The following is a 144,179-nucleotide window of genomic DNA, read 5'->3' on the forward strand; positions in this document are numbered from 1 at the left end:
TCCACAGGTCAGAGTTATCGGGAGTGGATTACGACGCTCCAGAGTCTCTCTCACGATTGTAAATTGCGTTACGCCAACGTTGCCTGCAAGCAGTCTTATCCCTCTTCGATATGGTGGTGTTTCACGCACCAGACGAGGATCTTCGGGTTGGTATTTTGAAGTTACAGGACCCGTCCCTCGACACCTGTCTGCCGCTCATTCGTGCATTTGAACAGTCTTACCGGCTACAACCACCGCGTCTTGATCCAGTTGTTTTCACGGTTCGCCAGTTGCCTAGCGCCGAGCCCGCTCTATATCAGTCGATGGCGTTTTTTCCACATAAGTCTCTTACAACAGTCGTTCCTTCACCGCTCAGTTTTTGGTGGCCAGATCCCTCGTCGCTACTAACCTTTTGGGTGGGGACATTTTTGATCGTCTGGGTTTATCGGTGCAGGACACGGTAAGGCGGTATCGGATACCCTCCTCGCTCCGTTGCTCAGCATATACTAAACATTGCTCTCATCCCCCACACCAAAGGTGAAGATTGTCACTGTGCATTTTCAGCTTTTCCCTCCGCTGTTCCTCCTTTTTTTTTAAGGCCTTCCCGGTCCCCTTTGCTCTCCGAGACGGGCTCCAGGTGGGACTTCGCCACTTACAAGACGAAGGCATTCTTTCTCCCGTTGCGCACAGTCGCTGGGCGACCCCTATCGTGGTAGTCGAGAAGCCGAACGGCGCTTTACGCATCTGTGGCGATTTTAAGTTCACGGTAAAGTCTCAGTCCGCCATCGATGCCTATCATGTCCCATCGGTGGATGACATACACGTCTTGTGGGCTTGACTGTTTTCGCCAAAATTGATTTACACGATGCTTATTTGCAGCTGCCATTGGACGTGGAATCGCAGCAGATCCTAGTCATCAATACCCCGTGTGGCCCTTTCCGGTACAACCGCCTCCCGTTTGGCATCGCCAGCGCCCCCGTCATTTTCCAACGTTATTTGGAACGCCTCACAAGCCAGGTGCCCGGGGCGGCCAATTATCTTGATGATGTCATCGTCGGTGGCTCGTCCAAGATGGACCTCGCGGACAAGGTGGATCGGCTGTTTTCAGGTTTTGGCCGAGGCTAACGTGCGTTGCCGGAAAGAAAAGTGACTTCTTTGTGCGAGAGGTCAGCTATCTCGGGTTCATGACTGATGCCCACGGCCTACACGCCTCTAAGGAGTATGTCGAGGTGATTCAAAAGCCTCCCACCAACGTGAAGGAACTGCAATCCATCCTCGGTCAAATCAACTATTATCGGCGTTTTATACCCCACGCCGCCGGGATTTCGGCGCCCCTGATCGGGTTATTGCGCAAGGGTGCGCACTGGGTTTGGGACGCAGCTCTCTCCCGCCCGCTTTGTCTGGCCGCTTACAATCCTTCCATGACCCTTATCGTCGCGGCCGATGCCTCGGCCAATGGCCTGGGCATCCAAAAAATTGACCGACGCTCAAACCAAATATAGTCAAATTTAAAAGGTAGCTTTGGCTCTGGTTTTCGCCCTGACGCAATTCTACGATTTCCTGTATGGTCGCCATTTCACGCTGCAGACCGATCACAAACGTTTCGTTTCTTTGCTTCACCCAGGTGCTGCAGTGCGCACCCGGACGGTATGCCGCCTCCAGCGTTGGGCGCTTTTCCTGGCGACGTTCGACTTCGATATTGTATACCGCCCTTCTGAACGGCATGCAAACGCCGATTTTCTGTCCCAGCTGCCTGCCGGGGGAGACTTTGAGTTTGACTTCCCCCTTCATTTGTTTCCATGTGGAACCAGGCGTGGACGCAGCTCTGGACATGCTTCCATTGGATGCCGATGTGGTCCGGCGGGCCACTGCTCAGGATCAGACACTGCAAGCTCTCTGCTGCCAAACCGTTGCGGGTTGGCCGACAAGCCATTGTAACATCCGCAACGCAGAGCTCCAGCATTTTTGGAATCATCAGTCTTTATTCCGCCTTTTGCATAGTGATTCCGACGTTCCCTGGGAGGTCATATCGCATGCGTTGTGTCGCCATGTCCGTGACCTTCTCCATGCTGGCCATTGGGGTATCGGCCTCACCAAACAGCTGGCCCGCCTACAGCTTTATTGGCGCGGTATGGATAAAGACATTTCCTCCCTCTTGCCAGCGTGCACCACGTGCCAAACACGTCAGGCGGCACCCTTGCGCAGGTAATTTTCGTGACCAGATGCAGCTGCTCCATGGGAACGTCACCATTTGAATTTTGCAGGGCCGTGTCATGGTTGCAGTGTCTCATACTGATCGACTCTGGGTCGGGTTACCCTTATGTCTCCTGCATGATGAACACCACCTCTGCTGAGACTTCCAAAATTCTGTCGAGGGATTCCTCAAAACGATAATCATGGATAACAGTCCACAGTTTAAGCAATGCTGTACTGCCAATGGAGTTTCATTTCACCCTGCATCAAACGGCAGGGCAAAACGTCTTGTGCACACATTCAAGACCCAGCTCGATAAGCTGCTGAGCCATCATGCGTTGGAGGAGGCCGTGCTTCTTTTCTTGCTTACATAACGCGCCCCCCCCCCCCCCCTCCTCCCCCATGCCGGTAAAATTCCAGCGGAGATACTTCACGTTCGACCGTTCTGCGCCGGTCGCAGTGGCCAAGCGGTTCTAGGCGCTTCAGTCTGCAACCGCGCGACCGCTACGGTCGCAGGTTCGAATCCTGCCTCGGGCACGGATGTGTGTAATGTCCTTAGGTTAGTTAAGTTTAAGTAGTTCTAAGTTCTAGGGGACTGATGACCTCAGGTGTTAAGTCCCATAGTGCTCAGAGCCATTTGACCCATTCGACCGTTCTGCTCTCCCTTATCTCTCCTGGTTCCCGAGACTTCTCACCCTCCCACCCGCATTCTGACGCATTCCTTTCGCGTCGGGCAGGAGGTCTGGGCGCGGACCTTCTCTCATCCGTGGGCGCACTCGGCGCCTCTAGTCATCACAGAGAGATCTGCGGCCGGGCGATGGCGTCTCTCCGGCGGGCCGACGGTTCCTCCGCCCGCCGGAACCTCAACCACCTCCGCCCCCGTGTAGTGGACCACGACGCCGACCGCCCTGTGGCGGAACCTCCGCTTCCGCCTCAACCGCTGTCTCCGCCCCAACTGCCAGTGCTGCGACGCCGCGCGCCCGCCCCTGCCGACCACGAACCCATGGACGTCGACAAGGACGTTCCTACTCCTATGGACGTTTGTGGTGCTGTGCAATTTTTTCCCAGGGCGAGAAATGTCGTAGCGGCCCCTTATTGTTAGAGGGCCCGCAGAACCGACAAGAAAGACGGGTTGCCGACCCCCTTTTCAGGCGCGCGGAGGAAATATCGCCAGCGGACAGAAACAATAAGACTTTCCAAATAAACACGGAACTACTTCGCCCGACAACATGTGACAGTGTTCTACCAACCGGAACTCATATGCCTGGTGTACCACCCCGCCGACCTGGCTTTATAAGCACGCTTAGACCGTCAGACCAGCAGTGTCTACCAACCGCTAGGAACAGCCCCGATCAGTACTTACGTCGGCCCTACCGTTGTATTCACTCGCCGTAGCATTGTAGTAGCACGTTGTAATTTTTATAGTAGAACTTGGTCAGCATTTCTTCCATTGTTTGGCCATCACAAGAGTTGTGGTTTTTTTCTGTTTGTTCTTGCATTTAACACTTACTGTATCCCAAGAATGCGTTTTTCTTCAATTATAATAAAGTGTGTTCAAATTGACTGTTAATTTTTTCCTGCCGACCGCAGTACACTACACTACTCTTTACCTGACACTTCTTTGGCGTCTAAAGATGTGTGCTTTATTTTGTTGGATTCTGCAAATCTGTAGGCAGCACACCTTACAGTATTTGAAACCAACAGGAAGACACATGCAAAAACACCTGAGGAATCTTGAAACGAGTTCTTTTTCTTGCCCCTTATTAAATATTGTTTGACCACCTTTTACCTTTGTTGGAGAATCTTTTTTCACTTTGCAGTCACCTTTGCAGACAGAAATGCGGCACCTCAAACAACAGCGTTGCGTGGCGCTGACTCCTACTCTCCCGGTAAGCTTCAATTGCAGTTTGCATGACATCCTCGGTCCAAAGAGTATCAGTTTCTCTTTTATATTTTCCCATCTGCAATAGAAACAGAAAACGAAATAATACAAAACGAAAAAATGTAATAATTGTAATGAAAGGAAAGAAAAGTATTTACGCGTCTCACTCTGATTGTATTGATCCGATTTGCCGAAAATGCAGAATATTTTTTCCGCACACTGGCAACCAGTACATCATTGTGTAACGAATACGAGCCGTGGTGCGCCTTTTCTGGCACACCAACCCTTGGGCGCGACTGTATCGATTACCCGGCTGTACTAGGATCTTTGCCCCTGTTGTGATCTCGCGGGTGTTTTCGCGCTCGGGGCAGTTGGTGTTGGACTCGCTAAGAGGCATAAGGACGTGCTTGCGTGGACGAAAGAGGAAAACACGCGGACTCGGCGAGCAGCCATCGTAAGCCGGTTGCGAGTTTGTGGTGGACCTGCCTGATGTCAACTCCTGGCGCTGTTCGTCGCATTGCTTTGGTGCCTGTTTTCCCGGAGAGACCCATCCCTGGAGACCATCTCGAACAACGCTCTCCATCGAAGGTGAAAGTGATTTTGGTGCCTTCGTTTCGTTGAACGATTTGCGTTGCAGCAAGTGTACTTGTTGCTTGGTTGCCTTAATGTACGTGTAAGAGCAGCCGCCAGAGTGTGTAACCGCATGGAGACCAGCAGCTACTATTTCCTTTTAAAAATCCACTGGTTGGATTACTATTATGAAGCTGATTAGCTTGAAGGTGTGTGTGTTATATTTTGGGTTTTTTTGGGGACAGTATCCAGACGTTTATGTATTGTCTGTATGAGATTTTCAGTGTATTTTGAGTGCCATCAAATCAACGTACCTTGTATATTGCTGTAAAATTTGGGTCACTTCTATTGAAAGCACTTACTCAGTTATTAGTAAAGACTCGTATTCTGTAAAGCTAGTCGTTTGTACGTAGTTCCTTTATATACGTGCATTTATTTGAAAGCAAGCACTCACTCACTTATTAGTAAAGGTTTGTATTCTGTAAAAGGCAATCAGTTGTACGTACAATTTTATACGCGTGCATTTATTTGAATGGGAAGTGACTCCCGGTTGGACCCCGCTGCTTAGGTGTTGTTTTGGACGGCTGGTCTCCTGCTTCCGGCATTTTGAGTTCAGTCACCTTTTTCCCAGGGCAGCCTGGCGTCACTGCCCGTTTGGTAAACGTTTAACGTGTTTCATGTATATTTAAAAAAGTAGAAGTTTTTTATTTTCTTGGGAATGAATTGTATTGAATTGTAACTTTTGTGCTGCTTGTGTTATTTGGGTTCTTAATGAACAGGTGTAAGTTTCATAAATCACTTTCATATTGCAAATTATTGCTCCTTTAAATAAATTATCTGTGCCACATTTCTTTAAATCATTTTCTGATTGTAATTTATTGTTCCTTTAAGTATTGAAATCTCTGTAGCTCATCTCTTTAAGTCAGTTTTCGTAATTGTAATTTGTTGCCTTGCTTGAGAAGCAAGCTATCTGTGATAGCTGCTTTATAAATTTTGTCTTTGAATAAATTATTAATTTATTGATTTGGTAGTTGTTGTGTTTAAAGAGTGACATTATAGGGGTCTTGACCTTCCATGCTAAGTGTACCCCTCATCCCGACTTCCTCAGTCACAGAATACTTATCAAATTTCTAAACGAATTATCAGAGATATATTAATTTGAATCCAAAGCTAGTTTCAAAAGTAGAATGTTTTCAGAACTTACCACAAACAGCACGAATTTCTACACAACAGCGAACACACCTGACAATGTTTTCCACTTTCCAACTCATACACCGAGTTCCAACAGTCACCGCTATGCAGCAGCACTTCCTGCATCGGTTCGTATGTGACGATCAGGTGGGAATTGGTAAAATTCATTTCGCGACCCGATTCGGCCGACTTTACCCTACGTACCAGCTATCCAGATAGTGAGGCGTCAGGAAGAGTTAACCAGCAACATGTTTCAAACGGGTACATGTTTCGAAAACATGAGTTTGTATGTGGAAAGCACAAGTTATAACCAAATCCTATCGAAATTAGTCATATGAAACTCTTCCTCCCCGCAACCAAAAGAAGTAAACTACACTCCTGGAAATTGAAATAAGAACACCGTGAATTCATTGTCCCAGGAAGGGGAAACTTTATTGACACATTTCTGGGGTCAGATACATCACATGATCACACTGACAGAACCACAGGCACATAGACACAGGCAACAGAGCATGCACAATGTCGGCACTAGTACAGTGTATATCCACCTTTCGCAGCAATGCAGGCTGCTATTCTCCCATGGAGACGATCGTAGAGATGCTGGATGTAGTCCTGTGGAACGGCTTGCCATGCCATTTCCACCTGGCGCCTCAGTTGGACCAGCGTTCGTGCTGGACGTGCAGACCGCGTGAGACGACGCTTCATCCAGTCCCAAACATGCTCAATGGGGGACAGATCCGGAGATCTTGCTGGCCAGGGTAGTTGACTTACACCTTCTAGAGCACGTTGGGTGGCACGGGATACATGCGGACGTGCATTGTCCTGTTGGAACAGCAGGTTCCCTTGCCGGTCTAGGAATGGTAGAACGATGGGTTCGATGACGGTTTGGATGTACCGTGCACTATTCAGTGTCCCCTCGACGATCACCAGTGGTGTACGGCCAGTGTAGGAGATCGCTCCCCACACCATGATGCCGGGTGTTGGCCCTGTGTGCCTCGGTCGTATGCAGTCCTGATTGTGGCGCTCACCTGCACGGCGCCAAACACGCATACGACCATCATTGGCACCAAGGCAGAAGCGACTCTCATCGCTGAAGACGACACGTCTCCATTCGTCCCTCCATTCACGCCTGTCGCGACACCACTGGAGGCGGGCTGCACGATGTTGGGGCGTGAGCGGAAGACGGCCTAACGGTGTGCGGGACCGTAGCCCAGCTTCATGGAGACGGTTGCGAATGGTCCTCACCGATACCCCAGGAGCAACAGTGTCCCTAATTTGCTGGGAAGTGGCGGTGCGGTCCCCTACGGCACTGCGTAGGATCCTACGGTCTTGGCGTGCATCCGTGCGTCGCTACGGTCCGGTCCCAGGTCGACGGGCACGTGCACCTTCCGCCGACCACTGGCGACAACATCGATGTACTGTGGAGACCTCACGCCCCACGTGTTGAGCAATTCGGCGGTACGTCCACCCGGCCTCCCGCATGCCCACTATACGCCCTCGCTCAAAGTCCGTCAACTGCACATACGGTTCACGTCCACGCTGTCGCGGCATGCTACCAGTGTTAAAGACTGCGATGGAGCTCCGTATGCCACGGCAAACTGGCTGACACTGACGGCGGCGGTGCACAAATGCTGCGCAGCTAGCGCCATTCGACGGCCAACACCGCGGTTCCTGGTGTGTCCGCTGTGCCGTGCGTGTGATCATTGCTTGTACAGCCCTCTCGCAGTGTCCGGAGCAAGTATGGTGGGTCTGACACACCGGTGTCAATGTGTTCTTTTTTCCATTTCCAGGAGTGTACATAACGTGCTCTTACTTCCCTATTCTCTGGAGTCTGAGGATCCATATCTCCCAAAATTGTGACTTCCAATCGTATCACCAACCGCGGCTGCGGAGAAGTGCAAACCGTGGATCACTTACTCTGGTGCCATTCCTGCACGGAGGGGCTCCAAATGTTCTAGCGATTGCACGCTTGTGGTCACCCATGGTGTAATCTTCCACGCACATATACCCGAAGATGTTTACTTTAAGCTACCTGTCTTATGGATTGTGTAATTTATTTTTTGCGCTTCTTTGTACCGCTGCTTCTGAAAAGAAAAAAATCAGATATTAAGATTTAGATAATTTATCAAAGCCAGAAAGGCTACCCAATTTTTTAGCGACTGTATGTGATAATTGTTCCTATCATTTGCTGCTGTGTACTGCATTGTCCGCACCGCCTTGGTATCCTCTCTACAAAAAATGCTTTCTTACGGCTTGTCGTCGTACCTCTTCAAGACCTCCGCTAACTCATAGTCTGTGTTTTGTGAGAAGATGCACACTCTCAATTTTTAACTCCTTTCGATGAAGTTTCGTCGTTGGGATTGTGATCACTCAACAGAACTGTCCCCGGATTATTATCTCATTTTATGGTAGACACTCAGCTTTTCATACGGGAAAGAAACTACACAAGCTATAATTGTCCCTTCCTCTTCAAAATGTCGGGCAGTGCCTTCGTACTTGGCCAGATTTGTCCACTGGAAAGATACCATATTCATACAAAGACGTAGGAAGTAAAGAAACAGTCGAAGGCCAGAAGCCTTAAGAGACTTTATGTATATTTCGCAACATTTTCGTAAAACTCCTCCTTTGACCAGAAATAGGAATCGTCATGTGCCTGGCGAACAGTGTATACAGGGTATTACAGGAGGAATAGTAAATATCCGGGGATATGACAGGAACGATCATTGAAGCGAGGAGGTCTAGTAAACATGGGCTCTAAAACGCATACCTCAAGATCTATAAACACTTCTTCATATTCGTTACTGACACACAAATCTCTTCTAATGAAAGGTGATAACTCTGAGTACGCATATTAGAGCCCATATTTACTGAATTGTTTTTCTTTTGGTCTATCCTGCCTCCTCCACAAAAATAGGAACTAAAGAGCTGGCAGTAGAAGAGATTTATTTCACAGTACCGAAGATGAAGTATTCACACCTCTTAAGGTATACATTTTAGATCCCATATTTACTACTCGTTTTTTGCTTTGAATGTTCGTTCCTGTCACTACCCTGAATCTTGATCTTTTCTCTTTGGGCAGCCTGTTTGTAGAACATAACGCAATAAAAGTGCGAAATAATCGTAAGCCTTAACTCCCACCAAACAACAAGTAAAAAAGCGGAAAGCCACTACAAACTGTAGGCACCACACAATGGGCCTGTTGACTTCCAGCAGTTCGTAAACCCTGCAAATAATCATCACAGCACCTCACGTTTCTGTTCCTATGAGGACTGGGAAGTAAATATGTTGACATATAGCCCACTGGTAATTAAGGGTTAAGAAGACGGTTCGTAAACGACGTGGTCAGACCAAGTTATGGGTTCCTTCCTCTCTGTCAGTGCACAAGTAAAACTAATAGCTCAAGTAGACAAGAGAGCAAATTTTAGTGGCTACAAGGCAACAGTTTTCTTGAGTCACAATGCTTTGCAACTGCAACGCCTGCTCTTTTGCATACCTACTGCAAATAACAAATTCAACATAGAATTCCAGTGCCGTTATTGGCAGCTTTCAAAGTATATCCCAGCATCGATGTGCTCGCATTAGACAGGTGTTATTCAATTAGAAAGTTCCTATACCAAAAGAATATGGTATGCAATAGACGGTATATGAGACAGACGAAATACTCACAGGCTTTAAGAAGAATGTCACATTTCTAATTTCCTTTGTTAAGTAACAAACATTACAGTAGCCTTTAGACTATTCAGTCTCGCGAGTTAACAGCACATTCAAGCAACTATCCAACTTGAGACAGTAACGTTTCTCTGAAACACTGTAAATAATCTAAATAAATTCTGTTACTACTAACTTCGCACATCTGTCTTTCGCTTCTCCGATAACTTCACTCTTGGAAAAGAAATCACTTGGATACAGCCCCAGCACCAGCTTGTACATATAACATTCACCACGTCCACACAGCTTGACCATTCCATCAAGAAACCTTCAGCACACTCCGAGAACTGTAAACTCACCTGCGGCATTGTTGACCAGACTGACAATAAACAAGCGAACACCAGATCTATTTCTCTCCAATGCAAAGCGTTACAAACAAAAGAATATTTAACCCTCCGACAGTCGCGCGTGTATCTGTGAGATACATGACCTACTTCTTCTCTAATATTACCGCAATGAACAGTGGTAACGGTTTGCTGGCCCACGACATCTTGTGTCATACCTTTCTTATTGCTTTACAGGAATTTCAATCTTATCCCGATACTGACAAGGTCATAAATGAGTCAGGTGTGGGAACGTGTACTGTCTGTATCTCGCGCCTACTCGGGTAACGCTTTGTCGTCGCTAATGACTGCAGCTGTTGCAATGTTTGCAGCGTACGCAAGTCGGCAGTTGCGTTGTTGTCTTCTAAATGAAGCAACGTTTCGTTGTAGCTACGTGTACTCTCTTTCAAAATGAGTAAACGATATGATCTAGAAAATCCTAAGGATTTGGAAGAAGTACATCGCCTTCTTCTCAACGACGAGGTATCCATTGAAGATGAAGATGAACTTGCAGAAACTGATTCAGAAACCGAAGATATACTCGAAACACGATCTGTAGACTCAGACACAGATCATGAACTTGATGAAGAGGAAAATAATGAAGCGCAGGAAACTGATGAACATTACTATTTTGGTAAGTAGAAAAGACAATAAATATGCTTTCAGATGTAATAATAACAATATCTAATAATGGTGTAATGTACTTATTTTTTTATTTTAGGTAAGGATGGAACTAAATGGAGGAAAGTGCCTTGGAAAGCAACACAGACACGGCCTCGTAATATACTAATCAAACTGCGTGGGGTAGTTGGAGCGCAAAGAAATTGACTGCTGGAGCCTATTCATCAGTAATTATGTCCTAGATCTAATTGTGGTCAACACTAACAGGCGTATAGCTGATCTAAAAGGAAACTTTGCTCGCGAGAGTGACTGCAAGGACACAGGCGCAATCGAAATAAAAGCCTTTCTTGGCTTGTTATACCTTGCTGGTGTGTTGCGTGGTGGGCGACAGAATGTTCACGACTTCTGGACAGCAGATGACCTTGGTCTGAATATTTTTAGAACGACCATGTCCGAAAAACGTTTCCTGTTCCTAATAAGATGTGTTCGTTTTGATGATGGAGCCACAAGACAAGAACGGCGCAAGACAGACAAATTAGCAGCCGTGAGGGAAAGGTTCACGATGTGTTTGAATAACTGCAAGACACATTAGTCCCTCGGTCAGAACGTCACAGTTGATGAGCAGCTACCAGCATTTCGAGGTCGGTGTGGATTTCGCCAGTTCATACCATCCAAACCATCTAAATATGGCATCAAAATTTTCTGCCTATGTGATGCCAAGCTTTATTATACTGACAACATGGAAATATATTGTGGATTACAACCAGAAGGACCCTTTCAGAAAAACAACAGCGCCAAAGTAGTAGTTCTGAGACTTGCCGAACCAATATATGGGACGGGTAGAAACATTACAGCAGATAACTGGTTCACTAGTTTGGAGTTAGTAAGAGATCTGCATAAAAGGAGACTGTCGTTTGTAGGCACAATTAGAAAAAACAAGAAGGAACTTCCATCGAATTTCGTAGCACCAAAAAGTAGACAGCAATATGATAGGGTATTTGGCTACAGCAAGAATGAAACCCTTGTGTCGTATGTCCCGAAAAAAGGGAAAACTGTAGTCCTCCTTTCGAGTATGCATGTATCGTCAAGTGAGGTTTCGGAAGGTATACAGAAAAAACCAGCAATTATTCTAGACTATAATGACACCAAATCTGGAGTTGATGTAGCTGACAAACTCTGTGCAACCTACAATGTAGCTAGGTCAACAAGAAGATGGCCTATGGTGATTTTTTTCCACCTGTTGAACATTGCAGTCATCAACTCAAGAGTAATTTTCTTGGGCAACAAGAATAAATACTCAAAGCGGCGCGAGTACCTCAAAACTTTGGCTCTGACTCTACTGCAAGATCATCTCAAAAGAAGAGCTCTTATTATGACTCTAACTGATGATATAAAGTGAATGCTAGTAAAGTACAAACCTAAAGGAAAAGAGCAAGAAAATGCTGAACAATCCTTGGAATCAGAAAACAAGAAAAGAGAAAGGTGCCAGTCATGCTACAGCGAGACAAAAAAGACTTGTCTCAGCAAATATACATGTGAAAAATGCGGTACACATCTTTGTTTGCAAAAGCACGCAAAAATACACTCCTGGAAATGGAAAAAAGAACACATTGACACCGGTGTGTCAGACCCACCATACTTGCTCCGGACACTGCGAGAGGGCTGTACAAGCAATGATCACACGCACGGCACAGCGGACACACCAGGAACCGCGGTGTTGGCCGTCGAATGGGGCTAGCTGCGCAGCATTTGTGCACCGCCGCCGTCAGTGTCAGCCAGTTTGCCGTGGCATACGGAGCTCCATCGCAGTCTTTAACACTGGTAGCATGCCGCGGCAGCGTGGACGTGAACCGTATGTGCAGTTGACGGACTTTGAGCGAGGGCGTATAGTGGGCATGCGGGTGGCCGGGTGGACGTACCGCCGAATTGCTCAACACGTGGGGCGTGAGGTCTCCACAGTACATCGATGTTGTCGCCAGTGGTCGGCGGAAGGTGCATGTGCCCGTCGACCTGGGACCGGACCGCAGCGACGCACGGATGCACGCCAAGACCGTAGGATCCTACGCAGTGCCGTAGGGGACCGCACCGCCACTTCCCAGCAAATTAGGGACACTGTTGCTCCTGGGGTATCGGCGAGGACCATTCGCAACCGTCTCCATGAAGCTGGGCTACGGTCCCGCACACCGTTAGGCCGTCTTCCGCTCACGCCCCAACATCGTGCAGCCCGCCTCCAGTGGTGTCGCGACAGGCGTGAATGGAGGGACGAATGGAGACGTGTCGTCTTCAGCGATGAGAGTCGCTTCTGCCTTGGTGCCAATGATGGTCGTATGCGTGTTTGGGGCCGTGCAGGTGAGCGCCACAATCAGGACTGCATACGACCGAGGCACACAGGGCCAACACCCGGCATCATGGTGTGGGTAGCGATCTCCTACACTGGCCGTACACCACTGGTGATCGTCGAGGGGACACTGAATAGTGCACGGTACATCCAAACCGTCATCGAACCCATCGTTCTACCATTCCTAGACCGGCAAGGGAACTTGCTGTTCCAACAGGAAATGGCATGGCAAGCCGTTCCACAGGACTACATCCAGCATCTCTACGATCGTCTCCATGGGAGAATAGCAGCCTGCATTGCTGCGAAAGGTGGATATACACTGTACTAGTGCCGACATTGTGCATGCTCTGTTGCCTGTGTCTATGTGCCTGTGGTTCTGTCAGTGTGATCATGTGATGTATCTGACCCCAGGAATGTGTCAATAAAGTTTCCCCTTCCTGGGACAATGAATTCACGGTGTTCTTATTTCAATTTCCAGGAGTGTAATTTCTGAACAATGTCTTTCTGTAGAGGGCAATCAGTAAAAAGAGACATGCTTTGATTAGTTCAATAATTTATTTGTATCTATAATAAAATCAATTTTTAAAAGAATTTCATGTACTTCTCCATTACAAAATGTCAAATATTTCTGTTAATTTGAAAGTATAATGAGCCTGATGTTCACTTCTGTATTTGTAAAATCTGTAACAATAAAGGTAACTCCAATTTAAAACAAAAACAAAAGAAAAAGAACCTGTAAACAAACAAAAAAACCACAAAAATCGTCGCATGTATCCACGAGATACATCGCGACTAGGGGCGTCATGAAAGTTGAAGCTCCTGCTGGAGGGTTAAAGCAAGGAGTATACCGTTTTAGATGACAGGAGACGTATTCTTGTAGCTGGGATACACATTTTCAGGTCACAAGCGTATAGATTATAGTTAAAACGAATGATAATAGGTTAGATATCGCTGGATAAAGGAGAAAACGGAGTAGGCAAAGAACTAAACCCTGTGTTACGCTTGGAGGTATGTTTATGTAGGACAATTCTTCTGTCCTACAAACGACAAGTTGTCCAGATATCTGTCGAACAACACGACTGCAATGTTTGGAAAGTTATCGATTCCATTTTTAAAAGAAATATGTTGATGAAATTAAGTCGGATCAAAACGTTCCCTTCGTGTCCTTTCGCGGTACACCTGTTAACAGTTTGCTGTAGTTAATATGGGCCTTCGCACAGCAGTCCTTTTATTGCCGAAGTGTAGTTGGGCATTTGAATGAGATTTAGTAGGGAGATACGTGGTCCCAGCATTGTGGATCTTGAGCCCTGCGGTGCGATTTGTTGATACTGTTTTCGTCTCGCAGTCTGCCCAGCGGCCTTTAGCAGCGGGTGGCCTTTGTGCAGCCTCGGACATGGCGCTGAATGTCAGCAGACCGCACTGCCCACTGCCGCTGCATTGCTAATGGCCGTAGCGGCGCCTCTGAGCACTGGAGGGAGAGTGCAAGGCCCGGAAATCACGACGTCACAGCCCGGCTGGCAATGTTGAGTCCTCCGTCCCATCTACTGCTCTCCTTGCTGGAGTAACAAATAGATACACTTTGTACGTCAGCTACATACCTATTATACGTGAATCGTAAGACTGGAGGATGCTAAAGTGTCATCCATTGAAAGATAAGGAGTGGAGAGCGAAGCTCACCTCGTCACATTTAATTACGATTCACCAGCCAGCGCATCAGGACGGACATATAGCTACTCGCAATATGACGTTTTAATGGATTATTCCGTGACTGCTTGGCACAAAAATTTCATAACTGTGGATGTTGCACAAGTTATTATTTACCTTGTTAGCCGGGTTCAGGCTTATAAAGTTAAAAGTTGGGCCTTTGATTTTGCAGTGGAATTCGCGCAGTTTTTGTAACTTTTTGACCGACACACAACCCCAGAACCAGCAAAGATTCAAAAAATTTCCGGCCAGAGTCCCGGTGCGGCATAAAGTTTTCATTTCTTAAATACTGTCCTTAAAGATCATCTTCAAAGAATCTTCAAAGAATCTTCAAAGAATCTTCAAAGAATCATCACTAAAGGTGCATGTTTGTTCTCTAGAAAATTACTTAACCTGACCATTCTTATAAGCATTGCGCTTCAGCAGGATCTCCTTGGGAACTAGAGTTAATATTACGTGTGGATGCCGTCACTTTTATCTTGTCGGCCTAGCTCATTTCATTGTGTTGTCGGCGGTTATAGTGCATGGAGATTGATTCTTGGGAGGCTGTCTCTCCATGTTGGTATATCCCGAGTGAGGTAACATACTCCAAAGTTTTTGCACTTGCTGAAATCTCAAATATTTGCGCAATATGCTTAAAGCAGAGCATAGCATATCTTCGATACGCAGGTAAGGTTTATAGCATTAGTAGCGCCACGTAATTGTTACTTCTATATACTCGCATTTATTACAATTCTAAAGTATCATTAGCAAAGGAACATAGTTATTCCATATCTCAGTTAATATTACAGTGTCTTGATTGATGCTGAGCAAGTTGTTTGAGTGAAGTGATGTTCAAACCACTAATTATGAAATCCAAGGAACATACACTCCTGGAAATTGAAATAAGAACACCGTGAATTCATTGTCCCAGGAAGGGGAAACTTTATTGACACATTCCTGGGGTCAGATACATCACATGATCACACTGACAGTACCACAGGCACATAGACACAGGCAACAGAGCATGCACAATGTCGGCACTAGTACAGTGTATATCCACCTTTCGCAGCAATGCAGGCTGCTATTCTCCCATGGAGACGATCGTAGAGTTGCTGGATGTAGTCCTGTGGAACGGCTTGCCATGCCATTTCCACCTGGCGCCTCAGTTGGACCAGCGTTCGTGCTGGACGTGCAGACCGCGTGAGACGACGCTTCATCCAGTCCCAAACATGCTCAATGGGGGACAGATCCGGAGATCTTGCTGGCCAGGGTAGTTGACTTACACCTTCTAGAGCACGTTGGGTGGCACGGGATACATGCGGACGTGCATTGTCCTGTTGGAACAGCAAGTTCCCTTGCCGGTCTAGGAATGGTAGAACGATGGGTTCGATGACGGTTTGGATGTACCGTGCACTATTCAGTGTCCCCTCGACGATCACCAGTGGTGTACGGCCAGTGTAGGAGATCGCTCCCCACACCATGATGCCGGGTGTTGGCCCTGTGTGCCTCGGTCGTATGCAGTCCTGATTGTGGCGCTCACCTGCACGGCGCCAAACACGCATACGACCATCATTGGCACCAAGGCAGAAGCGACTCTCATCGCTGAAGACGACACGTCTCCATTCGTCCCTCCATTCACGCCTGTCGCGACACCACTGGAGGCGGGCTGCACGATGTTGGGGCGTGAGCGGAAGACGGCCTAACGGTGTGCGGGACCGTAGCCCAGCTTCATGGAGACGGTTGCGAATGGTCCTCGCCGATACCCCAGGAGCAACAGTGTCCCTAATTTGCTGGGAAGTGGCGGTGCGGTCCCCTACGGCACTGCGTAGGATCCTACGGTCTTGGCGTGCATCCGTGCGTCGCTGCGGTCCGGCCCCAGGTCGACGGGCACGTGCACCTTCCGCCGACCACTGGCGACAACATCGATGTACTGTGGAGACCTCACGCCCCACGTGTTGAGCAATTCGGCGGTACGTCCACCCGGCCTCCCGCATGCCCACTATATGCCCTCGCTCAAAGTCCGTCAACTGCACATACGGTTCACGTCCACGCTGTCGCGGCATGCTACCAGTGTTAAAGACTGCGATGGAGCTCCGTATGCCACGGCAAACTGGCTGACACTGACGGCGGCGGTGCACAAATGCTGCGCAGCTAGCGCCATTCGACGGCCAACACCGCGGTTCCTGGTGTGTCCGCTGTGCCGTGCGTGTGATCATTGCTTGTACAGCCCTCTCGCAGTGTCCGGAGCAAGTATGGTGGGTCTGACACACCGGTGTCAATGTGTTCTTTTTTCCATTTCCAGGAGTGTATTACAAATCACCGTTTTTGCTTGAACGTAATAAAGATTCACAGAATAAGTAAGCAGATACTATGTCACGCAGTACTAGTTTCAGTACACGAATTTCGCATAATTCAGCAGGAGAATAGTAATCAGTAATAAGGTGTTGAATGAACAAGTCACAGGTATTAGTTTTCATTCACAATAGCTAAGTGCTCCGACATATTACATTTTGAGCGATGATTTCGAAAATTGAGACCATTCCATATTTAGCAAGTGCTCAACCACGCTGCATTTACAAACGTGTAGTATAGAACATTTTACAGAAGCTGCAGTCTACAAATCACATTACAGTCACTACTAGAAGTATAACACGAACGTTACACATTTACAAACCCACACAAATAGGTTACAGTTTGAAAGGATGCTACAAAATTCACAAAGAGGAAGTCGTGTTTGACGGTGCAGTTAGAAAAGCAAAAAAAGAAGTAAAGACGAAGGACCGAATAAATCAGAAGGGAGAAAGGATGGATTATGCACAATGAGCCAAATTAGATTGTAGATTTAAATCTAAATTTGTACCTTGCACATTACGTTAGTTGGCCGCAGGGAATGGTCTGTGATATGAAAAGAAATTAAGGATACACATTTTATGTAAATGCAATACAATAAAATGACTAAACATTGTTGTAGTACTGCAGGGGGCAGCCAAATCAACACGAGACAGATGTAAAAGAAGTAAACTGCTTGTTATTTAAAAAATAATAATAATGTATGTATCCCGCTGTCAGACAAGAAGTTCATTGTTTTCACGGAAAAACGTTTGCTGTTGCCTAAAGAATCACGATTGGACCCAGGTATGCACCTCTTCATCCGAAGCAAATCGACGGCCACGAACATCTCTCTTTAGGACTGCAAAAATATGGAAATCGGAAGAGACGGAGACTGCATAGAGGGTGTGTAAGGGCTTCCTAGTGAAACTTCTGCAGCGTACTTCAATCAGACTTGGCAACATGTGCGCGTGTCCATTGATATCGGTTTCTGCCCCCATTTTTTTCGTGTTCCATTCACGGACGGCAGAATGTAGGAATGACTGTCGGTTCCCCACTGCACAAGAGCGAATTTTTCCAATTTTAGCGTCGTGGTCATTACATCAATTATTTACTGGAGGCTGTTACATTTCTTAACCATTTTGCAAGTTGTATACTTGGAATTTTATGAGTCAGGCTCTCTGCTATGCATGACGTCTTTCTTGCGCTGCTTCGCAACTCGTTGAGCGTTCCTGTGCCATTCTCACACTGGCTAAACCAACCCGAGACGAATCGTGCAGCACTTGAATCTTTTCTGTCTCGTCCGTTAATTCCCGTCAATTTAACTCGATAAAAAGGTTCCAGACTGGAGAACAATAATCGAGAAGTGGCCGAAAGGATATAAAAGCTTGTACGCAGGAGCATCATTCTATTCCAGAAATTTTTCTTTTACTTTGTAAAATAGTAGCCAACGTGCTCCCATTCATTTAGAGCATTAGCAATGTTTCACATATTATGGTTTCTCACGTAATAAATAACTTCTTTTAAAGTGAGCAACTTCGCAAATCGGCATTACACAGCGTGCGCCGAATCTATCACGAACGTGCTTTGTTCTGACTGATCGAGAACCGCAGCTCGTGCTTTATTTGAAATTGACAGCCGGCGTGCACTGGCTTGGGGCTCGTTTATTTACAATATTACGCGAGTTGCGGTATTTGGCCTTGTCCCGAGCGCATTTCTGGGAGCAAGCATACTTATTATTCAATAACACGGGTACTATACACCTGAGGCAACTATATTTTATGTCAGAGAATGATGCTGATCAAGTTTTCTTGAGCCCAATTCTTACGAGTTTGAATAAAGGTAAAGGATGAGTATATGAGTAGGTTTTTTTTTGTTTTCGAGTAGAACAGTAAATTTAATTTCATTCTCATAAGTTCATTAAGTGTCATTTACACTCTTTAAGTGTAGGTTGACTATCCCATTGTGATATAGCCACCTATTTTCTTCATCGAAAACTTGCCATACTTGATATATGGTTCTTCCACTTTATCTCTGTACACATTGTTGCTGCCAAATACTGCTAAGTTGTGACTTAAAGGATGTCGCGCTATGACGTTCGATGGAGTGCACAACTTTTATATTCCATACGTTAGAAACTAGTTGCCAGCCTTTGCACCAGGACGATATTTTGCCGAGGTACAACTGTATATTACTGCATGTCCACCGCCACTGAATAAAAGACCATAACTAACGCACTATTTTTTATAGGCGGAAATGTCTTTTAACTTCAGGGCTGATTGCTGGAAGTTCATATTGTTAATTCATCGTAAGTCCGACAGCTCAGTGGAGCGTGTCGCTGGGAAAAACAGCCTTCGAGGCCCTCTGCCCACAACTTTTAGCAGATGCGCCCTAAAGGGCGAATGCCGTCGAAAAACACACGCTGTTTAAGAGGTGCAGCAAAGTAACAACTTTGAAAACACGGGAATGAAATATTGTGCCATGTATTAAACGAAATTAACACATATACTGTTAATTTCCTCGTATTATATGTAATTAACGTTTTTATGGAATTGAAAATTTTATTTTCAAAAAATAATATATGTTCCTTTTTTCTGAAACTATTAAAGATATTTCCACAAATTTTTCTCTGTTTAATCGCTTTGCGGTTTTTTGAATACAGGGAATAGGAGATTTTTATTAATTTCGTAATTAGTATTCTGTACGTATAATATAAAATTCTTGCAAAATTTCGAGCACTTTGCTTACACTCAGAAATTCAAAATTTTCTCTTGACTCAATATTTATTGTGTTTATAGAGAAAAGTGTAGAAAATGTCATAATTCTACCCTTCATAGATTCTGACAAAAAGGTACATAAATAAAGGTACATAAATATTACAAAACAGATTTTTCAGGAAATGCTATTTAAAGTTCAACCCAACGTTTTTCTTATGTCACCACTTTAGAATGTCCCATATTTGTGTTCACGGTCTTCTTTTCCTTCAAGAATTCTCTTCTGGATTCCTGTTTCCTGCTTTATTTCCTTTATCATGTCTTCAACTGACATCTAAGCTGCAGAAAGGTGCTGTAGATCTATTTTTCTGAAGATGTCTTGAGCCAAATTTTCTATCTTGAGGCCCATTCTTTCTAATACCTTCATATTCCCTACGTCCCCATCGTTAAATACAAGAACTGAATTACAAGTTACAATTCTGACAATTGCAGCAAATGAAAATGTGATTTTAGGGCATCCTTTCCATATGGGTGAGTTTAGAGAGTGATTTGGATCCTGAGTCGTGCCATGAACACATTTTTTTTTTAGAAGTTCAAGAGTATACATCACAGCCTTCTGGACGTATCACGTGCAAGTTTGCTTGACAGTAATCCACGGAATTGACGTTCATTGAGACAGTGTTGAAGTGTTGCTTCCGAAAGTAGGCGGTGCAGGATGGCTGCCTCACAGATTTAATTATTTTTTAGGCACTTCGGATGCGATTTCATCATTAAAACTATGAAAACTTTTTTCCATGAGTGTATAACATTACCGGTTCTTACTAAATTAGCAATATACTGGTATCGTTACTCCTGTGAAAGACTATTAATTTGACCATGACTGTGAATAATGGTAAAGCCATCGGACTATTTTCGTCTCTTGAATTATTGTCATTGAAAGTAAACAACAGCAAAACAAATGGGAATCGAACCAAGGTTCTGTTAGTAATAAAGTAAACTGTAATTACGCAGAAAGCATAGTTGTACCATGCACTACCATTGTTCATAAAGACAATTAACTGTTCGTATTCACTTTACTCGATACTGAAATAATACTGTCGTTGTATATTGGACAGGAAACTGTAGTACACTTTAGTAGCAAACAGTTTAGTGGCAACAGGGATATTAAAACGTTTTGTCAACAATCGGCTCACAGTAGCACTTACAGTCTGTATACTGAAGCAGCAAGGTAATGCAGTGGCAACAGCAGTACCACAATTCCTATCGCCCTTAACTCCAATTGAAAAAGTACGATAGGCTATTATGTCTCTGTCATAATAAGCTTCCAAACCTTCGAGGGGCTTATCACTCCCTCTTACAATAGCAATAGTTAACCAACTATTACCAGTTACAACCTCTGTTGTTGTACAAGAAAAATTAATCTTCGCTCCAACAAAAGTAATAGGACCAGTTAACAGTTCTTCTTGAGAAACATTATTAGGTGTCATTGAAAAAGTGTCAACTGCCTTGTACACTGGCATTCTTGATCTTCTTGTATATCTCCTCCTCCTGTACGGCATAGCTGTGTGCTTAGTGCGGCTGCCTCGAGTCAAATGAGCGTGCTGCTGCCTGCATGGCGGAAGTACGTCAGAGATAAGATGGGCGCGGCAGGAAGTAGAGCCCCGATAAACCGCAATGGCGGCACCGCAAGGGACCCTATACTGCGGATCGCGCTTAGTTAAAACTAGAGCGCGATCCTCCAGGCCCCTCGTGCTGCGGCTAAGTCCCGTTCAAGGTCACCCGCCTCTTGAAGGTTTGGAAGCCTATTATGACAGAGATATTGTATCTTATCGAACCTTTTCAATTGTAGTTAAGGGCGATAGGAATTATGGTACAGCTGTTGTGTTGACAGACAAGCCATTTTCATTATATACAAGAAACAGGAGACATGTCAATGCTAATGAAAGAATAAATATTTGGCTTAAGATCGATGGTGTGTTAACGAAATACATCAAAGTACAAGGAGGTGTGACTGTATACTATCATCCTTAATAAAGCGAACCATCCTTATCTATCCCGTGAATTTTTTTTTTAAATAAAAATACTAATCAGCTACTGAAGCATCTTTATCTATTGTGGGTTGCAGGGGTTACGACCCCTGGGGAGGTGGGTGGGTATTATATGGCTGTGTGCGCCGCCATATTGGCGGGTGACTTTGAACGAGTTTCGCTCGGCCGCCGCTAGGGCTCGGAGGATGTACTTTCGGTGGAGCACTACCAACTCGGACATAAGGCTCTTTTATCTGTTTAACTATCGGAAAATACTGCCATTTGGACGTTTTTCAGATGAGTATATCATTTGTACTGATCATTATTTGTATTCTCAAGGATCATTCACTTCCTTATACTATTTAGCACAAATGGATGATACCGGAATCTAGTGTAGTTTGAGTAGTTCTACCTATTTGCTTAATGTTGTGCCCACAAGTTATAAGAATGAAAGCTGCACTTATTGAGTACTGTTATTGTAATATTAAATTCAAATCGTCTGAACTATTAGCATGAGAAGCCAGAAACTAATCTATCAGTAGGCTCAGATCAGGGCCTAACATTTTAGTCACAACACAATATCAGAAACCCTATTACCTATACACATGTGAAATTATAAACTCTGTTACTTTCAAACTTAGACAATAATTTAACTTTGTGTTGGCTTTTCAGATCTACTAACCAGTAACTAATATGAATGATTAGTTTTTACAGGTAATTATAATACTGAGCTGAAGTTTCAGTAAGAACAATCTTTAAGCTGAATATTTCAAAATCTTTTCTTGGCGATTGTATTTTGGTGAAACTCTATTCTTTTACGAGAAATTCGTCTAGTACTTCAAAACTGAGGCTCACTAAATAATTAGGAAGTTTACTACTCCACGAAGTTTATTAATTGTAATGAAAGTTTACTGAAATGACACTTAAACTCAATAAAATAGGATACTCGGAAATATCGTACCACTTGTGATAGGACCCTGTCTAGGTAGATAACCAAGGCTAAAATACAGGTGCTCAACGCAAAGTTTATAGAACCCTAACTTGTTACTGAAAAAAAAATCCTGCGACTGGTCCATGCCATTGTACAGTACTCAACTGATAATTTGAGATGACGGTGATGGCAGTATCGATTTCCTGTGGCTACTCAAAAAAGGCCGCAACAGTATCCATCGCTCTTGCTGCATAACTAGCTCTGAAAATTCTTAACGTCGAATTTTCATAGTGCAGAGCTAACCAATACATACAGTGAACAATAAGCGAAATTACTCCCATATCAGAGGCTATATTACATAATCTTGCTGTTCTTCTCAGAGGAAGAGGGCAAGTAGCGCTGGGAATGTTTTACTGTTTGTCTTTCAGCACTGACAACTCACGGGCGTGCGTCATTCGTACCGATCAGCGGTTATTGTATAAATTTTGATGCGGAAGTAACGTGGATTCGTGAACATGCATGACAGAATTCGAATGGAGTACATATTTGCAGCGAGCAACATGAAATTCAGGTAACGAAGGAGGGAATATCGGGGTTTAACGTCGCGTCGACACAAAATTCATTATGGACGAATCGCAAGCTCGGAATGTTTCAGGTATGGGGAAGGAAGTCGGCCGTGCCTTTTAAAACTAGCCATCCCTGCGTTTGCCTGGAGCGATTTAGGGAAATCACGGAAAATCTAAATCTGGGTGGCCGGTCGCGGGTCATCCTCCTCCCAAACGCGGGTCAACAGTGTTAACCGCTGCGCCACTTCCCTCGTGAAATTATATTAAAGCTGTTCTAATCCAACGCAATGAATAGAAGAAAAACGACATTCAGAACATTCAGTAAACGTTTGTGATCGAGCCTCATATTGCATAATGCATTTAAATATATATGAAATTACCGTTATTAGGCAATTAATTATCCTCTCACGCAGAAAACACAAGAATATTTTGTCAGGCAATTACAATACCACAACACTGCGGTCACTGAGTGCGGCAACAATTTGAAACATAGTCAGCACGCAGTACTCGAATGGTGTAGACTTTTAACGTTCAGTAGTTGTGGGCCGGAGGACCCCTTATCGCATCATTACTATAGCTAACCTGTTGGGCTCATAACACTAATTCATGTACGTTATCAATTAACAATAATTCGGTACATATGCAGCCCGAGGTGCTATCCCAAAAGGTATGTATTGGCTCTTGAGCAAAACTGTTTGACGACCACTGCCTTAAAGTAAAAGGCCGAAAATATCTGGAACAAATAAAATACATCGCAGCAAGAAAAAGCCCTGTTTTTATTAATAAAACTTATATTACTCAACAGGGTTTTGTGAGAATAACGTCGTATTTCTTCCAAAAATTTCGTTTCAAGTTTATGAAACGTCTTTATTTACTTCAGGTTAGCGCCGATGCCTGTATGAACAGATACATCAATGGGTATCCGCTGTAATACTTATTTTGCAGATAAAAGCTCACATCGATGCACATATCCGCGGGTACCTACGGATAAAGGCAATAAAAATTAGGTTATGGATAAAAGTTGAAGAACAGTGTTTTTATTACGATTTTCGTCTTTTTGGGTTACATACATGGAAGAAACCTGGAGATACTGACAGGTTTCAGATAGATTATATAATGGTAAGACAGAGATTTAGGAACCAGGTTTTAAATTGTAAGACATTTCCAGAGGCAGATGTGGACTCTGCCCACAATCTATTCATTATGAACTGTAGGTTAAAACCGAATAAACTGCAAAAAGGTGGGAATATAAGGAGATGGGACCTAGATAAACTGACTAAACCAGAGGTTGCAGAGAGAGCACAATGGAACAACTGACAAGAATGGGGGAAAGAAATACAGTAGAAGAAGAATGGGTAGCTTTGAGGGATGAAGTGGTGAAGGCAGCAGAGGATCATGTAGGTAAAAAGACGAGGGCTAGTAGAAATCCTTGGGTAACAGAAGAAATACTGAATTTAATTGATGAAAGGAGAAAATATAAAAATGCAGTAAATGAAGCAGGCAAAAAGGAATACAAACGTGTCAAAAATGTTATCGACAGGAAATGCAAAATGGCTAAGCAGGTATGGATAGACGACAAATGTAAGGATGTAGAAGCTTATCTCACTAGGGGTAAGATAGATGCTGCCTAAAGGAAAATTAAAGAAACCTATGGAGAAAAGAGAGCCACTTGTATGAATATCAAGGGCTCAGATGGAAAACCAGTTCTAACCAAAGAAGGGAAAGCAGAAAGGTGGAAGGAGTACACAGAGGGTCTATACAAGGGCGATGTTCTTGAGGACGATATTATGGAAATGGAAGAGGATGTAGATGAAGACGAAATGGGAGATATAATACTGCGTGAAGAGTTTGACAGAGCACTGAAAGACCTGACTCGAAACAAGGCCCCGGAAATAGACAACATTCCTATGGAACTACTGACGGCCCTGGGAGAGCCAGTCCTGACAAAACTCTACCATCTGGTGACCAAGATGTATGAGACAGGAGAAATACCCTCAGACTTCAAGAAGAATATAATAATTCCAATCCCAAAGAAAGCAGGTGACAGATGTGAAAATTACCGAACTATCAGCTTAATAAGTCACGGCTGCAAAATATTATCACGAATTCTTTACAGACGAATGGAAAAACTAGTAGAAGCCGACCTCGGGGAAGATCAGTAGAAATATTGGAACACGTGAGGCAATACTGACCCTACGACTTATCTTAGAAGCTAGGTTAAGGAAAGGCAAACCTACGTTCCTAGCAATGTAGACTTAGAGAAAGCTTTTGACAATGTTGACTGGTATACTCTCTTTCAAATTCTAAAGGTGGGAGGGGTAAAATACAGGGAGCGAAAGGCTATTTATAATTTGTACAGAAATCAGATGGCAGTTATAAGAGTCGAGGGACGTGAAAGGGAAGCAGTGGTTAGGAAGGGAGCGAGACAGGGTTGTAGCCTCTCCCCGATGTTATTCAATCTGTATATTGAGCAAGCAGTAAAGGAAACAATATAAAAATTCGGAGTAGGTATTAAAATCCATGGAGAGGAAATAAAATCACTAAGGTTTGCCGATGACATTGTAATTCTGTCAGAGACAGCAAAGGACTTGGAAGAGTAGTTGAACGGAATGGATAGTGTCTTGAAAGGAGGATATAAGATGAACATCAACAAAAGCAAAACAAGGATAATGGAATGTAGTCGAATTAAGTCGGATTATGCTGAGGGAATTAGATTAGGAAATGAGACACTTCAAGTGGTAAAGGAGTTTTGCTATTTGGGGAGAAAAATAACTGATGATGGTCGAAGTAGAGAGGATATAAAATGTAGACTGGCAATGGCAAGGAAAGCGTTTCTGAAGAAGAGAAATTTGTTAACATCGAGTATAGATTTAAGTGTCAGGAAGTCGTTTCTGAAAGTATTTGTATGGAGTGTAGCCATGTATGGAAGTGAAACATGGACGATAAATAGTTTGGTCAAGAAGAGAATAGAAGCTTTCGAAATGTGGTGCTACAGAAGAATGCTGAAGATTAGATGGGTAGATCACATAACTAATGAGGAGGTATTGAATAGGATTGGGGAGAAGAGAAGTTTGTGGCACAACTTGACTAGAAGAAGGGATCGGTTGGTAGGGCATGTTCTGAGGCATCAAGGGATCACCAATTTAGTATGGGAGGGCAACGTGGAGGGTAAAAATCGTAGAGGGAGACCAGATTCAGAAGGATATAGGTTGCAGTAGGTACTGGGAAATGAAGAAGCTTGCACAGGATAGAGTAGCATGGAGAGCTGCATCAAACCAGTCTCAGGACTGAAGACAACAACAACAACAGGTTACACTTGATCGAAAGTAATAATCATGTCCCGGACATGGTAAATGCATTGTTGATATCTTCCATGATTAAAGATGGCGATATTCCCTCCTTCCTGCTATCCCACACAATGACGTGTACAATATATTTGCGTTTCAAATTTGCCTGTTCATTCGCTATACTCATTTCCTTCCGTCACATTCCTCTTTTAGTAAATTGCGACGTTTATCTTTGCAACACTTTAAGCAAGCCTGCTATAATCAGTTTCAATTACTCGATATAAGCACTGTAGCAACAGCTTTGTATTGTCACTGAACCAGTTTTGCACCTTTGGGGAATCAGTTTGTTTTAGATCACTGGGAATCGTCCGCGAGTTGCAGGCCACGAGCTCCTTTTGTTTGAAAGAGTATTCCCCATTCTACGTTCACTTACGGGTTCGGCTGGGTGCTAGTTTCTGGTGCTCTGTTTGGATGAGATCTGTGCTGTGAAAGGGAGGATGCCTTTGTCTGGTGGACACCCATGCTTTTGTGAGGATTCTACAATGGATTTAGGATTGTGTGCGATTAAATTGGCTAAAGATTACTCCGCGAGCAGATACAGGGCCACATGATTGCGCGTAGTAAAATGTAAGCTCATAGGTTGCTCTTTCTTGGTTGAATGAAAACTTATTACAGCACAGTGCATTATCTCTTCATCTTGCTGTAAATTCGATTTAGGTGCCCACTCCTGAAGTACAAAATAGTTTTTGCATTGTACAAAACAGTGAGATGAGAACATAATGTTCCAATAGCTTGACATGAGTCTAAATATTGCACTACTTCTATATCTGAGTACTGATGTAGGCTTGTAAAATAACATCCATGTATTTAGTCGCAATATAATCGTCTATCAGTCTCCTTCTTTCGGATTTATTTTGGTATATAACTTCTCATTCTTTCCAGAATGAGATTTTCACTCTGAGCGGAGTGTGCGCTGATATGAAACTTCCTGGCAGATTAAAACTGTGTGCTCGACCGAGACTCGAACTCGGGACCTTTGCCTTTCGCTGGCAAGTGCTCTACCATCTGAGCTACCGAAGCACGACTCACGCCCGGTCCTCACAGCTTTACTTCTGCCAGTATTTTCACTCTGTAAAGTTTGGAAGGTAGGAGACGAGATACTGGCAGAAGTAAAGCTGTGAGGACCGTGCGTGAGTCGTGCTTCGGTAGCTCAGATGTTAGAGCACTTGCCCGCGAAAGGCAAAGGTCCCGAGTTCGAGTCTCGGTCGGGCACACAGTTTTAATCTGCCAGGAAGTTTCTCATTCTTTGTTATTAAGACATAAGATCGAACCACGTTGCACGGCTGTCATATTGTTATACGTTGAGGATTCGGCTCACGGTCCATGAGGATTCTGAAGCATCGGGAATCACGTAGTCAGTGGCAGTCATGAGTCATTACATTGAACTGACTAAAGTCATGGGATACCTTCTCGTCTTTGCTAGTCCCCTGCAGAAATACTGAGCCATGCTGCCTCTATAGCTGTCCATAATTGCGAAAGTGTTTCCGGTGCAGGACTTTGTGCACGAACTGACCTCTCGATTATGTCCCAAAAATTCGTGTCGGGCGATATGGCTAGCCATATCATTCCCTGTAACTGTCCAGAATGTTCTTCAAACTAATCGCGAACAATTGTGGCCCGTGACATGGCGCACTTTTATCCATAAAAATTTCATCCATGTTTGGGAGCATCAAGTACATGAATGGTCGTAAATGGTCTCCATGTAGCCAAACGTAACCATTATCAGTCAGTGACCGGTTCTCTTAGAGCGAAAGACCCAGTCCATTCCATGTAAACACAGCATTATGGACCTACTACCAGCTTGCAGAGTGCTTTGTTGACAACTTGAGTCCATGGCTTCGTGTGGTCTGTGCCACACTCCGACACTACCATCACCTCTTGCCAATTGAAATCGGAGCTCATCTGACCAGACGCTAGTTTTCCAATCGTCTAGGGTCCAACAAATATAGTAATGAGTCCAGCAGAGGCTCTGCAAGTGATGTAGTGCTGTTGCCAAAGGCATTCGCGTCGGCCGTCTGCTACCATAGCCCATGAATCCCAGACTTGGCCGCACTGTCCTAAAGGATACGTTCATCGTACGTCCTACAACCCTATCTCTACTGTTGTAATTTAGTATGCTTTTACCTAAATAACAGAAAACCTTGTCTCTATGTTGTCACGTACAGCCCTCTCACTAAATTTAGTTTAATTTCCAAATAAAGTACACTATTGGAGGATAGTCCTCTTGCCGGCCGGAGTGGCCGAGCGCTTCTAGGCGCTACAGTCTGGAACTGCGCGACCGCTACGGTCAAGGTTCGAATCCTGCCTCGGGCATGGATGTGTGTGATGTCCTTAGGTTAGTTAGGTTTAAGTAGTTCTAAGTTCTAGGGGACTGATGACCTCTGAAGTTAAGTCCCATAGTGCTCAGAGCCATTTGAACCATTTGATAGTCCTCTTAATAGGAAAAGCTAATCAACAGAGTTTCCCTTTTTACAGGGTTTGACCGTGTGTTGTGTCTATTGGATAAGTAAATCAGACTGTTCAGTTCTTTTCCTGAGATCTTACCCAGCGGTTAGAAAGAAACGCAGTACGAATAGTATACTAAAGCTAGGACAACCCAGTTCAAAGTTCTTTTTTTTTTTTTGGTCATCAGTCTACTGACTGGTTTGATGCGGCCCCCCACGAATTCCTTTCCTGTGCTAACCTCTTCATCTCAGAGTAGCACTTGCAACCTACGTCCTCAATTATTTGCTTGACGTATTCCAATCACTGTCTTCCTCTACAGTTTTTGCCCTCTACAGCTCCCTCTAGTACCATGGAAGTCATTCCCTCATGTCTTAGCAGATGTCCTATCATCCTGTCCCTTCTCCTTATCAGTGTTTTCCACATATTCCTTTCCTCTCCGATTCTGCGTAGAACCCCCTCATTCCTTACCTTATCAGTCCACCTAATTTTCAACATTCGTCTATAGCACCACATCTCAAATGCTTCGATTCTCTTCTGTTCCGGTTTTCCCACAGTCCATGTTTCACTACCATACAATGCTGTACTCCAGACGTACATCCTCAGAAATATCTTCCTCAAATTAAGGCCGGTATTTGATATTAGTAGACTTCTCTTGGCCAGAAATGCCTTTTTTGCCGTAGCGAGTCTGCTTTTGATGTCCTCTTTGCTCCGTCCGTCATTGGTTATTTTACTGCCTAGGTAGCAGAATTCCTTAACTTCATTGACTTCGTGACCATCAATCCTGATGTTAAGTTTCCCGCTGTTCTCATTTCTACTACTTCTCATTACCTTCGTCTTTCTCCGATTTACTCTCAAACCATACTGTGTACTCATTAGACTGTTCATTCCGTTCAGCAGATCATTTAATTCTTCTTCACTTTCATTTAGTGGTTTAAATTATGTACTGACTGTCGCCAGCTTATCCAGGCGTTGAAACAGTGAAGCATTGGAGAAGCAGAAGTATGAATTTTGCCTACTTTCTTGCTACTGTTTATGTAGCTTCTTCAGATAAATATTACTCCACGTACACAATGTTGGTGCAGACACTGGAATTATTTGACGACCACACTTTTTATAACCAACGAACTTAAATACTAAAATACTTAGATACTAAAGCACACACTTTTTATATTGAACATTTCACTTCAAGAAAACGTCTTTCTTACTGGAATTTACTTTCAAAAGCTATTACTCTTTGAACTAACTCTGTATAGTCATTTAACAGATTCTAATAACTTTGCTTCATTCTGACTGAATTTTACGTAAGCAAACTTTTAGCGTAACACTTTGCAATAGTCAAGAAAACTTTTGAAACGAGAATGGTTTGACTTTATTTCTACATCTACATTCATACTCCGCAAGCCACCTGACGGTGTGTGGCGGATGTAATGTACTAAAGCACGGACGTGTTATTACTGTAACTAAAATTTTCATGACGCTTTTCAGTGAAACAATTAAGACAACTTTTCTTTAACTATTGCTCAAGATGAAAATATTTATGAACTCTTTAACTTTATGATGTAAAATTACATTTAAATCCACTCTATTCAATTTACCATCTTCCACTACTGAGACACAGGATTTAGTCCCTCACACATATATCTCATTATTTACACAAAAATAATTTAAATGGTGCCTCTTTATATTAACTTGGCACTTCATAAGTCTGTAAAACAGGATACTCGGGTTCATCAAACACCCTGTATAATTGTATTATTAGGATAAAATAATAGGGTGAACCACTTTCTTTAAAGTTCAATAATGATTATTCATTAATAAAACACAGTTGAAATGATAGTTCACGCTGTACAAAATTAAAATACCAATCTTATCTGGTGGCTGTAGGCTTGAGTGTGGAGAACAATAATGGCGGCCTGCAAGTATCTTGTTGCATGGGCTTAATTTCTCTTATTGGCGTCATTCATTTTTACTTACAGTAGCCCAACAACTCGCGGCTGTGCCATAAGTCGTTTGCAGTCTTTATCCGAGGCATTTTTGTGCAAATCTGCAGGAAAAGCTTCTCCTGATCCACAAGGGTGTTGCCTCGATCACTGCTGCCTACAGACTGTATGACTTACTTCCCGGGATTCCTCTAGGTAGCCCACCAATTCTCCCTTGCCACCTTTTCCACTCCCCAGAGCCACTTTCGTTTCAAACAAAAGCACATTGGCTTTTACATAACACCTATTTCTTACATTGTTCCTAAGCATGACCATTTCTTACAATTGTCAAATTTACACAACATGAGCAGCTTATACACACAAAAAAATGGCTCTGAGTACTATGGGACTTAACATCTGAGGTCATCAGTCCCCTAGAACTTAGAACTACTTAAACCTAACTAACCTAAGGACAGCACACAACACCTAGTCATCACGAGGCAGAGAAAATCCCTGACCCCGCAGGGAATCGAACCCGGGAACCCGGGCGCGGGAAGCGAGAACGCTACCGCACCACCACGAGCTGTGGACTATACACACAAAAAATCTTAAATACAAAATGTCATCAGAGAATTATTTCACGTAATAAACAATTTATATAGTATCTTACATACATTACTCACATATAATGCAAAGAACTTTAACCCCCAGTATAGCACACTTTACTTCACATATACAGAAAATATAGTACCAATATGCGAAAATTGCAAAGCAAAAAATTATAAAAAGTTTAGATGAACCATAAACAAATAGTGTTTTAGTCCCACATTGATTTTGGTGATATTTCACGCAGCGTTGCTTATCTTTTAGTACTGAGTACCCTGCACAAACGCCGCTGCTCTCGGTCGTTAAGGGAAGGCCATCGGTCACTGCGTTGTCCGTGATGAGGAGTAATGCTTGAAATTTCGTAATCTCGACACACTCTTGACACCGTGGACCTCGGAATATTGAATTCCCTAACGATTTCCGCAATGGAACGTCCCAAGCGTATAGCTCCAACTACCATTCCTAGTTCTCAGTCTGTTAATTCCCGCCTTGCGACCATAATCACGTTGGAAACCTTTTCACATGAATCAGCTGAGTACAAATGATAGCTCTGTCAGTGGTTCAAATGGCTCTGATCACTATGGGACTTAACATCTGAGGTCATCAGTCCCCTAGACTTAGAACTACTTAAGCCAAACTAACCTAAGGACATCACACACATCCATGCCCGAGGCGGGATTCGAAACTGCGACCGTAGCGGTCGCGCGGTTCCAGACTGAAGCGCCTAGAACCGCTCGGCCACACCGGCCGACCTCTCCGTCAGTGCACTGCCCTTTTATACCTCGACTACGCTATACTACCGCTATCTGTGTATGTGCACAGCATGTGTATTTGTTCTTTGCACACTATCAGGTTACATGTGCTGATAAGGTAGGTCTACGGGAGCTGTTTAGCGACTGTTGTTTATCAAGTGTCGTGCGGAGTAAACGCGTACCCTGACAGATGTTACGTAAGAATGACATTGATAAATTACATTTTGTATTTGATGGTTTAATGGTCTTTTGTACTCCTGTGTCTTTGTGTGCGTGCGTGTGTGACTATTTGTATCAACCTTTATCAGTTAGTTATGACAGCTTGGAGATTTCAGGGATTTATTATCACGAGTTATGGACGGAGTCGTTGCTTTTTATGACCAAGCACGTCTTTGACGTTCTACCAACAGCCGTCCCTATGTCCCAGCTATTCCTCTTTAATGTCTATTGACAGCTGTCAGTTACGCAATCACCAATAGCTGCGACAAAGCGACATGAAGGCTATTCCAGTACACTCCATCCTTTGGAACCTTCGCCCAATGATCCGGCTCCTGTTTGTGTTTCACACCCAATATATATCATTACTATGATGATGATTTGTAGCTGAGGGTGCTAAACAGCAAGGTCATCAGCACTATATCATTACGCAGTGAAACTCTCGACGTTTATGTTAAATGTATTTGCAAGTACACGAAGAAATCTTTATCACGGTCTATTGACACACAGTCAACATGGGTTTAGAGAACATCATTCCTGTGAAACACAACTAGCTCTTTATTCACATGAAGTGCTGAGTGCTATTGACAAGGCATTTCAAATCGATTCCGTATTTCTGGATTTCCAGCAGGCTTTTGACACTGTACCACACAAGCGGCTCGTAGTGAAATTGCGTGCTTATGGAATATCGTCTCAGTTATGTGACTGGATTTACAATTACCTTTCAGAGAGGTCACAGTTCGTAGTAATTGACGGAAAGTCATCGAGTAAAACAGAAGTGATTTCTGGCGTTCCCCAAGGTAGTGTTTTAGGCCCTTTGCTGTTCCTTATCTATATAAACGATTTGGGAGACAATCTGAGGAGCCGTCTTCGGTTGTTTACAGATGACGCTGTCGTTTATCGACTAATAAAGTCATCAGAAGATCAAAACTGTTGTGGGTTGGCAGGAGAGCCAACACCGGGTTACTAGAGGAAGCCGAAAAGCACGCGTTTTAGCTTACGCAGGCTGGCGTGAGGTCTGGAACAGGACAAGGAAATTAGAATTTAGAAAAACGGACGTAGCTGGTGGCATACTTAACTTTAATCCATAAATGGTGAACGTCGCTCTTGACTGTACATGATTCAGTATCAATAGTAACTGGTAATGGCGCCTTGCTAGGTCGTAGCAAATTACGTAGCTGAAGGCTATGCTAACTATCGTCTCGGCAAATGAAAGCGTATTTTGTCAGTGAACCATCGCTAGCAAAGTCGGTTCTACAACTGGGGCTAGTGCTAGGAAATCTCTCTAGACCTGCCGTGTGGCGGTGCTCGGTCTGCAATCACTGATAGTGGCGACATGCGGGTCCGACGTATACTAACGGACCGCGGCCGATTTAAAGGCTACCACCTAGCAAGTGTGGTGTCTGGCGGTGACACCACAAAAACAAACTGCAAAACGATTTAGAAAAAATATCTCAATGGTGCGAAAAGTGGAAGTTGACTCTACATAACGAAAAGTGCGAGGTCATCCACATGAGTGCTGAACGGAACTGATTTGCAGAATATCCATGTAGATGTAGATGTAGACCTTGAGAAGTGTAGCACGTTAGATGATATAATATTGCGGTGAATTAGAGTAGATTTAATAAAGGTACTATATTACATCCGACATTGTTCAATATGTAAAGACTTCATTTCACTGTCCAGAATTCACAAAATCTGTTTAAGTAATTGAGTCATAAAACTGTAAATCATAGAAATGATCAAGATCTAAATGTGCTCATGATAGATTTCTATGTTCGTAGCCGACGGAATGTAAATTACGATGTCCGGCTTGAGCAAACGGTAGGCCAAACGCAATCCTCCGCAGAGTTCTGGCGTGCCGAACTGATTAAAGTGGTTTACGAAATTGACATCCGCGAATGAGAATAAAGCACTTGCAGGTGCGGTGTGGATGTAGGTAGCATTTCTCTTATCTTCACAGACCTCCGTCTATTACATTCGTCGACTAGTCCTATGTACACGATTTCGTTTACTGATAGACGGCGCTTTCCCAGACCGCTTCCAATAAACCCAAGTCTTGCCTCCCATTGATGTTACAGTTCATACCACTTCGTAGTACTACCCTACAAACCTTTAAACAACGTTACCTGCTGCAGCTGTTCACCACTAATCTTGTGTTCCGCCACTACTGGGTTCTTTTTCGTTGTTATAGGAATTGTATTTATCGATGGTCAAAGGTACGTGCCATTCATTACACCAAGTGGGAATTTTGCCAAAGTCTTTTCGCCTCCATAGCTGAATGGTTCGCGTCGCTGCCTTCGGTGCGGGAAGACCTAAGTTCGATTCCCAGCACCTTCTGAAATTATTTCTCAAGTAGGGATATCTCGTACAGGATCCACTCAGCCCTTGTGAAGTCAAATGAGGAGCTGCCTGAATAAAGAAGCAGCCACGTCATCAGGATTCACTTGTTGGCAATAACGGCTGGAGGGATTGTAGACATGCTGGTCACTTGTTCCACGACCATAGATCGCTCCTCGTACTGCCCTGTACCCTGCAGTCGGTCAGTCGGAACAGCTCTAAAGCTTAATCCCTGAGAGACGGTGGTCCTTCTGTATTTCCTTGCGGTCATCCAACAACGGTACGTTCCTTTAGACAACTGCATCGAGAACGAACCCTCTGCCAGAGCAGCTGATCCTGTCTGATAAATCATTTGTGTATATTGTGAACATTGGAATTTCTTTTATGAGTATTTGGGAGACGGCGAATGCTCTTTTCGTTTTTGTTTCACTTTCGTCCTCCTGTACCATACACTGGTTTCTTTTAGTTAAAAATTCACCGAGCCAGTGGAATATCTACGAAGATACTCCGTACGATTTTTACTGAACGACGATGTCGCACAGAATCGAATGCCTTTCGGAAATCTAAAAAGACGGAATGTACCCATTAACCTGCACCTAGATATCCATTGTGAATAAAATAAGAAGTGTTTCGTACGAGTGGTTTGTGCTGAGTCCGTACTGGTTCTCTGCGTTAATCTTATTTTCCTGTAAGAACGTCGTAATGCCTGACCTCAAAAAAGCTCCAGTATCCTGCCACAAACACACTTCAGTGATATTGAGAGGTGACACTGCCCGTCTGTTGTTTTAATCTTTTTGTAAACAAGAGTGACCTGTGCTCTTTCCCTGTCACGTCAGCCTGTTCGCCGCGCAAGAGATCTTGATAAATACGAGGTAGGGAAAGGGACACTCCGAAGGGCATCAAATTCTTCGCACTTGAACAGAGCTGATAAGCGTCCTTGCCCGACAGCTTCCTTACACCGATCACGTATGAGAATTGCAAGTCACATTAACTTCGGAAAATCCATTTTCAATTCCAACACCTAATGTTCAGAATCTTACACTTCCCGTCTCGTAATTAAATTTCGTTCCATAGTGAACATTAATTCTATAGCTGGATAAATTAATGAATGGAAAAATGAATAATATTAATTAAGTAATATTAATTTCTTATTAACCTCACCGATGTTGAACATATCATCTCATCATAGGATATCTGACTGACCATAACTTCCATGCACCAAGTTTCACTTCAACCACCCTCTTTGCTATGAAAAGATACTGACCTAAATATGCCCTTGTCATAATGGATGGTAGTAGCCGGCAACGGTGACCGAGCGGTTCTAGGCGCTTCAGTCTGGAGTCGCGCGACAGCTACGGTCGCAGGTTCGAATCCTGCCTCGGGCATTGATGTGTGTGATGTCCTTAGGTTAGTTAGGTTTAAGTAGTTCTAAGTTCTAGGGGACTGATGATCTCAGATGTTAAGTCCCATAGTGCTCAGAGCCATTTGAACCATCTGGATGGTAGTGTTCTACCCTGGAAAAAGTACGAGATCGAGGTCCTGCTGCCCACATCAATATTGTGACAGGTTCTTCGGGCAGTACTGATTAACACTACTACTTACGACAAGGGCGTTTTTGGGTCATTAGCATTTTATAGCAAAGAGCGTGGTTGAAGTGAAACCTGTTGCATGAAAGCTATGTTCAGTCAGCCGTTAATGACATATATTAATTCATGCAGACGTTATTCGACGTTTTCTCATCACCTCTGTTTTTGCTGCACTCATCCTTGTTGCTGAGCACACGTTCCTTAAGGTCGTTGTAAGTTATTTGAAATTGACTGAGAACAGCTGTAAATTTAGTGGCTATGGGCAAAACCTACTATGAACCACCCACAAACACACTATAACGGAACAAAATCGCAGGACCAAGAAGGAACTGTGAGACGTAAACAAAAGTTGGTAGGCGTGTTTCTACAACTGAAACACGATGTCTTTTCAACTTTCGCGTCAGTCACGTAGGAGTGGTTCACTGAGTTTGAACGAGGTCGTGTAATAGGTGTAACAGAACCTGGACGTGCGTTCTGGGATACTGTAGAAAGATTTGGCAGGAATATAGCCAGTGTACATGACTGCGGGCAGCGGTAATAACGAGAGTGTACGGTCGCAAGAAGACCAGCTCCTATCGGCCACGTGGCACTACTTGTAAGTAGGCTGTTTAGGTTTTTATGTTGGTAACGCCACGTAGCGCGCTGCATGAAAATCATTGACTGTGCTGTGGGCAGTCTGTGGCTGGTTTGCATTGTTGGAATATTTGCTATTGTAGTGGTGGGCAGTAGGATGTGAACAGCGCAAAGCGTTCCGCAGTTGGAGGTGAGCCGCCAGCAGTGGTTTATAATGACTTTTTAAATTGTTCTCTATAAAAATCTCTCATTTGCTAACTATGCCCATCAGTAGTTAGTGCCTTCCGTAGTTAGAATCTTTTATTTAGCTGGCAGTATTGGCGATCGCTTATTGCAATAGTTCGAGTAACGAAGATTTTTGTGAGGTAAGTGATTCATGAAAGGTATAGGTTATTGTTAGTCAGGGCCATTCTTTTGTGGGGATTATTGAAGTCAGATTGCGTTGCGCAAAAAATATTGTATGTCAGTTTAGTGTTGATCAGAATAAGTAAAGAGAGAAATGTCTGAGTACGTTCAGTTTTGCTCAGCTGTTTGAAAATCGAATAACGTAGAGGTTTACCAGCAGAGTCTTTCATAAATTTTTCTAAGGGGACGTTTCATACTGAGAAGGAGGACCATAGTGTTCGGCATGGGGCTCTGGCGCATCGTACTGCATCTGCAGCAGCAATTTGAGCAGCAGTTGGCACCACAGTGGCACAACGAACTGGAACAAATAGGTTACTTCAAGGACAGCTCCGAGCCAGACGCTCTGTAGCGTGCATTCCACTGACCACCAAGCCGCCGCCAATTGCGGCTTCGGTGGTGTCAAGCGAGAGTCCACTGCAGGGTAAGGTGGAGATCTGATGTGTTTTCCTTTGAAATCTGGTTCTGTTCCGGTGCCAGTAATGGGCGTGTGTTGGTTAGAAACAGGGCCCTTGAGAAACTACGACCAACCTGTCAACGTATTAGACACATTGGAACTACAACTGCAGTTAAGGTCTGGGGGTGTGATTTCACATGACAACAGGGCCCCTCTCATGTTTATCCCACTCATCCCGATGCAAATTTATGCGTCAATCCGGTGATTTGACCATCGTTTTGCCATTCATGAACAACATTCGAGCAGCGATTGGTAGCCGCGCGGTCTCGGGCGTCTTGTTACGGTCGGCGCGCGGCTCCCCCCCTCCCCTCTCCCCTCTCCCCTCTCCCCCCCCCCCCTCACCTCCCCCGTTGGAGGTTCGAATCCTCCTTCGGGCATGGGTGTGTGAGTGTCGTCCTTAAGTTAGATTAAGTAGTGTGTAAGCTTAGGGACAGATGACCTCAGTAGTTTGGTACCATAAGACCTTACCACAAATTTCCAAATTCCAACATACGAGGTGATGTTTTCCAATAGGGTAACGCTCACCTACATACCGCTGTTGTAACCCGACATGCTCTACAGAGTGTCGAAGTATTGTCTTGGCCTCCTCGATCACCAGGTCTGTCTCCAATCGAGCACGTATGGGACTTCATCGGACGACAGTTCCAGTGTCATTCACAACCCTTATTGAGCGACCAAACGCAGTAGGCATGGAACTCCATCCCACAAACTGATATCCGGCACCTGCACAATGCATGCACGTTTGCATGCTTGCATTCAGCATTCTGGAGGTAGCCAACAATAAAAACGTAACTGGGACGAAATAAATGTTTGTTAAATATCTAGACCAAGCTGACAACGAAGACTACAACGAAAAACTCGAATTAGCTCTCGTTTTAAAGTTAGAGGGATGGTTGCATTTAACTATAATTATATTTTATTAGCTTTCATTATCAATCCATACAGGTTCTGAACTCCCAATCAAGGCAGGCAGAGTAGTGAAGTTTCAGCCAACTATAACTGCGTGTATTTTGTTGCTATTTTTAGCCGGGACTCATAGCAACAAGGGAAAGCGGAAGAGGCATGTTGTATTTAAGCGTAGTTTCAGTCTGTTAGAAACTGTGTTTTTTCGCGTGCAGGGACGCTTTCCTGAAGTGTAGGTAATGCCTGTGGTCATCGTACACTACTGGCCATTAAAATTGCTACACCACGAAGATGACTTGCTACAGACGTGAAATTTAACCAACTGGAGGAAGATGCTTTGATATGCAAATGATTAGCTTTTCAGAGCATTCGCACGAGGTTGGCGCCGGTGGTGACACCTACAACGTGCTGACATGAGGAAAGTTTCCAACCGATTTCTCATTCACAAACAGCAGTTGACCAGCGTTGTCTGGTGAAACGTTGTTGTGATGCCTCGTGTAAAGAGGAGAAATGCGTACCATCACGTTTCCGACTTTGATAAAGATCGGATTGTAGCCTATGGCGATTGCGGTTTATCGTATCGCGATATTGGTGCTCGCGTTGGTCGAGATCCAGTGACTGTTAGCAGAATATGAAATCGGTGGGTTCAGGAGGGTAATACAGAACGTCGTGCTGGATCCCAACCGCCTCGTATGACTAGCAGTCGAGATGACAGGCATCTTATCCGCACGGCTGTAACGGATCGTGCAGCCATGTCTGGATCCCTGAGTCAACAGATGGGGACGTTTGCAAGACAACAACCATCTGCACGAACAGTTCGACGACGTTTGCAGCAGCACGGACTATCAGCTCGGAGACCATGGCTGCGGTTACCCTTGACGCTGAATCAGAGACTGGAGCACCTGCGATGGTGTACTAAACGACGAACCTGGGTGTACGAATGGCAAAATGTCATTTTTTCGAATATATCCACGTTCTGTTTACAGCATCGTGATGGTCGCATCCGTGGTCGGCGACATCGCGGTGAACGCACATTGGAAGCGTGTATTCGTCATCGCCATACTGGCGTATCACCCGGCGTGATGGTATGGGGTGCCATTGGTTACACGTATCGGTCACCGCTTATTCATATTGACGGCACTTTGAACAGTGGACATTACATATCAGATGTGTTACGACCCATGGCTCTACCCTTCATTCGATCCCTGCGAAACCCTACATTTCAGCAGGATAATGTGCGACAGCATGTTGCAGGTCCTGTACGGGCCTTTCTGGATACAGAAAATGTTCGGCTGCTGCCCTGGCCAGCACATTCTGCAGATCTGTCACCAACTGAAAACGTCTGGTCAATGGTGGCCGAGCAACTGGCTCGTCACAATACGCCAATCACTACTCTCGATGAATTGTGGTATCGTGCTGAAGCTGCATGGGCAGCTGTACCTGTACACGCCATGCAAGCTCTGTTTGACTGAATGCCCAGGCCTATCAAGGCCGTTATTACGGCCAGAGGTGGTTGTTCTGGGTACTGATTTCTCAGGATCTATGCACCCAAATTGCGGGAAAATGTAATCACATGTCAGTTCTAGTATAATATATTTGTCCAATGAATACCCGTTTATCAACTGCATTTCTTCTTGGAGTAGCAATTTTAATGGCGAGTAGTGTAATTCTTATGATTTAATATGCCTCGCAAGTGCGTTAACAGTGTTGAAAATTTTTGTCATATTTGCGGACAGGCTTCATTGAAATCGCAAAGGAGACCAATGACGCCATATTTTTGGAAGGTGTGAAGACTGTAGTTTGGCTGTGAAATCGGCGACCAGGAAAGTATCTGCGCTGCTCATACGTGTTGCGTATCTTCTGACTCGAGTCTGCATTCGTGGTTGAATCGTAAAAGATTTTCTATGGGCTTTGCTATACTCATGCTATGGGAGAACCATCAAATCGTGAGAATGATTGTTACTTTTATATGACATCTCCATTAACACATGGTATTTCCAAGAATAAAAGGTCTTCTTTGACATATCCTAACACACCGTGGTTCCAAAAATGGCTCTAAGCACTACGGGACAACATCTGTGGTCATCAGTCCCCTAGACTTAGAACCACTTAAACGTAACCAACCTAAGGACATCACACACATCCATGCCCGAGGTAGGATTCGAACCAGCGACCGTAGCTGCCGCGTGGTTCCGGACTGAAGCGCCTACAACCGCTCGGCCACAGCGGCCGGTACCGTGGTTCCGTCCCGCCTGACTGTGGTAGTGACGAGGGCGGTAGTGAAACTAATGCTGCGCCATCACCTTCAAAACCCAGTTCTTCGAAAAAGTTCTAGAATTGCCGAAAGGCAAAGCTGAACGGTTAGCGTCAATATTACAACAATGGAATTGTCTTGATAAGACAGTAAATGCGACTGCGTTCCGTAACCGCCATATGCCAATCCTTACATTTCTTGAAATTGGAAAGAGTTCGATATTTTATAGCGATGTCCAGGGACTAATGGCAGCTTTGGGCAGTGACTATAAAAGTGATCAGTGGAGGTTGTTCATCCGCCCCTCCAGAGTAACTCTGGAGTGTATGCTACTGGTAAATGCAAGTTATCACCATCGATACCAGCGTATGCACTTTACATGAAACAAACATACGGTAACGTGAAATAGTTGTTATTGCGATTGAACTGTCACAAGTTTAAATGCCAGATTTCCTTGGGCTACAACACAGCTATGCCAAATTCTGTTGCTTCCTGTACTCCTGGGATAGCCGCGCCAAAGCATTTTATTATAAAAAGAAACATTGGCCCAAGGGTCAATCATTTGAACAAGGATCTCAAAATTTTATGTACGAAGCTCCTGTCGACTCCAAGAACATAATTCTCCCTGCTCTTCATATAACATTGAGCCTAACGAGAAAGTTATTTAGGCCATGGACAATACTGTGGAATCACTTACCTATTTGCCCGAGAAATTTCCACTTTCGTGGGTCGTCAGATACGCAAACCGTACAAAAACGAGCATTTCAGTACCATCCTGAGAGGTGATGAAAACTTAGCTTGGGATTACTTAGTTCAAGTGTCAACAGAATTTCTAGGAAATAAGAGGACAGAAAACTATAGGGATCGTTTGAAAACTCTTCCGCACTGTTACAATAGACTGGAGAGCAAAATGTTATTAAAGTTACATTTCCCAGATTCCAGCATGGACTTCTTTGGACAACTATGGTGCTGTAACCGACGAGCGTGGAGAACGCTTCCACGAGCGACTGAGATTCCAGGGAAAGTGGAGTGCATCAGTGTTTGCCGATTACTGCTGGACCCTAATCACGGAATCACCAGCAAAACACATCAAACGCCTGCCAGAATGGCTGCGTCTTCAGTGACCTTCCTCCGACGGATAACGCCAAGGAATATACATGGATAAGCTTAAATAGAAAATAATGTAATCATAACTTCAAAACAAGAACTGGTCTTTCATTTTCATTAACATTTTCGCTATCAGCACACATGAAATTACAAATATTTGCTTTCATGCCAGTTACAGAGAAAAAGTAAAATTTTGTTGATAGTGTTATTAATGTACCAGCATTTCCCATTTGTAATGGCTTATCTCACACTTGCATTAACCTTTGATCTTGCAATGTTAATCATTTGACTTGCTAGCCAGGCAAATGCGTTCCATAAATTTCATTTATCTAAACTACATTTCTGTGTTGCGATTTAGTCCGTCAGTATATGCACGGTGGTCCATTGATAGTGGCCGGGCCACATAACTCACGAAATAAGCATCAAACGAAAAAACTACAAAGAACGAAACACGTCTAGCTCGCAGGGGGAAACCAGATGGCGCTATGGTTGGCCCTCTAAATGGCGCTGCCATAGGTCAAACGGATATAAACTGCGTTTTTTAAAAATAGGAACCCAATTTTTTTATTACATATTCGTGTAGTACGTAAAAAAATATGAATGTTTTAGTTGTACCACTTTTTTCGCTTTGTGATAGATGGCGCTGTAATAGTCACAAACGTATAAGTACGTGGTATCACGTAACATTCCGCCAGTGCGGACGGTATTTGCTTCGTGATACATTACCCGTGTTAAAATGGACCGTTTACCAATTGCGGAAAAGGTCGATATCGTGTTGATGTATGGCTATTGTGATCAAAATGCCCAACGGGCGTGTGCTATGTATGCTGCTCGGTATCCTGGACGACATCATCCAAGTGTCCGGACAGTTCGCCGGATAGTTACGTTATTTGAGGAAACATAAAGTGTTCAGCCACATGTGAAACGTCAACCACGACCTGCAACAAATGATGATGCGCAAGTAGGTGTTTTAGCTGCTGTTGCGACTAATCCGCACATCAGTAGCAGACAAATTCCGCGAGAATCGGGAATCTCAAAAACGTCGGTGTTGAGAATGCTACATCAACATCAACTGCACCCGTACCATATTTCATTGCACCAGGAATTGCATGGCGACGACTTTGAACGTCGTGTACAGTTCTTCCACTGGGCACAAGAGAAATTACGGGATGATGACAGATTTTTTGCACGCGTTCTATTTAGCGACGAAGCGTCATCCACCAACAGCGGTAACGTATACCGGCATAATATGCACTATTGGCCTACAGAAAATCCACCTTGGCTGCGACAAGTGGAACATCAGCGACATTGGCGGCTTAATTTATGTTACGGCATTATGGGAGGAAGGATAATTGGCTCCCATTTTATCAATGGCAATCTAAATCGTGCGATGTATGCTGATTTCCTACGTAATGTTCGTCCGATGTTACTACAAGATGTTTCACTGCATCACAGAATGGCGATGTACTTCCAACAAGATGGATGTCTGGCACATAGCTCGCGTTCGGTTGAAGCGGTACTGAATAGCATATTTCATGACAGGGGGATTGGTCGTCGAAGCACCATACCATGGCCCCCACGATCACCGGATCTGACGTCCCCGGATTTCTTTCTGTGGGGAAAATTGAAGGATAGTTGCTACCGTGATCCACCGACAACGCCTGACAACATGCGTCAGCGCATTGTCAATGCATGTGCGAACATTACGGAAGGCGAACTACTCGCTGTTGAGAGGAATGTCGTTACACGTATTGCCAAATGCAATGAGTTTGACGGACATCATTTTGAGCATTTATTGCATTAATGTGGTATTTACAGAAAATCACGCTGTAACAGCATGCGTTCTCAGAAATGATAAGTTCACAAAGGTACATGTACCACATTGGAACAACCGAAATAAAATGTTCAAACGTACCTACTTTCTGTATTTTAATTTAAAAAACCTACCTGTTACCAACTGTCCGTCTAAAATTGTGAGCCATATGTTTGAGACTATTACAGCGCCATCTATCACAAAGCGACAAAAGTGGTCCCACTACAACATTCATATTTCTTTACGTACTACACGAATATGTAATAAAAATGGGGGTTCGTATTTAAAAAAAAACCGCAGGTGATATCCGTTTAACGTATGGCAACGCCATCTAGCGGGCCAACCATAGCGCCATATGGTTTCCCCTTTCAAGCTAGACAAGTTTCGTTCTTTGTAGCTTTTTGGTTGGCACTTGTTTCGTGAGATATTTGGCCCGGTCACGATCGATGGACCACCCTGTATACTGTCACATACTGGAAGATTTATGTTCCTTCTCTGTGTGTACGTAGACACGGACACCTCGGAAGAAGTAATGTAAATTCGACCAAACAAAGTATGAAAATGGAACCTCGAGACAATAAAACGTGGAAGAGAATTTGGAACAATTATGTTTATGCTGTTACGCGCGTCAGTAACCTTCAAGAAGATGACTCAGTTGATAGGAAAAATGGATATAGGGAAGTGTGATAATAGCAAACAAAAAATATAAATCTTGCGACTGTTATACATTCTAAAGGAAAAAAACGACATACTACTAAGAAATTATCCCAATTGGACGGAAATCCGTGGAAGTGATATACATTTACCAGATGTAGAAGTATGAAACCGGAATTTATATTACACGTCTGTTGTTTGAAACTGACAAACAATATTTCATTCAAAATAATCTCCATTGCCATTTATACATTTCGCCCACCTCTCCGGCAGGCTGTGAATGGCACGCCGAAAAAAGTTGTTCTTTTGAAGCGAACGAGTCAGCGAGCCATTTTAGTACATTTTCATACGAATTGAAGCGTTTTTAAGCGAGAAAGTGTCTCAGTGATGCAAACAGATGATAATCGGACGGAGCCAAGTGTGGAGAACAAGCCGCGTGCCCCAGTATTTCCCAAGTGAATGCCTCGATCGCGTCCCTGACCCGATTCTCTTTGTGTGATGGGGCGTTATCATGGAGCATTATGATTTTGTGTTGCCTTTTCCCATATTCCGGCAGTTTTTCATTGGTTGACAGATTTGTTGAATGTCCTCCTTAGGGATATCATCCAAATTCTCCCCAACTGCCGCGTTAGATCGTCAAAGTCCCGATATGCCCGTAATGCTCCAAACGTTATCAGTTGGGGAGAGATCCGGCGACATTGCTGGCCAAGGTATGGTTTAGTAAGCACGAAGACAAGCGGTAGAAAGTCTCGCAACATGCGGGTGGGCATTATCTTGCTGAAACTTACAGGACGGCTTGCCAGGAAGGGTAGCAAAACGGGGCTCAGAATACCTCTGACGCACCGCTGTGCTCTAAGAATGCTGCGGATGACAACCCAAGTTGTCATTCCATGAAGACCAATAGCATCCCAGACCATCACTCCTGGTTGTCAAGCAGTATGGTGCGTGACGTCATCACGGTATTCCACCACTCTACAGAGCATTTCGAGACACGGTTCGGCCTTGGAATCTCACTGACTGGGGTGGAATTTCTTCAGTGATAAGTCCCGTTTCAGACTGAGCCCCGATGACGAGCCAGCGTAGACGTGTCTGGAGATGTTCCGGACAGAAATGGAATACCAACGCGAAACTCGCCAGCCAGACTGCCTGACCATCACGTTTGCTTATCCGGGGTGCCATTTCTGTTTTTATCGGGACCCCTTTAGTAGTCATCCCAAGCACCGTTACAGCACAGCAGTACGTTGAAGATATTCTGCGCCCCGTTTTGTTGCCCTTCGTGACAAACTATCCAGGGCTTACATTTCAGCAAGATAGTGCCCGCCCACACACAGCGGCAGTTTATGCTGCTTGGCTTCGTGCTTGGTAAACCCAGCAACTTAGCCAGCAAAGTCGCTGGATCTCTCGCCAATTGAGAACGTTTGGAGTATTATAGGCAGCGCCCTCCAAACATCTCGGGATTTTGACGACCTAACGCACCAATTGGACAAAAGTTGGCACCATATCTCTCGGGAGGACGTCCAACAACTCTATCAATGCGAAGCCGAGTAACTGCTTGCACAAGAACCAGGGGCAGACCAACGTGTTTTTGACTTGCTCAGTTTGTGAGTTCTTTCACTTGAATAAATCACCCAGTTTTTCTGAAATTGTAATCAATTATTTATCTGTAGATGTACATCACATCTACCGATTTCCGTCCCATATGGATAATTTCTACGCGGTGCGTCTTTTTTTTCATAGTGTGCGTATGAAGAACGCTGTAAGCTCCACGTAATGGCCATTTTGTCTAAGATGAATCTTTACTGTTAGACTGTGAGAGCTGATATCAAATGTAAACCTGTGGGAGACTAATGAGGAAAAGCTCAGCGAATTTGGTTACACGAAAAATCAGTCTAATCTAAAAATCCGTAAATTCAACTAAATACCTAGGTATTACAATTAAATGAATCTTTACTGTTAGACTGTGAGAGTTGGTATCAAATGTAAACCTGTGGGAGACTAATGAAGAAAAACTCAGCGAATTCGGTTACACGAAAAATCAGTCTAATCTAAAAGCTGTAAATTCAACTAAATACCTAGGTATTACAATTACGAACAATTTAAATTGGAAGGAACACATAGAAAATGTTGTGGGGAAGGCTAACCAACGACTGCGTTTTATTGGCAGGAAACTTAGAAAATGTAACAGACCTACTAACGAGACTGCCTACAGTACGCTTGTCCGTCCTCTTTTAGAATACTGCTGCGCGGTGTGGGATCCTTACCAGATAGGACTGACGGAGTACATAGAAAAAGTTCAAAGAAAGGTAGCACGTTTTGTATTATCGTGAAATATGGGAGAGAGTGTCACAGAAATGATACGGGATTTGGGCTGGAAATCGTTAAAAGAAAGGCGTTTTTCGTTGCGACGGAATCTTTTCACGAAATTCGAATCACCAACTTTCTCCTCCGAATGGGAAAATATTTTGTCAGCACCGACCTACATATGGAGGAACGATCACCAAGATAAAATATGGGGAATCAGAGCTCGTACGGAAAGATATAGGTGTTCATTCTTTACGCGCGCTATACGAGATTGGAATAATAGAGAATTGTGAAGGTGGTTCGATGAATCCTCTGCCAGGCACATAAATGTGATTTGCAGATTATCCATGTAGATGTATATGAAGATCCAAACAACAGCACTGCGAAAGCATCACGGAGATGTTCCCCCAGGTCCAGTTAGTTTTGACGTGGTTTACTGATAAAATTCCCACAGCAGACCTTCTTGAAAGGAGTCAAGTAATACATTGCTGCTTCTTACGTACATTTTGCAGCACTAGCATGATGGCAAGATTTGACCTTGCGGATACTATTTTTCTTCCTGTATGTTCTTCGTGACTCGAACAGTAAAAGAAATGAAATATTTTTAAAATTCTATATTTCTATACCTTAACCGGTTTTGGGCTACCACGCCCATCTACACTCCTGGAAATGGAAAACAGAACACATTGACACCGGTGTGTCAGACCCACCATACTTGCTCCGGACACTGCGAGAGGGCTGTACAAGCAATGATCACACGCACGGCACAGCGGACACACCAGGAACCGCGGTGTTGGCCGTCGAATGGCGCTAGCTGCGCAGCATTTGTGCACCGCCGCCGTCAGTGTCAGCCAGTTTGCCGTGGCATACGGAGCTCCATCGCAGTCTTTAACACTGGTAGCATGCCGCGACAGCGTGGACGTGAACCGTATGTGCAGTTGACGGACTTTGAGCGAGGGCGTATAGTGGGCATGCCGGAGGCCGGGTGGACGTACCGCCGAATTGCTCAACACGTGGGGCGTGAGGTCTCCACAGTACATCGATGTTGTCGCCAGTGGTCGGCGGAAGGTGCACGTGCCCGTCGACCTGGGACCGGACCGCAGCGACGCACGGATGCACGCCAAGACCGTAGGATCCTACGCAGTGCCGTAGGGGACCGCACCGCCACTTCCCAGCAAATTAGGGACACTGTTGCTCCTGGGGTATCGGCGAGGACCATTCGCAACCGTCTCCATGAAGCTGGGCTACGGTCCCGCACATCGTTAGGCCGTCTTCCGCTCACGCCCCAACATCGTGCAGCCCGCCTCCAGTGGTGTCGCGACAGGTGTGAATGGAGGGACGAATGGAGACGTGTCGTCTTCAGCGATGAGAGTCGCTTCTGCCTTGGTGCCAATGATGGTCGTATGCGTGTTTGGCGCCGTGTAGGTGAGCGCCACAATCAGTACTGCATACGACCGAGGCACACAGGGCCAACACCCGGCATCATGGTGTGGGGAGCGATCTCCTACACTGGCCGTACACCACTGGTGATCGTCGAGGGGGCACTGAATAGTGCACGGTACATCCAAACCGTCATCGAACCCATCGTTCTACCATTCCTAGACCGGCAAGGGAACTTGCTGTTCCAACAGGACAGTGCACGTCCGCATGTATCCCGTGCCACCCAACGTGCTCTAGAAGGTGTAAGTCAACTACCCTGGCCAGCAAGATCTCCGGATCTGTCCCCCATTGAGCATGTTTGGGACTGGATGAAGCGTCGTCTCACGCGGTCTGCACGTCCAGCACGAACGCTGGTCCAACTGAGGCGCCAGGTGGAAATGGCATGGCAAGCCGTTCCACAGGACTACATCCAGCATCTCTACGATCGTCTCCATGGGAGAATAGCAGCCTGCATTGCTGCGAAAGGTGGATATACACTGTACTAGTGCCGACATTGTGCATGCTCTGTTGCCTGTGTCTATGTACCTGTGGTTCTGTCAGTGTGATCATGTGATGTATCTGACCCCAGGAATGTGTCAATAAAGTTTCCCCTTCCTGGGACAATGAATTAACGGTGCTCTTATTTCAATTTCCAGGAGTGAATATTGCCACTTGAATTTATGCTCTGGTCATGCTGCTGATCAAAACATCATTGTAAGTGCCATCTGAAGACGTGCATGGTAGCCTGAACTCGGTTCTGGCATTGAAATAAAGTGTTTTCACATTATTTGTAGCTGGTTGCGCTATACATCATCAATAGATATATACGTCTGATTGGTAGGGAAAGATGGAAATTCAGTTTGCATAGATTTTATTCATAGGGATTTGGGGGGGGGGGGGGGGGGGGAAGAGTCAGTAGCCATCAGGCAGTCACATTGTCTTATTTAGTTGAATATCGTACCAGATCGTCCTTACACTGCGCTTACGAGCGTTATTTCGCGTGCATACCCATTCTGCGAATTCTTTGCAGACGAATGGAAAAACTGATAGAAACCGACCTCGGGGAAGATCAGTTTGGACTCCGTAGAAATGTTTGAACACGTGAGGCAATACTGACCCTACGACTTATCTTAGAAGAAAGATTAAGGAAAGGCAAACCTACGTTTCTAGCATTTGTACACTTGGAGAAAGCTTTTGACAATGTTGATTGGAATACTCTCTTTCAAATTCTGAACATGGCAGGGGTAAAATATAGGGAGCGAAAGGCTATTTACAATTTATACAGAAAGCAGATGGCAGTTATAAGAGTCGAGGGGTATGAAAGGAAAACAGTGAGACAGGGTTGTAGCCTATCCCCGATGGAGAAGAAATAAAAACTTTGAGGTTCGCCGATGACATTGTAATACTGCCAGAGACAGCAAAGGACTTGGAAGAGCAGTTGAACGGAATGGACAGTGTCTTGAAAGGAGGATATAAGATGAACATCAGCAAAAGCAAAACGAGGATAATGGAATGTAGTCGAATTAAGTCGGGTTATGATGAGGGAATTAGATTAGGAAATGAGACACTTAAAGTAGTAAAGGAGTTTTGCTATTTGGGGACCACAATAACTGATGATGGTCGAAGTAGAGAGGATATAAAATGTAGACTGCCAATGGCAAGGAAAGCATTTCTGAAGAAGAAAAATTTGTCAACATCGAGTATAGATTTGAATGTAAGGAAGTCGTTTCTGAAAGTATTTGTATGGAGTGTAGCCATGTATGGAAGTGAAACGTGGACAGTAAATAGTTTAGACAAGAAGAGAATAGAAGCTTTCGAAATGTGGTGCTACAGAAGAATGCTGAAGATTAGATGGGTAGATCACATAACTAATGAGGAGGTATTGAATAGAATTGGGGAGAAGAGGAGCTTGTGGCACAACTTGACTAGAAGAAGGGATCGGTTGGTAGGACATGTTCTGAGACATCGAGGGATCACCAATTTAGTATTGGAGGGCAGCGCGGAAGGTAAAAATCGTAGAGGGAGACCAAGAGATGTATTCACTAAGCAGATTCAGAAGGATGTAGGCTGCAGTAGGTACTGGGAAATGAAGAAGTTTGCACAGGATAGAGTAGCATGGAGAGCTGCATCAAACCAGTCTCAGGACTGAATACTACAACAACAACAACAACAACAACAACCCATTCTCTGTGTAACTGTGCGAAGTGTTATTACAGCTTACGAGGGCGGCCGCTGAACAGACTAACGTGAACTTTGTAAGAGGATGGATATTGGGCATTTCCCTCGTGTGTGCTTTAGTAGCGACGATTCGCTTACAATGCGACTAAAAATATTACCAACTTAAGGTCTTTTAGGGATGCCTTACTCTGTGGCAGAAGCGGCAGAAATTAATGATAACTGGGAAACAAGCAGGGTAAACTTGCATCTGGAACATTCCCCGCGCAAAACAAAATGGTCAGCTTTTAACGCGTAGCAGAACGAAGACTTACGCTACATGCGAACTACAGCCAGCAGTACGAGACAGCGCCTGTTTCCTTATCGCTTTCCGCAGGCCATTCGCGGAGCTCCCTGCGAGGAAAGGGATCTTGCCGACGTGTCGACCGATGCCGGACGCGCAGTGTATCAGAAATTCAATTAGGGGGTCGCACGGCAGAGAGTTATTGCAGTTGGTCCTAAGTTTTAATTAAGCGAATATTTTAAGAGCTCCAAGTTGTGATAACGGAATGCGGGGACGAGCTCCGCCACGGAATCGCCCGCTCACGGTACCAGCTGGCGCGCACCTCCACTGCGGCGGTCCATGCACAGGCTGTGGGAGACCCCCGCCTCTTCAACTTTATTTGTCCTTTTATTTATCCTGGCACAAGGCTATTTCTTACGTCTAACCAGGCGCTCATCATATTTTACACTGCATTCAACACGAAACACATAATACAGGCGATCATAACCTCAAGTCGCTTAGTAATAGATATCTTAGAAGTATAGTCGTGAAAACAGTAATAGAAATAGCAGAGAAGAAACACAGTTTCTATATGTAGAGGAGCACAGATAAATTGTAAACAGGTGGCTACAGGCTTTGGGCCACGGCTACAACTGAATGTGAAACACGGGTTCTCTTGAAATGTCTTGTTTCACATATTGCTCGACAATTGCTAAAGGACAGAGACATTGCTGAACAGGAATAATAACACACGATGATGGACGAAATCAAACACAGTTCGTTCAAAAATGGTTCAAATGGCTCTGAGCACTACGGGACTTAATATCTGAGGTCATCAGTCCACTAGAACTTAGAACTACTTGAACCTAACTAACCTAAGGACATCACACACCCATGCTCGAGGCAGGATTCTAACGTGCGACCGTAGCAGCAGCGCGGTTTCGGACTGACGCACCTAGAACCGCTCGGCCACAACGGCCGGCACTGACTCGACCACGTTCTCGAGGGATAGAAAAATATCCAAACCCGTGGTTGTGTCTTTTAATGATATGAGGTCGAGAAATTCTTCGGTGACACGCAGATTGTCGTCGTCGACACCCCGAATAAATATGAAGAGCTGAGACATGTCCGCAACGTCCGCGGACTCGTCAAGAGCGACAGAAATGAAACAAAGTTTGCCGCTCTCTCCATTAGTTGCCTAACCATATCTAAGGCCATATTTATGACTCGGCGAGCAACATTTTGAGGCGAAAGATCTATTCTTTGTAATTTTTCCGTGAGGTCTGCCGGACAAATATAAGACGCCAAGTCGACCAGGCGAACCTTGATGAGATTCCCAGCCGCAAACAGTTTCCTTGCTTTCGCAATTCTCAGCGAGCATTTGTAACTCGCGTGCAAACTTTGCCCACCTGTTGTTTCCTGCTCCTACCACGGCAAAAAAAGAAAAACCCTTACAATTAATTTTATACAATCCTGTTTTTAAAACACTTTTATCATTTTAACAATTAATTGTTTCATTCATTGAAACCCAAATAAAAAACTAACAAAAAATATTGGTTTTAGGTGCGTTTTCGCCCAGTTCCTCTGAAAAGCGGTCATAGACGCTAGCAAGGACAGCGAAATGTGGCCGCAAAATAAATTATTATCTACTCGAATATTTGCGTTTTAATTAATTGAAAACACAGATAAAACTACACATGTGTTTTCCCATCTATCAAAACACAAATACACAAAAACAAAGAATGACTCTTAATAACACTTAGCTGTCCGAGAGTGCGTTTGTGACGGCTTTTCAGAAAGTGGCAAATATGACGCACCTGAAAATTGTTCTTGTGTCTGTGCAACGCAATTTAATACAACCCAAATATAAAAATGAACCGAAAAGAAATGCTCCTCGTTGCTGACAATATGATATTCAAAAATATGGTTCAAATGGCTCTGAGCACTATGGGACTTAACATCTGAGGACTTCAGACCCCTAGACTTAGCACTACTTAAACCTAACTAACCTAAGGACATCACACACAACCATGCTCGAGGCAGGATTCGAACCTGCGACTGTGGCGGTCGCGCGGCTCCAGACTGTAGCGCGTACTTCAGCTCGGCCACTGCGACAACATACGAATTCAGCCGTGGCGCTGGCCTCGGATGATCGCCTGCCCTATAGGGTTAGGGCCGAGGAGTCCACAGGCCACTTCGTACGTTCAGTATCTTCACTTAACCGACGGACATGGTCCAGAATAATCTCCCTGCAATAACGCTGTGTTATAACGGCACCTGCGCAAAGATACATTTTAGACTTCATTTACTTATTTTAAAGTTTATTTGTTTTAATATTTGCCGTAAAAGTAACTTATTAGTGGATTTTCATTAATCTCAGTCTTTCTTACTGTGTTATTGACTCGAGTGGTCTATTATTTGTGAGTCTGCCTTCGTCGTTCGTCAAAGCCTCGTGCCTCAGTAGTGTGTTTACATTTTGCGGCGTGCACTGCAGCTGTAGCGGATATAAGCTAAGTACTGACAAACTTATTTGTGCTCTGTAATATAGTTATTAAATTTAATAGATTTCAGCGGTGTTGCTTGCTGTTTGTGGCGAAATAACGACTTAATAAACTTTTGTAATCGTTCGCTCGCTGTGTTTTATAGAGTTTTCAGTGTGTTGAAGTCGTTTTGTAAATTTCGTGCTTTAGTTTTCAACTGACGTTTATTATTCTTTCTAGTGAAATATTTCAGTAAAATTTTCATTTAGTGTTTTAACTTCGCTTAGTGTTACAGTGATCGTTTTAATTTTTTGGTTTTAGCTGGTAATTTTGTGAAGTTTCGCTGGTATTGGTATCGGCTGTGTTGTAGTACTATTAATACAAGTAGCTGCTTTCTTAGTAGGCAGAGAATTTCGAGACCATTATTGTTAGTTCTTAAATAGTTCTACTGGTGTAACTAACTTTGGTAACGTAGACGTATAGTTTTTTTCAGTAACTGTAAAATTTTACCATGAGTGAAAAGTGTGGGCTCTGTCGTAGGTTTGTGAGTAGTGGATTACGGTGAGGGATTTGTTCAAAGTATTTTCATTGGAGGGAATGCAGTGGGGAAGCCAGTGGTCATTTTAGGGAGATCCTATCCTGGGAATGTAGAATGTGTAGTAGAAACAAGTTAATAGAGGAGCAGGAGCGCAAGATCTGTGCCCTTCAGGTGCAGTTACAAAGCGCAAAGGAGGAACTAGATAGGTTGAGGAGGGTGAGGGGTGGTGGGAATGGGAACTGGCAGTTGGCAAGAAGGTAGCTAGGAAGAGGAGGTATTCAGACAGTTTTACGTTGCATACATGCAATAGATACGACCAACTGTCAGAGTTGAGTGGAGAGGAGCCTCGTGTAGCCGTAGATGTAGGTAACATGCAGCAGTCCTCAGCAATGAGGAGGCCTAGGTTAGTTGCAAAGTCTAGCAGAATGAAGGTTCTGCTGCTAGGTAGTTCCCACGGTAGAGGTGTGGGCCAGCAGTTGCAGGAAGTGTTGGGGAGTGAGTACCAGGTCACCGGCATTGTGAAGCCTAGTGAAGGATTGGCTCAGGTGACTGAAAGCATAGGGGAGTTACGTAAGAATTGTACGAAAGAGGATCAGGTAGTGATAGTGGGTGGAGCAGGGAACAGTCTCGATAGGGACGGGGAATATGATGTCAGTGGTGACTTGGTTAAGATAGCTACTCAAACTGGTGGTACTAATGTGCATCTCGTGCAACTGTTTCAGTGTCATGATTGGCCTCACCTTAATGCGGCTGTTAGGCGCGTTAATGTGGGGCTGGGGAGGGCATTGATGGCGGAGGGCGTGCATCACATCTCAGTGGTGCCAGTTGGGTCTATCAGTAGATGGGGTTTCACTAGGCATGGCCTGCACCTCAATAGGTATGGGAAGGGGAGGCTGGCTAAGCTTATAGGTGACAGTGTAGTGGGTGGTGGAGGTGGTAGTGGTATCACTCATGGAAAAATTCCTGTAGTAGTTGGTGTTAGAGCTGAAGTCAGCTGATAGGTATACCTGCTTAAAGGAAGTGCCTCTAACTAGGGGCTCACCTCCAGAGGATGTAATGTTTTCAAGTACAGAAGGAATTTCATCAAAATATAAGAGCTATTAGAGATAAAGTTAGTGAACTGCTAATAGATGTTAACTCTGAAATTATTGGTATATCAGAGCACCACTTAAATAATTTGATAATTCAGAGGCTTCCTTTACCAGGCTACAGAGTAGCTGGCTGTTTCTCAAGGAGTTCCTTGCGGGGCGGGGGAGTGGCTCTGTACGTAAAAAACAGTATTTCATTTGAGTACATAAACGTATCACGACACTGCACTGAACAGATATTTGAAAGTTGTGCAGCATTAGTTGAACTTAGTGAAACTAAACTTCTAATTGCTATTGTTTATAGGTCCCCTAACTCCGACTTCAGAGAATTTTTGCTTAAGCTAGAGAGGGTTCTTGATTCACTTTGTAGGAAGTACCAGAAAGTAGTTATATGTGGTGACTTCAATATTAATTTTGTACATGATTGTGCAAGAAAAAGGATGTTGGTAGATCTCCTAAATTCATATGATCTGATACAAACTGTGTTTTTTCAACTAGAGTGCAGGGGAACAGTAGCACAGTAATAGACAATATTTTTATTCATTCTGCATTACTAGATGGGCATTCTGTTAGTAAAAGGGTGAATGGCCTTTCAGACCATGATGCACAAATTTTAACACTAAAAGGTTTTTGTACTCAAACTAATGTTGTATTTAATTACAAACTACGTAGGAAAGTTAATCCAACAGCAATAGAGAATTTTTCAAAACTTGTAAAGGAACAAGAGTGGTAAGATGTTTATAGTGCCGATAATATAGATGATAAATACAATGCTTTCCATAACACATTTCTCATGCTCTTTGAGAGTTGCTTTCCATTAGAACATTCTAAACGGGGTACTAGCAGTAATGGACAGCCCGGTTGGCTGACTAGTGCGATAAGGATAACATGTAGAACAAAGCGGGAATTATATCAAAATGTTAGAAGTAGTCACAATCAAGCTACAGTAGCCCATTACAAACAGTATTGTAAGGTGCTTAAAAATGTTATTAGCAAGGATAAAATTAAAGGCATATTGTCAGTTGTGAAGGAAGTGTCTGGTCAGCAGCACAATGTAGGGAAGCAGCCTACTCACGTCGTATAAAATTCACATCAGTCTTTCCATTGTGTGCCAGCCAGTCTGCGGTAACTAGCTCTGACGTCATAAATGTTGCGCAATACTTTAAAAATCAAGTAAATAACCTAAAATGTTTCTAGCATGTCTGGAGTAATACTAAATTAATATGTGTTGAATATCAGTTCGATAACTTTAACCATTTTCGAAATTTGGACGTTTTTCTGTAAAAATCATTGGCGCAACAGAAAAGAGCTAGACACTTAAAAATTTATATTTAGATTCCTTTTTCATAATTATTTAATAGAAACAGTCTTCTGGATCTCACAAATTAAGATTTTAGTTGAAATTCATGATTTTCTGGTTTTTGTCTTAAAAATTAAGGAAGCAAGATAGATTAAGTAGGCTAATAAATAAGGTTAGGATGTTTATATTTAAGTAGAATGGAGATCCGCTATAACCATAAAGATGTGAGAAGTTTCAATTGAATAACTATATAACTATAGCGATAGCGTATCTCCAAAGGGCAAGTTCAGAGCTCATCTACTGCGTGCAGTGTAATTAAATTAATTCTCTCCCCCAAAATAATTGACTTAGCCACGTCAGATTTTTATTATGATTACTTACCTGTGTGCTGATTGCGCATTTAAATTGAGAGCTTCATCTGCCATCAGCAAAGGAAGCAATGATTTATTCAATAACTTAATGTGGTGCATTACTAGCCCAGCGGCTAGTTGGGAGAGCCGATTCAATCAGGCGTTCCCTTAGCCGTCCGCACCGCAGCTTTATATACAGGGCTATTACAAATGATTGAAGCGATTTCATAAATTCACTGTAGCTCCATTCATTGACATACGGTCACGACACACTACAGATACGTAGAAAAACTCATAAAGTTTTGTTCGGGTGAAGCCGCACTTCAGGTTTCTGCCGTCAGAGCGCTCGAGAGCGCAGTAAGACAAAATGGCGACAGGAGCCGAGAAAGCGTATGTCGTGCTTGAAATGCACTCACATCAGTCAGTCATAACAGCGCAACGACACTTCAGGACGAAGTTCAACAAAGATCCACCAACTGCTAACTCCATTCGGCGATGGTATGCGCAGTTTAAAGCTTCTGGATGCCTCTGTAAGGGGAAATCAACGGGTAGGCCTGCAGTGAGCGAAGAAACGGTTGAACGCGTGCGGGCAAGTTTCACGCGTAGCCCGCGGAAAATTGGCTCATGCCAGAACTGGAGACCGACAGCGCCGACTTCATCTTTCAACAGGATGGTGCTCCACCGCACTTCCATCATGATGTTCGGCATTTCTTAAACAGGAGATTGGAAAACCGATGGATCGGTCGTGGTGGAGATTATGATCAGCAATTCATGTCATGGCCTCCACGCTCTCCCGACTTAACCCCATGCGATTTCTTTCTGTGGGGTTATGTGAAAGATTCAGTGTTTAAACCTCTTCTACCAAGAAACGTGCCAGAACTGCGAGCTCGCATCAGCGATGCTTTCGAACTCATTGATGGGGACATGCTCCGCCGAGTGTGGGAGGAACTTGATTATCGGCTTCATGTCTGCCGAGTCACTAAAAGGGCACATATCGAACATTTGTGAATGCCTAAAAAATTTTTTTGAGTTTCTGTATGTGTGTGCAAAGCATTGTGAAAAATCTCAAATAATAATGTTATTGTAGAGCTGTGAAATCGCTTCAATCATTTGTAATAACCCTGTATAAGAACGCTGCGCGAGGAAGCAAGGCCCCAGCTCTCTCCAGACGCTGAATAGCACGCCATCTGTGTCGGGAGTCGCGTCGCGTCGGTATCATTGCTATAAACAGCCTCGGATGCCGTATTAAGTTACTCGGGATACGCGTAACCATGAAATCATTTTCGAGTGAAGTATTAATTCTGGGATGACTTTAATGACCTATCTTCAGTTTGCGTTTTTCGTATTTTCACATGCCGCCGCGGGACAGACATTCTACCATTATTTAGCGTGGCGTTTGATGTACATTATCATCAAATTATGGTGAGCATTCATTTAAACATTTAATTTGGACAGTTATAGTTGCATCAGCGCATTAGACTCTGAACTGCTCTGTTAGTCAGATTGTGTGGATTCTTTTTTTTCATGTGTGACTTTCAGAATATATCGAAAGTTTTTTTTTTTTTCACGATCGTTTTTGATTATGAATCCTAGACAATCTCCTAATTCCTCAGAGCTATAAGCTGTAGCTATAAGTGTATTTCTCAGATGAAGTGGGCACTAGGAATTCTAATTACAGGCTTCACGTTTTGCTAATCACTTTCTGGTTGCCAAAATTGTAGTTAGAGAGCCAGTGTTGAGAACGGCAAAACAACAGCATAAATAATAGGAACATTTATATAACAATTAATTCCACCCGCCGCCCCACATATGGTTAAGCGGCCGGGAAATGAAATGTTTCTACATTACAAAACATTTTTATTGAATAACAACAATAAATTTCCAACCAACCGCCCCACAACAAGGTTGATGATATAAAGTCAGTTCGCAGTAATAATATTTCTGTTACTGATAAATCAGATATACGTACAGTATTTAACAACCATTTCCTGAGCATTGCTGGTGAATTAAATAAAATTTTAGTTTCTACAGGAAATCATATAAATTTCTTAGCAAATGCCTTTCCGAGATTGACGTCTGAAATACTCCTCTGTGATATAGACAAGAGGGAGATTGAGTCAATAATCAAATCACTGAAGACTAAGGACTCTCATAGTTATGATGGAGTGCCTTGTAGAATATTAAAGTACTGTGCTGCACATGTTAGCCCTGAATTTAACCATATTTGTAATTTTTCTTTTAGGAATGGTCAGTTTCCTGAGCGAATAAAGTACTCAGTAGTAAAGCGGCTTTATAAAAAGGGAGAAAGGGATAATGTAGATAATTTTAGACCTATTTCTATGCCATCAGTGTTTGCAAAAGTTATCGAAAAGGCTGTGTATGTAAGGTTAATTGATCATTATATATCACACGATTTGCTATCAAATGTACAGTTCGGTTTTAGAAGTCGTTTGACAACTGAAAAGCTATATTCTCTTTTCTCTGTGAGGTACTGGATGGGCTAAACAATAAGTTTCGAACGCTTGGCGTATTTTTTGATTTAACAAAGGCATTTGACTGTGTTGATCTCACAATATTGCTCCAGAAGTTGGACCATTACGGAATAAGAGTAGTAGCTCACAATTGGTTCACCTCTTACTTTAGCAACAGGCAGCAAAAGGTCATTATTCACAATGTTGATAACGGCTGTGATGTGGGATCTGAGTGGGGTACTGTCAAGTGGGGGGTGCCCCAGGGATCAGTGTTGGGGCCGCTCCTGTTCCTTATTTATATAAATGTTATGCCCTCTAGTATTATGGGTAACTCTAAAATATTTCTGTTTGCTGATGACACTAGCTTGGTAGTAAAGGATGTTGTGTGCAACATTGACTCGGTTTCAAGTAGTGCAGTACATGACCTCAGTTCATGGCTTGTAGAAAATAAACTAACATTAAATCACAGTAAGACTCAGTTTTTACAGTTTCTAACACACAATTCAACAAAAGCTGACGTTTTAATCTCACAGAACTGGCATATGATTAGTGAAACTGAACAGTTCAAATTCCTAGGTGTTCAGATAGATAGTAAGCTGTCGTGGAAAGCCCACCTTCAGGATCTTGTTCAAAGACTTAATACTGACATTTTCACCATTCGAACGGTATCGAAAGTGAGTGATACTTCGACACACAAATTAGTATACTTTGCTTATTTTCATTCACTTACGTCGTATGGTATAATGTTTTGGGGTAACTCTTCCCATTCTAGAAGGATAGTTTGGGCTCAGAAACGGGCGGTTCGGGCAATGAGTGGTGTGAGTTCACGAACCTCTTGTCGGCCTCTGTTCACGAGTCTGGGTATTTTGACATTGGCCTCTCAGTATGTATATTCCTTATTGTCGTTTCTTGTAGCCAATATTAGTTTATTTCCAACAATAAGCAGCTTTCACTCGGTTAATACTTGACAGAAATCAAACCTCCATTTGGATCGGACTTCCTTAACTCTTGTGCAAAAAGGTGTGCACTATACTGCTGCATCCACTTTCAATAAGCTGCCACTCGAATTCAAAAATCTTAGCAGTAATCCACGCGCTTTCAAATCGAAACTGAAGTGTTTCCTCATGGGTCACTCCTTCTATTCTGTCGAGGACCGAGCGAGGTGGCGCAGTGGTTAGGACACTGGACTCGCATTCGAGAGGACGACGCTTCAATCCCGCGTCCGGCCATCCTGATTTAGGTTTTCCGTGATTTCCCTAAATCACTCCAGGCAAATGCCGGGATGGTTCCTTTGAAAGGGCACGGCCGACTTCCTTCCCCGTCCTTCCTTAATCCAATGAGACCGATGACCTCGCTGTTTGGTCTCTTCCCCCAAACAATCCAATCCAATCCAAATCTGTCGTGGAGTTCCTTGAAAAATTAAGCTGATTCTCATTGTATTGCTGATAGCGTTTGCTCAAACTTATGGACTGATTTTCTTTCAGGTTCATGAACATTTATTTTCATCTGTTATTACTTTTGTGTTGTAAGTTCATGTACTGACACGTTCCATGACCTTGGAGATTTGCTCATCAATTTGACATGTAAATAAATAAAATTAATAAATACGCAGCGGTGTTCGGACATTATGCATAATGCCTGCCCACACTACAGCGCATAAGCCATTCCGATGACGTTCACGAACATTCTGTGGCGTGTAACGTGTTCCCCTCTCTCTCCAGAGTAATTGGTGGCCAGAACGACCTGCCGCAGTGAAGAGGGATTCGTGAGAGAACATCAGCCTGGACCACTGCTACTGGCTCCAACCGATATGCACCCTGCACCAACGAACTCTTTCTCGACAATGGCGTGTTTGAAGTGAGATGCATGTAATAGGCTTCCGAGTATGCAAACCAGCCTGATCCAATCGCCACCAAATGGTTCTGGCAGAGACCGCGTGTACCAACAGCGATTGCAAGGTCTGCAGTGATCCACCTAGGAGTGAGATGTCTGTTTCTTTTCGCCACTAGTGATACGTGTTGATCCTCTTGCAGTTTGATGGCCCGTCTACGACTGACGCCATGCGTTCGCAAAGTATTTCCACCTTCAGTGGCCTTTTTTTAAATAACGAGATGACATTCTTGTCACACCCATTACTGTGGCCACATTGGCGATGCTTTACCGACTTCGAGCGGTCCAACTGCTCGTCCAAGATCGTAAGCACTCAAATGATGTCTTGCAGAGATGTTGCCGTACCACAAGGAATGTCGCACTAGTCGGTACCACGACAACCTTCGTCAAACACCGTAATGGATGAACTAGCGTATCCATGCAGAGCATTCGTGCACCAGCCTTCACAGCAGTTGACTCGTCCCGCCCTCTGCATTTCCTTTTACTACCAATGGTCAGGGGTTGTATACCAACGTTGGTTGTTCCGTGACGACTGGAGTTGTTCCTTAGCAATTGTCAAGCAGTGTATTATGACCGCTCACGCGCCAAAAGTGAGTCACTTGTTTCTCAGAGAGCCTTCCTTGCTGGTGAGTTCGTCTGCTGTCGAGGCGTGTCTTTGCAGTGCATCTCATGATATGATTTGGTCACTCGAGAAGCTTTGACCTGTGATGGCCAATCAGTGCGCGAGAAGCCAAAATTAGTTTTACAGAAAGTCGTGTGGTCAAACAAAACTTCACCCTATCGTCACTGCCTCTTCGTCGTATGGGTGAAATATTAACGCTCGTCCTGTATATTTCGAGATGGGTGCATCAAGATTCCGTACTTTAGGGATCTGGTGAGGTCGCAGCTTCCTTCGTGCACTTGCGTTTCATTTACATTGCTCAATTTTACATATGCTTCAAAACTGCGCAAACTCGAACTTACTTCTCGCGTCGTGTTCCATTCGTGTTGCTGAGAGGACTTAGAAATATTTGTGGTCCATTCAATTTCATCTGAGCACGTGGAAGCAAGTGTCAGATTTTAGTTCATGAATCTGTGCGTACAAGTCACTAATTCTCTCTCTCTCTCTCTCTCTCTCTCTCTCTCCCTCTCGCTCAATCACTCACTCACTCACTCACTCACTCGTAAAATCACGAAATTCAGCTTTGTAATACTATCATGAAATTGTCTTGGGCATTGTGAGTTAACGAGCATTTCGCTCTCATTTAAGTATATGGCCGAAAGAGTCAGCCTTCAGGAATTGTGGAACGAACCCTGTTGCATAGGACCGTGTGCCACAAAGAGCACAGATTCGCCACGAGATGGGGAAATTCACAGGCGTCTAATGTGCTGAATGAGGCCTAAGCACTATAGTGTGCGAGTGAAACAAATGAGAACCTAAATCATACGGAAACCCCGTAGAAGCTATTTGTGGCCAGGGAGACATACCAGTGTTAAATATGGCGGACCTAAGATCGGCCATAAAGAGAAACATTTATAGAAACTATTTAATTCTGTAGTAATGCAGGGAATGAAGCCACAGTAATTTTAATCTGCCATCCTCCATAAATTTTCATGGTGGCCTCAATAAGGCTTGAATATTGATCATATCTATAATAGTTTAGCATTTAATGTTAAAACGAAATTAACAAGTTTTGTAAAAGAGACGTGAATGCTAAAACCTGAAGGCTTTGGTCGATGTTAACGATAGACATTTCATATAGAAGCGCACATTAAAATGACAAACATTGAAAATATCAACTCTGGAACTTTGTTTAAAAGATATAGTAAATTTAAATTATCAGTATTTTCAGTTAAGCGTCAGATCATCGTTTCCTCCACACAAAACACATTGAACGATGACAGCATGACACTTTATTGAACCATTAGGTAATCGAGTTCGAGTCTCGGTCCGGCACACAGTTTTAATCTGCCAGGAAGTTTAATAGAATATTTGTTGTAAATTTTAGCGCATAATAGTTACTCTTGTTCTTTACTTATTTATCAGAAAGCACATTGATGCAAGGCTGCTGGCCGTGGCATTCAAAGCTAAGAAGGAAATTGTATTGGTTTTATGTAAACGAATTTAACGTTTATTATGTAATGGATATTATCGTTACTTTATTTAGAACGTGAAAGTGATCAAGCTATGATTATTCAAATGTATTGAAATGTAAAATAATGTAGAGTAAGCTGTAGCCAATCAGATGGAGGGCTTCAGGAAAGGGGACTGCCCTATTCAGTTGAGCGAGGATGTTCGGCGCGCAGGAAATGCGGCCGGGGACGGGCAGAGGGACAGTGCTGGTGGAGAGGCGAAAGTGGACGGTCGGTCCTTAGGCAGCTAGGAAGTGAAACGACTTAAAAGATTTCTCGTTGTGTGGTGTCGCGGGACTTAGTCTCTGAGCGGTGAGCAGCCGCGCACCTGGTGTGAACTCCAACCTTTCGCGCAGCTAATGAGGTGGTGTATTGGACTTGTAATTCGCGATGAGATTGTGAATGATCGAACTGTGTCAAATGCATATGCGCTAGAGTGTAATAGTAATTCTAAATACGACCACTTTCGCTATTAATTTTCTTTCTGAATAAACACAATTCAAACCAAATCGCAACTGTGTGACCTACATCACTTATGGGTCGTTAATATAGCTACCGATATTATTATTACTGTTATTATATGTTATATTAAAGTGTATGTTTCATACAATTTCGCAAATTTGCCATCAGCCAGACCATTTAACCAAAGGGTCACAAGCGTCTAATTTAGGGCGTGTAATGCGACACATGCGGTTCAATCCCTAGACGAGTTTAAGCAAGACGTTTCGACGAAGAGGAACCGCATGAGAGCCCGAACATCTTTGGGATGTTAGCTCGCATCATCGATATAAAGCTGCGATGTTGGACCTGCTGAGCGTGATGTACTATATTCGCTCATGAAGCGTAACCCTTTCTGTAGAATCACTTTGTTCATTACAGTAAATTCACTGCATTATCTTCTAGCCTTTATCTACGATTCTGACCACGTGTCCCTCATCCGCTCCTATGCATATTTATATAGAATTCAGTCGTCCAAACGTGCCCCATTCACATACACTGTGCGATTCTCGTGGCCGCTGCACTTAATTATGCAGTAGTTTTACTGTTGACTTTCTTAGAATTTTCACAGCATTACAAGTAAGACCAGGTGTTGCAGTTTCTGTGTAATATGCGGATGCAGAAACAGTGTCACAGGAATTTACAGGGTGTTTCAAAAATGACCGGTATATTTGAAACGGCAATAAAAACTAAACGAGCAGCGATAGAAATACACCGTTTGTTGCAATATGCTTGGGACAACAGTACATTTTCAGGCGGACAAACTTTTTAAATTACAGTAGTTACAATTTTCAACAACAGATGGCGCTGCAAGTGATGTGAAAGATATAGAAGACAACGCAGTCTGTGCGTGCGCCATTCTGTACGTCGTCTTTCTGCTGTAAGCGTGTGCTGTTCACAACGTGCAAGTGTGCTGTAGACAACATGGTTTATTCCTTAGAACAGAGGATTTTTCTGGTGTTGGAATTCCACCGCCTAGAACACAGTGTTGTTGCAACAAGACGAAGTTTTCAACGGAGGTTTAATGTAACCAAAGGACCGAAAAGCGATACAATAAAGGATCTGTTTGAAAAATTTCAACGGACTGGGAACGTGACGGATGAACGTGCTGGAAAGGTAGGGCGACCGCATATGGCAACCACAGAGGGCAACGCGCAGCTAGTGCAGCAAGTGATCCAACAGCGGCCTCGGGTTTCCGTTCGCCGTGTTGCAGCTGCGGTCCAAATGACGCCTACGTCCACGTTTCGTCTCATGCGCCAGAGTTTACACCTCTATCCATAAAAAATTCAAACGCGGCAACCCCTCAGCGCCGCTACCATTGCTGCACGAGAGACATTCGCTAACGATATAGTGCACAGGATTGATGACGGCGATATGCATGTGGGCAGCATTTGGTTTACTGACGAAGCTTATTTTTACCTAGACGGCTTCGTCAATAAACAGAACTGGCGCATATGGGGAACCGAAAAGCCCCATGTTGCAGTCCCATCGTCCTTGCATCCTCAAAAAGTACTGGTCTGGGCCGCCATTTCTTCCAAAGGAATCATTGGCCCATTTTTCAGATCCGAAACGATTACTGCATCACGCTATCTGGACATTCTTCGTGAATTTGTGGCGGTACAAACTGCCTTAGACGACACTGCGAACACCTCGTGGTTTATGCAAGATGGTGCCCGGCGACATCGCACGGCCGACGTCTTTAATTTCCTGAATGAATATTTCGATGATCGTGTGATTGCTTTGGGCTATCCGAAACATACAGGAGGCGGCGTGGATTGGCCTCCCAATTCGCCAGACATGAACGCCTGTGACTTCTTTCTGTAGGGACACTTGAAAGACCAGGTGTACCGCCGGAATCCAGAAACAATTGAACAGCTGAAGCAGTACATCTCATCTGCATGTGAAGCCATTCCGCCAGACACGTTGTCAAAGGTTTCGGGTAATTTCATTCAGAGACTACGCCATATTATTGCTACGCATGGTGGATATGTGGAAAATATCGTACTATAGAGTATCCCAGACCGCAGCGCCATCTGATGTTGAAAATTGTAACTACTGTAATTTCGAAAGTTTGTCTGCCTGAAAATGTACTGTTGTCCCAAGCATATTGCAACAAACGGTGTATTTCTATCGCTGCTCGTTTAGTTTTTATTGCCGTTTCAAATATACCGGTCATTTTTGAAACACCCTGTACTTTTTCCAGGGTACCTATTTACAGTTGTTTTCTTGCGTTATGAGTTAGAAATGGCAAGGACATTTGTCCAGCACAAGCCAAATCTAAGGCAAGGCTTGATATACGACGATAGTTTGCTGCGCATTATTTGTAGTCAGTGTTCAAATCTACAATATTACAGTATGATTTCAAAATAGCTCCTCTGTTGCACTTCCGAAAGAGTTCTGGCACATCACAAATATAACTGCTCAAGTCAAATTACGTTTCCAGAGGTCGAGATTTAATAACTTTTGGGTGAATCTCAGGGCAAACCACGTGCAGGAAGTTTCATGAGCATCCAGGTTTTAAGTTCCAGGATGTGGTGGGCATCCAGTGTGAGAGAGGAGATGGAGGACGAGAAAGAGGAACGCGCAGAACTCAAATAACAGAGAGCAGAGAGAAAAACACGTGACTGACTGTGAAGTGAAAGAGAAGCGTAACTAGAAGAAAATCAGTGGACTGGCTTTGCTGTTTGAAAGAGGTATTGGCTAAGTACGTCAATATTATAGGAAAAGGTTAGGAGGATGGCGAAAGGAACGCTCCAGCATGTTCTTAAATGCAATAGGGCGTTGAATTGTGCGTATAGTGCAGGGCAACTTGTTCAACAGGCTGACAGCAGCAACAGAGCTGGAGTTTGAGAATGCTTTTATTTTATGGTTGAGCACATCTACGATATTAGATAAGTGACACTTTGAGTTGTGATTATGGTGAGTAATACATACTTCATCGTGCTACGAAGCACTGGAATGCCTTCACACGGAAGAGCCAATGAAGTAGACATAGCGTGTTGTAGTCACGTACCTTGTCTAGTCGCAAACATTCGAACTGGACAAAAGAAGCACTGGCATGGTCAAACAGATGGACGTTGTAGACGCAAACGACCACATATATTGGAAGGTTGCTCTTTCCCCTAAAATCGAAGCCATTATTAAAGAGTTTCCATGTTCTCTACGACAAATGAGAGCATTTAATTAAACGATACGGCGCAGGAGGTCAGGAACTGGATTCGACGGAAGGGGGTTCAAATCCCTGTCCGTTATTCCTGATGTATGTACTCGCTCTACCAGCTTTCTAACTGTTTCAGGAAAATACGAGAATTGGTCATACAAAAAGTGCATGAAAGAAATCAAACTACTTTCAATGTCATTATAAAATCAACATCAAGACCATGTGTTTGTTTAGCCAGTCCGGGAGTGTCACAAGAATATTCCACAAATTGGATTGTGGGGCGCTAGAAGAAAGGAGGCGTGCGCTGGGGAACGTCATGCCCCAGGTTTCAATACGAGTACCGTATGTACCGCAATGCCTGCAAACAGTAACCTCTGACAATGAGAGATAGTAGACGATACATAAGCGTACCGAGCAGCAATCAGCAGAGGAATTGGCACAAGCATTCCGAGGTTGCTTCAGATATTTGCAGAGCACAAAAGGCGAATGCGGATCATGGAAAGTTGACGATGAAAATAATGGCACTGCAGGCGTAACACCAGTAGAGGTATAAAAAGCCATTCCAGGTATGAAGGGTAACAGGGTATCCTGGTCTTCATACAGACATGATTAAAGGTGAAGTCAGAGTAATATAAAATGAACTTGCAGATTCCTTTACAGAATGTCCGTGAAGCAAGACGTCTCCCTAAATTGGAACAATGCTGGAATAATTATACTCCACGAGAGAGGAGACATAAAACACAACAAACTATACATTTACCAGCCTCATCTCTGTAACGTACAACATATTCACCAAAATTATCAGCGGTTGCATAGAGAAGGTCTTGGACTTAATAAGGCAAAACGGCAAGCAAAAGAGGATACAGCACAACGCACAATTTGCAAGGCTTGAACAAAGTTATAGGACGGCTCAGTGAACATGAATCGTCACTTTGTCTGGGACTCATACATTCTGAGAACTTCTGACTAAGTATCAACACAATCTGTACCGAAAACTCACGAGAAAAATGTCGATTCAATGTGTGCTAGCAGAGCAGACTTAGGAACATACGCGTCACTTCTACAGTTTCCACTAGACTTCCTTGTCATACTGGAAATGCAGAAGTAAGTGCTCAGGTAAAGAAATTCCGTGTTACCAAAAATATTTTCATCAGTCCTATACGAAATTTTCAAATGCTTGAACTGGGAGATGAAGAAGTAATCCGTTTTAATAGGAATGGCTTTGGATTTTTGGTGACAATGTGGCGCAGAAACCTTCAACAGCATATGGAAGACATTAATTGAACACATTTGAAACTGACCTGGAAATCAACTACAGTAACAGTAGAATTTTATCCAGCGAGCCCGTACAAAAGAAACTATTATAAAGTAACAACGAAATCATAGAACCAGTGGACAAATTTTCGTGTTTCGAACAGTTGAAGACAACGACATAATGGACAATTATAGAAATAAAAAAAACAGTAAAAATGGTTGATGCGCTTGCGGTAAACGAAATTCGTGATGCGCTTGTGGTAAACGAAATTCGTCTTAAAAAGTCACGCATTCGTTGTCTGTAAAAACGAAAGTTTGTAATTCGTGTGTGTTACTAGTTTAGACTCACGGCAGTGAGAATAAACGTTTAAACTTACACTAATTATTGTTGTGCAGAATGTGTTGTCAGTGACACTATTACAAAATTTATAAAATTATTGCTCTGATCCAACACTTTTGATTTAAGATGAAAAAAGAAATTGTTTTATAAATTGATATTTAACACGGAAGTCATGCAAATACTGTCGGCTCCCCTCCAAGCAACAGAGAAAAGCATGTTGAGAATGTAGTAGGAGAGACAGAAAAGCTAACAAATGGATGAGATTACAGACGATACTGGAAGACGTAATTATAATTATAAATACCAGGAAATGGAATTGAGTGGATCATGTAACCAGGCGAATGAATGAAAAATGCAAGTAAGTTGTTTTCTGATTTCCACGAGATAAGAAAAGCGTTGTTGGGCACAGGAGGTCAGAAAATATACAGGAGCAACATGGATGTGCGTAGTTGAAAGCCACGAAATTGTCTAGTGGAGATATTTATCTTGCCGTGAATGCCAAATAAGTAATGATGTTGACAGCTGTTCTTCCCGTTCCTCTACTGGATATACACACCAGGAAGAAGACCATCCTCCACGCACCTCTCATAAACGTCCAGAAATGTGCACAACATGACCAAAATTAATAAGGCAGATGTTGTTGTTGTTGTGGTCTTCAGTCCTCAGACTGGTTTGATGCAGCTCTCCACGCTACTCTATCCTGTGCAAGCTTTTTCATCTCCCAGTACCTACTGCAACCTACATCCTTCTGAATCTGCTTAGTGTATTCATCTCTTGGTCTCCCTCTACGATTTTTACCCTCCACGCTGCCCTCCAATACTAAATTGGTGATCCCTTGATGCGTCAGAACATGTCCTACCAACCGATCCCTTCTTCTGGTCAAGTTGTGCCACAAACTTCTCTCCAATCCTATTCAATACTTCCTCATTAGTTAAGTGATCTACCCATCTAATCTTCAGCATTCTTCTGCGGCACCACATTTCGAAAGCTTCTATTCTCTTCTTGCCCAAACTATTTATCGTCCATGTTTCACTTCCATACACGGCTACACTCCATACGAATACTTTCAGAAATGACTTCCTGACACTTAAATCAATACTGGATGTTAACAAATTTCTCTTCTTCAGAAACGCTTTCCTTGCCATTGCCAGTCTACATTTTATATCCTCTCTACTTCGACCATCATCAGTTATTTTGCTCCCCAAATAGCAAAACCCCTTTACTACTTTAAGTGCCTCATTTCCTAATCAAATTCCCTCAGCATCACCCGACTTAATTAGACTACATTTCATTATCCTTGTTTTGCTTTTGTTGATGTTCATCTCATATCCTCCTTTCAAGACACTGTCCATTCCATTCAACTGCTCTTCCAAGTCCTTTGCTGTCTCTGACAGAATTACAATGTCTTAGGCGAACCTCAAAGTTTTTATTTCTTCTCCATGAATTTTAATACCTACTCCGAATTTTTCTTTTGTTTCCTTTACTGCTTCCTCAATATACAGATTGAACAACATCGGGGAGAGGCTACAACCCTGTCTTACTCCCTTCCCAACCACTGCTTCCCTTTCATGTCCCTCGACTCTTATAACTGCCATCTGGTTTCTGTACAAATTGTAAATAGCCTTTCGCTCCCTGTATTTTACCCCTGCCACGTTTAGAATTTGAAAGAGAGTATGCCAGTCAACATTGTCGAAAGCTTTTTCTAAGTCTACAAATGTTAGAAACGTAGGTTTGCCTTTTCTTAATCTAGCTTCCAAGGTAAGTCGTAGGGTCAGTATTGCCTTACATGTTCCAATATTTCTACAGAATCCAAACTGATCTTCCCCGAGGTCGGCTTCTACTAGTTTTTCCGTTTGTCTGTAAAGAATTCGCGTTAGTATTTTGCAGTTGTGGCTTATTAAACTGATAGTTCGGTAATTTTCACATCTGTCAACACCTGCTTTCTTTGGGATTGGAATTATTATATTCTTCTTAACTCTGAGGGTATTTCGCCTGTTTCATACATCTTGCTCACCAGATGGTAGAGTTTTGTAAGGACTGGCTCTCCCAAGGCCGTCAGTAGTTCCAATGGAATGTTGTCTACTCCGGGGGCCTTGTTTCGACTCAGGTCTTTCAGTGCTCTGTCAAACTCTTCACGCAGTATCATATCTCCCAGTTCATCTACATCCTCTTCCATTTCTATAACATTGCCCTCAAGAACATCGCCCTTGTATAGACCCTCTATATACTCCCTTCCACCTTTCTGCTTTCCCTTCTTTGCTTAGAACTGGGTTTCCATCTGAGCTCTTGATATTCATACAAGTCGTTCTCTTATCTCCAAAGGTCTCTTTAATTTTCCTGTAGGCAGTATCTATCTTACCCATAGTGAGATAGGCCTCTACATCCTTACATTTGTCCTCTAGCCATCCCTGCTTAGCCATTTTGCACTTCCTGTCGATCTCATTTTTGAGATGTTTGTATTCCTTTTTGCGTGCTTCATTTACTGCATTTTTATATTTTCTCCTTTCATCAATTAAATTGAATATTTCTTCTGTTACCCAAGGATTTCTACTAGCCCTCGTCTTTTTACCTGCTTGATCCTCTGCTGCATTCGCTACTTCATCCCTCAAAGCTACCCATTCTTCTTCTACTGTATTCCTTTCCCCCATTCCTGTCAATTGTTCCCTTATGCTCTCCCTGAAACTATGTACAACCTCTGGTTCTTTCAGTTTATCCAGGTCCCATCTCCATAAATTCCCACCTTTTTGCAGTTTCTTCAGTTTTAATCTACATAAGGCAGATAATAAGATTAAAACTATATGAGATATTCTAAAACTAGAGACAGACCTACCAGTCAATGGAAAAGCAATTAAACTGAATGACAGTGTTGTGACTGATAATTAACATGTTGTGATTATTTTCAAGAATCACTTTCTCAACGTAGTAACAAAAACAGGATTAAATGGTTCAGTTGGAGAAGCAAGGGAACATATATTAAAAAATATTATTCCACAAAACTTTAAGCAGCTGGAAACACCACCACCATCCTTTACTGAAATTAATAGAATTATAACTCCCAAAAGAAAAAAAATGCGCTATTTATAAACATATTTATAAGAAAGGCAATAAAAATTTATTACATATCATCCAGATTCCTTACCAACGCCTTTTTCCAAATTTTTCAAAAAGAGGTAATGTACTCAATAGTAATCTCATTTTTAATTGGTAGCAATTCACTTAACATATCACATTTTATAAACAAGATAGGTCACTCAACCGAGAATGTTATTTATACATTCACTCGCAGTCTCCTGCAATCCTTAAGTGACAAAATATCGTCATCTGGAATCTTTTGCCGTCTCTTCAAGGTGTTAGATCGTGTACATCGTGGTATCCTCTTAGAAAACCTTCAAATTGTTAAAAAATATTACAATGAAAACTAGAATAAAAATAAATGTTAGTCCATTGAATGATTTTGGTCCTTTTCGAGTTTTAAATTTGTTATGTAAAGTTAAGTTTAATTTGTATCGAATAACGTTAATCCATGACAGTATCAATTAAGTTTTGTGGAACTGACAGCTTTACAAACAACTCGTTTGATTAGTGTTTAAACGTTCTGCTCAATAATTCTAACAATGTTGGAATCACAAATAATTGTAGTGTTTGGGTTAAATCATGAAGGGAGTTCCTCAGGACTCAATTTTGGGTCTACTACTACTACTCCTTCCACATGTAAATGACCCTGCACTTAACATTCATCAAGCAGAATAGGTATTTTTCGCAGAAGATTATGGTCTTATTGCAAATTTTAGTTTAGAGAAAGTAATAGAAGAAATTGTTAATGATGTTTTCCAAACAATTATTAGGTGGCTCTCTGAAAATGGACTTTTCCTTAATTTTGAGGAGACACATTGTATGCAGTTCTGTACAATAAACAGCCATACTCAAAGCATACCACATCATGAAATCTTTGAATATTCACAAGACATTCTGAATAAGTTAAACATTTATTTACACCGTGAGTTTTCAAACATGGATCCCCAGTAATGTAACCTAGCTCGGAAAAATCTTTAATGCTGATGATAGAACCTCTGTAAGTGCATCTGAGTTTTCTGTGAAATATTTCTTTAGGACACAAATTAAAATATTTATCACAGATACAGCTTAATCAAAGACTAAGAGTGCAGTGAACTTCGTCTTATAGATTAAGCTCGCGGAGGGCATATAGACTTGCCATCTGTACTATTTACAACTTGAAAACTAATGAGCAATTAGCTGTTGTAGTGGAACTGGATTTAATTAAGCTGTTGCTCTATGCTGCATCTCCGGAACTGCATCTTATTGCATTACCTGATCGCTGCAAAATACTAAGAAAGATAGCTGGCACATCCATTGCGAAATTTAATACGTGCCTTTCTTTCGAAACGGTAACACTGGAAACTGGGACCAGATTCCATGGTGAAACCTAGTATTAATGTGTGCGCACAGCACCACGTGCTTGTACGTTTGGACAAACTGAATTCTTTAATGCAATGCGTATGCATACGCAGAATGCGATAAATTAATACTATAATGTCAAAGAGAGTCGTAGACAGTGGGTAATCCCGTATGTGCAAATACACCTCGTCGATAGAAGATTTATACAAGTTCACAAACTATATGATCGTTTAATGTGACACAAGATAAATTGTATAACATGTTTTCCTACGTCTAAGAGAGAGAGAAGTTGCAAGCCACTGACATTCTCGAATGGATTAATTATACATGGATACTGCCCAAGGGTACCCATACTCATGGACAGGGGTAACCCGTACCCCCCCTCTCTCCCAGGGGAAGAAAAAATTTTGTGTAGTGAGGTGTTTTTCTTTCAAGACTACGATTTGAAAGTCCATAGAACGCATGTTTTTAACAGCATCGGAGCTGGAACTCTTACTGAGATCCTCAAACAATTTCAGCTATTTTGCAGTGAACACATGGTGTGTCGTGGGGCGATCACTCTGTTTTTAAAATAATTGAAAAGCCACGATCGCTTCAATCGTTTATTAGATGACCGGTTTCAGCACTCTGAAGGTGCTATCATCAGACCTGAAACGTGGATTGACTTTTATAAAAACATATGGGCATCGTGGCATATGAGGCAGACCATCTGATAAAATCATTGTCACTACCAATAAAAAATAGCGGAAAACTGCTCTCATGGTCGTTCTTTCCATAAAATATAAAACGGAAGTCACCAGATGAAACTACCACTGCTCGCCCGACACCGGTCGGCATCACCACTGCCCTATTCCGCGCAGGCTTACCTGCTGTGATTCTAGCGGTCACCAGATAGCGCTGTCCAAGCAGCGCATACACAGTCCCACGGTGTAACCACTCATTACTACCAGAACACAATTTTACTATAACTGCTTGTCATATACCCATGCAAAGCCCACATTTGCACATACATTTCCTGTACATACTACAATCACTATAAAGTACGTCAGTTACAAAGTAAAAGCATCTGAGGCACAGACATTATCCACTAGCGCCTTACAAAACTACATATTATAATTTTTAGCTATTTTTGCTCTTCGTATAACCGCTAGTCTTGGAAACAAACGAATCAACTTCCAGACATAGTTTGCATTTTTTCAACCAAGAATGTCATATGGAATAATTTTGTTGGGTAACCCATCGCTTAAAAAGAAATTATTGATTGCACAAAAGCGAGGCCTAAGAATAATATGTGTTTACCCACAGCCATGTACCTAATCAAGGAGATCACAATCTACAAACAGTTCCGCCGAACAAAGGAAACTACAGCTGTTTCTACAACCTGGTAAAGAAGAACGATGCGAGTATGAACCGTAGAGTAAAAGCCTAACTTCACTGCACTGTAGACAGGAGCGTTTCAGTTTAGCGATCCATCGACGAGGTTGTTATTACAGACGGAGCTCATGATCGCTAGAACAAGAGCAGGGTACGATTGTTTAATAATAATACATATTGATGAAAGGGCAAAATACACTCCTGGAAATGGAAAAAAGAACACATTGACACCGGTGTGTCAGACCCACCATACTTGCTCCGGACACTGCGAGAGGGCTGTACAAGCAATGATCACACGCACGGCACAGCGGACACACCAGGAACCGCGGTGTTGGCCGTCGAATGGCGCTAGCTGCGCAGCATTTGTGCACCGCCGCCGTCAGTGTCAGCCAGTTTGCCGTGGCATACGGAGCTCCATCGCAGTCTTTAACACTGGTAGCTTGCCGCGACAGCATGGACGTGAACCGTATGTGCATTTGACGGACTTTGAGCGAGGGCGTATAGTGGGCATGCGGGAGGCCGGGTGGACGTACCGCCGAATTGCTTAACACGTGGGGCGTGAGGTCTCCACAGTACATCGATGTTATCGCCAGTGGTCGGCGGAAGGTGCACGTGCCCGTCGACCTGGGACCGGACCGCAGCGACGCACGGATGCACGCCAAGACCGTAGGATCCTACGCAGTGCCGTAGGGGACTGCACCGCCACTTCCCAGCAAATTAGGGACACTGTTGCTCCTGGGGTATCGGCGAGGACCATTCGCAACCGTCTCCATGAAGCTGGGCTACGGTCCCGCACACCGTTAGGCCGTCTTCCGCTCACGCCCCAACATCGTGCAGCCCGCCTCCAGTGGTGTCGCGACAGGCGTGAATGGAGGGACGAATGGAGACGTGTCGTCTTCAGCGATGAGAGTCGCTTCTGCCTTGGTGCCAATTATGGTCGTATGCGTGTTTGGCGCCATGCAGGTGAGCGCCACAATCAGGACTGCATACGACCGAGGCACACAGGGCCAACACCCGGCATCATGGTGTGGGGAGCGATCTCCTACACTGGCCGTACACCACTGGTGATCGTCGAGGGGACACTGAATAGTGCACGGTACATCCAAACCGTCATCGAACCCATCGTTCTACCATTTCTAGACCGGCAAGGGAACTTGCTGTTCCAACAGGACAATGCACGTCCGCATGTATCCCGTGCCACCCAACGTGCTCTAGAAGGTGTAAGTCAACTACCCTGGCCAGCAAGATCTCCGGATCTGTCCCCCATTGAGCATGTTTGGGACTGGATGAAGCGTCGTCTCACGCGGTCTGCATGTCCAGCACGAACGCTGGTCCAACTGAGGCGCCAGGTGGAAATGGCATGGCAAGCCATTCCACAGGACTACATCCAGCATCTCTACGATCGTCTCCATGGGAGAATAGCAGCCTGCATTGCTGCGAAAGGTGGATATACACTGTACTAGTGCCGACATTGTGCATGCTCTGTTGCCTGTGTCTATGTGCCTGTGGTTCTGTCAGTGTGATCATGTGATGTATCTGACCCCAGGAATGTGTCAATAAAGTTTCCCCTTCCTGGGACAATGAATTCACGGTGTTCTTATTTCAATTTCCAGGAGTGTAAATTACGTGACCGGTTTTCAAGTCGTTGGCTACGTACGTGTCCACACACCTATCGTATCACCCTATTAGCGCTGTAAAGTTACCAGGAAATTTATTAAATTGTAGGCAAGATATAGCTGACAAAAACATTTATTGTCGTCACAGTCTGGCTACAGTTTACTGAACCAGTTATTTCACGCCTTTTTGTAAGCTCTGACTGTAGTGACATATTGATATGCTTACCAGCGTTCGAATTATAAGTCCGCAAGTGTACTTGGCGAAAATAATGTAAGGTCCTGTTCATTCGTTATGTTCCATGAAATAGTTGCAAATCCGTCAAACTCACCGCGAATTCGTGAAAGAATTTACAGGCCAAAACATGGAAGTTCTGTAAGTCCATAAGCCCCAGAGATAGGTAAAACAGTGATTTTTAAACACTTCCACATATCGCTGATATTTTGCTAATCCGCAAGGTTTCACCAGCTGTCATGCATCCTACTGCTATGAGTGCATACACCAGACAGACCAAGACCATTATGGACGCATCACTAATACAGTTGCCAATAAGCCGTTAGCAAACTCACAAAAATACTTGTATTGTACATACTGCTACTTAAACAATATATGTAACTGCACTACACATTTCACACGTACAAGCTAATACTCGTAACACGTTACAGTACTCAGTTTCACTGTGATTCATAGGTAAATCTTGCACATAATCTCTCACCCATAACGTGAGAATTGTTATCGCGATTAAAACCTACACTGAAACTTATAGCTACTATAAGTGTTATGTATCAGTGTGGCCTACAATTCACCCATCTCTTACGTTGTGTCGTACGTTTTTGCTTGCGAACTTAGTTTCCTATTTCTTTCCACGTTATTATGACCGGTCATTTAAAATTGGCGTTAGTTTTTAATTGTGTAAAGCTGAAAAATTATACATGTCTACAAATCAGTGTATCAATTTCTTATCACAGCCTGCCGTTATATTTATTGGTTTTCGTATTATTTTCACTTATATTCGTTTCTTAAACATCAGACTCAACTTTGTGACTCGTTATCCAAATTACATTTATTTAGTAAAAATTCTGGTACTTCCTTCCGATAACAGTGGTCAAGCAGCTACAACCATCTCATAAGTTAGGAAGTTACTTTAAAGAGCTCCTTCAACATCTGTATGTAACAAACCATTACCCCTAAGAGCAGGTCCTTAAATGTACTTACCGAGCGAGGTGGCGCAGTGGTTAGACCGACACCCCCGGGATAACAAGGCCGTCCAGCAGTGTTAGCGACGTCACACTAAGCGGCCCATAGCCGACGCAGCAGTCCACCGACACCTCCGTACAGACGCGCCTGATGCTAACGATCTTCTGTCCGTCATACAGAAAGGAGCCAACTATAATTCCAACCAAAGACCAAATTATATATATTCTTGTAAACAGCATAAAGGTTCATAACGAAATACCGATTACATATACGGGCAGGAATAAGTTTAATCGATTGAGGAACTTTGCCACTATTCTATAATTGTCAGAACACTATTTAGCTTTAAAACTCGCATACAGGTGGTGACAAATGCCAACTGACAGCAGGACTTAACATTTTCAAGCTATTACACTGAAAGTAAGTTATCTTAAACACTGTCATACATAGCAAAACCCTCACAACTTTCGTTTACAATAAGGTAACAAGATTTCGCTTTATCTCATAAAACACATGACTATTGTGAATTTACTCATATGTTCATGGTGACAGCTCTTTTCAAGAATTTTTACAAGTGTATCCCCAGTAATAAAGAATGGAAACTAAAGATAGATATCAGATATTCTCCTTTTAACATAGACATCACTGAACACAAGATTCTGTCTTGCACTGTGATACTAAGGGACTGCTCTTTCCTTTAAGAAAAGCCTGACAATTTGAAGTTCACTCTGCTATTGGAGATACACTTCTTGAAACAATATTAAAAATGTTATGAAAGGTAAGGAAATGAAAAACAACCAAATGCATTACATGTAAGAATGTGAGCAAAAGGCTGAGGCTCTCTTTACTTACCATTTTCAATCTCTCTACAGCTTTTCCACATAGAAATCACCAACTGCAAGTCTCGTTATCGCTGTCTGTTACTAACAAAGTGCTTTTCTATTTAGAAAACGTGACAATTTGATGTTCATTCTGGTACTGAAGATAAACACATTTCAGAGGAGTTCTAGAACCTATTCCTGCCCGTATATGTAATCGGTATTTCGTTATGAACCTTTATGCTGTTTACAAGACTATATATAATTTGGCCTTTGGTTGGAATTATAGTTGGCTCCTTTCTGTATGACGGACAGAAGATCGTTAGCATCAGGCGCGTCTGTACGGAGGTGTCCGTGGACTGCTGCATCGCCTATGGGCCGCTTAGTGTGACGTCACTAACACTGCTGGACGGTCTTGTTATCCCGGGGGTGTCGGTTAGACACTGGACTCGCATTCGGGAGGACGACGGTTCAATCCCGCGTCCGGCCATCCTGATTTAGGTTTTCCGTGATTTCCCTAAATCACTCCAGGCAAATGCCGGGATGGTTCCTCTGAAAGGGCGCGGCCGACTTCCTTCCCCATCCTTCCCTAATCCGATGAGACCGATGACCACGCTGTCTGGTCTCCTTCCCCAAACCAATCAAATCTTAAATGTACTTGCTCACCTTGCGTTTACCTTTCACATTGCCTCTGACGTGGCTTCATAGGCACTGCTTTTTTCCCCCATCGTATCGGCACCGCACCGCCTTTAAACGGCCACTAGCCAGGGGATTACACACGAAATAGCCTTTCTGTTTATCCGCTGCCCTCAGCTCAGCCGCGGTTACTCCCACCTCCTTAGTAGCTCTGCCCGTCTGTCTGCGGACTCGCACGCACTGTTCCTTCTGCCAGACTTGCGCGCAGTAGCCGTAGTGCGTCGTCTAACTCAGTTTGTGTGCATACTAGCACTATTCGAAAACATTCTTTCTGTATCTTTACCTGTTTATGAAACAACTACGCTTTTTCTCGTTTTTTTTATTTATTTCGTGTGTAAACTGATCCAAATGTGTGTTGTAATGCACAGATAAAGCAAATTCGTATCCATAACACACACTCATATACATTGTAGACTGTCGAAAAGCTGAACTGAAGAAAGCTCCGCTGCATATCAATATTTTGTTACGTTTTTTTCTTGTTTTATACATAAGTCCACTCACAATGCACCACAGAGCAGACAAATCTTCGCTATATAATTTATTGTGCAGCGCACATTCATCTGCTCTTTGCAAGGCCACTGTAGCACAACAGCACACATGTGCCACAGAGCAGAGAAATCTGTGGTACATAATTTGTAACACAGCACAGATTTATCTGCGTTTTGCAGTAGAGCACAATAGCACACACGTGAGTGAATTTACCTACGAAATAAGAAAAACACAGCAAAGTGTTGGTATACAGTAAGTCGTGGAGCTTTTTTCAGTTCAGCTTTCCGATAGCCTACGATGAGCTTCAGTATGTACTGTGAGTACAAATTTGCTTTGTCTGCAGAACTGTTTTATTCATACTGGAACAATGCGAATTCGTAACTGTAGCTTCCTAATACGAATGGAAAGTTAGAACAGTTGCAGGAAGCTGGAAGTCAAATCCATATTCTTAGAGAGGCCGCCGTCTGACTCACGGCAGAGTTCCGAGCTGTTCACTTTACTAGCGGCGCCTCCCTTAGCCTGCCGAATGCACTGACCGCCCCCAGATAACCACCACCTGGCTCGCTGTTGGAGCGGGCCCATTGGACTGCTGGCGCCAGTGCGGGTGAAGGGCTTTCTCACTGACTGGAAGCGATAGGCTGGCGATGAATCACGGGACTACGCGGACTTAGGCGGGGTTCCCTGGCCAGCGACATGATCCTGGCACTGCGCCCAGCGCACTCATCGTCTGCCCCCCCCCCCTCACCACCCCCAACCCCCTCACCCGACACCGATCCATCACCCCTACAACATACCCCTTCAGCTACTAGTCAATTTGGTCAACCTGTGTGTGTGGTTTGCAAGGCGAATCGTACACTCAATGCAGTCTGCCATTTCCGAAGCTACTGGAAAAGATTATGGAATGAATGTAAACACAAAGAAAAGAAAAAAAAACAATAAGACACGAAAGGATATAAAATTTTACTGAGAGAAACTGAAATATGTAAGAGATTGTAGGCGCCTAAAAGTACAACAGAAAGTAACTGGAGGTGCAGTAAGACATTAAATCAAAAATACCAACAGGAAAATAGGAGGGTGAGAAATTTCTACAGCGGTATGTAAATTGGATTAAAGAAAATGTTAATGAACTGCCTTTTATGGCTTGTCCTACTGTACTGCATCGAACTTGCACCATGAAGACAGAAGTCAGGAACAATCTGTAGTCCCTTGAAATGTGAACAAGAGCGAGATTGGAAAAAAAGAAATAGGTAGAAGAGTGAAAAATGAAAAGGCGCTGAGGAGAGTGAGGGAAGTAGGCAATTAATACATTTAAATGAACTTGGAAATAAAATATCCACTGGATTCGCATTCGGGAGGACGTCGGTTCAATCCCGCGTCCGGCCATCCTGATTTAGGTTTTCCGTGATTTCCGTAAATCGCTCCAGGCAAATGCCGGGATGGTTCCTTTGAAAGGGCACGGCCGATTTCCTTCCCCATCCTTCCCTAATCCGACGTGACCGATGACCCCGCAGTTTGGTCTCTTCCCCCAAACAACCCAACCCCAACCCAAATAAAATATCGTTGGAGATAGAACTCAATACATCGTTGTTAACGCAACAAAATCGATAGTTTTAAGGCTAATTCCTGCAATTCTCCAAGGAGTGTTATAGGACCGTTACCGTTGGCAATTTATATTAATGAACTAATGCAGACACGGGCAACGCTTTCGTGACCCGCAGGCCAGATTGACATGCTTGCTTAAGCTCGCGACGCGGCAGCAGCTCTCCTTGCGCGTAAATTCAAAACTATAGCGTCCGTGACATTAATGTTTGTGAGGTAATGGAACGCCACGCCAACAGATTAGGCCTCAAAACAGGCGTCTTTGGGAGTACAATCATTTTATGTTCATCCCATCTTTAGATGTTTACATTTATTTACGAGTCGTGAACATTGTATCTTTACTTAAGTGTTCTTTACTTAAGTGTTTTTACAACAGCTGTCTTAGAAACTTCCGTTGCAAAATTCTGCAAGGCCGTTAGTAAAGAAACAATGTTCACAATATGTAAATAAATGTAAACACCAGAAGGTGGAATGCATCTTCAAATGCCATCATGGAAAAATGTACGCCTGTAGCAGCAGCTGGTTGCAGCTAACTTATTACAAACTACCTCAACTTCCATAGTTGCATTGTTTTAATACGGACATTCGAGAAAGCTTGGAAAAATAAAACACGACAGTGAAATATGAAATCCCAGTCGTAAAACAATTGGAGTCCTTTTACGCATTTCCTCCGTGGATCGAACTGAAACCAACTGCAGGCCCTTGATGTGATGGAGATGGTCGGAGGCTCCGTGAGGCTCTTCGCGTACGATGCTATTGGCTGTAGGAAGACTGCAGAGCCAGAAGACTGAGCCAAAATGCAGGAGGACTCTCAGAAAACCTGGTGCAGGCACAGACAGTTGACACTGAACGTAAACATATGTAAAGTACTGCGCGAAAACAGCCGAAGAAACCCAGTACTCTCGAATTACACTATAGGGGAAAAATCACTGCAAAGTGTAGCTGTCATAGATTACCTTGGTATTACCGTCTGGGACAACTTAAAGTGGAATGACCACGAAATACAAATACAGTAAACTTCGGATTACCTGCGGCAATTGGGGACTTGAAAACCGCGCATAATCGAATTCCACGGATAATCGGCAATTCAGATAAATTATGATATCGTAATTAAAATCGTTAACAAGTGTTTATAAAAATTTCAGCTTTAATCATCATAACATACGTGATAATTCGGTAGTTACAACGCATACAGAAAAATCAAATTTCACATTACTTTACAGTACTTTGAAACAAAACACAGTCCAGTTCTTGCAGTGTTCGAGCGCACATTGCTTACTGTACTCGTCTAGTAACGTGAGATTACCGCTCACCCGCGACCACTCCCTTGTTAATGGAAAATTTTCAGCTGGGAAAAATTGGGAGAAACAGGCCGTGGATAATCTGCAAAGCGGACAATCCCCCACATGGATAATCGAGACTTGAATGTACTAGGAAAAGAACATGACAGGCTGAAGTTCACTGGGAGAGTCTTAAGAAAATCGTCCGCGAAAGACGTGGCTTACAATACATTTCTTTGGCGGATTCTAAGGTATTATTCACCAGTCGGGATCCATTACAAAATTGGATTACTAGAAGATTTATCGAAGAGCGGCGTGTTTCCTGACGAGGATTTTTAGTCGGTGTGAAATTTTCAGGAAACTACAGCGGCAGACCTCCAAGAGCTCATTGTGCATCACGGGGAGGTTTGCTGTTGAAATTCCGAGAGTGTACATTCCGAGAAAAGTCGACCAACATATTACCCCCTCCCACATACGCCTCTTGAAATGATCACGGCGAGGAACACAGGTAAATAATAGTTTATTCGGAGTTTTACCGACTGTCGTGGTACAAGGAAGGGGAAAATACATACTTGTTATCGAGGTAGCCGCCGCCACATTCCATAAAGTGGCTTGCGGACTATAGATTTAGATCTGGATAAAGGAAATAACTGTAGAAGTGTGTAGAGGGTTTTGATAGCAGTCTCGGCAAGGCTCTAGTTCACAAGTCCCGTTCACGAACCGGAAACCATGCGTCCTAAGGCGGATCCGCCTTCCGGATCGAAACAATTGTACGTAGGTACGTGGGCCGCACTCTCGTCCGGCATCCTACGCTTTGGGCCACCCTGGGGGGCAGGAACCAAGGGTCCTCGCCTTACATCCAGGTCAAGTGGGTTCGCCAAAATAGGCTACGCGCACAAGCGAGTACAGGATTATCCCACCTCGAGCGTCTACTCACTCAGACCCCGACTAAAACTCTAAACGTCTCCAGATACCCCGGTTCCTCCATGAGATCCACAGCGCAGTGGACAACGGAGCCCTGGTTGATGCCGTGGTCCTTGATTTCAGTAACCCATTTGACACCGTCCCGCATTGCCGTTTAATGAACAGAATACGAGCTTAAACGAAGTATCGGAGGAGATCTGCGACTGGATTCAAGACTTTCTTGCAGATAGAACTCATCACGTCGCTCTTAATGGAATTAAATCGACAGATGTAAAGGTAATATCCGGAGTACCACATGGAAGTGTGATAGGACCGTTGCTATTTACAATATATATAAATGATCTAATAGAAAGCGTCGGATCCTTTTTAAGCCTATTCGCGGATAATGCAGTTGTTTGTACCAAAGTAGGAACGCCAGAAGATAGTAAGAATTTGCAGAATTACCTGCATAGAACTGATGAATGGTGCACACTCTGGCAGTTGATCCTGAACGTAAATAAATTTAACGTAATGCGCATACATAGGGGAAAAAATCCATTACTGTACAGCTACACTATTGATGACAAACAGCTGGAGACAGCGTCTGCCGTAAAATGTCTAGGCGTAACTATCCAGAGCGACCTCAAATGGAAAGACCACATAAAACAAAGTGGGAAAAGCAGACGCCGGACTTAGATTCATCGGAAGAATGTTACGGAAATGTAACTCATCCATGTAAGAAGTGGCTTATAAAGCGCTTGTTCGCCCGATTCTTGAGTATTGTTCATCTATCTGGGATCCCTATCAGGTAGGACTGATAGACGAGACAGAGAAGATCCAACGGAGAGCGGCGCGTTTCGTCACGGGGTCTTTAGCTGGCGAGAGAGCGTTACGGAGATTCTAAACAAAGTCCACTGGCATACGTTACAAGAGAGGCGTTGTGCATCACAGAGAGATTTACTATTGAAATTTCGGGACAGCACTTTTCAGGAGGAGTCGGACAACGTATCACTTCCCCTGACGTACATCTTTCGTATCGACCACGAGGAGATAATTCGGGAAATTAGAGCCAATTCAGAGGCTTACCGACAATCATTCTTCCGACGCACTATTCGCGAGTGGAACAGGGTTGGAGGGATCAGATAGCGGTACCAAAAGTACACTCCGCCACACTCCATTAGGTGGCTTGAGGAGTGTCATGCAGATGTAGAGGCCGGGATCCACCGAGACGCGCCGGCTAACCGTCCTTGCCTGCTGTGTCTGCCCCCTCCCCATTCCCCACTCCCCATCCCCCAAACATCAGATAGCCAGAACCAGCGTGAGCTGCATCCTACACACACAGCAGGTTAAACGCATTGGGCCGTCGGGCACTCGACGCCTTGCATCATGTGGGAAGCGGCATATCGAGACTTGTTAGCTCGCAGCAGTTACTGTGCTGTTTGGCCCATCGACGATGCGCAGCTTTGTGTGCTGCTGTGAGCAGCGGCCTCTCGGGAGATATCCGAATCCAAGCATCCATCGCCGAAGTTCACTTCGTTCGCACGGAAACCGTTTGAAATGGACCTGCATTCACTGCCAGCAGCAATTCCTGTCAAGTTTGAAACTGATTTTCATTGACAGGGCCCGACACTAGTCTCCGGTCCCTGTCGGCGGCTCTTGATAGTTGCGAGGGGTACACAACTCGTTTTGGACTCATTGAAGTTCAAATTGATACGCCAACAAATCGGATAGCTTGATTACGAATGTGGTGAAGCGCACGTCCAAACACGACAGCTTCATTTCGACATTCTGTCGCTCCTCCACGTCATTCATCTTACTGCGTTAATCACGTACGACCGACTGGCAATTTTGCACCACTTCCAGTGCTGCCAACTATAACAAATACTTTATGCTACATCTGGTTTTAGAAAATGTCAAACATCTCCTTAGCTTTTGAAACGTCCCCTTTGGAAAATTATAAATTACTGTGCTGGTAAACTTCTACATTATTTCATTTTGAAACAGCTGAGCAAAGCTGAGCGTACTCACTCTCTTTACTTATTCTGATCAACACTAAACTGACACACAATATTTTTAGCGCAAGGCAATCTGACTTTCAATAATCCCCACAAAAGAATGGCCCTGACTAACATTAATCTATACCTTTCATGAATCACTTACCTCACAAAAATCTTAGTTACTCGAACTACTGCAATACAGCGAGAGCCAATACTGCCATCTAAATAAAAGGTTCTAACTACTGAAGGCGCTAACTACTGATAGGCATAGTTAGCAAATGAAAGATTTTCATAAGAGAACAAACAATGTATTTACCTCAATAGTGTTCAAAAGTCATCATACATATATCTATCATTTCATGACATCCAGTCTTGCAAATTTCCTTTTTCTGGCGGACACACTTGCAGATCGTCCGCTCCCAAAATTCTGCCATCTCTCTCCCCATATCCACTACTTCTGGCGGCTCACCTCCAACTGTACAACGCTACGCGTTGTTCACATCCAACTGCCCAACACTACAATAGCGAATACTGCAACAATGCAAACCAGCCACAGACTGCACACTGCACAGTCAGTGATTTTCATACAGAGCGCTACGTGGCATTACCAATATAAAAACCTAAACGGCCTACTTACAGTTTACATTAAAAAGGTCAAACATGCCAACACAGTTACCACATAAAAAAAAAAATAACTCCACCAATACACAGTTGTACCAAATCTTATTTTTACTTAGTCTCTTCTCTACCATTTACGAACATACCCAGAATCCGATCAGAAATTTGGTCCGATACTCGGTACTTCTTTTATGTGGTCATAACGTTTGAGCATAGAAAATGCTTTAGGATCTTTGCAACAGACAGTCTGGTGTGTAAATTTGGGCATCCCTCCTTCAACCTTTTTTGTTAGTCTGTTAAGGGCTGCTCGCTGTATATAAAAGTCTCAATAATGATCCGATAAAATCAAATACTGCAATATCATTATTTAAAAGATCTAATAGGAATTTATTCGAGACGTGATGCCTTGTTCGCTTTGAGTAACCTTTACCTATTTCAGTTCAGAGTTTATTTGTATGTGTCTTTGGAGCTCGCACTCAGCAAGCTGAATACCTTATAAAACGAGAAATTTAATATTTCTGCTTTCTGTCTGCTGTCTACAGTTTCAACTTAATGGACTTCATGAGTTCGGTGAAAGCATTGTAAGACGGATACGCTTCGATCTCCATCGCACGACGCCGCCGATCGCGGGGAAGTGCCGTGAGGGAGTATTTTCTCACGCGCCCGCGGCGCTCCGGCCCGAATGTAAAAGTGCGCGGCTGGGCTGGCTGCTCCTCATACCTCGCGCCGCGCGCCGCGCTCCGGCCACAAAGGCGGCTCCGCGGCCTGGCACAATTCTGTTAAAAGCGGACACACGCCTTTTTATTTTTGCGCTTCCGCGGGAAGCAATCTCGGATATCACCGGCGCGGGGTGATGGGAGTGCACGGGAGCAGGCGGGGGGCTGCCGCGGTCGGTGACGTCATCCGACCTGCTTTCCTGCTCACTCAGTGTGTGCCTCCGTGACAACACGTTCTCCGTAGGTTATGCCGTAGGGTAGGGATGCCTATAGAGTGAGCCTGCCTACTACTCTCTCACGTGACCGCCGTATAACGTCGTTGTTTACGTTTTGCACTAAGGCTCAAACTTTAATGTTACACGTACCTGACCGTTTTTTTTTTTCATATTCATTTGTTAGTAAGTCGAAACAAAGCCTCGGGAGTAGACAACATTCCATTAGAACCACTGGCAGCCTTGGCACAACCAGGCCTAACAAATCTCTATCATCTAGTGAGAAAGATGTTATGAGACAGGCGAAACACCCTCAGACTTCAAGAAGAATATAATAATTCCAATCCCAAAGAAAGCAGGCGTTAACAGATGTGAAAATTACCGAACTATCAGTTTAATAAGCCACGGCTCAAAATACTAACACGAATTCTTTACAGATGAATGAAAAAACTGGTAGAAGCCGACCTAGGGGAGGATCAGTTTGGATTCCATAGAAATATTGGAACACGTGAGGCAATACTGACCCTACGACTTATCTTAGAAGATAGATTAAGGAAAGGCAAACCTACGTTTCTAGCATTTGTAGATTTAGAGAAAACTTTTGGCAATGTTGACTGGAATATTCTCCTTCAAATTCTGAAGGTGGCAGGGATAAAATACAGGGAGCAAAAGGCTATTTAGAATTTGTACAGAAACCAGATGGCAGTTATAAGAGTCGAGGAGCATGAAAGGGAAGCAGTGGTTGGGAAGGGAGGGAGACAGAGTTGTAGCCTATCCCTGATGTTATTCAATCTGCATATTGAGCAAGCAGTAAAGGAAACAAAATAAAAATTCGGAGTAGGTATTAAAATCCATGGAGAAGAAATAAAAACTTTGAGGTTCGCCTAAGACATTGTAATTCTGTCAGAGACAGCAAAGGAGTTGGAAGAGCAGTTGAATGGAATGGACAGTGTCTTGAAAGGAGGATATGAGATGAACATCAACAAAAGCAAAACGAGAATAATGGAATGTAGTCGAATTACGTCGGGTGATTCTGAGGGAATTACATTAGGAAATGAGACACTTAAAGTAGTAAAAGAGTTCTGCTATTTGGGAAGCAAAATAACTGATGATGGTCGAAGTAGATGATGGTCGAAGTAGAGAGGATATAAAATGTAGAATGGCAATGGCAAGGAAAGCGTTTCTGAAAAAGAGAAATTTGTTAACATCCAGTATTGATTTAAGTGTCAGGAAGTCGTTTCTGAAAGTATTTGTATGGAGTGTGGTCATGTATGGAAGTGAAACGTGGACGATAAATAGTTTGGACAAGAAGAAAATAGAAGCTTTCGAAACGTGGTGCTACAGAAGAATGGTGAAGATTGGATGGGTAGATCACATAACTAATGAGGAGGTATTGAATAGAATTGGGGAGAAGAGGAGTTTGTGGCACAACTTGACTAGAAGAAGGGATCGGTTGGTAGGACATGTTCTGAGGCATCATGGGATCACCAATTTAGTATTGGAGGGCAGCGTGGAGGGTAAAAATCGTAGAGGGAGACCAAGAGATGAATACACTAAGCAGATTCAGAAGGATGTAGGTTGCAGTGGGTACTGGGAGATGATGAAGCTTGCACAGGATAGAGTAGCATGGAGAGTTGCATCAAACCAGTCTCAGGACTGAAGACCACAACAACAACAAAATGTGTATTATGCATTAATTTTTATTTTAATATGAAACGTCTTGTAGAAGCCTGTTCAAAAAAATTGGTATACTCAGATATATATATTTGTTTTCCATATCCTAGAGAACCTCCTCACTATTGCTCTACACCTAATCTAATATAACTTTTGTAATTTAGAAAGGTTTTAGCATGACAACGCCATCATCAGTGAGGTTTTTCAGATTTCTTCGTCATATCATTTATTTAAGTTTCAAGTTTCAGAGCGAAAACACCTTCAAGTAACTAAAAAATGTGAGGTGAATATTTTGAAAAACATGAGTACGCAGTTTTTTAATAAGATTGGAATTGTATATACTGATATTTAGTCGAGTGTTTTCTTTACAATTATCTAAGCGCCAGATGATGAAGTTGTGCTGCCGCCAGTGACGTCACACAGTGCTCGAACAAATCTCTAGGAGTCGATGATACAAATTCGGCGTTACTGATATCTGTGGGATGCTCAAGAGCTCGTCGGCTTCTTTGAGTTGATGACAATAATCGGTGATACGGGTAACTAACCTTGAAATTTTCTGAAAAGCATTATCATCAAATTGCCAAATGGATAGAATTCGCGAGACCTCTCGCCTTTTCGTTATGCTGTGTAACGAGTTAGGAGACACAGTGCTAGTAACATACGGGGTGACAATTATTCTTTACTGTCTTTTCTTGTTAACATCAGCTTATTCCCAAGAATTAGCAGCTTTCACTCAATTAATACTAGGCAGAAATCCAGTCTGCATCTGGATCGAACTTCCTTGAATTCTTGTGCAGAGAGGCGTGCAGTATACTGCTGCATCCATTTTCAATAAGCTACCACAAGAAATGAAAAATATTGGTAGTGATCCATGCCTTTCAAATCGAAGTTGAAGAGTTTCCACGTGGGTCACTCCTCGTATTCTGTCGAGGAGTTTCTTGAAAAATTAAGCTGATTCCTGTTTTATATTGTTGACTGCGTTTACACAGACTTATGGTCTGTCTTTTTCTGCGTTCATAAACATTTTATTTTATCTGTATTACTTTTATGTTCTAATTTCATGTATTGATACGTTACATTACCTTGGAGATTGGCTGCTCAATTTGGTCCTGCGGAACCAGATGTGAAAAAAAAAGACAACTTTCATTTGGATGGGTTCGTCAATAATCAAAATTGGCACGTTTGGGGGACTGAGAATCCGCATTTCGCGATCGAGAAGTCTCTTCACCCTGAACGAGTGACTGTGTGGAGTGCAATTCCAGTCACGGAATAATCGGTGCGATATTCCTCGATGGCACGGTGAGTACCGAACGATACGTGAAGGTTTTGGAAGATGACTTCGTCCCCATTACCCAAAGTGACAATGATTTCGACAAAATATGGTTCATGCAAGACGGAGCTCGACCCCATCGAAGCAGGAGATTGTTCGATGTCCTGGAACAGCACTCTGGGGACCGCTTTCGGGCTCTGGAGTATCCAGATGCCACTGGCGTGCGCATCGATAGGTCGGTATATTCTCCGGATGCGAACACATGCGATTCCTTTCTGTGGGACTACATTAAAGACAAGGTGTACAGCAGTAACCCCAAAACCGTTGCCGAGCTGAAAACAGCCATTCAGGATGTGATCGACAGCGTCGACGTTCCGACACTTAAGCGGGTCATGCAGAATTTCGCTATTCGTCTGCGGCACATCATCGCCAATGATGGCAGGCATATCTGAGTGTCTGTACTGACGTTTACATGTTGAATGAAGTGTATGGACGCCGTAATTTTGTAACAAATTTACGTTTTCTTCCATACAGTTCAAAAAATGTCATCCTGTACATACAGCACACGTTGTGTCCGTCGCTGCTATATTTTACAGGAAACAGAAAGTGCGTTGGCAATTAGACCATAGTTACGAGCAAACGAAAAACCAATTTTCAGCAAAAACAAATTAAAGGATTTCATCTTACCACCATAAGCTGCTTGTAATGAATACTGAATAAAGCTTTGTTGACTAAAAAGGTAATGGTGGTGACATGCATTTCTTCACATACAGGGTGTTACAAAAAGGTACGGCCAAACTTTCAGGAAACATTCCTCACACACAAAGAAAGAAAATATGTTATGTGGACATGCGTCCGGAAACGCTTACTTTCCATGTTACAGCTCATTTTATTACTTCTCTTCAAATCCCATTAATCATGGAATGGAAACACACGGCAACAGAACGTACCAGCGTGACTTCAAACACTTTGTTACAGGAAATGTTCAAAATGTCCTCAGTTAGTGAAGATACATGCATCCACCCTCAGTCGCATGGAATCCCTGATGCGCTGATGCAGCCCTGGAGAATGGCGTGTTGTATCACAGCAGTCCACAATAAGAGCACGAAGAGTCTCTACATTTGGTACCGGGGTTGCGTAGACAAGAGCTTTCAAATGCCCCCATAAATGTAAGTCAAGAGGGTTGAGGTCAGGAGAGCGTGGAGGCCATGGAATTGGTCCGCCTCTACCAATCCATCGGTCACCGAATCTGTTGTTGAGAAGTGTACGAACACTTCGACTGAAATGTGCAGGAGCTCCATCGTGCATGAACCACATGTTGTGTCGTACTTGTAAAGGCACATGTTCTAGCAGCACAGGTAGAGTATCCCGTATGAAATAATGATAACATGCTCCATTGAGCGTAGCTGGAAGAACATGGGGCCCAATCAAGACATCACCAACAATGCCTGCCCAAACGTTCACAGAAAATCTGTGTTGATGACGTGATTGCACAATTGCGTGCGGGTTCTCGTCAGCCCACACATGTTGATTGTGAAAATTTACAATTTGATGTCGTTGGAACGAAGCCTCATCCGTAAAGAGAACATTTGCACTGAAATGAGGATTGACACATTGTTGGATGAACCATTCGCAGAAGTGCACCTGTGGAGGCCAATCAGCTGCTGATAGTGCCTGCACACGCTGTACATGGTACGGAAACAACTGGTTCTCCCGTAGCACTCTCCATACAGTGACGTGGTCAACGTTACCTCGTACAGTAGCAACTTCTCTGACGCTGACATTAGGGTTATCGTCAACTGCACGAAGAATTGCCTCGTCCATTGAAGGTGCCCTCGTCGTTCTAGGTCTTCCCCAGTCGCGAGTCATAGGCTGGAATGTTCCGTGCTCCCTAAGACGCCGATCAATTGCTTCGAACGTCTTCCTGTCGGGACACCTTCGTACTGGAAATCTGTCTCGATACAAACGTACCGCGCCGCGGCTAATTGCCCCGTGATAATCCATACATCAAATGGGCATCTGCCAACTCCGCATTTGTAAACATTGCACTGACTGCAAAACCACGTTCGTGATGAACGCTAACCTGTTGATGCTACGTACTGATGTGCTTGATGCTAGTACTGTAGAGTAATGAGTCGCATGTCAACACAAGCACCGAAGTCAACATTACCTTCCTTCAATTGGGTCAACTGGCGGTGAATCGAGGAAGTAAAGTACATACTGACGAAACTAAAATGAGCTCTAACATGGAAATTAAGCGTTTCCGGACACATGTCCACATAACATCTTTTCTTTATTTGTGTGTGAGGAATGTTTCCTGAAAGTTTGGCCGTACCTTTTTGTAACACCCTGTATATAAAGGGGCGACCAAAAAGTTTCGGTACGAAGACCATAAAATCCAGAAGCAGTATGTAAATCATGTAAAATTGTCACGGGCATTGAGACAACCAGCCCTCTGACGCACCAGGTTGAAGAGATCCCTTTGGTAAAACAGTGTGCTGCTGCGTGAGGAAGTCCGTAACTGCTTACTCCCTCGTCCGAGAGGAATCCTCTATCCTTCAAGACCTTTTTAAGGGACCGAAGGCGTGATAGTCGCATCGCGAGAGAGCAGAGCTATGTGGTTGGTACTCGAGTGTCTCCCACTTGAGGTGGCGCAGCTTCTTCGTTACGACATTTAGGATACGGGGACGAGCAGCGGCACCCAGCACCCCTTGTCACACTGTAACATACACACCCCCTCCAGCATTACTGTAATATTCGATACCCGGAATTTGTAGCCGGGTACCGGTACTTTTTGTTACACAAAGAATAAAAATCATGCCACCATGGCACCTTTTCCTGTTAGGTAATTGTACTATGTAATACTATGAATGATATTTAAACAAAATTTACGAATAATTAAATAATATGTAAACATGTAACATAATAATCACTGCCGCGCGGGATTAGCCGAGCGGTCTGAAGCGCTGCAGTCATGGACTGTGCGGCTGGTCCCGGCGGAGGTTCGAGTCCCCCCTCAGGCATGGGTGTGTGTCTTTGTCCTTAGCATGATTTAGGTTAAGTAGCTTACGGACTGATGACCTTAGCAGTTAACTCCCATAAGATTTGACACGTACTTGAACACTTGAACTAATAATCACTATGAACCATCAACATTTACTCAGAAGTATAGAAATCAGTATGTAATTCATTTGATTAGAAGTAGTTATAAATGTTAGCATCGTTATTACTTTCGTTAATTAACTGCAATTAGATCTCGAAAGTTCAGTTTGGAAAACGTTATTGTAAATCGATCAAAAAGCAAGAACCAAGCTTAAATTCACGTAATTTCAAGTGATATGTAATTTCAAACTCAAATTTGTAAACCAGAATTAATACCATTACTAAAATAATTAATTGATCATTGTTAGGACATGTAATTAACTCCATTACTTACGTTTGGATGCATATTTCAAAGTTATGAGCCATTAAAGAGGTTAAACAACTTGTGTATATATTACATAAAAGTTAGCAACGTTTTCCGATCGATAATTGATTTGTATTTATTAAATTAATGAAACGCATTATTGTAAAAAAGTCATATTTAATTTTCAATCTTAAATTGTACAATTTCTAACCTAAAACTCATCTGTAATGAACTAATATTTTATGATGTAAGTAATCTGATTGTCAACCTTTTGTATATTTGTAACATTTAATTGTAACTATTAATTTCACGATGGTGTAATAATCGAAGTAATGAACACTCATTGTTTGGAATATATATAAGAAATCGCGGCAATGCAGCGTCAGTTCACCTAGGGGTTCACTTTGTAGTCAAGTCTTTTCGGTCAGTAAGTCAGTCTGTTAGCTGCTGGATTGTCAAAGAGACTATATGTGAAGTTTGATGTATTCTGCAGTGACCTTGGAAAAATGTTATCATCAGCAAATAAACCTCCGCAAATTGTATGATCTGGAGTTTTAATTAGAAGGAATCACCAGCTACCCGGCAAATTACAAGATAAGTACAACAAAAATAGTTTGTTCTGCATCGCCCTTACTTACGTCCACTCCAGGTGCAAATATGTAAGTAATTATATTAACGCACCGGTAAATAAATCATATGCATTCATAAAGTAAGGGAGATGTCATAACACCATCCCACAATGATCGTTTTCGGCTGACAGGTTGCCCCATATACGCTGTTCATTGTCCGATGGATGTCTACTAGTGTTTGTCCTTTGGCAGCCAAGAAAAGAATAAAAACACGTTGATCCTGTTGAGACGAGTTTCGTAATAACGTTGCCATAGTTCCGTTTCCTCGTTTACCGCACGCACGTCGGAAGGACACGAATGTAACACTATTGCATTGGCCTACACGTCGGAGCTAACACATGATTAATCATCTAAAACTTGCATCGCAAATATTGCGGTAGTGGAAAGTCTATTGATGTGCAATTTTCCAAGAATGGATTGGTAGTCATGGGCTCGTATCCTTGGCCTATCAGCAGATTTCAATAATACTTAAGAAGTGTATTTTTTGTGCAAACATACATTTTTATGTAGAACAATGCCTGTGGGCATTAACAAACTAAAAGCAGGGTAAATTAGAATGTTAGCAGTGTTTGTTGCAGGGTTCTAGTGCTAGTCTTTCCGAGATATCGTATTCTGAAAAGTTTCCACGCTGACACTCGTACAGTACTTCTGGTAGCACACACTAAAGAACATCACAGGTGCATCACTATTTACGTGAATTCTGACCAGTAGCGAGACAACTGACCGTCACAGATTGTGTTCAAATGACCGCCGACAGCGGCAGTATATGCTTCCAGTCTGATACACGACGACTGCTGCACACGTGCTAGCATTTCCGCAGAGATGTCTGAGCAGGCTGCAGTAAAACGTCGTTGCATATCATTGATGTAGTTGGTATGTCCTGGTAGACAGCGCTTTCAGCTTTCTCTAGAAAGAAAAGTATACAGGCGTCAAATCTGGGGAACGGCCCTCTGCGTCCAATCCCACAATATGGAAACAATTCGTGGAGACATTGTGGCGGTCCCACCTGCTTTTATTTCTTCGTCTGTTGATTGTTGTCCTCGGTGTCGCCGTACTCCCTTGCTACACTGGCTGAAAAATGAGGTTTGTGGATTCCGCTACTGACTACCGCAAATTATGTAGCCGACAGGTGCACAGTTGTGTTTCATAGTACTTTAATTTCACTGTTCACAACCCCCAAATAATACACAAGTATATGGCCAGTGCACTATTATGTAACCTTCGATAAGCCCGATTAATAGTTTGTAGGCGAAACTCCACATACTGCTACAATAGTTTACTGTTGAACAGCTACAAGCAGTAAAACCTAACCACAAAGTTGACAGTTCTTCAAGAATATTCAGGTACGTATGGAGCAGACACTGTCGCTGTTTTTACACACGGCCTAATTGTTTAACACTTGTTCCGCAGTTAATTTGAAGCATTGTTGTTGTTCTAACCAGCGCAGGTTACTCGTCTGAAATTCGGCCGTGGTCTGACTGTCTCGTGACCATAAATCGGGCCCTTATATATCCTCACAATAATAGGTGCTGAAACTATACATTGTTCAAAGTTTAATTTACAGAAATTACAATTCAAACTTAACTCATCAAATTAACTGAATATATGCAAAAATTGGCTCTTTTTAGCAGTTTCTTGTACTACGAGGGTTGTGCCAAATAATTTGTTTAAATCGTGAAATTAACAAATATAGTTATGCAAACAATACTTTTGACAAAAATGATAATTAATCTGGAATTAATTAAGGACTGGTTTTGCTAACATGTTTTTGAATAGAGCTATATAGATACTTTAAGATTACTACTACTTCGTCTTCCGAATGTTTACAATTATTACAGAATTTATACTTGTTTATATGTCAACAATAGCATATAAGATACGAAACAATCACTGATTTCACCCTATAACAAAAGATACTATCTAGGAGTAGTCAAAATAAATTTGAAAGTCAATTACATATATAAAACTAAGCACAAAATTAGATCTGGTGTTATATTCTTTAAAACTGTGGTCCAGCCTTTCTCTTATATGAAAATGCAGATTATAATGATGATTAGTTAAAAGTAACAAAACGACTTTAAGGAGTCAGATGGCAAAACAAGAGGGGAATTAAAATTATCCCAGCTTGCTTCATCACAATATGCTGTATTGTTTCCTGCACTATGGGGTGGACACTCATCATGTAATACCACAGGTTTCTCCTAGTCAGCAGAGGAAGACAGGAGGCTGCGATACTTGTGGGCGTTCAGTGTACCGTTTATGAAAAACGGGTCTACGAGCAGATAGTTCATTAGCCCAGCCGGCCGCTGTCACCGAACGGTTCTAGGCGCTTAAGTCCTGAACCTAGCTGCTGCTACGGTCGCAGGTTCGAATCCTGCCTCCGGCGTGGATGTGTGTGATGTCCTTAGTTAGGTTTAAGTTGTTCTAAGTGTAGGGGACTGATGACCCCAGTTGTTAAGTCCCATAGTGCTTAGAGCCATTTGAACCATCATTATCCCACACCACACGTTGTAACTCCATGGTCGCTAACGTTCCAGCTGACACAGCCAACGGGGATTGTCAACAGACCGATAGTGCATGTTTCGGGCGTTTATTCGATTCCCGGCCGGGTCGGAGATTTTCTCCGCTCAGGGACTGGGTGTTGTGTTGTCCTAATCATCATCATTTCATCCCCATCGACGCGCAGGTCGCCGAAGTGGCGTCAAATCGAAAGACCTGCACCAGGCGAACGGTCTACCCGACGGGAGGCCCTAGCCACAGATTTCCATTTCCATTACCTGGCCGTGATTGGTAAATGTGGCTTCAACACTAAATAAGGTACATGATACATCTGGAGTATCCTGTCTTAATGCCCGTGACAGAAATTAACATGATTCTCCGTTTCCATGCAGCTCTTGATGGAGACGGATGTGACAGGGACGAAACCTGTGTCTACGGAGAATATTTAAGACACTTGCCTGACTCGTGCCAGTTCCTTGTGCAATTGCGCGGTAGCTAACGTGCGGATCAGCTGCAACAGCAGCAAGAACATTTAATTCCCCCTCTTATGCCGTAACTTGTTTCCTACTGTTACATTGTCTGCGTGTTACACTATCACTTTTACGTAACTGATTGAAGGGGTTGATAAATAATTGCTGAGTTCGTGACGTCTATTGCGATACCTTGCCGCATGCACCATACAAGAACAAACTGCATTCTTCCTACACTCTCCATGCACCGTGGTCATGTCGACTTCCACTGCATTGGTAAATCACATCGTCCACTCACTACCTACTACTTGGACTGACACACACTGACTAGCAAGTCGTGATGCTTTCAAAGAACGCAAAAGGACACTGTAATCAAACATAACAACATCGTACCTAGCAACTACGCAGGTTGAGTGGCACGAACAACTTTCGGTGAGTAAACTCTTCAGAATACGATATCTCGTAAACGACTCGCACTATAATCCTGCAACAAACACCACTGACATCTTAATGTATCCTACTTTTAGTCTGCCTTAATGTCAATAGGTTGTTCCATGCAAAAACGTGTATGTTTGCACAAAAAGACCACTTTCTAAGTATTACTGAAATTTATTGACTGACTAAGAATATGAGTCTCTGACTACCAATCCAGTCTGTAAAAACGGTACATCTGTAGCACTTGTCATTTCCGCAACATTTGCGATGCAAGTTTTAAGTGATTCCTTCTATAAACCCGCATCGGAGTCGCTGTCTTGCGTACCCCTACAGTAACACCCTCGGACGGAAATTATTTGATAGTGCCTTATGTTAGACCTGTGGAGAGCGCTTTACAAAAATCTATTAGAAATAGTTTGACAAGAAGAATATTTTTATTTTGGCGTAACACACAGAACGAAAACAGTCAATGAAGAACATCACAGCCGGTAGTAAAAACTTTCTTTCTGATGTGCACTTTTTTGTACGACAGCATACAGACCTCATCAACGGAATTTCGAACTGCTTAGAAATTTTATTTTTCTCACAACGTTTTAAGCTCTTCGCAACTGATATATTCTTTTCTATATCCTTGCAATCGAAGTTCCAGTAAACGATAAAACAGAAAGACTTGAATGCACTTGTTGTAGCTGGGATTCACAGCCATAGAGAATTTTTTGAAGGACATCATCTTTACGCCAGCGACTGTTATAAGTTTTTATTACACTATTGCAATTTCGGCCTTAGGCCATTATCAAGTGATATTATGGCTCTAAGCAAAGCCAACGTAATATAAGCTGACAACGACACACAAATGTGTCAGCTTACATTACGTTGACGTGGCTCAAAGCCATAACATCACTCAATAATGCAATAGTGTAATAAAAACTTATAACAGTCACTGGAGTAAAGATGATGTCCTTCAAGAAAGACTTGAGATGCTGCTGTTTGGACGTATTAGTCAGTTGTTTCTGACACTCTGAAATGAAATAGTACTTAAATAAAAAGCAGTTCCTTGAATTATGTGATTGGATGTAAACGGTCGACAGTAACTAGGGCATCAAGTTTCTGTCATCTTGGTCACACCATATAGAGAAGACGAACGTTCAGTGAGTCAGTAAGCTGTAGCTAATGATATCTTTAGAGAAGGATGAGACAAAACCCATAAGCACATTTATCTATCGATATTAACATGATTCAATGACTATATACAAACCAAGTTATACCTAAAGGCCGCCCTCGTACTAAGATCCAGATAAATTTTTCCTCATGATTCAAATTGCCAAACATTTAACTAAAACAAAAGCCGCTAACCAGCCCAAAATCTTCCTAAAGCCACGTCTAAAACGCAAGCTCGGAATGGCTGGAGTAATCGAACCCAGCGACCTGGGTTCTATCCTCAAACCACGCGACCACAGAAGTGTGGGTCCGTTTTTCGAAGTATAGCAACACATGTTAGCCTCATAAGATAATTTATACATCGAATCTTACTTGCTTCAAAAGAGCGCGTTATCAACACATGCCATCTCACTTCCTTCAAAAGAGCGCGTTATCAACACATGCTACACTGCCACGTTTGCTGGACACGTGCTAACATCACTTATTCGTTGGCACGGTAAACAAGAGAGATCCGTCTTTACACCTTCTGTTACGAACCACTAGAGGTCGCAGAGACCCACAGTATTCGGAAATACCGCGTGAGATTTTCGCCCACTAGCTGTGTCAGACGCTAGGATGGTGATAATTGTTTGACGTGGAGGGTAACCGGAGGTTTTCTCGAAAGTCAAGATTTCGTTCTAACTGTTTTGTCTACTAGTTTTTAATACATGGGAGGATGTAGCAACTAAAATATTCGTTTAAATGTCATACAAATCCAAGGACGTCATTAAGGTACCTTTTCAAGTAGTTAGGCATTTCAACTGCGCCGTCACAATACATAATATATTCGCTAATGAAATTCGTCATAAATACTCCATCACAATTTGAGAAGAATAGTTATTCCATACCCACAACGCCAGGCGGAAAAATTACCTTCATTATCCATTATTAAAGCTGTCAGTGATCCAGAAACGAGTTCAATATCAAACAACAAAATTTTTTTGTCATTTGCCCAATAACATAAAATGTCTGACAGGAGCGAAGCAGGTTTTAAACCAAATTTAAAAACATTTACTCTGGACAATGCAGATTACTCCATTGAGGAGTTCCTACTTAAAAACTGGTAGCCAGAAAAAAATGTGAAATTGCACGAGTAGGGCTAAAAATAATATGTTCATTAATGTTAACATTTCAGAATGAGTTCTGCAAGGTATGCAGGAGAACTTCTGCGAAGTTTGGAAGTTAGGAGACGAGGTACTGGTGGAATTAAAGCTGTGAGGACGGGGTATGAGTCGTGCTTGGGTAGCTCAGTTAGTAGAGCACTTGCCCGCGAAAGGCCAAGGCCCCTAGTTCGAGTCTCGGTCCGGCACACAGTTTTCATCTGCTAGGAATTTTCAGTGTTAATATTAATTATTAATTACCCTATAAACTGACGCGATCCACATCATTTCGATAAAAGAATCGTTCAAATGATGGAAAATGTAACTGACTAATTGACGACCAACGTTGATTTCTTGGCAAACTGACTGCAGAATTTTCGTGGATTTTTACTATCCCAAATCCAAAACACACAGCAAGCATGCTAGGGACCGATAAAGGCAGCCATCTTTCCTGCAACTACACCTAGCGCTTATGGTGGCGCAATACTGTACTTGCGTGCCACGTCAGTAAAAACTTGACCTATTTTCCTTTAAGATGACACAAACACTAAGTCTGGAAGTCGTATGAATAAGTTTGTACGAATTTTCAAAGTTGTAAAATTCTGTTTTCGCCTTCGCCGACAAGGGGCCTCGAAGACGTGCTTGCGGGCCTGTTCGTATTCTGTCAGACTCATTTGGAAAGACTGCAGAAATTATGAGCTCGTACTGATCGTAATTTACTTGTTAGTCTGGTCCAACGTGCTCCGCTCAAGAAGAGGGAGGACCTAAACATTTCGTAGTCAAACTAATGGAGAACGAACTCTGACTGTATAAGCTTCCATTGTGCTATTTTCTCAACGTTTATTCCAAGTGCTTGCGTTTAATCGTGAAGTGCCGGCCGGAGTGACCGTGCGGTTCTCGGCGCTACAGTCTGGAGCCGAGCGACCGCTACGGTCGCAGGTTGGAATCCTGCCTCGGGCATGGATGTGTGTGATGTCCTTAGGTTAGTTAGGTTTAATTAGTTCTAAGTTATAGGCGACTGATGACCTCAGAAGTTGAGTCCCATAGTGCTCAGAGCCATTTTAATCGTGAAGTTATTTCCGTATTAGGAACTAGTTACAAAAGTTGGATACTTGTTTGTGACAGTCAGCAAAGACCATGTGTGTTGAACTCATTGTGTTCTTAAATGTTGTTGTTGTTGTTGTTATCTTCAGTCCTGAGACTGGTTTGATGCAGCTCTCCATGCTACTCTATCCTGTGCAAGATTCTTCATCTTCCAGTACTTACTGCAACCTACATCCTTCTGAATCTGCTTGGTGTAAACATCTATTGGTCTCCCTCTACGATTTTTACCCTCCACGCTGCCATCCAATGCTAAATTGGTGATCCCTTGATGCCTCAGAACATGTCCAACCAACCGGTCCCTTCTTCTTGTCAAGTTGTGCCACAAACTTCTCTTCTCCCCAATTCTATTCAATACCTCGTCATTGGTTATGTGATCTACCCATCTAATCTTCAGCATTATTCTGTAGCACCACATTTCGAAAGCTTCTATTCTCTTCTTAAATATAGAGGATAAACTACATGCTCATGTGTTTCTTGCGGAAGTATTTCAAGTCCAGGATACTTCAATTGGCGACGAAGATTTAAACGAACTTTCTATGCAACAGTTGCATGTAGTGCCTGTGTCCAGACAGTTTCAAGCATGGCAACTGCCGCAGAAACAAGTGGACTTAATCCAGCCAGTGATCATTCTGCTGCAGAAGATGCAGCACAACAACGAACTCCTGGTGGAGCGACTGGCAGCTGTGGCCCAGTCGATGCTGGGCAGTCAGGCCAACTGGACGCCTCCATCCGCAACGTCCAGCTGCTGCCACCGCCTTTTCAGGAATAAGGTAGAACCGTCGTCGTGCAACATTGCACGGATGGAACATCACTTCCTTTTGTATGGCATCACAGGAAAGACACAACAACGTGCTTTCCTCCAGGTTAACGCCAGTCCATAAATTTATCAACTGCTACTGCTGTTTCACCCAGAGGTAGATCCTCATGCCATCCCTTACAATACGTCACGATCTAATCTACTTGATTACTTTGATCCACAGATACAGCACGCTACTAATTTTTTAGCTGTCTCAAATTGTCTTCTGACTTATACAGGGAATGGATAACTCGCCTCCAAGGACTCTCTTGTAAATTCCGTTTCCACTGTGCCCACCCACAAGCTCTTACGCCTCTTCAATCGCGCGTGACATATTCCTTGTACATTCCCATGACGAAACGTTACGTCACGGGGTCTTTAAACTCAAAGATCCGTCTCTGGAAGAACGTCTGCCTATCATTCGCGTCTTTGTCTTTGCGGAGTCCTCTGCTCTCTTTACAAGATCCACCACTGGTGTTTGCCTCCCGCCACGTTCGTTGCACTCATTCTACTTCTCCGGTAGTGCTGGGTGGTGCTGAAGAGCTCCCTTCCTGCAGCCAGTACTTTGTCAGTCACCAGCGCCATCAATGTCGCCACCGACGGGCAACATGCGTCGCCTGTGGAAAATCGACTCACAAAAGGGGCTGGCGCTGCAACATGTCTACTGGAGGGGCATGGGCACTGTAATAACCAATGTGGTCGCTGCCTGCCCCACATTCCAGAGCAAGCAAGCTACCCCAACTCGACGATACTTTCGATGGCCCACTAATACCACGCCTGGGTCCCGTATTCGTCTTGATTTTGCTCATCCTTCCTGAATGCACCCTGGCTCCTCATCATTGAGTTTGTGATTAACATGGTCTCTACCTCTGTCACACAGGCGATAAATGTTCCCTGAAATTATTGTCACGGACAACACACCTCAGTTCACTTCCACCGAATTCTCTTTCTTTTGTGCCGTGAATGGAATCTCTCTCATTCATATGGCACCATTCCATCCAGCATCCAATGACATCGCGGAGCGGTTTATCCAGGCATTCAAGACACAAATGACAAACATTTGTCGTCATCACTCCTCGAATGATGCTTTTTGGCATCATATTGGGCCAATTCCCAGCAGCCCTCCCGATGGAAAGCTTACATGGTGGACCACATCATTTTCCTCTCTCCATCCTTCACCCCCAGGAACAGGGGACCGCCCACCACACTCCAGACAGCCCCACTTCTCCTTGCAGGACCCAGTGTGGTCGACCCTGCTGGCTTCCTGTTACAGTGTCCCGCATTCTTGGCTGTGCAATGATGGAAGTCACCCTGCAAAACGGCTCCCGCAGTCGCAAACATATCAATCAGTTTTCTGTTCCAGACACCCAGCGTGGTAACGAGATTACTGAGAATGTCCCTTGATGCTTCTCTCCAGTGGGAAGGGAGGCGTCCGATGTCACAGCCCGACACCCCATTAGAAATCGATCCTACGCCGCATTCACTTCCCCGGACGAGCCAGGACGACACCAGTGACCTTTTCGGGGACTCCTACATCTGTCACTTTCATAAGGGGAAGAGGAATGGCGTGTCGCAAAAGCCGTCAAGCGCCGAAGCCACACGGCAACACACCGCCGTCGGATTGTCTGCCAGCTCAGTCCCTGCGACTACATGAAATTTCGACTCCACCATTCGCAGCGCGACCTGCAGAGGGCAATCGCCACGAACCTTTTGCTGCATCCGCCAATGTCACGTGCAGCCTATCAGGAGGGAGTGTACCTCCGCCGTGCGTGCGGGTGTTACAACCGCGCCCGCGCCGATCACGGCAGTTACGACGCAGCCACCCAAGAGAAGAAGTCTGCTCCGGATCCAGCGCCGCCTCGACCACACGCCGCCTTCGCCGCCAAGGAACCTCGGAAACGTGCTCGCGGGCCTGTTCGTATTCTGTCAGACTAATTTGGCAAGACTGCAGCAACTGTGAACTCGAACAGGTCATAACTTACGTTTTAGTTTGTTCCAATGTGCTCCGCTCAAGAAGAGGGAGGACTTAAACATTTTGTATCCAAACTAGTGCAGAATTAACTCCGACTGCAGAAGCTTTCATTGTGTTGTTGCCTCAATCAAGATTTGTTTTCCAAGTGCTTGCGTTTAGCTGTGAACTTGTTTCCGTATTAGGAACTAGTTACAAAGTTGGTTACTCTTTGCCGGCCGGAGTGGCCGAGCGGTTCTAGGCGCTTCAGTCTGGAACCGCGCTACCGCTACGGTCGCAGGTTGGAATCCTGCCTCGGGCATGGATGTGTGTGATTTCTTAGGTTAGTTAGGTTTAAATAGTTCTAAGTTCTAGGGGACTGATGACCTCAGAGCCATTTGAACCATTTGTTTTTTTTTTTTTTTTTTTTTTTGTTTGAGACGGTCAACGAAGACCGTTTGTGTTGAGCTCATTGTGTTCTTAAATAGAGAGGATGAATTACATGCTCGTGAGTTTCTTGTGGAAGTGTTCCAAGTCCACAATACTTCAATTTTCCCCTTAAAAGTATCCTGTCACTACCGGTTTCTGGACGATGTAAACATATGCGGCATTGGTGAGAAAAGTCTGATGCTTTACTGTAAGGGGCGAGCAAAAACCTTCCGTTCGAAGCCCGCACTAACGACTTGCCTACATGTCAGTGCTTACATACCCACATCGAAGTCGCACTGGGTTCCATATACGCTGCCGCAACGCTCTCAAACGGAGACTTCTGGATTCTTACATCTGACTTTACCCTGTACAGAATGGTCGACAGACAACGAGAGGAATTTGGTACTTATAGGCTGTAACCTCCCCACAAAATTCATTCTCATTTAACCTCCCCACAAAATTCATTCTCAATTAACCTCCCCACAAAATTCTTTCTATTTAAACTCCCCACAAAATTCATTCACATTTTAGCGTAACCTCTAAACAGAAAAATTCCTAAACCTCTCAACAGTAAAAATTATAATTATGTCGTTCACATTCAGTGTAACATCCCAATAAAAAAATAAATTCAGTAACCTGGTAATAAAACAATGTAACTAACCTCTCAATTAAATTGTCGCTCACTTATACACTCCTGGAAATGGAAAAAAGAACACATTGACACCGGTGTGTCAGACCCACCATACTTGCTCCGGACACTGCGAGAGGGCTGTACAAGCAATGATCACACGCACGGCACAGCGGACACACCAGGAACCGCGGTGTTGGCCGTCGAATGGCGCTAGCTGCGCAGCATTTGTGCACCGCCGCCGTCAGTGTCAGCCAGTTTGCCGTGGCATACGGAGCTCCATCGCAGTCTTTAACACTGGTAGCATGCCGCGACAGCGTGGACGTGAACCGTATGTGCAGTTGACGGACTTTGAGCGAGGGCGTATAGTGGGCATGCGGGAGGCCGGGTGGACGTACCGCCGAATTGCTCAACACGTGGGGCGTGAGGTCTCCACAGTACATCGATGTTGTCGCCAGTGGTCGGCAGAAGGTGCACGTGCCCGTCGACCTGGGACCGGACCGCAGCGACGCACGGATGCACGCCAAGACCATAGGATCCTACGCAGTGCCGTAGGGGACCGCACTGCCACTTCCCAGCAAATTAGGGACACTGTTGCTCCTGGGGTATCGGCGAGGACCATTCGCAACCGTCTCCATGAAGCTGGGCTACGGTCCTGCACACCGTTAGGCCGTCTTCCGCTCACGCCCCAACATCGTGCAGCCCGCCTCCAGTGGTGTCGCGACAGGCGTGAATGGAGGGACGAATGGAGACGTGTCGTCTTCAGCGATGAGAGTCGCTTCTGCCTTGGTGCCAATGATGGTCGTATGCGTGTTTGGCGCCGTGCAGGTGAGTGCCACAATCAGGACTGCATACGAGCGAGGCACACAGGGCCAACACCCGGCATCATGGTGTGGGGAGCGATCTCCTACACTGGCCGTACACCACTGGTGATCGTCGAGGGGACACTGAATAGTGCACGGTACATCCAAACCGTCATCGAACCCATCGTTCTATCATTCCTAGACCGGCAAGGGAACTTGCTGTTCCAACAGGACAATGCACGTCCGCATGTATCCTGTGCCACCCAACGTGCTCTAGAAGGTGTAAGTCAACTACCCTGGCCAGCAAGATCTCCGGATCTGTCCCCCATTGAGCATGTTTGGGACTGGATGAAGCGTCGTCTCACGCGGTCTGCACGTCCAGCACGAACGCTGGTCCAACTGAGGCGCCAGGTGGAAATGGCATGGCAAGCCATTCCACAGGACTACAACCAGAATCTCTACGATCGTCTCCATGGGAGAATAGCAGCCTGCATTGCTGCGAAAGGTGGATATACACTGTACTAGTGCCGACATTGTGCATGCTCTGTTGCCTGTGTCTATGTGCCTGTGGTTCTGTCAGTGTGATCATGTGATGTATCTGACCCCAGGAATGTGTCAATAAAGTTTCCCCTTCCTGGGACAATGAATTCACGGTGTTCTTATTTCAATTTCCAGGAGCGTAACTTTTCAATAATTGACTGTGAATTTAAACTGGTAAATTTTGGACGTCAGCAGTGCTGCGTCATGGCCCTGAAAGATCATTCTGAATAAAAAGAGAAAAATTCTTACCTCAATGAAGTCGCCGGATAACGCATATATATCTGCTCTTACAATAAATTTTTCTGGCACAGCCCTGTGCAATGCTGGCCGATAGATTTGTCATTTATGAAAGGAAGCAACTGATTTTTCTTTTTCAACAATCGGGATGATCATGGATTGGAGAAATTAGTAAATTCTTTAAATTGAAATGAATGGTTGTTAAAAATTACTTTATATGAGAAAGATTATTATTAGGACATTTTTAAAACATTTACATGGGACTTGAGATAACATTACTACATATGCGCGAGGCTGCTTTTTACCTTATACAATAATACTCAGGCTCCGGCATGGCTGCACCGCGACCGGCCCAGCCAACATGATACACCAAACCAGAGCGGAGCAGACTGCAGACTAGCCACAACTTACTGCTACAGCTACACAGTTCCTACTCAGTCAACACTGCTCTCTGGTCAGCGATTCTCTTATACCTTGCATATCACAGGCAGCGCATGAGCAATACATCGAAATTACATCTGCTCGGACCTCTTACAAGGCTAGAACAGTAACGTAAATATTCATGTAGGTTCACAGATGCGTGGAAGGTTGACACTCCAATAAAACCCGTGGTTATATGCGTTAAACTTCATTAAATCCGCATTCCTAATGCTTCAAGATGAATATTAACACAGTATTACAAACGGCAGCACATTTAATACCTTGCTGGTAACAACATGTACAAACATGACGCAACTGTAGCAGGGATATAAATGTGATTTAAGCGACACCAGTTACCAAGAGAGCACACCACACATCCTTTACATCTCATCTGCAGTCCACAAACCCTTCTTCAGAAGTGAATGGCCACCACGTCTCTACTGGAAGTGAGACAGACTTATGGACAGGTGGTACGTTATCCTCCATACGCACTTACTAAGGCGAATAGAGCCAACCGAAGGGCGACCATCCCTTCGTTATGCTTACTTTTCGCTAATACTTTTCAATAATATAGTTGTCTGGCATCAGACTTGACTCTATCTTGCTGTTGTTATTGTTGTCGTCGTTGTTTTGGTCTTCAGCCCAAAGATGGGTTCGAAGCGGCTGCCTATGCTACTCTGCAGGAGCCTCATCATCTCCGAATAATTACTGCAAACTACACTCCTGGAAATTGAAATAAGAACACCGTGAATTCATTGTCCCAGGAAGGGGAAACTTTATTGACACATTCCTGGGGCCAGATACATCACATGATCACACTGACAGAACCACAGGCACACAGACACAGGCAACAGAGCATGCACAATGTCGGCACTAGTACAGTGTATATCCACCTTTCGCAGCAATGCAGGCTGCTATTCTCCCATGGAGACGATCGTAGAGATGCTGGATGTAGTCCTGTGGAACGGCTTGCCATGCCATTTCCACCTGGCGCCTCAGTTGGACCAGCGTTCGTGCTGGACGTGCAGACCGCGTGAGACGACGCTTCATCTAGTCCCAAACATGCTCAATGGGGGACAGATCCGGAGATCTTGCTGGCCAGGGTAGCTGACTTACACCTTCTAGAGCACGTTGGGTGGCACGGGATACATGCGGACGTGCATTGTCCTGTTGGAACAGCAAGTTCCCTTGCCGGTCTAGGAATGGTAGAACGATGGGTTCGATGACGGTTTGGATGTACCGTGCACTATTCAGTGTCCCCTCGACGATCACCAGTGGTGTACGGCCAGTGTAGGAGATCGCTCCCCACACCATGATGCCGGGTGTTGGCCCTGTGTGCCTCGGTCGTATGCAGTCCTGATTGTGGCGCTCACCTGCACGGCGCCAAACACGCATACGACCATCATTGGCACCAAGGCAGAAGCGACTCTCATCGCTGAAGACGACACGTCTCCATTCGTCCCTCCATTCACGCCTGTCGCGACACCAGTGGAGGCGGGCTGCACGATGTTGGGGCGTGAGCGGAAGACGGCCTAACGGTGTGCGGGACCGTAGCCCAGCTTCATGGAGACGGTTGCGAATGCTCCTCGCCGATACCCCAGGAGCAACAGTGTCCCTAATTTGCTGGGAAGTGGCGGTGCGGTCCCCTACGGCACTGCGTAGGATCCTACGGTCTTGGCGTGCATCCGTGCGTCGCTGCGGTCCGGTCCCAGGTCGACGGGCACGTGCACCTTCCGCCGACCACTGGCGACAACATCGATGTACTGTGGAGACCTCACGCCCCACGTGTTGCGCAATTCGGCGGTACGTCCACCCGGCCTCCCGCATGCCCACTATACGCCCTCGCTCAAAGTCCGTCAACTGCACATACGGTTCACGTCCACGCTGTCGCGGCATGCTACCAGTGTTAAAGACTGCGATGGAGCTCCGCATGCCACGGCAAACTGGCTGACACTGACGGCGGCGGTGCACAAATGCTGCGCAGCTAGCGCCATTCGACGGCCAACACCGCGGTTCCTGGTGTGTCCGCTGTGCCGTGCGTGTGATCATTGCTTGTACAGCCCTCTCGCAGTGTCCGGAGCAAGTATGGTGGGTCTGACACACCGGTGTCAATGTGTTCTTTTTTCCATTTCCAGGAGTGTATATTCATTTGAACCTACTTCCTTTATTCATCCCTTGATCTCCGTATACAATTTTTATCCCTCTCACTTCCCTCCAGTACCATCTTAACAGTTACTCGGTACCTCAGAACGTATCCTATGAAACGATCCCTCCTTTTAGTCAATTTGTGCCAGAAATTTCATTTCTCACCAATTCCGTTCAGTGCCTTCTCGTTCGTTACGCGATCTAACCACCTAATCTTCGGCATTCTTTCACAGCACCACATTTCAGAAGTTTCTATTCTCTTCTTGTCTGAATTATCGTCCACGTTCCACTTCCGTACAGGGCTACACTTCAGACAAATACCTTAATTAAAGTCATTCTGACTCTGAAGCATAGCACGTCACTTACATTTGCTTTCGTTTCACTTTAAGATCATTATTGGGTTATCAGACGCTACTACGAAACCAGATAATTCGATGATTAATTGTGCTGCACGATTAGCTGCCTATCTTAAAGTTATTGACAACGATTGATTTCTGGATTTGGTTGGTGGGTAAAATTATTTTGCTGACCGTAATATCGCTTGCTGGAAGGAGCTGTGAAACAAACAGAGGTATTTTGCCTCACCAAGGAGAGACAAGCAATTCTAATGGAGGCGGCGAGGCTCCATCAGCCAGGCACTGGAACTTCGTCGGCCGCACATTCTAAAGGCAACACAGGGCTTGCTGGACAGAGGCGCGCGAGCAGGCGTCGCCTCTGGCACACCACCAGGTTTGCATTAGCATGGCGCCTTATGGGCGGTCAGTACAGTGCAAAGCTATTCTGTTGTGTTAGGCGGATTTTGTCAAATGCAGCCTGGGAGAGTGTCGCCAGCTAAATTTTGTCGTCTGAACACGGGAGGAACATTCCTCAAGTGAAACGGCGACGCAACGTACCGTCCCCTTAGCTGGGCGACTGCTCACGTGGAAAGACTCCGTTAAAGAGAAGTGAACGCAGGTTGGAGTGGTGTGGGGATCTCCGTTGCTTCCGCCGTGAGAACGGTCGGCTACAAGAATTTTTAGGCTAGCGTTGTCGTATTTCGCCAGCGTCTCTCAAAAAAATTACAGATGGGTCGGCCTGCGATTGGGTACGCGCTATGCCATGTTAGAAACGGAGCTACAGAATTGTATGGAGGGGGATTTCCTGATCATAGAATACTTGCGATTGGCCCAGAGATGTGGAATAACACTCGCATTGGTGTTCTAACATTCTTCCGGCTGCTCCACGTGGAGTAACGTCGAAATTTTAAGGACGCTTCGCCGGTGGGCTGCGAGCTGTAAAGACAGTACGGCCGTGGGAGGCGGAGAGTAAGAACATCCCCCGTGGGCGTCGTAGAAAAAGGAGACTTCAGCTAGCAGAGCTGTCGAGTAAAGATATCGGCTACGGGGGCCTACTTGGCTAGGTTCCTGAGCAGCCACCAATTTGTTGGAGATTACTTCAGAGACAAAGCACTGTGCTATCTTGCATTTTGTGTTGGGTGCAGGTGAGATCCTCGCAGGTTAGGCAGAGTAATTTCGCACAAGAGTTTGTTCACGTGTTAAGATGAGCTCTTTTCTACAGCTACAGCTGCTGTACTTGCAAGTTTAGGGTGCCACCAACCAGTGAGGTTCAACCATTTTCACTTTTCTCTGTTGGTCCATTACGACAAGGGGTTATCGGCAGGTACGTACTTTTCAATTCAATAAACTTTATCAACAGCCGTACACTTTCAGATATTTTTATTTATTTTGAAAGCAACCAGTTTCGGCAATTAATTTTGCCGTCTTCAAGCCCCCATACGCCTTTTTCAAATCAACGAACTTACCGTACAGCGCCATAAAAATGGGTATCGTGAATTCCAATGGTTATGCAGCTGATTCATACGAAAGCGTGACAGCGACCAAGCTTGACTTGCTGTCGCGTTTTCACATGAATCAACTGCACAACGATTGGAATTCACGATATCCAGTTTTATGGCTCTGTACGATAAGTTCGTTGTTTTGAAAAAAGCATGTGGGGCCTGAAGATAGCAAAGTGAACTGCCGAAACTGGTTGCTTTCGAAATAAAATAAAATATCTTATAGTGTAAGATTGTTAGTAAAATTTATTGAATTGAAAAATTTTGACTTTTGTATTAATTTGCTAGATTCTGTTATCAATTAATTTCTTCAAGGGTAAAATTGTGGAAATTCTTCTTCTACTTCCTCAACTTTGCCAGCCCCAATTAATTTTACTCAGAGTATGCAACTTAAGTTTATCAATCGATGTACTTATCACTATCCCAACTTGTCTTTGATTAAAAATACACATTACATATTCGTGATCCTTAGCACGGTCTACAACTCAAGTAGGTATCTTGATATAATTGTTTTTGTGATAGGCTATTGGGAGACATACTTTGACTAAATTGTCGGTTAGAAATAGAGACGTGAAGTACTCCAATCAGTGAGCCCGGCCGTATAACTCCATGCCTTTAATTCCGTTGCGCTCAGATTATAGGTCATTGCTTATAGGGTGTGTTTCTGTGCCCACGTTACTTCCGAGATAGAAATTTATAGCAGGTATCCCCTTGCTTCACTTTAAACACCGCACTTCCCAACACTTAAATTTATATTCGATGTTAACAAATCCTTCTTTTCCAGAAATGCTTTTCTTTCTATTGTCAGTTTGCATTGTACCCGGTGATCAAAAAGTCAGTATAAATTTGAAAACTGAATAAATCACGGAATAATGTAGATAGAGAGGTACAAATGGACACACATGCTTGGAATGACATGGGGTTTTATTAGAACCAAAAAACGACAAATGTTCAAAAAATGTCCGACAGATGGCGCCTCATCTGATCAGAATAGCAATAATTAGCATAACAAAGTAAGACAAAGCAAAGATGATGTTCTTTACAGGAAATGCTCAATATGTCCACCATCATTCCTCAACAATAGCTGTAGTCGAGGAATAATGTTGTGAACAACACTGTAAAGCAGTCCGGAGTTATGGTGAGGCATTGGCGTCGGATGTTGTTTTTCAGCATCCCTAGAAATGTCGGTCGATCACGATACACTTGTAATTTCAGGTAACCCCAAAGCCAATAATCGCACGGACTGAGGTCTGGGGACCTGAGAGGGCAAGCGTGACGAAAGTGGCGGCTGAGCACACGATCATCACCAAACGACGTGCGCAAGAAATCTTTCACGCGTCTAGCAATATGGGGTGTTTTTTTTTTTTTTTTTTTTTGCTTCTAGTAAAACCCCATGTCATTCCAAGCATGTGTGTCAATTTTTACCTCTCTATCTACATTATTCCGTGGTTTATTAAGTTTTCAAATTCATACTGACTTTTTGATCAACCAGTATATCCTCGCTACTTCGGCTATCATCAGTTATTTTGCTGTCCAAATAACAAAACTCATCTACTACGACGATGTACTAACAAGTAATGCCACCGAATTTTTTATATGAAAACTCTTCAAGTGTTTTAAATATAACTAGCTTTCTTAACGTTGTATATCTTTATTCTTGATGTCTACATATTTATTTCTCAACGTAGTCACCCTGGCGACGGATACATTTCTCCCAACGAGAGGCCAATGTGTGGATATCGTCACTGTAGAATGTTTGGCTTTGTTGACGGAACCACCATCTCACCTCCGCTTGCACCGGTTCATCACTATTAAAGTGAAGTCCACGGAGGGTGTTCTTTAACTTTTGGAAACAGATGAAAATCGAATGGAGCCCAACCGGAACTGTATGGAGGATGATCGATGACAGTGGAGCCAAGGCGTCGGATTGTAACAGATGTCGTAGCGCTCGTACGTGGTCTGACAATGTCACGCTGAAGGACAGGGTGATCCATGTGTGGGCGAACTCTTTGAATTTGTGATTTCAGTTTTCTGAGTACCTCGCAGAACCTTACTGGTTCACTTAGCCATTAATTCCAAATGCACCACACCTTGAACATCCCGTAACACCGTGAGCGTGACATTGCCTGCTGACGGCATAGTACTGAACATTTTTGGCGTCGGTGATCCTTTGTGGCGGAACTCCATTGATGCTCATACAATGTAAGCTTTCACGGCCAGAATTGACTTCACTTAAGACTTCCGGGCTGATAGGCCATGGTCGATGGATAAAACTTTCCCCTAAAGTTTCACCTCCGACGGCGGGAGACATCTTCAGAGGTAAAGCGACGAACTACAACTAGAACTCGAGGGAGTGCCGATATATAGGCAGTGTAAAGATTTCTCTAATAATGCCAACGTTCTTGGTTGAAAGTAATCTATCGTCATTCTTATCGTGCCACGTTGACATCCAAATTTTACCTAATATAACACCTTCCTCTTTTCCGTTAAAATTATTACAGTGTTTATAAATCTCAGTAGCCTCTCTATTCACGCGTGCATGATAATGTGATGTTTTCGATCTAACGCTCTGCTCACTAAATTTTATTTCATGATTACCCTCTTGGTGAACCATAAGGTATACAAGAAACTCGGGCATACTGACCGTTGCCCTCGTAAAGAGTCTAACCGCTACCCCAGAAAAAAAAGAGCTGTGATTAATACTTTGGTAAACAGTACGTACAAAATTTGTCAACTGACTTATTTAAAAGATGAGGTTGAGCATCTACCGTGGACATTCAAGAAGAATGGTTGTTCTAACAAGAAGATAGGCCGAGCACTTCACCCTAGGAATGGAATCAGAATGAACGAAAACAGCGGCCGCCCAAGGGGAAAGTTTCCCTTCCGTTCGTTAGCAAGATTACAGATCGCATTGGGAAGGTGTTGAGCAAGTATGGTGCGGCAGCTATTTTCACTCACCAGAAAGACAAAAGAATGTTAAAGATCGGCAAATATATACGACTCCCTTTGGCTACGCCGGGTGTGTGTGAAATTCCTTGTACTTGTGGACGAGTTAATATCAGTACAACGAAAAGAAGTGTTAACACTCGTCTGGTTAAAGCACTAGTAACTGTCGTCTGGGACATACGGGTAAATCGGCCGTAGCGGAACAAGTTTAGCAGGAGGGAGATCATGAAATAAAATTTAATAAGACGAGCGTCATGTCGAAACCGCCGCATTATCATCCGCGCATGTATAATAATAATTTTAACTGAAAAGAGGGAGGTGTTAAATTAGATAAAATTTGGATGTCAACGTAGCACCGCAAGAATGACGATTGATTACTTTCAGCCGAGAGTATTGGCATCTTGTAGCTATATCATGTAATGGATGTGGTACCCTCTGCTGTGCTTATATATTCGGTGCTCCCTCGAGTTCTAGTTGCAGTTCACCGCTTTACCTCTGAAGATGTCTCCCGCAGGAGGAGATGAAACGTTAGGGGAAATTTTTATGCTGCTCTCTCGTTTTTGAGGTCAAAATAAAGCCAGCTTTCATCACCGGTCGCAATATCGTTAACCAATCCATCAAGCTCACGCTCAAAATGCAAACAAATTTACGGTTGTCCAATCTCCTCCGTTTTATGTTAGGAGTGACACCCACCGTGCATACAGTTTTCCACACCGCAGTTCCGTAGTGATGGCCTGTACACACTCTCGCGATATGCCATGCTTACCTGAGAGCTGAGTCTGTCTTAACAGACGGTTTCTTCTGTTGAATTCATCAACCCGATTCCGCTGAGTCTCGTCGGTTGCCATACGCGGACGTCCAATCTGAGCTCTGTCATACACATCGGACCTCGGACCTGAAGTCCTGATAGAGGTGTGCGACCATAATAGCAGTAACTATTAAAGTTAATTTAAAACTACTGGTAAGTCGCATAAGTACTACAGATCCAATGGTATTGAACCGTTTATTTCTCAATATAATGCTGATTGAGCTTTTATTATTTTATATTAACATTTTGATTTCACACATAATCAGAAATGCTGCCCACTAGCTACTCCCCCGCAAGCGGTGCCTTGACACTGCAACTGTAGTCAGCTACTGATTAGGTCTACTTATATACGCGAGTATATGTTATGCTTGACATTTGTACGGACATTATTCAACGTCCTTGTCAGTGCATATAATGATCTTAGGTGGTATGTATTTATGTTCTTAAAAACTGTGTGTAATTAATTACATTTGACATTTATGTAACGTCATTTTTCGTTGGTGAAGCTGTATTGTAGGATATCATTATTTGCACTTCTCTTTATTAGTTGTTTACCAGGTCGTCCGATGATAGGCTATACCCGAAACGCGTCATGAGCGCAATAAAGCATCTTGATCTGTATAACTTATGCGACTTACAGCATTTTTAAATTCATTTTCATAGTTCTGTCACACAACTTGCGGTTAGCACACAGTTTCCTTCTTTACGAGAACAAACAAGACAATGTCTCACATTACTGATGTCGATACAATCATCGCCGAACACAGATTTCTTTCCTCTTAAGAATTTCAATTTGAGGCACGTTTTCTGCAGCTATAAACTTGATCACAGCACCCTGTTTCTCATGCACTGACGTAGTTACGTTGCGCATCGCCTTGTTACAAGCTACAATTCGGAGCTTGTAGCGTCGCAAGTTGTTCCGAGCGAACTTTTGTTTTAAGGTAGCTTTCTGTATGTAACTTCGGGGGCTGACATCTAGCGGCCTACCCGGGAGACACACGTGCATCTGTCACTGCCTGCCGCGGGAAAGCTATTCTATGTCTTACTGAACGCGTAGATTCACCACCTATAAGAATCTAAATAAAGGATAGTAGTTTTTGTGTAATCGCTTTCAAAATTTGTATGCTGCACTTCGTTATTAATAGAAAGGTGGTGTGAAAATCTCAGCTTTCTAGCGGGCATATTTTCGGAGACAGAAAAATTTACTTTAAAGCTAGAAAAACTACACTTAAGGAAGCAAATCCCCCCCCATGAACCATGGACCTTGCCGTTGGTGGGGAGGCTTGCGTGCCTCAGCGATACAGATAGCCGTACCGTAGGTGCAACCACAACGGAGGGGTATCTGTTGAGAGGCCAGACAAACGTGTGGTTCCTCAAGAGGGGCAGCAGCCTTTTCAGTAGTTGCAAGGGCAACAGTCTGGATGATTGACTGATCTGGCCTTGTAACAATAACCAAAACGGCCATGCTGTGCTGGTACTGCGAACGGCTGAAAGCAAGGGGAAACTACAGCCGTAATTTTTCCCGAGGGCATGCAGCTTTACTGTATGATTACATGATGATGGCGTCCTCTTGGGTAAAATATTCCGGAGGTAAAATAGTCCCCCATTCGGATCTCCGGGCGGGGACTACTCAAGAGGATGTCGTTATCAGGAGAAAGAAAACTGGCGTTCTACGGATCGGAGCGTGGAATGTCAGATCCCTTAATCGGGCAGGTAGGTTAGAAAATTTAAAAAGGGAAATGGATAGGTTGAAGTTAGATATAGTGGGAATTAGTGAAGTTCGGTGGCAGGAGGAACAAGACTTCTGGTCAGGTGACTACAGGGTTATAAACACAAAATCAAATAGGGGTAATGCAGGAGTAGGTTTAATAATGAATAGGAAAATAGGAATGCGGGTAAGCTACTACAAACAGCATAGTGAACGCATTATTGTGGCCAAGATAGATACGAAGCCCACACCTACTACAGTAGTACAAGTTTATATGCCAACTAGCTCTGCAGATGACGAAGAAATTGAAGAAATATATGATGAAATAAAAGAAATTATTCAGATTGTGAAGGGAGACGAAAATTTAATAGTCATGGGTGACTGGAATTCGAGTGTAGGAAAAGGGAGAGAAGGAAACATAGTAGGTGAATATGGATTGGGGGACAGAAATGAAAGAGGAAGCCGCCTGGTAGAATTTTGCACAGAGCACAACATAATCATAACTAACACTTGGTTTAAGAATCATGAAAGAAGGTTGTATACATGGAAGAACCCTGGAGATACTAAAAGGTATCAGATAGATTATATAATGGTAAGACAGAGATTTAGGAACCAGGCTTTAAATTGTAAGACATTTCCAGGGGCAGATGTGGACTCTGACCACAATCTATTGGTTATGACCTGTAGATTAAAACTGAAGAAACTGCAAAAAGGTGGGAATTTAAGGAGATGGGACCTGGATAAACTAAAAGAACCAGAGGTTGTACAGAGATTCAGGGAGAGCATAAGGGAGCAATTGACAGGAATGGAGGAATTAAATACAGTAGAAGAAGAATGGGTAGCTTTGAGGGATGAAGTAGTGACAGCAGCAGAGGATCAAGTACGTAAAAAGACGAGGGCTAGTAGAAATCCTTGGGTAACAGAAGAAATATTGAATTTAATTGATGAAAGGAGAAAATATAAAAATGCAGTAAGTGAAACAGGCAAAAAGGAATACAAACGTCTCAAAAATGAGATCGACAGGAAGTGCAAAATGGCTAAGCAGGGATGGCTAGAGGACAAATGTAAGGATGTAGAGGCCTATATCACTAGGGGTAAGATAGATACCGCCTACAGGAAAATTAAAGAGACCTTTGGAGATAAGAGAACGACTTGTATGAATATCAAGAGCTCAGATGGAAACCCAGTTCTGAGCAAAGAAGGGAAAGCAGAAAGGTGGAAGGAGTATATAGAGGGTCTATACAAGGGCGATGTACTTGAGGACAATATTATGGAAATGGAAGAGGATGTAAATGAAGATGAAATGGGAGATATGATACTGCGTGAAGAGTTTGACAGAGCAATGAAAGACCTGAGTCGAAACAAGGCCCCCGGAGTAGACAATATTCCATTGGAACTACTGACGGCCGTGGGAGAGCCAGTCCTGACAAAACTCTACCATCTGGTGAGCAAGATGTATGAAACAGGCGAAATACCCTCAGACTTCAAGAAGAATATAATAATTCCAATCCCAAAGACAGCAGGTGTTGACAGATGTGAAAATTACCGAACTATCAGCTTAATAAGTCACAGCTGCAAAATACTAACACGAATTCTTTACAGACGAATGGAAAAACTAGTAGAAGCCAACCTCGGGGAAGATCAGTTTGGATTCCGTAGAAACAATGGAACACGTGAGGCAATACTGACCTTACAACTTATCTTAGAAGAAAGATTAAGGAAAGGCAAACCTACGTTTCTAGCATTTGTAGACTTAGAGAAAGCTTTTGACAATGTTGACTGGAATACTCTCTTTCAAATTCTAAAGGTGGCAGGGGTAAAATACAGGGAGCGAAAGGCTATTTACAATTTGTACAGAAACCAGATGGCAGTTATAAGAGTCGAGGGGCATGAAAGGGAAGCAGTGGTTGGGAAGGGAGTAAGACAGGGTTGTAGCCTCTCCCCGATGTTGTTCAATCTGTATATTGAGCAAGCAGTAAAGTAAACAAAAGAAAAATTCGGAGTAGGTATTAAAATTCATGGAGAAGAAATAAAAACTTTGAGGTTCGCTGATGATATTGTAATTCTGTCAGAGACAGCAAAGGACTTGGAAGAGCAGTTGAATGGAATGGACAGTGTCTTGAAAGGAGGATATAAGATGAACATCAACAAAAGCAAAACAAGGATAATGGAATGTAGTGTAATTAAGTCGGGTGATGCTGAGGGAATTAGATTAGGAAATGAGGCACTTAAAGTAGTAAAGGAGTTTTGCTATTTGGGGAGCAAAATAACTGATGATGGTCGAAGTAGAGAGGATATAAAATGCAGGCTGGCAATGGGAAGGAAAGCGTTTCTGAAGAAGAGAAATTTGTTAACATCCAGTATTGATTTAAGTGTCAGGAAGTCATTTCTGAAAGTATTCGTATGGAGTGTAGCCATGTATGGAAGTGAAACATGGACGATAAATAGTTTGGATAAGAAGAGAATAGAAGCTTTCGAAATGTGGTGCTACAGAAGAATGCTAAAGATTAGATGGGTAGATCACATAACTAATGAGGAAGTATTGAATAGGATTGGGGAGAAGAGAAGTTTGTGGCACAACTTGACCAGAAGAAGGGATCGGTTGGTAGGACATGTTCTGAGGCATCAAGGGATCACCAATTTAGTATTGGAGGGCAGCGTGGAGGGTAAAAATCGTAGAGGGAGACCAAGAGATGAATACACTAAGCAGATTCAGAAGGATGTAGGTTGCAGTAGTTACTGGGAGATGAAAAAGCTTGCACAGGATAGAGTAGCATGGAGAGCTGCATCAAACCAGTCTCAGGACTGAAGACCACAACAACAACAAGGAAGCAAATTCACCTGGGAACGTTTATGACTTGTTTTTGGTTGTCAATTGAAATACTCACCTGAAGTATTAGGGTACAGAATTATTCAACTGAAATTTAATTTAAAAAATTTCAAATACCTTACAATTTTCGTAGTATGAAATCTAGGATAATTTCAGAAAGAACTATTAAAATCAATATTTATTTTGTTATGTGTTATGTGAGCCTGTGAGTAGATGAGTGTCTATGTGGGACATTTGTCAAATTTCAATATTGCAGTATATACTGTCTTAAGTAACGTGCAACATTTACACAAGCCTGTCGTGGGAAAATGATCCTAGGGGATTTACCCACTTTGCTGATGACGTATGTGTAGGTGTGATTCCTCCCGCCGGTGGTTCGAGTCCTCCCTCTGGCATGGGTGTGTGTGTTGTTCTTAGCGTAGGTTAGTTTAAGATAGTTTAAGTAGTGAGTAAGTCTAGGGACCGATGACCTCTGCAGTTTGGTCCCTTAAGAACTCACACACAAACTCACACACATTTGAACATTTTCTAGGTGCGATTGATATTGTAACAGAGCAGCCAGAAAGTCAGCTGGAGTAAAATCTGCATCTAAAGAATATTTCCAGAATTATTGTCTTTTCGTTTCTCGTTTATTAAACATTATTATAATATTTGTATGTCAGATTGACGCAAATGCGTCTAAGGATTGGTGCAGGCCAGTTTTGGCGCGAGTATGATCACGAGCGAGTATTCTGATTGGCCGTCAGTATGGTCAGCCAATCAGAATTAAGACGGTTTCCGCTCGTTACCTGATAGATATACTGGGAGTGAGGCTGGAAGAAGAAAGTCGCTCGCTAGCTTTGAACGCGGACGGTCATGTTAGTAGTGCCAGTAAAATAATGTGTAAGATGAAGAATTACTGTTTGAGTTATTAGTGAGCTAAGTCGATAGCAGTTGTTGTTGAGGACTGCTTGGCGAAATTTCAGAGGTTTTGCGTAAATCTGTTGGACAGATATTCGCATGTGAAATATTGCCTTTCATAGAATCCGCGTTGCATGTTTCAGTATTCAACCACTGAGCATTTTTGGCGAGCAGTTTCTTTTTTAGAAATCCATAAGAAGGACCAAATGTAGTACCTCATATTAGTGGTGAAATTAATGACTGTGAAAACGTTGTTTAATTTGGGTCGGGTTTGGAAAGATTTCTGGTTGCTGTGTGTGTGAAATCTGTGTATGAGTCGTGAAGTGGAAGGAAATAACCAATAGTTTAAATGTGGACTGAACAGTACCTTTTCTTTGGTTATCAAGGACAAAATAAACATTATTGTGTTGAAATTTCGGACATTATTTTCCAGAAGCCAATCCATTTTCTTACTGCTCGATAAAACTGGACGAGAGTATTTCTACAGAACTTTCTTTCGTAACTAGAGTTGTGCGGCCTCAGTAATTGTAGATATTATTTGGTGTTTCTTATCAACGCTGCTTTTACATCATCTTGTAAGTATCGAAGTATCTGTATTGCGCGGCGCAATTTCTTACTGTTCTCGCAGTAACCATGTGCTTTCTTTGCATTTAGAAAACGAATCACAGGTCTGATTTCACACGGGCGGCATTTTCAATAACGGCTGACATTATAAAGAAGCGCTACAAAGCACACGTCGGCAGCAACGATCTGTAAATGGCGTACCAGTCTTCTCCTTGAGTCAGAGTAACTGCCGCCCATGCTCGGAACTGCGATCGTAGCGCTGCCGTGGATGGAAATAGAAACGGAACTTACTTTGTGGACGACGCTCGTACGTGAATTTAATTCCTGTCTTCTGCATATATGCAGACTGAAGTAGCGAATGAAAATTTGTACCAAGGCCGGGATACGAATGTAGTGTCACCGCCAGACACCACACTTGCTAGGTGGTAGCCTTTTAAATCGTCCGCGGTCCGCGAGTATACGACGGACCCGCGTGTCGCCACTGTCAGTAATTGCAGACCGAGCGCCGCCACACGGCAGGTCTAGAGAGACTTACTAGCACTCGCCCCAGTTGTACAGCCGACGTTGCTAGGAAAGGTTCACTGAGAATTACGCTCTCATTTGCCGAGACGATAGTTAGCATAGCCTTCAACTAAGTCAATTGCTACGACCTAGCAAGGCGCCATCACCAAGTTATATTGAGATTCTATTAATGTATCATCAAGAGCGATGTTCTACAAATGTGGATTAAAGTTAAGTATTCCAGAAGCTACGTACTTTTCTTTATAGCATTCATTACGTATCCTGTTTCAGACCTCACGCCAGCCTGCGTGAGCTTATAGCGTGCATTTCGGCTTCCTCAAACAACACGGTGTTGGCACTTCTGCCGACACTTCAACGAAACTGGTTCTTCAGCTCACTAAGCAGATGCGCTAACCACTATGCCACCCTGGCACAGTGGCATTGTACAACAGCATGGACCACTCAAGCACACATCTCTACCCAATCCAAATTCCCATTCCCATCTCCGCTGATCTGGTATTCCCCGTAAACTCAAACAGCATGCAGAGGCTCTCCAATTGCATTGACACAGTACCTCAACATGGAACGAAGCTGGAGATCCTGCCTGAAATTTTCATTCTTTACTGCAGTCTGCACGTATAAATCATATCTTCGTATATCCATAATCTTCAGACGATGTTGTAACAACATCGAAACTAGTTGCCAATAAAACCAACACCTTTATACAGCTGGAGGAATTTCGTCATTTTTTAACATATACAGGGTGTCCGAAAAGTCTTTCCCTGATTACATAAATTGATAACTCAGGTTAGAAGTAAGATACAAATATGAAACTGGTGTCTAATTTTTTACAAACTATCAAAGTTTTTTTCACATATCAGTAAACTTCCATATGAGCATCCTTGGTAGCACGTAGCACATCTAGGTGATATTCAATTTCCGTCTACACATTAACCAACATCACTGGAGGGATCGATTCAACGACTGTGATAACCGTTGCCGGAGGGTTTCAAGATCTGGTACACGTGTTCGGTAGATCTTGACATAACCCCGTAAAAAGAAGTCTAATGGGGTTATTTCAGGAGAGCGTGGAGGCCAAACCGTTGGCCAATCACGAACAATCCATCGCCCAGGAAAGGTCATATCGAGATAGGCACGGACGTCCAAACCCCAATGAGGCGGTGCACCGTCTTGCTGAAACAAGACATCGGGGTGATACTGAAGCAGCTGAGGAAGAGCATACAGTTGCAACATGTCCAGATACACTGCAGATGTGATGGTAGCCTCAGCGAAGAAGAATGACCCGATAATTCGATCGTGCAATAGCGCGCACCAAACATTCACCTTTGGACTGCCTCTGGTGCACTCCATGACCTCGCCAGGGGGTTGTGAACCCCAAATTCGCACATTATGGCGATTCACTACTCCACTGACAATGAAGGTCGCTTCGTCGGAAAAGGCAATTCGTCTGAGATAACCATCATCGTCCTCAATACGCAAAGTCATATCGACGTGTACTGTCATTGGGAAAAAAGGCTTGAACGATGTGGAAGTTTACTGATATGTGAAAAAAACTTTGATAGTTTGTAAACAATTAGACACCAGTTTCATATTTGTATCTTACTTCTAGCCTGAGTTATCAATTTATGTAATCAGGGAAAGACTTTTCGGACACCCTGTACATCATAGGTATTTGAGACCTGATAAGGTCTGTGGAACCATATGGTTTCACTTCCTTTCCTCCACCTGAGGTTGAATTCCTGTTACTTTAATTCTTCTTCAATGTATAGATTAATAACATCGGGGATAGTCTTAAGTTGCTCTTTCCCTGTTTCAAACATTAGTTTTAGTTCTTCGTGTATTACTCTATTTAGTCTCTGTAATGATATTTGCTGCGACAGTATCTGGCGGGCAGCCTTTGCTAGCCACCTCCTGGGAGCTCAGTTGGGTTTCCTCGCTACTCGCCGTAGCCCACATATACTTCTGTGTGGTCGTTTCAGAGAATCTGGGGCAGGACCTCGAGTCGACTGTGACACGCGCCGTGCCCAGCACAGAAACCACAACTCAAAGAACACATGTATAATTCGATTTTGAATAGCTGTACCTTTACATGGTTCAGACTCTCTTCTGAGTCTTTGTACCGCAGAAGATCATTCGTAAATTTTGTGCAGTGTATCAGGACGTTTAGGTTATTGGACGTACGCTGTTCCCGTGACGTCAATAGAATTCGATAGTGGGCTCGTCAGTGCGGCGGTGCGGCAAGTAGGCGATGCCGCCAGGGCAGGAAAGAGAGCGCGCTATCGCATCTGCGGCGTGCAAACGGCGGGGCGGGCATTGCCGGAAGCAGGAGATGGCAGGGCAGAGCCGCGGCTGTGCCGTGCCCACAAAGGGTGCGGGCCGCGTATTGATCTGCCGACACCTCGCCTCGCCTCGCCTCGCCTAGCCACGCACTGCACGCGCCGCGCGACACGCACCACGCAGCACGGCGGGGAGCCACGGCGCGACTCCAAGCGAAGAGGCCGGGAGGCGGCTGGCTGTTGCTGCGTCTATGCCCACATCTGCGTCGTACCGTCTTCCTGTTTGCCATATCTTCGTCTGCATCTACACCGCTTCTCTGCAAGTCACAATACCGCGTATTCCTACACTTCCAGACTGTACAACACAAGCGGCTTGAAGTGAAATTGCGTGCTTATGGAACATCGTCTCAGTTATGTGACTGGATTCGTTATTTCCTGTCAGAGAGGCCGTAGTTCGCAGTAACTGACGGGAAGTCATCGAGTAAAACAGAAGTGGTTTCTGGCGTTCCCCGAGGTAGTGTTATAGGCCCTTTGCTGTTCATAAACGATTTGGGACACAACCTGAGCAGCCGTCTTAGGTTTTTTGCATATGATACTATCGTTTATCGACTAGTAAAGTTATGAAAAGGTCAAAAAAGGTTGCAAAACGATTTAGAAAAGATATCTGTTAGGTGCAAAATTTGGCAATTGATCCTAAATAGCCGGCCGCTGTGGCCGAGCTGTTCTAGGCGCTTCAGTCCGGAACCGCGCTGCTGCTGCGGTCGCAGGTTCGAATCCTGCCACGGGCGTAGATATGTGTGATGCCCTTAGGTTAGTTAGGTTTAAGTAGTTCTAAGTTCTAGGCGACTGATGACCTCAGATGTTAAGTCCCACAGTGCTTAGAGCCATTTGAACCACTTAAAAAAAAGATCCTAAATAACAAAAGTGCGAGGTCATCCACATGAGTGCTGAAACGAATCCGTTAAACTTCGATTACACGACAAATCAGTCAAATCTAAAGGCCGTAAATTCAACTAAATACCTAGGAATTACAATTACGAACAACTTAAGTTGGGAGAAACACATAGAACATGTTGTGGGAAAGGCTAGCCAGGGCCTGCGTTTTATTAGCATGACACTTAGAAAATATAACAGATCTACTAAAGAGACTGCCTACACTACGATTGTCCGTCCTCTTTTACAATACTGCAGCGCAGTGTGGGATCCTTACCCGGTACGATTGACGGAGTACATCGAGAAAGTTCAAAGAAAGACAGCATCTTTTGTATTATCGCGAAATAGAGGAGAGAATGTCACAGAAATAATACAGGATTTGGGGTGGGCATCATGAAAACAAAGGTGTTTCTCGCTGCGGCGGAATTTTCTCACGAAATTCCAATCACCAACTTTCTCCTCCGAATGCGAAAAAAATTTTGCTGACGCCGACCTACATATGAAAAAACGATCATGATCATAAAGAAAATCAGAGCTCGCACGGAAACATATAGGTGTTTGTTTTTTCCGCGCACTGTACGACACTGGAACAATAGAGAATTATTGTGAAGGTGGTTCGATGAACCCTGTGCCAGGCACTTAAACCGAGCGAGGTGGCGCAGTGGTTAGCACACTGGACTCGCATTCGGGAGGACGACGGTTCAATCCCGTCTCCGGCCATCCTGATTTAGGTTTTCCGTGATTTCCCTAAATCGCTTCAGGCAAATGCCGGGATGGTTCCTTTGAAAGGGCACGGCCGATTTCCTTCCCCATCCTTCCCTAACACGAGCTTGCGCTCCGTCTCTAATGACCTCGTTGTCGACGGGACGTTAAACACTAATATCCTCCTCCTCCAGGCACTTAAATGCGATTTACAGAGTATCCAAGTAGGTGTAAATGTAGAAACCAGAGGGCACTTGTGGTACCGCACCACGGAGTATGATGCCGAATCTCTCTGAGTTTGCTATCATTCTCTTCTCGAAACGTACGAGTATACAGGTGGAATTTTGATACACTGCGGGAATGTAAAGTACTTCACCATGTAGCAACAGTTCGAAATTTATCAAACTTTTTGGAGATGCTTATAACATAATGGGTATTAAATAATGAAAGTTTCATTCCATTCGAAACTGATTTTCATCATCAGCATCAGTATGAAGTGTGACTCCAAGAGCACAAAGACACTCCTATATCCGTTGTAGCATTGAAGCAAACAGTCGCCGAGCGTCATATTGAGGAAAAAATGGCTCTGAGCACTATGGGACAACATCTGTGGTCATCAGTCCCCTAGAACTTAGAACTACTTAAACCTAACTAACCTAAGGACATCACACACATCCATGCCCGAGGCAGGATTCGAACCTGGGACCGTAGCAGTCGCGCGGTTCTGGACTGAGCGCCTAGAACCGCTAGACCACCGCGGCCGGCAAAATTGCCCATATTGAGGAATTTCTTGGTATGACTGAAACAGATGCTATGTCAGTTCATGAAGAATGCTAGCTGGAGTCTGATATTAATGTATACGTCTTCCTAGACATCGTCTATGGACGGTTAATCAGCGAACCGGACAGGCCAGTCAAGGATCGGTACATTCCTCAGTGCATTTGTAATGTGGCCTGGAGTTTGGGGACTTTCATTTCCCTGTTGGAAAATGCCATATGGTACCGCATATCCTGGTCGTGAAGTGTATGACTACATGGTTTATCAGTCTTGCCACACTCTGGCAAGTATTCATCCATCCTTCAACAATCACCAAACCAGTGTTCTTGTTATATCCAACACCTCCCCACACCATGATTCCAGGAGTTGGAGCCGTATGTGTCTCGAGAATCGTCGCCTTCTCTAACCTTTTCCACGTTATGTACAGACACGTTGGCGTCAATCCGACCATTTGACGTACAACAGTTCTATTCCACAATCTAGATTTAGGCCTTAAGCCATTGTCAAGTGTTACAAGTATAAAAATCATTATGTTTGACTTAGAACTCAAGTCATCGTCAAAATATTTACTTTTGACAAAATTGGTTTACATAACCGAAGATACACATTTTGATGATGACTTGTGTTCTACTCAAGTCGAAGGATTTTTTTGTAGTTGTAACAATTGATAATGGTCTAAGTTCGAAATCCTATATTGTGAAATAAAACCTGTTGTACAGTATGATGGGGGTTATCTCTTTCACAAAGTTTCATATGACTGAAACTTCCTGGCAGATTAAAACTGTGTGCCGGACCGAGACTCGAACTCGGGACCTTTGCCTTTCGCGGGCAAGTGCTCTACAAACTGAGCTACCTAAGCACGACTCACGCCATGTCCTCACAGCTTTACTTCTGCCAGAACATATGAGGACGGGGCGTGAGTCGTGCTTGGGTAGCTCAGTTGATAGAGCACTTGCCCGCGAAAGGCAAAGGTCCCGAGTTCGAGTCTCGGTCCGGCACACAGTTTTAATCTGCCAGGAAGTTTCATATCAGCGCACACTCCGTTGCAGTGAAAATCTCATTCTGGTTTCATATGACTGTCTATCCACATCAAAATAAAATCATTAGAAGTGAGTATCATCGCTGAACACGGAATTCCACTCAGCGTACCAGCTGACTTTGGTCTACACTAGGCATGTGTCTGGTGTGCGTGGTGTACTCGTATGTCAGATGGAATACGACAGACGGAAACGTAAGATCTTAACCCAGCTTCCAGCAATCTCTTCCCGGCGATTCGTGGTGTCACTCTGCCTATAACCTCTGCCCGGATTTCAGCTGTTGTCATCCGCCTGTTCGTCAGAATTACTCGACCAATCCTTTGATCTCCTCGTGACGTATTCCTTATTAAACGGGCCGTGCCCGTCCTTCTAACCATACGTCCCCAGCCCACTTCGTTGCTAGTCGTTCTGCAAATACTGTCTGTGCGATCTGTCGGTATGACGCCCCCGTGTCCCTCAAGCCACTGATTCGGCCTTTCTCAAACCGTGGCGATGAACTGCACGTACAGCTCCACTGACCCTGCTCTGTTACGGTCTCTGGCTCACAAGTTCCATTAACGCCACACACACCCAACAGTCATCATATACTCACAACAGTCTTCATCTATAGAAATGGCTTTTCTATGTCGTGAAAATAAGCTCGCATAAGAATGAAATTTTAAGCAACATATCCCACATGCTTGGAAATGACAGTGTCAGTTTGGCAGCGTTCGGTCATGGGGTTCATGGTGCAACACTTTCCATTTCCATTAATCCAGTAATCCTCCCCGCGTTGCACAATGCCAGCCGCTGAAGTTTGATCGGCACTTCCCCTAATGCTTTGGCGCTTACAAAACTATGGTTCAAATGGCTCTGAGCACTATGGGACTTAACATCTGAGGTCATCAGTCGCCTAGAACTTAGAACTACTTAAACCTAACTAACCTAAGGACATCATACACATCTATGCCCGAGGCAGGATTCGAACCTGCGACCGTAGCGGTCGCGCGGTTCCAGACTGTAGCGCCTAGAACCGCTCGGCCTCACCGGCCGGCTACAAAACTATCCCCGACGAGACGCACCGCTTTTCACTCGATTTTCTCTCTTAATGATAGTCTGCTATCTGTTTCTATTACTTATAGTTCCGCATGGTCGCTCCAGTTTCAGTAATTCCATACAGTAACTCCTACGTATTTTACCGTTTGCTTGCGTTTCCAGTTATTTTTCGAAAATTAAAGGCCATTCCCTGTACCACGCGTTGAACATCTGCTACTCTTTCTGCATTGCGGTTTTCTAGCGTTGCAACTTTTCTGTATGCAACTGCATAGACCGTGAACTGTTTTAAGGAGATTTCCAAAGTATCCAGATTATCACACAGTTGGTTACTTTCAACCATTATCAAAAGTGATCCGACTTTTACGTTCCGTAAAGACCACAGTCTTACTTTTCTTTCGTTAAGAAGTTCTTGCGATTCGTTATATAGGCTAATCTTTTGTGACGATGTGATACTGCTACAATTTTTACTTTTATTACTCTTCCCCGTAGATGAATGCTTCTTCTGCAAAAAGTCTGAAATTTATCAAAAACACCTTCTGAGGCAGATGTCGTCAAACTGCGGCCCGAGGGCCGTATGCGGCCAGAATGAAGTATTGGTGCGGCCTGCGGTTGTCAGTAGTGTTTTGCAACAACTTGCAGCTAGCACGAGACCCCATACAGCACCCTTGTCCGTCCTATCCTGGAACACTGCTGGGTGGTGTGGGATCCGCATCAGGTGGGACTGACGGATGAAATCGAAAATGTACAAAGTACGACAGCTCGATTTGTATTATCGCGAAATAGGGGAGACAGTGTCACAGACATGATAAGTGCATTGGAGTGGCAGTCATTAAAACAAAGGCGTTTTTCGTTGCGTCGGGATCTTCTCATGAAATTTCAATCACCAGTTTTCTCCTCCGGTTGCGAAAACATTCTGTTGGCACCCACCTACATAGGGAGAAATGATCATAACGATTAAATAAGAGAAATCGGGGCTCGCACAGAAAAACTTAAGTCCTCGCTTTTCCCGCGTGCTGTTCGAGAGTGAAACGGTAGAGAGACAGCTTGAAGGTGGTTCAAATGGCTCTGAGCACTATGCGACTCAACTTCTGAGGTCATCAGTCCCCTAGAACTTAGAACTAATTAAACCTAACTAACCTAAGGACATCACACATATCCATGCCCGAGGCAGGATTCGAACCTGCGACCGTAGCGGTCACGCGGTTCCAGACTGAAGCGCCTTTAAGCGCACGGCCACACCGGCCGGCTAAGGTGGTTCATTGAACCCTCTGCCCGGCACTTTATTGTCAATAACAGGGTAATCACGTAGATGTAGATGTAGCAGCTAACAGTCGAACGAAAAAAAAAAAAAAAAACGAAAGTTAAGAACTTCTTAAGAGTGTAATTTCCCTGCTCAGTAACTAACAAAAATTTAGGGAGTAGTATTTTAAGATGTGCTTCACTTTAATTGACGTTTGTGAATGCGGCCGTGAGCTAAGTGAAGTTGGCCGCTTTCCTCTGGGGAGGAGGATAAGTAGCGCGGCCGCTGTGGGGTTGTGGGTGTGAGAGACGGAATGTTTTATCGATTGTGTTCCAGTACTGGCAACTCACCGCCGTGCACAATTGGTACCGATCAGCTGCTATGGTATAACTTTTCGTACGGAAATAACGTGGATTCGCGATTGCGCATTAGAGAGGCGGTCATCTTCAAATGCGGTACTTATTCTTAATAAGGAACATTAAATTAATTAAGACTGTCGTGATACAAAGCAATGGGTAGAAGTATACTGACATTCAAAATATTAAGTAAAAATTTGTGGTTGTGTCACATGTTGCATAATGCATTTAAGTGGAGTTACTGTTATTAATCTGGCCGTTCGGTGTGGCCGATCGGTTCTAGGCGCATCAGTCTGGAACCGCACGACCCCTACGGTCGCAGGTTCGAATCCTGCCTCGGGCATGGATGTGTGTGATGTCCTCAGGTTAGTTAGATTTAAGTAGTTCTAAGTTCTAGGGGACTGGTGACCTCAGATGTTAAGTCCCACAGTGCTCGGGGCCATTTTTTTGTTATTAATCTATTAATCATCCGCTCACACAGCCACCACAACAAAACTTAGGTAATTACAGTGTCACGTCAACGTTGGGGTCGCTGAGGTTGGCAGTAAGAACAGTCGACGCGAAGTTTTGTGGGTGGTGACGACGTTTAACTATCACTGCTTGGAGGACGGCGACTAACTCATTGCGCCCTTATTACACTCGCTAGTCTATTGGGGGCTCATAAGGTACTAATAGATGTAGGTTACTAATTAATAATATCGGTACATACGCTGTCCGATGCGCCACCTAAAAAAATATTGCCTCTTGAGCGAAAAAGTTTGAGACTGCTGTTCTGAGGAATCTACATGCAATGCGGGCAGTGACGGCGCTACCACACTTCTCTGGAGGACACGCGAGATTAGGGCAGTGTCTGAGGATGAGCCTCAACCACAACTAACGCGTCACGTTGCGACTGTCAGGCTTGGCCAGGCACCCCGTCCGAACCTGTTTCCTTGAGTAATGGCGTACTATTCAAATGCAACAGATTTCGAAACTCTAAAATCCCGAACCTAACATCTTATCTGTGTGCACGATCCTTATTACATTACAGTTTGCTATGCTGAGTGTGAAAGTGAAAAATAAAGCCTGTCCGTTTTCTGCGGTTTTTCAGGCGTTTGACTTTCGTTTCTCAAAAACGATGTCTGAAGCGGTAGCCAGATACGGGAGGTCTAAGATATTAAATCACATGCACAACCACGACTTGTATATGAGCATGGCTGTTTCTGACGAGAATCTCCCCAGAGGTTCTGACGCGTCCCTGAAAACATAGACGGTCCGTCTCCGTCCCAGATTAAAAAGAGGATCAGTTGTCTCTGTTTGCTTGTGATTCTTCAATTTCTCCAGGCGTATTTTATGACCATGGAGATCGAAACGGATGGGATACTCCCTTTCCTAGGTGTTTTGATTAGAAGACGAGCTGACGGCGGTTTGGGCCACAGCTTGTATAGGAAGAAGACGCGCACCGTTTTGTACCTACACGCGGATAGCTGCCACCACCCGGCACAAAAGAATGGCGTGCTCAAAACTCTTGTACACAGAGCTCACACCATCTCCGACAGGGACAGTCTCCAACAAGAATTGGACCATCTGAAGACCGTGTTTCGGAGGAACGGTTACAAGGAAGGGCAAATTCGGAAGGCTCTACATCCCACACCTGCAGCACCGGCGGAAACTGAGGATGAACCTCAGGAGAAGGCAGCCTCGGCAATTATTCTGTTTTGTGGGGCCTTATGCGGAAAAACTGCTGTAAGACATCGTGGTCTCCTGACCTTCATTGCTTACAAATTCCGCCCTCACAATCATATTCCACACATCAAGACGCTTCGTTCGAACCCAAACTCGATAAGATAAAGTCAATGTTGCATGAATTCATGTAAACGATATGCAAATAACAAGTAAGCGCACCGTGGTTGAAATACTCGAGACTGGCGTACACACACACATTCTAGACACGACGGGCACAGGAGCTTTTAGTTCGGGAGAGCAACTGCACGCCAGGAGGCTGGTCCCAACCTATCTACGTCGGCCGGTGACCGCCCGTAGAGCAGACTTCGTTTGTCTGAGTGAAAGGACGACCGCGTGTTCAGCTTAAAAGCAAATTCCGCTACATTATTTGGGAGCGCCCAGCCTACGCATTCTTTATAAATATAGCACGCTGTTTCAGAGATTTTTCACAGGGAGACAGCAAACGCCAAACGCCGATGCTACAGATTTCCGTATTGGTCGCCTTAAATGAAACGTCATTCTCCCGTTTTAGAAGGGCAATGCTGATTGGCAGACGATATTTCTGACGCCTTGAGCTGAAGGAGTAATGGAAGAGACCGAATGATATACCCCTTCACGTCTGCCGTGGAGAGGGGCCGTTCCGTTGCCGCTCTTGGAGCGAGAACACGTAACGAGAGCGTGCGTGCTCGTACGTGTACTCAAAGAGCAAGGAACAAGTCTCTCCTCAGTACTTCACTGCGAGAGCACCTCTGTCGAGAGCAAATCGAAGTGCTACTCTATATTGAGTCCTAGCGATTAAGCATTGTTCACTGTGTTGGCCGCCACACTTACTGTGCGGTGTGAACGGACAGAGTTATAGTTAAAGGCCTGCAAGCGAATTTTTGAGTGGCATCGCGGTGGACTTGTTATCTGACCAGTGTGCCACGCCAATAGTTAGACTAGGGGCGAATAGGAGTCCTTGACTTCATCAAGGCGTAGGGAGAGTTTGATTGGCGAAGATCAATCCAGATAGAACGAGAGTTATCTTATTTGTCAGCAACGAGCGGCGCAGACAGCAGTCATCGCAGCTTACGGTATTGTGCGTTACAGCTCTTGCGAGCCCCATATTTCCTCCACAACAGTACACTTCACTGCATTTCACATGCGACAGCCTCGACCGTACCTAGCAACATTCAAATGGATAATTATTCAAGTTGAGTAGGTGCGGCTCTCAGCCAATCTGCCAAGTCAATAACAATCTTAAACTTTGAACAGAAATTTCATTAGCGAATCCTATCCTTAAGAGGTAACTTCACATTCTGAAAAGAACCTGCAAATGATGGCCCGCATCTCGTGGTCGTGCGGTAGCGTTCTCGCTTCCCACGCCCGGGTTCCCGGGTTCGATTCCCGGCGCGGTCAGGGATTTTCTCTGCCTCGTGATGGCTGGGTGTTGTGTGATGTCCTTAGGTTAGTTAGGTTTAAGTAGTTCTAAGTTCTAGGGGACTGATGCCCATAGATGTTAAGTCCCAAAGTGCTCAGAGCCATTTGAACCATTTTTTTGCAAATGATGTTTTCAGTTCATAACTTAAAGTGCCATTGTGATTTCTCAGAATTTTTGCAAAATAAATAATAATTTTCGTTAGTTTCATGTTTTTCTTACACTAACTAGCACTACTCCAGTACCCAAGTATCCCACTACTTACGTAAGAAATTTTGTGAATTTTTGTGTTATTTCCTTACAGAGGACGACTCCAGAAGATATTTATTGCTGAAGTTTTTCAGGCATTTCTCTTTAGAACGTTAGGAGCGTCTGTCTGACTTCTGTAGTAGTGTGGGGGTGGAAATTGCATCTTGCAGGAGCCACAGCGTAAAGGGTACGTCTCATATTAATCCGTTGCGCAGAATGACAGAATAGCACCCACACGCTCACACTGGACGCATTTTACGTAAACGCCAAGTGAGTACCATCTTCCATCCTCCAAGCAAAACCAAGAGCCTTCTTGGTAGTGTCAAGGACAACCTCGGTCTACGTAAATCAGGGGTTTATCAGATACCTTGCCAATGCGGTAGTGTATACGTAGGGCAGACCATTCGTACCATTGAGGACCGATGCCGAGAACATCGACGGCACACTAGACTGCAACAGCCCAGTACGTCGCCAATCGCTGAGCATTGCCTCTCGGAGCTCCACAGCATGGATTATGACCAAACAAAAGTCCTGACACAGACTTCCAAATACTGGGACTGTGTCATCAAAGAAGCCATAGAGGTCAGAGTAAGGGAGCCACAACTAAATGGAGACAGCGGTTACATCCTTAGCAAGGCATGGGAACCCGCGGTCACCCGGATGAAGAAGAAAAAGGATATTTCCCAGAGTGTACCGACTTTGGGGGAGGGGAGAAGAATAACGAGAGCGGTGCCGGCAGACCCTCCTGAACGGACGCTGTACCTGGACCGCACAGACTCGTAGGAAGCGCCTGAGGGGGGAGCGGGAGGGGGATTGTCCTATATATACTTGGCGCCAGCCCACCGCCGGTCAGTACATCAGCGCACCTGATGATGGCAACGTGGTCGACGTGAAACTTGTCAGATATTTTACAAGAGTAATACGGTAGTACAGTTTCCCAGTGAATAATGTGGCAGTGCAAAACATTTTTTTGTCTGAACTTACTTTACAGGCAGAGAGGACTGCGCGCAGCTACACAGCTCCTCTTGCCTGAATTCTGCTCCCTGCTTTCTGCTGCGAATCTCCCTCAATGCTGGTCTGCAAGAAGTTCTCACTGATTCCACCTTCCATCTTTTCTTTCCACTTAAGCTACGTTTATTTAACACTTTCCTACATTTTATTAAAACGTTACACACACACACACACACACACACATCCACTTTTATGTACTTAGAAGGTCTTATAACCTTCAGATCGCAATTGTCGAAGTAAACATCATCGGTGTCACATGAATTAAGTATCCCTCGGTCTGTTCATTGAGACAGTGTCACCCCTCTGGCGGTGTCCGAATAGAAATTTTAGTCTGTGACAAGCACTCTTCACATAGCCCCTCCGGTTGGCCGCGCGGTCTAACGCACGCACGTCTTTCCGGGCGGGAAGGGGCGCCGGTCCGGCACGAATCCGCCCGGCGGATTTGTGTCGAGGTCCGGTGTGCCGGCCAGTCTGTGGATGGTTTTTAGGCGGTTTCCCATCTGCCTCGGCGAATGCGGGCTTGTTCTCCTTATTCCGCCTCAGTTACACTATGTCGCCGATTGTTGTGCAATGAAGTTCTCCACGTACGCGTACACCACCATTACTCTACCACGCAAACATAGGGGTTACACTCGTCTGGTGTGAGACGTTCCCTGGGGGGTGCACCGGGGGCCGAACCGCACAATAACCCTGGGTTCGGTGTGGGGCGGCGGAGGGGTGAAGTGGACTGCGGTAGTCGTCGTGGGGTTGTGGACCACTGCGGCTGCGGCGGGGACGGAGCCTCTCCGTCGTTTCTACAGGGTGTTTCAAAAATGACCGGTATATTTGAAACGGCAATAAAAACTAAACGAGCAGCGATAGAAATACACCGTTTGTTGCAATATGCTTGGGACAACAGTACATTTTCAGGCAGACAAACTTTCGAAATTACAGTAGTTACAATTTTCAACAACAGATGGCGCTGCGGTCTGGGAAACTCTATAGTACGATATTTTCCACATATCCACCATGCGTAGCAATAATATGGCGTAGTCTCTGAATGAAATTACCCGAAACCTTTGACAACGTGTCTGGCGGAATGGCTTCACATGCAGATGAGATGTACTGCTTCAGCTGTTCAATTGTTTCTGGATTCTGGCGGTACACCTGGTCTTTCAAGTGTCCCCACAGAAAGAAGTCACAGGGGTTCATGTCTGGCGAATAGGGAGGCCAATCCACGCCGCCTCCTGTATGTTTCGGATAGCCCAAAGCAATCACACGATCATCGAAATATTCATTCAGGAAATTAAAGACGTCGGCTGTGCGATGTGGCCGGGCACCATCTTGCATAAACCACGAGGTGTTCGCAGTGTCGTCTAAGGCAGTTTGTACCGCCACAAATTCACGAAGAATGTCCAGATAGCGTGATGCAGTAATCGTTTCGGATCTGAAAAATGGGCCAATGATTCCTTTGGAAGAAATGGCGGCCCAGACCAGTACTTTTTGAGCATGCAGGGACGATGGGACTGCAACATGGGGCTTTTCGGTTCCCCATATGCGCCAGTTCTGTTTATTGACGAAGCCGACCAGGTAAAAATAAGCTTCGTCAGTAAACCAAATGCTGCCCACATGAATATCGCCGTCATCAATCCTGTGCACTATATCGTTAGCGAATGTCTCTCGTGCAGCAATGGTAGCAGCGCTGAGGGGTTGCCGCGTTTGCATTTTGTATGGATAGAGGTATAAACTCTGGCGCATGAGACGATACGTGGACGTTGGCGTCATTTGGACCGCAGCTGCAACACGGCGAACGGAAACCCGAGGCCGCTGTTTGATCACCTGCTGCACTAGCTGCGCGTTGCCCTCTGTGGTTGCCGTACGCTGTCGCCCTACCTTTCCAGCACGTTCATCCGTCACGTTCCCAGTCCGTTGAAATTTTTCAAACAGATCCTTTATTGTATCGCTTTTCGGTCCTTTGGTTACATTAAACCTCCGTTGAAAACTTCGTCTTGTTACAACAACACTGTGTTCTAGGCGGTGGAATTCCAACACCAGAAAAATCCTCTGTTCTAAGGAATAAACCATGTTGTCTACAGAACACTTGCACGTTGTGAACAGCACACGCTTACAGCAGATAGACGACGTACAGAATGGCGCATCCACAGACTGCGTTGTCTTCTATATCTTTCACATCACTTGCAGCGCCATCTGTTGTTGAAAATTGTAACTAATGTAATTTCGAAAGTTTGTCCGCCTGAAAATGTACTGTTGTCCCAAGCATATTGCAACAAACGGTGTATTTCTATCGCTGCTCGTTTAGTTTTTATTGCCGTTTTAAATATACCGGTCATTTTTTAAACACCCTGTAGGTCCCCGGTTAACATACAATACAATACAATACAATACTCTTCATATGATAGTTAATGGAAGAAGGCACTTTGCAAAGCTGGTGGTACCAGTGATAAGTAGCTGGATTATTTAAATCGAAATCGTTAACGTATACTTAACAAGGTTTACTTAACACAGAGCGAGTTAGAATGAACTTAGATATTACATATTCTTGTCTATACGTACTACGTTCACGATGAAATCAAGTTTCCATTACCATGTTTTTCCGGATAAAAATCCAGTGTCGAACTGGGCATAAGAAAACTTACATCTGTAGCTACAGCCTGCGACTCGCTGTGAACTGCGCGATGGAGGCTTCTCTCATTGTACCTTATGTCAAGGTGATTCTTCCTTCTCCATTCACGGACAGAGCAAGGGAAGAATAATTACTTGTACATCTCTGTGAATGCAGTTTTTTGCGTAATTATCCCTACACGATTTCAACAGGATAGGTATGTATGGGTCCGTAGGATACTCGTAGTTTCTGTCCTGAAAGAGAGTATTTGTATTGTCCCAAGCGCGTTCTCGAGAGATGTACGGGATCTTTCTTCGAGTGTCTACAACTTGAGAGTCAGTTAAACAAACCAGTGATCAGTCACTCCCTTCAATGTATACACTCGATGCCTCCTGTTGATCTGACACTTGGGCATTATTGAAGTACTGGCCGTACAAGTGCCTCGTATGTAATCCCTTTTGTAGACTAACTGCAACTTCCCATTATACTTTACCTAAAACTAAGCCTATATGGTTGTTCCACTTCGTATCACTACACACTTATGTTCCTAAATATTGGTATGACATGAGTGACTCAAGTTGTTACTGATTAATACTGCAGCGCACAATTTTACGTTTCGTGACATGCGAACTTTGCATTCCTGTGCATGTAGAGATAGCTGTCAGATTTTATACCAGGCTGATATGCCGAGAAGTAACTAGATATTACTGCCGTTTTGACTGGATAGAATAACTGCACTGCATGTGAAATGTCTGAGATTGGAAGTAACAGTACCCGCAAAGCCATTAATGTGTAACATGAGCAGCAACGGTCCTATTACCCTCCACAGGGCACTCCAGTTATTACATCAGTGTCTGCGTCTGGTCTGACAGAGTATTTGATGTGGAACGTGTTAGTTTACAGTCTACGTATGCCTGATATCCTATCATGGCCACAAGGTGGCAATTTAGAGGTCACAAAATAGCAAACCGGATTAGATTTAACAAGAATGAACGCTTTAGTCTTTACTCGTGTAACTGGAGATACACCACTGAAACAAAAGCCCAATGACATTCAACAACGTCAGACTGCAGCACGCGGTCTATTTGGAACAAATAATTTTTTATTCGCATTAGTCCTAATCGCATTTGGTGAACTTATGACAGATTATAAATTTCGACCGTTACGAATCATAAAAACTAAAAGTCGAATAAACAGACAAAAATCTGAAATTACTATCAAATAGGAAAAACTATTAAAACTTTTAAAAGAGCAAAATAAACAGAAAAAAATGGAAACATGTCTAGTATCTTTTCACGAAAGTGATACATCAAATGATCATCCAGCGCCAATCATGGGCACTTGAAATCAACTGCCTCCTCTACTCGTACATTATACTTATGAAACAGACCAATTATGTTCATAGAAGGCTCTTGAGCACGCTCGGGTACATGTGCGAGAGGCACAGTTTAAAAATACATAAATCAGTACATATATTTAAAAAAGTATAATGTAAATATTATTTTTCATTTTTCGAAATATTATCAACTACAATTTAGAGCTTGTGGTGAAGCTAATATAAACGGCGACTACTCGTGCAATAAAACGAAATGTACACCTCACTACCTTGCAGATCACACTACAAATCGGCATTTCAAATGTAAAAGTCGGCCGGTGTGGCCGAGCGGTTCTAGACGCTTTAGGTTGGAACCCCGTGACCCCTACGGTCGCAAGTTCGAATCCTGCCTCGGGCACGGATGTTTGTGATGTCCTTAGGTTAGTTAGGTTTAAGTAGTTCTAAGTTCTAGGGGACTGATGACCTCAGATGTTAAGTCCCATAGTGCTCAGAGCCATTTGAACCATTTTCAAATGTAAAAGTATTATGTACAGACATAAACATAATTACATTGCGCAACATAGTGAGAGGCACCCACATGCCTTGCTCATACTGTGCCATCAAGCACTCAGGCCTGCAAGATGAGTGGTCTGCCAGGCGAGTGTATTCATTCTTATTTATCGAGTAATATAAACTCTCGTACTCTCAGTTAAGTTACAAATTATCCTCCTGTATGAATAATACGCAACGGAAACGCACATCTGACTATCAGTAATTTACAGAACTCTGACTGTTCACTACACACTGGCAATACCACATTTTCTTTTTGTCTTTTATTTAACGGCTTTTATCAACACGTGGCCACCGCACTGAATATGAATGGCGCACACATTGTAAATTCGGGACATCATGACAACATACAATTCGAAGGAAAAGGCCACCAATCTTTTTCTTTTCACTATCTTATTTATTCCGATAAATTCTATAACCTAAACACACAAATTCTATAACCTACAACAATAACACATGAGAAATTCCGCCCAGTGGGCATGGCTTTACATTGGTGATTCTCTATCTTATGGTCTCGTAATTATTTAATGCTACAGTGCACTTTCTGGATAGGATGGTGGATCTTTTATTATATCTCACACTTAGACTCTCACAATCATCATCACGAAACTTTCCTCCAGACCGAGCGGTACAAAAGGAACAAGCATAACCCACTACCTCTGAAACTACCTTGCTACTCTACCATGCAAACCACAAATACTTAAATTACATGACATACACCACACTGCAACATGAAATGCAAGACAGGGAATAGTCACAACATTATCACTTTCAGCTTTCCCACTTCAATTAATATTTATCCCAGATTCACACGACACTGCCCCACTTCGTAATTCTACTTTCCTACTATGAACTCTGGAGATATATGCACGTCTTCCTGTGCAATGCAAGCCAAGTGGCGTTGCTGGATAGACGGCTGACTCACCTTGTTTCTCTCTCAGAGTGTTATAGTTTGAATCAAGCGTCACACGGAAACATAACACGCAAAGTAATATTAAGAACATGTTCATCACACAAGCGAGTCCTCAACTGATACCATGGACGAGTACTTCTCTTTACCCTTTGTCTCATACACAGATTGAGACTCACACAGTACTCACCACGTGGAAGTACTCGTCTCTAATTTCAAGTACTGCACACGCCATTTCTTAAATATTTCCAACTTATAGTACACACGCTAGTAATTAAGCTTAACTTAAGCACCCGGAAGTATTTCCACTTATTGCTACACGTGGTTTCATTGTGACCGTTGGTCACTTCCGAAGATTACTACGATCCCATTAATATTATCTGCCTGACATTTAATTCTCCCCACAAAAGGTCCTGAAATAGAGAAATTATTATTCTAAACTGCTCTTAAGTATTTCACATGCATACCATGTCTCCACTCTTTTGTCCTTACGGAGCACAACTAAAACAGGTCTTAACAGCACAAGATCCAGCGGCAGAGTGCTGAAACATAGCCATTCTCTAGGTCCTCTCCCATCTCTGTCGATGTGGGGGAAGCACCTTGCTATCGTATTGGTCAGCCACATTTCAGGCGCTCAAAGCTCTGGTAAATTTCATCTCTTTGGTCCCACCGAAGGTGGCCAACGATCGACTCAAAGATGATGATATATTCACATTCACTATCTGCGGTTAGCAGACGACCATACATTCATTCATTTCACAGATCTCACCAAATTGGATGTAGGGATTTACTTTGTGGGAGTGCGCATGTGATCAATTAAATAAATAAATTGTCATTCTTTCCCACACTGGTACCCGGCTTCGCTGTATTAATTGAAATTGAGTTATTATTAGAAAAAATATGTTGTTCTGACAAGAATAACGAAGAATGTTGTACCTATTTTCAGTGTCGGGCGGTACTGTACCCTTTCAATAGTTGTCTTTATATTTGTACATAATACTTTTCCATTTGTACATTTGACATGCCGATGTATAGTACTATAAAAATTCAAAAGCATAAGATCCGATCATGACAGCAAAGCTCTGTCGAAACCAGTCATTCAACGGAAAGAGGTAAGTTGCGTTTTTTTTTTTTTTTTTTTTTTTTTTTTTTGAGCACTATTATGAGACTTAACTTCTGAGGTCATTAGTCCCCTAGAACTTAGAACTACTTAAACATAAATAACCTAAGGACATCACACACACCCATGCCCGAGGCAGGATTCGAACCTGAGACTGTAGCAGTCACGCGGTTCCAGACTGTAGCGCCTAGAACCGCTTGGCCACTCTGGCCGGCGGAAAAAGGTAAGTAAACTGTTTATTATTTCTAAAGTGATCGTCATAACTATTGATACACTTATCCCACAGTGAGACAAGACGATTGATTCCTGCACGGAAAAAAGTTTGCGGTTGCCTACGGAACAAAGATTGTACCCAGGCGTTCACTTCTTTATTCGAAGCAAATCGACTGTCACGAATGTCTTTCTTCAGGGCTCCAAAAATATGGAAATCGTATGGGGGGGGGGGGGGGGGGGGAGCGGAGAGATCAGGACTCTATGCAAGAGGTTGTTCCCAGTTGTTACCAAAATGTTTCGACTACGTTGCTGACTTTTCGCTAGGGAGCCCTTACACGTCCTCCGTACAGTCCCCAACTCTCACCATCCGATTGCCATATTTTTGGAGCCCTGAAGAAAGATATTTGTAGCCGTCGATTTGCTTCGGACGAAGAGATCGAAGAGATGCACACCTAGGTACAACCATGGTTCCCTAGGCAACCGCAAACATTTCTCTGTGAAGGCACTGACCGCTTATCTCACAGTGAGATAAGTGTATCAACAGCTACGGCGAATACTTTTGAAATAACAAAAAGTTTACTCACTATTTTCCATCTGCCTCATTTTAATAAATCTGGATTACCGAAGTGGGATTTTATCCGCCGTCCTCTAAGAGAGCAGTGTGGGTGATGAAAGTGGGTTGATTATCTTATCGTCGTTGGTTTCGGAACCCATTGTGGCGTTCGCTATGCGATTCAGTGGTTTGGTGTTTAACTAATTTGTAAATGAAGATTATAATGTTATTTCATTACAGTGAGTAATTACAAAATAATTTTTTTCTCCCGGCTACAGATTTGGTCAAGTTGCTAAAGAAATCCAAGTTAACGTTGTTTTAAGTGTTGTCTGTAAGTTATGTAGGTATCACTAAATCACAGTTCATACAACAGATTCTATACAACTATTGATTATGATGGAAACAGTTATCTTCAGCAAAATGATCGTTAAAACCACCGAATATCAGCCGCGCACAACACTGACGTATGTTACCTGAAACAATATTCTTCGCAACTCCTGCATAATTAATTTCGGCTCCATACATTAGCAAGAAAAAGTTTGATACTTCCTGGCTGCTTAAAACCGTGTGTCGGACCGAGACTCGAACTCGGGACCTTTGCCTTTCGCGGGCAAGTGCTCTACTAACTGAGCTACCCAAGCACGACTCACGGCTTGTCCTCACAGCTTTACTTCTGCCAGTACCTCGTCTCCTACCTTCCAAACTTGGGTAGCTCAGTGGTAGAGCACTTGCTCGCGAAAGGCAAAGGTCCCGAGTTTGAGTCTCGGTAAGGCACACAGTTTTAATCTGCCAGGAAGTTTCATATCAGCGCACACTCCGCTGCAGAGTGAAAACCTCATTCAAGAAATACACTCCTGGAAATTGAAATAAGAACACCGTGAATTCATTGTCCCAGGAAGGGGAAACTTTATTGACACATTCCTGGGGTCAGATACATCACATGATCACACTGACAGAACCACAGGCACATAGACACAGGCAACAGAGCATGCACAATGTCGGCACTAGTACAGTGTATATCCACCTTTCGCAGCAATGAAGGCTGCTATTCTCCCATGGAGACGATCGTAGAGACGCTGGATGTAGTCCTGTGGAACGGCTTGCCATGCCATTTCCACCTGGCGCCTCAGTTGGACCAGCGTTCGTGCTGGAAGTGCAGGCCGCGTGAGATGACGCTTCATCCAGTCCCAAACATGCTAAATGGGGGACAGATCCGGAGATCTTGCTGGCCAGGGTAGTTGACTTACACCTTCTAGAGCACGTTGGGTGGCACGGGATACATGCGGACGTGCATTGTCCTGTTGGAACAGCAAGTTCCCTTGCCGGTCTAGGAATGGTAGAACGATGGGTTCGATGACGGTTTGGATGTACCGTGCACTATTCAGTGTCCCCTCGACGATCACCAGTGGTGTACGGCCAGTGTAGGAGATCGCTCCCCACACCATGATGCCGGGTGTTGGCCCTGTGTGCCTCGGTCGTATGCAGTCCTGATTGTGGCGCTCACCTGCACGGCGCCAAACACGCATACGACCATCATTGGCACCAAGGCAGAAGCGACTCTCATCGCTGAAGACGACACGTCTCCATTCGTCCCTCCATTCACGCCTGTCGCGACACCACTGGAGGCGGGCTGCACGATATTGGGGCGTGAGCGGAAGACGGCCCAACGGTGTGCGGGACCGTAGCCCAGCTTCATGGAGACGGTTGCGAATGGTCCTCGCCGATACCCCAGGAGCAACAGTGTCCCTAATTTGCTGGGAAGTGGCGGAGCAATCCCCTACGGCACTGCGTAGGATCCTACGGTCTTGGCGTGCATCCGTGCGTCGCTGCGGTCCGGTCCCAGGTCGACGGGCACGTGCACCTTCCGCCGACCACTGGCGACAACATCGATGTACTGTGGAGACCTCACGCCCCACGTGTTGAGCAATTCGGCGGTACGTCCACCCGGCCTCCCGCATGCCCACTACACGCCCTCGCTCAAAGTCCGTCAACTGCACATACGGTTCACGTCCACGCTGTCGCGGCATGCTACCAGTGTTAAAGACTGCGATGGAGCTCCGTATGCCACGGCAAACTGGCTGACACTGACGGCGGCGGTGCACAAATGCTGCGCAGCTAGCGCCATTCGACGGCCAACACCGCGGTTCCTGGTGTGTCCGCTGTGCCGTGCGTGTGATCATTGCTTGTACAGCCCTCTCGCAGTGTCCGGAGCAAGTATGGTGGGTCTGACACACCGGTGTCAATGTGTTCTTTTTTCCATTTCCAGGAGTGTAGTTTGTTATATGGATCGTGCTATGAGCACTGTTTTTAAAGAACCAATCTGATTCCAATTCTTTTCATTAAAATGAGTTCGGGACCACCGGTGCACATTTATTTTTACGCATTTTGCCGCTGAGATAATTGTTAAGATGGCGCCAGACAGTTGACAGAGACTTTCTATTTTTAGAGCAAATTTCCTTTAAACAGGATAAGTATTTGAATTAATGCCGATTAAACTTTACTTTTATATTGTGCATTATTTAGACTAATTTTCATCAAGCAAACCTTTGAGACTTTCGTAAGAAACACAGATAAAAATGCGATGCAAATCGCTGTCATCAATGGCTGCGCTCCTTGCAGCAGAAAAAAATAATTAACACAGATAATGCTTACTGCGAGAGGAATTAAAGTTACAAATAATTATTCACACATATTTATAATAATAAAGAACTCTATTCGCAAGTAATAATTAACAAATAATTACAATTTCTTAACAGACCTCAGTTTGATATGCGTCTTGCGTCCGCAGCCTACGAAAGCCAACCAAAAGAAGGTAAAAACAAAGGAAGACGAACGCAGATTATAAAAGGAATTTACAACTATCATTGTCTTTGTAGGTTACACATCGATATGTCCAATTACATCATAAAATATTAATTTATAACTAATATTTATCATCGTTTTGTTTTATTTCACTGCTTTTCTATATGTCGGATAGATAATGTTTATAACTGTTAGAGGTATAATTTCCTCTCGTCGCACTGTAGCCAAAATTTATCTCGTGGACGTTACACTATGTTGAACTCCTTGGAGTAGAAAGGTTTAGTAGAATGGCAATAAGTAGGAAGCCCAAAAGCAAAGAATTATACTCCAAATGCTTCGAAACTAAAAAACAGAGGAAAGTAGAAAGACGAAAATGTAGTCTATGACGAGCGATGTGAGGGAGCGTCAACCCTAACGCAGAGAGGGCACTGATAGCTGGATGGCTGGGTGTTATATCAGTTACTGCAGCGGGGACAGAGCAGAGCTGCCTCTCCGACTGTTGTAACTACGAAGCCTCCCTCCTCCCTCTCCTTCCCCCCCCCCCCCCTCCCCATCCCCGCCATGAAATTTTCGCTTCCCCCATACAGCCTGCAGTTCTGTCCCGCTGCCGACCCGGCGAGGCTTAGAAGGAGTTCTCAGCGTTTTGTAAGTAGCTTTTCACTCCACCTTTTTTTTATTTTTATTTTACAAAAATTTCGGCCCCAGAAAAATTTCGCCGGCGTAAAAGCGGAAGCCTTTTCACACTTTCATTAATTGAAGGCGTCGGGAAATAGAGAAATGTTCATTCGCCGGCGTGCAGTTTCCCACCGGTGGCAGAACTGCGGTGACGTGCTGAAAAGGTGAGCGATGTCTCTTAGACGAAAGGAAATTAAAAAAAAAAAGAGCGAGGAAAGAAAAGCGGCTTTTCGACGGCTGCAATAGTGGAGCTTAATTATGAGACGGGCGCGATTAAAAAAGGATTTTGAAATGAATTTTCTTTTCATCGTGAAGGTGCAAAATGGCTGCTTAAAACACTCCGCGAGAACAAGATCGAAAGTGTGACAAGTGCTGCATAATGACGTGAGGTGCGGACGTAAAAAACGCAATTTGTGTGACAGTGGGGCGCCGGCTTTGGCGCTGGCTAAGTGACGGAAGTTGCAGCTAAGCGTCAACTCCAGCAGAGCGGAAGTCGCCGGCTGGCGGTGTTCGGCCTTACAGGGGGCCGCCGGCACGAGCTCGGTTCACCTCCCACCCAAACACTGCTGCCGCGCTCTTTCGAACCAGACTGCCCGTGCCTGCTCGCTAGCTTGGGATCTAGCCACTCCTTCGTGGAGAATTCATCCAGACCTCATTACAACAATTTCTTTAATTGCAATTTCTGCAGTCTTGACAATAAATCCGTCCTCTCGTTATACCTATAGAGGACTGTAAGTCTATATAATTAAATTAATTAAGTTCTTTATTTTTTGTAATTTAATTCGTCTGATACCATAGTACCATAGGAGCCAAGTTTACTTTGCGTTGGAGCGAGTCAGATAAAACAT

The sequence above is a fragment of the Schistocerca serialis genome, chromosome 4, assembly GCF_023864345.2.
Source record: "Schistocerca serialis cubense isolate TAMUIC-IGC-003099 chromosome 4, iqSchSeri2.2, whole genome shotgun sequence".
Taxonomy (NCBI): Eukaryota; Metazoa; Arthropoda; class Insecta; order Orthoptera; family Acrididae; genus Schistocerca; species Schistocerca serialis.